The following is a 127,608-nucleotide window of genomic DNA, read 5'->3' on the forward strand; positions in this document are numbered from 1 at the left end:
GAAGCATTAACAGCCTAAAATAGCACCTACACAGTGTTCAATTGTATGCTGCAAGGACTATAATTTGGAATAATTTGTCCTCACTGAATGTGAAATAACTTTTCATAAGAGGCATTGTTCTGTTATTTTGACACTTTATACATCTTTACTTGGGGGACACTGTTCGTTAAGGATGGGAACTTTAGATAAACTCAAAACCAACAACAAAATAATCAGATAAGATATACACTTATGAAGAATTGCAATGATTTCAACATATTTATTTCCATGCTCAGATTAACTCCTTGAAAATGTGTCGTATACTGTACAGTATGCAACATATGATTCTTTTTTTTTTGTTCACATCTCTTGAAACCAAACCAATTTTCTCTCTTTCCCCATTTCATTTGAAGCTGCTGCAGGTTAGGGACCACATCCATAAGAGTTAGCAAATTACATATTTGCCCTTTGGGGACCCAATCCGCTTTGTGTAGAAATAACATTTTCCACATGCGTTCTCTCTGGTTGGCATTTTGGGTTCAGGGAACCACAGCAATCAGGGCTGGATTATTAATTAGATTGAATGCCTGAGGTAAATTAAAGAACAGAAGGATAAAGGAACATCAGAAATATGGAAATGGCCTTTATTATCTTCAGACTGTACTTGAACTGTTGACTGTAATCTGAGCTATGCCGGGTAATCAGACAAGTGGTTCTGCATACTGAACGGATTGGCTCACAAATAAATAAAACAACTCTTACAGCCTTTGAAAATCAAATGACTAAAATCAAACAAAGCTGACTGAGCTTTTCTGTGCTTCTCTGGCTTTGCTTTGATTTAAATGTAACGCTGAAAATGACATTTATTAGTCTGATTTGCAGAAATTGTCGAGTCATGTCCCCATTTCACAATTTGTGCCTCAAGGTCTAGAAAGTTTCCTCACTTCATATTCGCTTTGTATCTGAGGGGGACTGAACACGACGTCTGGTGACCTTTGGAATGTGAATCAAAATTAAAGGGCTGGTTCACCCAAATGACTTTCATTTTATTTTTGTCTATTGAAGAAATTGCTGTTATGAATTGTTGTCAGCAAGCTTTGCTGAATATCCAAAGCACAGGAGACATTGTTTTTTGGAAAGACAGCTTTTAAATTTTCCTTGTTTTGACAAAAAAAAAAATATTTACCTTTACGGATGTGGCCAAAGAAATTTTTTAGACAGATATTTCACATCAAAATGAAACTGAGTGCATGTCTCCATAGACCTGTCAGTGGCTATTATGTTGCCAGGGAAAACAGATTTGGCCAATGTTTGTTTCCTGTCAGTTATTGCTTTAAGAAACATTGCAACAGGAAATACACAGAGGCCCATTTAGACTGTTTAGAAGAAGTCAGAAAAGGTCTAGACTACTAGACTACTACTCTGTCAATGATGCCATCACGCCTGAAGGAGTCAAAATGTTCAACAATACATATAAAACTATGTTGAATGGCTTTGACTGTGGTTGTATCCTGATTAAGATGATCAAAAAAGTTATATTAGAGTATTGCATCTTCGGGGGTTAAGAAAGAATTGATTGTGTGCATAAAAACGTATTTAGAATTTTAAAATGCTGTCTGTTTTCTAAAAGTTTCTGGTGTGTGACTCAGAGTTGTGCCAGATGTTTAGCGCCGTTTGCTGACAGTGACAGCTACTGAAACCAAATAAGCGTGTGCCTTGCCACCTGCTTTTCACCTTATAATGTATGCAGTTCATTTATAATTCCCTTTCTAAACAGGTCCAACAGCAACTTTAAGGTAGGTTTCAGTCAAAATCTATCAATCTCTAATATGGTAATCCTACGCCCTCATTCAGATTTTACAGCTTGTATTCTTTTTGCCGTTATGCTATGAATCAAAGTTATTCCTTTCCAGTCTTCAATGAATGATATGATAGGCTTGACCCATTGCCCAAGGTATCCCCAGGGGCATTTAAAATGTTATAGTATTGATTCTTTGTGCTATTTATATAGCACCAATGATCTCTGTTGGTCCTCGCCAGTCTCAGTTGCATAGTAAAGGACAGGCCTCACTGACTGTCTAGCGTTTCATCAGGAGCATTCGAGGACAGTGGACACATGATAGGTCTGTGTCTTCATCCTCCGCTTCATCTCTCTTATCATCTGACAAACGGCCAGAGGGTAACAGCAGCACACTGTGGTCCAGTCCTCACACACACTTCCCTGTGGATTAATATGCGGGCAGGCACACACAGACATGCAGACACAACAATGCAGCAGGAATATATCCAGATCCATGAGGTGTATTAAAAGACATAAAATCATAAACACATTGTACAACTTAAAGTGAATCAATGAGTGCGCTAAATAATGTTATCAAACTGATTATCTATTTTCCCTGGTATTCATTGGTTTCCATTTACTGTGGAGCCTTAAAACAAGCTTTATAAGTCTAACTGTTGGTATGTTGAAGGTAAAGACTGTATGACAATCATGGACATTGCCATCGTGATATCACCCATTGGTTTGTGGACTTCTGTTTTGAAGCGTTGTTGGAAGAAATTTGCCTAGAGGGCTTTTTACCAGAAATAGACTTCTGGGTAAGGTCAGGAAAACATTGCCAATTTTTATTTATTTTTAATTAATTTTTTAACTGTAGGATCTTTGTGGGAAACATCCCTCTGGGCAAACTTTTGAATCTGAGAGTTTTGCTTTTGGAGTTTTGGAGCCTCAATTTACAATCTTATTTGGACAAGAGGGCAGAGTTGATGCATAGCAGACGGCCTGTCATTCAAAGCTGCTATACCCTTAATTATGCACTACTTTAAGCCTTTACAAAACGTAAAGGGGTGAGTTATAAAAAAATCCCCCCACCTGCATACCATTTGTCATGGACGTTATAATTAGCAAAAAAGACCAAACCATTGTTTGTACCAGGCTGTAAAAATATTTCTGTCTTCTTTAAAGTCGGGCATCTTAACGTGGGGTTTTATCTAGATTGTCTCACTTCTGACGCCAGCCTCAAGTGGCCATTTGAGGAAATTAACTTTGACAACGGCTTTATTTTTCATCCCTGGAGGTTGCCACTTGGTTCAACATCACCCTTACAACAAATCTATACTTGCTATTGACAAATATGTTTTTGCACTTGAGTACATGCACTCACCCGTATCTTGTATCGCTCCCTGATCCCAACTCGCATGGCAAAAGTAGATCCTGGTAGTAGTGGCATGCACAGACACTCGCCATACTGGTGAGCCAAACTCAGGTCCAAACAACACGGCACCAGTGCCCCGAGAACACCTGCAAACACACACCAGCACAATGTGTGTTGACGTTATGATGGACAAAAAGAATAATTAAAATATTTTTGTCAGATGCAAGACTAATCAAAGAATAAGAAGTAATTTATTTGTGCTCAGACACATCAAGTTTAAATCATGATGGGAAGAATTAGTGCCGTAAAGTTCTGAGTGTGACAGAATAGTGTTTTCAAGTTACATGTAATCTTGTCTCCGCAGATGTCGAACAGACCGGTGCTCCAGTCTCCTCCCGTCTGCGTGATGGTGGTGATGGTTGTCGTGGTGACGCCGAGGCCAGGCTGTGTGAGTATCGGGTCTGTCACTGCAGGGACATCGTTCGACCTCGAGTCATCTTCACTTCCTGTGGTGAAGCCCTCTACTTCCTCCTCTTGAACTGCTGATGCTGAGTCTTTGTTGACAGTTAACTTTGGTCTGAAATTAGATTTTTCATTTATTTGTCTTTATATATATGGTTGATAAATTCATTACAGCTTGTCAACTGCCATCCTCTAAGTGATACTTAACTGATATTAAGAGACACAAATATGAAAGATTCCCTCTTTGTTTAATAAGAAATGTGACTGATTTCATTCATCTGGTTTATTTAGTTTTCCTAGAGAGGCATGTTTTGTCCTCAGCCGGCCACCTATGACATTTTAGCAGCATGCCACCACAATCACACTACCATCATCCTACCATTGTATGTGCTACAGAATGTATTCTTGCATCCAAGTCATTAAGGCCTTCAGCAACACTTAAAATCACTCCAAATTTTTAGTGATGGAAAATCTAAATACATTTTGTACGCAGCAATAATACATTCAAGAAATGTTCTTGTTGACTTTGTGTTATTGTGTGTCACAGTGACATAAAAGAAGAAAAAGACTGAGCAAAAACATGGCAGCATCAAAAAGCAGAATAAGATAAGTGAGCCATTTGCTGCAATTCCGTTGTGCTCATTGGTGACAATACTGTGGGCTGGTAGGGACAAAATAAACACTTACTGGTGTGTGACTGTTGTCTGCTCCATGACTAGAAGCTACTGGCATCCAGAGAGGAGTGAGGCGACGAGGAGGCGAGAGAGGAGAGGGTGAGCAGGGAGTCAGCAGGAATGAGGAGGTGGAGGGGGGGGTGTGGAGTGACACTTCCCCAGTGAGAGGGTGTGTGTCGGAGCAGATAAACCAGCAGTCGGATGGCTCGGCCAGAAGCTGTGTGACAGAGATAAGTCTTGTAGTTGTCTTCTGTCAGAGACTTTACTGCGCCCCCTGCTAATAGAGCAAATGCAGAGAGGGCAGATACACATCAGGGTGCATGCACACTAATGTCTGGCATAAAAAGAATCAGATGTGAATGCATGCATATGCTTAACACAACCACACCAATAGGTCAGAAAAGGCTGGGAATCTTGTAATAAGTCATTATTTATTTACATGTTTACTTGTAGAGTGTAACAGAGATCCACTGCACAAATAAAATATGCAAAAATATGAAAAATTAAACAAATTCGTTTCAAGTAATGGATGTCAAACATAAGCTCAAATATATTAAATAATTTTTAACTTTTTTTGAACATTCAAATGACATTGACATTCACTGACGTGACATTCAAAGACATCTATTTCTTCCGTCAAACTTATGTAATGAAAAAGACGCACACTTACCCTTAAGACAGAAAAAGACTCATACTGATGAGCTGGAAAGTGAGAGATGCATTAAAGAAACAAATAAATACCCTGTTCATGTTTAGAGGGGACCATCTGTATTCATGCATTTCCTGTTCTGTGACATTGACCTTTAAATTTAGACTGATATATATATAGTCTGTGTGTGTGTGTGTGTGTGAGAAGGTAACAGAAACAGAGAAGCATGGTGAGCTTTACGTGGTGGAAGGACTTGTAGTGAAACTTTTGTGGGTTCATAGTTAACACACGCACACTGGGTCTTAACCTAAAGTCGAGTGAAACACGTACATGAAGTCAATCCATTTTCAGTGTCATCTAGCTTCTTTTCAAGAGGATGAACATGTATTATATCATGTATTATAGTGACTTTAATTCTTACTATGCATCACAGAAATTAGCATCCAAAAGGATTAAAGTTGTGTGGGATCTTTGAAATGAAAAGGAAGGCTTCCCTAAAAACGTAGCTGATTTGCATTCGATTATTGGCAGTTTTTTGACTAACAGTTATCCCTGATGGATAGTCATTCTCCCAAAAACCTTTGAAGCAGAGACCACAGAGACCAACTGGCAGAGACAAACCCCTGGAACAGCTCTGAAATGATTGCAAAGTCTAGTTTGTGCTACACTATAAAAGATTGGTAGATATATTTGTAACTGAATGAGTAGGGTTTTTGTGAACACAGCATTCAAAGTTGGCCCATCCTCCCTTGCTCAACTTGGATGGATTCTCATGATATGGCACCTGGTCGCTAGATTTTAATAGACTCCTACCCTCACAGTCTGCGCCTGTTATTGGCTGGGGGCTACACATCAGTGCTCAAGAGTTGAGGCCCAGAAACTTTCCAAATACAGCAAAAAAAGAAAATACAGGCCGATGGGGGGTTTTCTGTAGATACAGATACCACCTCACACTTACTGTGGGTCATAAGTAATGACAGAGTAGGATGCTTTTTTTTTTAGAGTCTAGGAAAAATCCTTCTCATTCTGCCTTTATACTGTTTTCATGAAGCATTAGTTTTAAACACACGGGGAGTGCCATTTGTGCCCACATCACACCATACTAAAACATGAGGTTGACTTACTTGTGAGCTGAGCTTTAACAGGCCTCCTTGTTTTCATGTACCATGTCAGTTTTAGAGTATTTAGTTTCAGCTCTTAGCCCTGTCATTTAAAGGTAAAGCTCAATATTTTGGAGATATACAATACTATTTGGAGATATAATATTTGCTTTCCTGACGCAAACTAACACTAGATTTCTTTATCAGGATCAGTTGCCAGGCAACCAGCATGCTCCATAAAGTTACTGGTGTCCGGTACTGGTACATGACTGCACGAAAACAGGCTTTTTTTTTTTTGTTTTTTTACACATCGATTTTTTAATGGATCAAAACTACATACAGGTAGATTATTGCGTTTTGGAGGTGCTGGTTATGAGATTTTGTAGTAATCTTGTCTTTGTGCTGAGTTTAGTTAGTCAGCTGCTGGTGGTTAGATTCACATTTTAAGCATACATGTAGATATCAATCTTCTCATAGAATACTCTGCAACAAAACAAATAATTAAAATTCCCTAAATGTTGAACTTGTACTTGAAGGATGGATCAAGTCAAATAGTTAAGAGGAACAATTTAGTTCTACTAATATTATAATTGTTCCATCAGCTGTGGGAGTTTATTGGCTATTCCATCTTCTTTGCTAATTTTCATTCTGAGTCTTCAATAAATGTTGTCTGTAGGTGTCTCAATAAGTGGAAATTTTGCAAGGGGACATGTCTCCCTCAATATTTAGAACCTGTGCATTTGTCTTCCCTAATAAAAACATTTAAGTAGCTATTTGATTTTGACATCAAACATTTTCACCATAAAAGGATGCAGATAAGGCTCAATCTGGTGCATTAAAATTCACCAGAATGTAGGAAATAAAAGTGCTGCTCAGAAGTTCCTGGGGACGGACCCCCAATCCTGCTGTTTCATATGCGTCTCCCCCGTGTCTTTCTGATGAATTCTTACCACCTCTAACCCCTCACAGCTACACTTTGTGCACACCGTTCTCAGACTGCTGACAGTGCAAGATTACCCTTACTATCTACACTATAAGGGCAAAGATCCTCAATGGCTTCACCAAAACCACAACACGTGTTTTCTTCATTTCGCCTGTCGTCTTATTCTTGTGGGCAACACTCATCTTTTTTATGTCCTTAGAAATAATAAAAAAGCACGGAGAGGAGAGCGGGAAACAAGAAACGGAATATTTCATAGGTTTTATTACTTCTCTGGAAAGCACAAGTCAGACAAGCACTATCCACCGCTAGAAAATAGGAAAGCTGTCTGACAGGCTGACAAAGCAGGAGCGAATGATATGCCTCACCTTCAATGTATAAAACAACACAGCAGACACATTACCATGTATATGAAAACAACAGGCATTCAGGAGGATGCAGGTGCAGCCTAACAGTGGAATAACAAAATAAGTGGTTGGCCAGCGAGAAAACAGTACATGATGGTAGATGCTTGTTTGCCTCTTCCAGAAAAAAATTCCTTTATTAAAAATCCTAATTAAACCGTCAGTTGCTTATTTATTGTGCGTAACAGGAAAGAGAATGACTCACAGAGAAAAATTAGATCCAACTTCAACAGGCGACGAAAAGACGGGACGATATACAAATTATGGTGTTATCCTCTAACACTAAATCTTTTATGGAAGGCTTTGGAGAATTTTCATAATTTTTGTTTTTTCCCATCCATTAAAAGAACCCAATTTAAGTACCAAGGACCCGTACTCTCAGAATTTTATCCGTGGAAAAGGATTATAGAGACACTGAACCTGTTAGTGCAGGACAAACCCAGGTCTGAATATAATGTAACTGTGTTTTTTTTTTTTTAGAAGAAAAAGCCCCGCTAGTTTCCGAGATTCCCATGGGTCACATTCAGCAGTGAAAGGGTGCAATGAGAAAACTGTGTATCTGTCATGTTTTACACCACGTACAACAGCAAATGGTGCAGTACTGAAACACGAAGAGTAAAAAACATACACATATGTATGAGTCAATGTATTATGGCTTTGATTTTGTTGTACACACAAATAATTCACTGCTGAATGTGCCCACTTGCCTGCGTGTGTGTGAGTGTGTGTGTAAGAGTCAATGTTACTCTAATGAACCAGGTAAACCAGAGTGTCCCCGATGTCCACAGTGAGGCCGTTGTCTACCAGAGTGACCCTTTTCTCCCCCAGATTGATGTTAAACACAGATTTGTTGGAGATAGGCAGTTTGCCCTGTTCCTCGTGTCCTAGGACGGGCACACGGCGAGGCCCCCGCACGGGGTCCTCGTACCTCATCAACTTGACTCTGGACAGATCTGTTGGAAGGGAGGCAGGAAGAGTCAGAGGAGTCAGAGTTGAGGTTACAGAGACAAAGACAGAAACAAAAGCAGGGGGAAGACGGGGAAGAGACGGAGGAAATACAGTATTAAAAGAGCAAGTGGTGGACATGAAACAGTGGGAAGATGAAATGATGGCAGGGAGAGAGTGCAGAGAGGGTTAAAGGTAAGCCAGAATGTCATGGAGGACACATGAAAGCAAAGGGAAGATAAGAAGGAGAAGAAGAGACTGGGGAGTATGGAGAAAGGTAAGAAGTTAGAGGCAAAAAGGAGAGGAGTGAACAGGCTGCAGTGCAAATTGGCTGACACTTTGACTGCTCCTACAGACGCTAATGCACTTCAACATTGCTTTTGTTCATGATTTTGAGGCCTCGAGGTTCAATGCCTCTGCGCTCCCCTCAAGGCACACTTTAAGTTTAAATCCATGTCTGCAAAAAAAACACGGAGGCTTCACATGCATCTTCCCCTCAGCAGCACAGAGGATTTATACAATCAACAGTTTCAAAGTGGGCACCCAAGATCAGTGTCACCAATTATAGCATCTGACCCTTCTGCTCCTGAAATAATGGCCATAAAAGTCTTTTTGCTTAACATTATGGTATCACAGTGAAGATGACCTTTGGAATACAAAATGTCAGCACTTCATCATTTAATCCTATGAGACATTTGAAGTCGCTGAGATTTTGTCACAGTGACCTTTGACCACCAAATTCTAATCAATTCATTCTTGAGTCAAACTGGATGTTTGTGCTTTTTCAAGGAAACTTCCTCAGGCCTTCTTTAAATATTACATTCATGAGACAGACAGATGCAAGGTCGCAGTGACCTTGAACTTCAACTTCAAGTTCATTACTGAGTCCAAGTGGACATTTGTGTCAAATTTCAAGAAATTCTCTGACAGTATTATTGAGATATCACACTCACGAGAATGAGACGGATGCATCTTTGAGTCCAAGTGGATGTTTTTCTTAAATTTGAAGAAATTCCCTCAAGGGGTTATTGAGATATAGCTTTCTCGAGAATGGGACAGACATATGGACGGAAAACCAAAAAATATAATCCCTCTGGTCACAGGTGTCGCTCAGAAGCATAAAAATACAATCCTTAAAACAAAAAATGAAAGATAGGGAGCAGCAGAGAAAAAAATCTGAGCTTAGGCTGAGCTTACGAGGAAGAGCGGGTGGTGCTAGTTGAGCTAGTGGCACACTGATAGAGACATCTGCCTTTTCATGACTATAATACGTGTAAAAATTGTCATTACATGAAGCACAAAGCTGGGTGTGGGATATTATAATGGCTTAAGTCAAACGTGGATAGATATTGCATGCTGTAGCTATAATCATCTGCAGATCTGGGGCCTATCAAACCTGTCGAGAGAGGGGGCTTTAAGACAGTGGTGGAAACATTGGATTTTTGGTAGTTAAATAGCCAACAGTTTTACATTCAAATTACATGAAATAGCTGCAGGACTGCAGGGCTTGCTGTCCAGCTCTAATGTGACATCATCTGCTTTTTGAAAGCTGATTATTCAGTAAAAAAAAATGAATAATTTCACTTTTAATACATTATGCAGTGTACAGCAACAGCACAAGGAAGCTCAATTGTTGAAATGAAAGAAAAAAGCTAGTTGGTGTTTTACTGGTCACCCTTTCCCCAGACTTCATGCGCAATGATGGCAGATAGGAAAGAATAGAAAAGGAGGGGAGGGATAAAGTGAGACAATCGCCCCAGGCCACATTCGGCTGTAGGACAGCCGTTGCATAATATACGTCTTAGTTAGCTGAACCACCAGAACGTGTGATGTAACATTTCCCACCAAAAAGATTTTAATAATCTGCACACACACTTAACTTTGCCCCACCAGTTCAGAGACATTTTCATCAAAAATGAATAAATACTTTCATTCTTAGATTATAACATTCATTTTTTTCATATTAACTTACCTTTTTAGGGATCCTAATCATAGTTTATGATCTTTGCTGTATGTCCATTTATCTGACTAACCTTTAATGAGTCTGTTGACCTTGGCTAGCCTGCGGATGACGCTGTCTCCGCTGTCTCCCTGTCGGATGTCAACCTTTGTAGAAAACTGTCCGTTGGACGGCTGAGGGTTGACTAGGGACACACACACTCCAGGCTATGGAAAGAGATGCACGACACAAATGCACAAACACGCAATTTTATTGTCGATTTTGAGTGTACAACAAATATTTTGTTTATGAAGGACAAACTGCAGAAGCGATGCACACAGTCAAACAAGCACCTACAGAGACAAACAAACAAAAACATTGTGAGCATGCAAAAAAAAAAAAAAAAATGCAGATCTTAAAACTGATAAATAAGTAACTGAAAAACAAGCTTACACCTGTCTTCTAAAACACACAAAAACTCTCACGCAAAGCCTGCTTTGAGAGCAGTCAACACACAGCCGAAAGCATTTACCTCTGATCTGAAAACACTGAACGGTTTCCCCGGGCAACAGTCCTCCTTCACTTTGTCGTCAGCCTCAGATGCAAACAAGACGTCGATCTGCTCCAACTGTAGAGGAGGAACGATGTGAAAAAGAACAATTATCAGCTGATCAGCCCACTAACAGATATTGTGTATACAGGTGTGTTTGGTATGCCCACTGGCAAACGCTGGTGCTCCTGCAGAGATCAGAGATGAAACACTGGGCTTAACACTAATCTGTCCCACATTACAATCCCGCGATCTCAAACAGATACACCATCCCCGATTGGGAAAGTAGTCAAGACCAAGTGAGAAAAAATATCTCAAACCACATCTGCAGCTTCAAACCACTTCTTTGCTGACCATCTTCAGACGCAGCCAACTTTCGAGTCAAGGGTTTCTCAAAAGACCTGATTTAAGGTGGAGTATCACTATAAAATCAGTTGAACCCCATTCATCGTGTCAGTTTGTGAGGTAAGTAATACATCACCTTTTTCAGTCCGACATGATACGGCATATTTTTCTATAATTTTGTCTTTTGTGCCGCAGCTTATCTTTAGCTATGATCTATCAGAAACAAGGGAATTGGATTCAGGGTATTAGTTTGACGTAGATTATGTACAGTTCTCTTTCTGTGGTTAAATCTTTGCCGGTTTGACAAAAGTATCTCAGGGACTTGGGTTTTCCTTTTCGACTCGGCTAAGCTTCTGCGCAGACAAAAGTATTAAGGGCTTTTCTGACTGACAGCTGAGCTCAGGAATGTCTCAACTGAGTTCTGCAGAAGTAGCGAAACTCAGCTTTAAAGCTGAGGTATTTTTTTTAGGAAACCAAAATGCTGCAAGTACATGCTGCAGCTCAACTTTGTAAGGACAAAAAGAGCATGATCAAGTGTTAGGTTAATTGCAAATTTGGCGATGTTCTCACTAGATTTAGCAACATTTCAGACCCTCTTTGAAACTTTATTTCTCAAAGACAACTGATGACAAATTTGTATTATTTAGACCACCGAGGAAAATAGAGAAATATACTATACTGTTATTCATTCCCATGCATGCTGCTCAGAATAATCGTAATCCACGGCTCTTCAGCCATCAGTGCGGGGTCACTTCCCCTCTCCTCTTTGACTGTGCAGTAGCTGCACGACAGACAGGGAAGGAGGAGAGGAGACGCAGCTCGCCATGGTACAACAGTTGTAATGCGGTGAGACATCACCAAATACAGATGAGCGTCATCTGGCAACTTATAGCAACTTTTGAAGCTAGTGATAGCTACTTTTATTGGAAAAGAGTTGGCAGCACTACTGTTCACATTTGAGAGGATACTGCATTATAATATACTGGATCATATCAACAATTTTTAACTCTGGACACAAAGAAAAGCAGACACCTCAGGCATGTTTTTCAACGCTTTTTGAGCGAGGTCATCCTTATATGTCATGTCTGATTTTAGGAGTGTTGGATCAAAAAACATACCTCTAGAGAATTGGTTAAATAAACCAGATTTTCCATCAGAACTGCCCGTTCATCAAACTCCAGCTCAAGATCCAAGACCCTGGGCCCGTTCTTCTCCAGGTTCTCCTACAGAACACAGAGCAGAACCCAAATAATTGACATGAACCACACAGTACAAGCATTAATGATGGACATGAACTCTCTCAAGAAATGAACAGAAAGTTCACATATTCAGTTTTTGTTTTAAATTAATTTAAAAAGCCAGCAGTTGAAGCAGCAGCAGAAGAATGGAAGGGAATTCATTATTTTATCCACCGATTGAAGAAACATGTTTTAATTTACAATTAAGCATTATGGAGAGAGTTCATTGTTATGCTTAGCTGCCACTATTAAGGGGTAAAAGCTCTTTATTGCCAAAATGTGAAAGGTGGGAATAACAATTTTGAACAAAGACATATAGATGCAGAGCCAAGCTGACGATAGAAAGAAAAAAAAAACATTTTCAATTTTTTATGAATGCAGCAAACAAACATAAGAACAACCTGAGACGGCCTGTCAAAAGTGTGTTTTGTACTCTTTCAATCAATAAAAGCATGGAACCCTGAAGACCACGTATTCTAGACATTTCTTTGAAATCTCAATGTAACATTGTTGTTCAAACAGTATTGGCTGCAGTTTGTCATTGTTCAACACAAAGAAGAATAAAAAGAAAAGAAAAAATAAAACGGCTTTTGAATACACAGACTCCAATCTTTCAACAGAATTACCAGGGCAGACTTTTGACCAATCAGAAGCAGAGCTGTGCACATAAACAAGAGATAAGCCGGCTTCTTAGGTGGTAAACAATCTTAACTTGAACAATGCAGAGAAAAATATAAATAAAAACACAAAAAAGACCTATGAGGCCAAACATGTGTATGTTTTAATCCCCTAAAAATGGCAAATATGCACTGATTCATTAGAGGTATAAAAAGATGCCATAGGGGACAGGATGTGCAAACGCTACTAAACTGTCACCCCCACTTCCACCAGATTTACCTTGATCATGGCAACAAAAGGCATGACTCTCTTCATGTATTTCTTCAGTTCAGGCAGGGCTCCCAACTCGCTCGCAATCACTTTGTTGTCTGGAAGAGCCCCGTTGTTGTTCTGGACAGACACCAAGAAAGAAAAAAATAACAAAGACAGGTAAGACTCAAACAAACAGAAGCGCAGAGAGAGAGAAATAAACTGGGTAACTGCACAGTAGAACCCTGCATGAGATTGTTTCTTATTCCCACTTCTGCTGGATTTCTGACCATTACTGTCGGGCTCCCACAGTGTGTGTGCTCTACTCCCACTCGCACCCGCATTCTGACCATGCATACATGCCTGCACAATATATATAAAAAAATGTTAATAGATTGACCAATTATTTTGTCTCTTCTACTGTCCTGCAGGGAAAACATGTTATTGTACTCTATTGCAATAATAGAGATAAGCAAACTGTACCTGTTGGTAATAAGTAGCAAAATTTCATTCTAGTGCATAATTATATTCATACTAGTGCAATAATCAGTTATTGTAGTGCAGTGAGTACCCCTAATGTAGGGCAAAATTATATTGTTTTTTTTTTTTACTTATTATTTTAGACCATGTGTTGTTGGCAGTGGTTGTTTGTTTAGTGGATGTTGTTTTATTTTGCTTCCCTTAGTCTTTTGCTACACATGTCAGGAGTGAAGCTCCTAAGGGCTGTGTCCACATAGTGTTATTCCTCAGCGACAGCATCTGCTTTTTAATTGTTCCCTATGAGGAGCTGGCATATGTGGCTGAATGCAGCTGCCTAAAGAAAAAGCGCTGCACCCAGCCTCTTTTTTCAGAGTGCTCCACCATTTTTGTGCAGCAGCACCGAGTGCTTCTGCTCAAAAACCTCTGAATTTTTGAAAGGTGCTGGTTATGTCACTATAGCTTCTTTAGCTACTGACAGAAAAAAACAGACAAGCCTATTTGTGGGAGAAAATGGGCCAGCGGACAATGGATGTTGCTAGTGTGTGTTGTGCTTTTATCACTGTACCGCGGCTTATAGTTAACTGTGTAATCAACCCTTTGTTAATGTAAAGTCACATTAGCTCACTAGATAATGTTACTGTCAGATATCAGCGCCCTGGCACTGCTTCTCTGCTGAAAAACAAAAGTATTCTGTGGACACAGGCTGTAATTTTGTTGTATTTTTAACAATGACAATTAAGGTTTTCTATTCTTTTTTATTCTGTCCCCCTGCATTTCAACATAAAATGAAAAAGTCTGAAGGAGTCACCACTTAAAGAGCACAGAGGACCTGCAGTTTATTTTTTGACTACTTGGTCCCACCTGAAGCTAAGTTAAAACCAGCTCCCATGGGATTTGTGTTGGGCTCCTCAGAATCCCAATCCCAATGCAGTCCTCATACTGCACAGCATAACTTGTATTGGTATTTCAGTGCATCACTGCACCACAGTCAAATGGGCTTTTGCACATAACATATGTAAAAGATTACTGCTACGAATGAATGTCGTGTGTTCGTTTCTCACCTTGTAATGCTTGCCGAGCAGGGATAAGGCACTGTGCTGCCACGGAGGGTAGCTCTTGGCAACATAGATGGTACAGTGGGAGGGTTTGGCTGGGGGCTTGGAGTCACCTTTCTGTTGGAGGAAAACAGCATTAAAAAGCAGCATTTTAGGCTCAACTCGTGTATCCATAGAGTCAGGAAGACTTTGATGGTTTTGGTTTAATTCAGTACAGTGACAGCATTGTGGCGGGGGTGGGTGGCCTCAAAGGGAAGCAAATGATGCATTTGGATAATTCAAGAAGCAAGCTGTTTTTGTGTGTGTGTGTGTGTGTGTGTGTGTGTGTGTGTGTGTGTGTGATCTTCTACAATGAAGACGATCTGTGAACTTATTTTATGTGACAGCTGTCAAGTCTGCTCTAGTCCTGTACGTATGCATGCCTGTATGTGTTTCCACAAATGAGTCTTGATGTGACAGTAAATGATGAAAAAAAAATAAATAGATAAAACCGCTTAATAGACACTGTCTGCAAATAAAAACATTTTACCTTCACATTAGTAAGTCATACAACTTTTACTGCATCAATGCTGTTGCAGAAAAAAATCATAACTCTATTTTTGGTATTCATGTTACCACATATAACTGTGTGAATTGCTTTGTGTTAGTGAAGGATGTTTTATTTCCACAGGTCACATGAAACACATAGTAATGAAATATCTACTATCGAGAATTATTTCTCTGACTTTTATTTGTTAATTAAGTTATTCTTAAAATACAGACTTTTTCAAAATCACAAAACCAAATTATGGCAACATGTCCTCTGCCAAGGTTAGACACCCATTTGCCACTAAAATTTATCTGCCCCCTGAACATACATGTACGAAAACATTATTGTAATTATAATAAAAAAGACAGCTTCTTTCTTCTTTCCCTGTCTCCTTTTTTCCCATCATTCTTCTATCTTGCCTCCATGGCAACAAAACATTTACAGAAAATCGATAACAGCAGTCTGGAAGCCTGAGATATCGGCTGTCTCGAATCTTGTCAATACTTGTTTTGCTTTTCTCCCAGCTGCCTACAGCCACTTATTGAAATGACAAACTGCTAACAAACAATAGACCAACTTTCCTGCTGTGAACGCAGCACAAACTTAAGTCTTCAAGAGTATTTAAGTCAATGTTATTCATTTAGCCCTATATCACAAATAAACAAATCCTTTTGTCGTAAGACCCTTAATACACAGGATGCCGTGGCAAAACCATAATCTACAAATGTTGTGTGTCAAACTGTTGGGTGCAGACTATTGAAAAGGTGTTTTGTGCATATCTTGTATCCATGGTTAATACAGGATCAGTAAAACTAGCCTGGGAATGGGGGAAAAAAATTGACTAAAAAGACTGAGAGCACGATTCAAGTAGAACTAATTTTTTGTTCAAAAACATAATCTCTGTGCATCATCTTCAAAGGAAAAAGTTATGACAGCAACAAGGTAAATTATTTACACTTGATACAGAGTTATTGAACTCCAAATAATACTCCTTTGCTCTTTTTAATTAGCAAAGAACAAAAACATCAGGTTATTGTTTATCTAAACATCAAATATATTATCCCATTAAGCCTGAGTTTAAGTTCTAGGTTTGAGTTATTTCTAAACCTTAACAGATTCGAAAAAAATGATTTTAAATGATTCAGAGTAACGGGCAGATTGTATAATGGCTTCTGATATGATAAAATACCTCTGAAAAATGAACAGAACACCAGATAAAATTGTTGTAAATATTGTTTAAGATTTTTGGAGCTGCACGCTGCTATTTTTCATTAACTAAAATGCTATAGAACCCCAACTCTACTTTCAACATGCTGCCTGATATTTTTTTTAATTATTTTTTGCCTCATTGTGCTCCTGATCAAACAACCATGAAACTGTTAAACAACACCTGAGGGAGAGAAGACTGACACAATGCTGCCTCCGATTTAATTACCAAACTTAATGCATTTTGAGTGTTGAATTGGATAAAAACTATTAAAAAAAGAGGGCAATCATTTCTGAAATCAATATTCATTTTTAGAATTACTTATAAAAGCTATTACAGGAGTGAAGTGCAGAGGCAGTGAGGCATGTGAAACACAACATACACACATTTCTTACTTTGTTTTTGGGGGGCTGCATGTAAGCTTTGAGTCTCAGTCGGAGGTCGTGTGCGGTCTCCATCAGGTACTGAGAGGAACGGATCAGAATCTCGTCAACTGGACCCACCACAGGCCACGATGCGTTCATCAGAGAACTGGTCTATAATTGAACAAGAGATAAAGAGAGAAAAGAAGGGGTGGTGGATGAGTGAAGGGGAAAGACTTCTGTTAACCCTCTGAGACCCGCTGGTGATCCCAGCAGACGTTCCTGTCTTTAAGAGTCTGTAGCGGGCTGAGCTGTTTTCACAACTGAAGTGCTCGCCATCAAATCGCCAAAATATCGCAACTGTTACAGAAATCTCTAAATCCAGTGTTGTTCCTCAATTTCTTTGTGTCTAAATGTGTTTTTTTGAAGTTATTTTGGACAAATTTGATTAATTCTCGAGTGGTAAAACATGCTTAAATTTAGCACTGAATCTGTGTGACAAATGGTATCAACCAAAAAGGTGCTGCACCAACTTATGAGACATAATTAAGCATGGATATAGCCATTCTATACTTCAATCATAATATTATAAGTCAAACTTTGAATAAGCACCTAAATACATTAATTTAAGATTAAAGACTATAAAAACATGGCACTCATTGATAATCTGCTTTTAGATGATGTATACCACTTTTAACAGGCATCCACTGCTGACCTGCAAACTACCACTTAAGATCCCCTACTCCCCACCAAAAAGGAAAAACTGGGTCTATGTGGATCTCTGTGAGTTAATGCATTTTGGCCTCAAGAATATTTTGTGTAAAGAATGGAGAAAAAAAGTTTGAGGTCCACCGGAGTTTTAAAAAGCTACTAACTACAGAGCCAGAGGTCGCACTGCCTTCTTAACAAAACTAGGCAGAAACCATTTTAACTATGTGTTAGAATGCAATGTGATGTGTATACCAGTGTGTCTGCTGAGTGGCTCTTAGCTCTTTAGCTAGCGGAGCCGAACCCATGATTGGAGAAAACACTGGTTGTGCGGGGCTTTTGTTGTTGCTAAGCGACAACTGAAGAAAAAAAAAAAAAAACACCTCCGGAGCAGCAGCACTCTTTCATATTCATAAATTCGAGTGTTAAAAATATTCTCGGCTCTCTGTGCTGTTGGGAGCATGCAACAGTGTGTGCATTCCTTTCATACTGATGAGAGAAAGAAGCCCAGTGTGAAGACAGGCTCCTGGTGGACGTGTACACCGACAGCGGGAATGTGTTTTGTGTGTGTGTGTGTGTGTGTGTGTGTGTGTGTGTGTTAGTCGCCATTTCACACAAGTGTATGAGCAGTGGGAGAAGCGCTACTGCAGACCTACATGAAGCATGTTATCTTTGCTTGTTGTTCCCAGGTGTTTTCATGAATGTAAACGAACACAGGAAGATTAAATGTTTCTTTCATACTGTGTATTTTACTTGCGAGTGTTAAGGGTATAAAGATAAACACAAAAGACTGAGGGCGACTAGAGGATGAAAGTCACACCTGAACTCGCAGTCAGAGCTCACAGGTGCTCGGAACATAAAACATACATTCTGATGCCAAATCCGCATTTTCTTACCTTGCCAAGAAGACCCCAAGTGTATTCACAAAGGTGTGGGCAGATGGGGGTCAGCAGCAGAGTTTGTCTCTCTATGAACTGGAAGACGAGGTCTCTGTGCATACCCTCGATAGCAAGCTCACGATACTTATCTTTGGCTGCCTGTGAACATACACAGAGTAAAGGTCATCATCTTGTGTGATTACTTAACTATGCCAGACACTATCGTCAATCCACATGCTCAGTATGAAATCCGAATCCTTAATCATATCATGCTCAGTAATCTGCTGCAGTATTCACAAAATCATCATAAAATCCTCACAAAGGATGAAAAGTCCACTTGTTTTTAAGAGATAAACATGAAATATGAGTGCACTGGAGAGTGCTTTTTATCATGGACATGTTATTTACCTGGAACTCAAAGAAGCCACTCTTCAGAGCCTCCTTGTACATCATCCTCTCATAGTCCTGGTCTGTCTTCAAGATGCCTGCATTCATCTCGCTAGACAGAGAGGACACAAAAATCCTTGCAATCAGTCTATAAATCCAGTTTACCATTCATTTTTCAGCACTGAAAAGTACAGAGTCAAAGAGTTCAAGAGAGTTCTGAGGGAATGATCCAAACAAAAAGACTGGTTTACTACGTGCCTGGTTTCTTTTCTTGCCTTTAAATGCTAACTGGCCACAGTATATCTTATTTTTACTATTAAATAAAAACAAAACAAAACAAAAAATAAGTCACCTTAGGTCAAAAAAATCACACTGCAATGCAACATTAGCCTAAGTCAAATTAATCTCTCTCGCCACTTTAACTGCTCAATATGAACTAAAACTGAAATGATGTGCAAACCCATTGAGTAGTTGATGGGAAATTTTAGATTACTCTCTTAATTAACAGTTCCAGTTCCAACATTTACAGGTTCGGTTTCACCATTGTGGACATTTGCAGGGTGCCCCTATCTCATTTAATAAATAAATAGCTTTGGATTTTTTTTAAACTGTTGTTTAGAGCTGACACTTTTAGGGCTGCCCCTTGAAAGACGGAGATTTAAATCATCAGTCTGAGACCTTGCTTCAAGTCTAGCAGTTGTTTTTTTGTGTTTGTTTTTTTTTTGCTAGTCAGTGAGCTGTGCAGTGGACATCTGGGGACATTTTGGTCCTGTCACCATGGATGTATTAAGAGGCCAGGCGGTCACACTAAACATCCCACTGAGCTCGTTCAAACTTTAGATCTTGATATGGAAAAAAAAGAATAATCATATTTAACGGTCGAATCTGACTGGACTGGTATAATTCTGAAAGACCTGAACACTTTGGTGCTGGGTCTTATGATGAGCATTTGCCCTTCTTTTTGGACACTTTAAAGACGTAACAAATGATCCATTAATAAATTTTAAAAAATCATAATTTCAAGCTCAAATTTCTCTTTCTTAATTTAACAACAAATCCTTGTTTCTCATTTCTAGACCTTATTACTCAAGGATGCTGAGTCGAGCCATCAAAGAGGAAACTTGGCTCTGTATTCCTCAATACCACGATCTCAAAATTCAAATAATGTGTATGGCCTTGCTTTATGTGATTTCCTAAATAATTTATGAGAGCTATATATCTCGGTACTTGCAACACTGCCTCATCTTAATGAATTCCTGTTTCTACCTGGCAAAGACCCGATCGTTGAAAGTGTCTGTGGGTCCTGTCCTCAGGTTGTTCTGGTTTGCAATCATCTCCTTCACCCACTCCACCCAGGTGTAGAGGCGCAGGATGCCTGCGTCAGCCATGGTCTCTACAAAGTTGGCGTCCTCCACTGTGTCCCCAGCATCAGCTAGAGCCAGACGCATGCCTATGATAGGACGTGATTAGGTGAGTAAGAGAGGAGGCCGGACAGGGACCAACAGAGCATGTTCAATTTAAAACATGTAAAGTTAATTCAAAGACAACTCTTTAAAGCAGAGACCTTGTGTGGTTATTGACTCCATTCTCACCAATAATTTCCCTTGGTTGACTACTTTAGTCTGGTGGATTAGCCTAACTTTAACTTACTTTTTTAAAATCCACATGAACGATTCTGCACATCAGCATAAATTAGATCCACATCACAGCAAGAAAATGTGTCACTTTTAAGGATGGGTCCCCTGTTACTCCCGTTATTTCCTTCTTCCAATCAGTGTTGAAGAACACCAGGAAAAAATGGCATTAGCTGTTGTCTTTTACCTGAATATTCTCAGTTTAGCTGAGCTAAAAACATGAAAACACAGAATTCTTTGGCATGTTAGCATGTCATTCACTACTGAGCCTCCCAACAATATCTCCATGTCACTGGTTCAACTGACTTTAGCAGTTTAGATATCACTCGACCGTCCTGCTGTTATTACTAACATGTCATCTGACAACAGACACCTGCCTTGGATTTGGACTCACAGTGTTGCGTGGCTGCAGAATGAATATAGAGGAAATTGAAATTTGGCATTATTTTTGCTATTAAAAAGACTTTTTTTGGCCTGGCAGGGAAACATTAATCACCACTGCCTTTGTAATTTGTTTGAATGAAATATTCAACTAATATGGGTCCCATTAACCTTATGGTCCACAAACAAACACTGAAAATAGCACTTATTTTCTCTTCTGCAAAATACTTTGACAACCAGGTGAGCTTCAGGGACTTTGTGAAAAATTTCAGTCTGAGAAAACTTCAAATACCCAGCAGACATCACTCTAAGCTCTTAGACAGGAAGTCAACTTAATACGTCTATCTGCTGTCAGACCATGAAGTTTTCCACAGCAGGACAGCTTCCAGAGACACAACAGACACGTCTATCTATTATTCAGCTCGTTCAGAACATAAAAAACACGGAGGATGAAAATAACAAAAGAGAAAAAGAAAAATATGGATCAACTCATCCTGAGGTGTAGTGAGGGAAGCAGGGTTAATCTACGTCCCTACCAAGTATGGATGAAAAAGATCTGACAATCATTGCTAGAAAACATACTGAAAACCAAATAAAGATAAAGACATGAACAACAAGAGACTCAAATTCTCAAAAGGGATTACCATTATTAATTATGCCTCACAGACATAAGGTTTTACTTTTAAATTACTTTTTCAGGAACAAATTCTGCCCCTGTACATTAAGTCTCTTTCTTGGTCTCAACTCCTGAGAGAAAATCTTTCTTTCATATTCCTATAAATATTTGATTCAGAGTCTGTACTTCTTCTCTCTGTATCTCATGGTCCGGTGGAGAGACCAATAGGGATGACGATCATGCAAATACACAATAAATCATGATTGAGGGGAACATTTCTATTGCAATCAATAATAATGCTGATGGGCCTTAATAACTGGTCGCTTCTGATGGGGCGATCACATTGAATTTGCATTGCTTTACTAGTTACATTTTGATTTAAGCATACATTATATATAATCATTACTTACAGTGCAGTAAAAGGGATCTGATATATGAAATAGCTCACAGCACTCAATATCAACACCTCAGTTATCTTATTAAGATGGGGCGTTTTTGAATTATCTTCAGCACCGGATAAAAGATGCTTATAGTATAATCAAGTTTAATGGCCCCTGCACGATAAAAACACTTTGTAATTGGTTCTAAACCTACACCTGATGTGTTTTGTCTCCCACGTTTCACTGAAACATGACAGAGATAAGAGAGTAAACGATCAAAAAACAGAACACGGGACGGAGATAAATTGAGAGGAAAGATAGAGTACCGTCTGCTGAGAACTTTTCAATGGCTTGGCAGAGAGTGAGGAAGTTTCCAGTTGATTTGGACATCTGGTGAACAGAAAAACAGATGTTAGCAGCCAGAGTCTTTCAAGCATGCCCGCCCACACAAGTTCATTATAAAGCTTAGTGGAATAAAACCATCGAGTCACAGACTGTCTGTTTAAATAAAGAAAAAAAAAAAGGTAAGTGCAAATCAATAGCAAATATAGTAATTAAAATTCTTAACAGCATCAAACACAAGTTAATTACTGCCACACAGGAGAAGTGTTGCAATACAAAGGTTTGCTACAAAATATAACAAGGTAAATACTGTTAGACAAAAGACCAATCACACAGAACCAGACCTTTTCTCCTGAGATTATAACCTCAATATGAAATTAAAACATCAAGATGAATTCATACAGAATTATATTTCCAAAAATTAATATTTGATGCACCTTTTCAGAGTTGAGGAGCAGATGTCCGTTGGCTCGCACGGCTTGTGGCCACTTTCCACTGTGAGAGAGAAAATGTTCTCATTACTGTCATCTTCATCTTTATCTTTCTTATCAAGCTAGCCCCAAACCAATGTTCCCTTTTTAAAATAAAATATAATACTGTAAGCACAATACCATTTCCACAGCAGAACAAATGCATTTTAAAGTTGGTCAGGATGTTTAAAATTGTATCATGATATTAATAAGGATACCTTTATGTTATTGATTTGCATCTCAAACACATGCAAAATCTCATTCAAATTATAATCAAATAAATGGTAAAAGAATCATTCCTTTCATAGACTTCCATCTACAATGATTTTCAAAAATGTATATAAAATAAAGGATGCTCCAATCTGACTTTTTGATCCTGATACTGACAGCTGGGCCCTGGGTACCAATCCAACATCAGTGTTGAATCAATAAGCTGTATGCCTCACTGTGGGGAAGTGACTGGGATCATTATTTTATGTTTAAAAGTAAGACTAGGCTTGACTTACACCTCAACATGGTAAAAAAAAAAATAGTTACAAATAAATCCATGGAAATAATTTTACTCATTTGTTATTTATCATTAAAATAAAAAATGCCCACCAGTAACTTGGAATTTTTTTGTTTTTCAAATTAACAGGTATTATAATTCAAGTGTAACCCTGATAAATACAGCAACAAATCAGCCAAACTAAAACAAGATTTTAAATTCCAGTATAAAAATAATATAATAGTTGAAACTGCAAACATTTATATAACATATATATATATAATATACATATATATATAATATATATAATATACATATATATATAATATATAAACATATTCCTGATCCAGCAATTGGAGTCAATATGCTCGATATCGGCTCTACTTAAGTATAGGATTGGTGCAGATGCTGTGTAATCCCTCATCTAACTGAGCATAAGAAAGTGAACATGAGTATTTGCCAAAATGTCAAACTATTTCGATGGCAGTCCATGAAACTTATCAGAAAGTGTAACCCAATTAAAAACTTCCACGGAGCATATTATCACTAATATACATTAAATAATCATGCTAGAAGAAGTTAATTTACAGTTAATACTTAAGCCTCTGAAACCTGAACAAATATCTTGATATCTTTCAAAAACATTGGAAGATGGCAATGAGCAACTTAAAAAGAACCCCCCCCCCTTAAAAAAATTACCCCCAATATTAGCAAGAAGTTAGTAGAATGTATTAAAAAAAATTACCTGAAAATCAAAACAAACAAGAAATTACAAAAAATGTGCTTTAAAATTTGTAATAATTCTGTAACATAATTATAAATATGTAATTAAAATAATTCTAAATACAGTTTTCTAGAAAAATGTCCCTAGCTTTTTAAAAATAATTTTTTAAATGTACCTATTTGTTGCAAAAGTTGTTAATTGCCTCTTTTCTGATGTTTCTGAAAGAAGTTGAACGAATTTGCTCAGGGTTCAAAGCTTTAAATAACTGTGGAAGGCATCTGAACGCAGCAAAAGAAGAGATAATATCAGTCCAGGTTTCATAGGGTTAACAGAATCTCTCCTTAGATCTAAAATCACCAGAATGCTATCAAGTATAACCCATGCTATGAATCTTGCCCCTCATTCATTTGCTACTACATTCTGTACCGGTCATCAAGTTGGCAAACTCACTTGTCTCTGGGCCACATGGCCACGTGGTTGTACAGGTAGTAAGAGAGGTGATTGGGCACCAGGTCTTTGCCAGACACGCGGACGTCCACGGGGTACCAGTACTCAAACTCTCTCCTCAGCTTCTGTAGACACTCTTTAGGGATGTCTGTCTTGGGGAAAGGCGACGACTTAAAGAAGATAAAGTCCCACACTTCTCTGGTCATCTGCTCGGGCCTGTGGGGGAGGCAAAAAAACAAAAGACACAAGAATGGTCATGGGTAGAATGAGGGATGCATTGGGTTGAAGAAAAGTAATTAAATGCAGCATTTAACAGTGCGTTTCACATCTTTTTGCCATTTTATGTTAGTTCTAGGGAAGAGATTTGAGGATACTTAAATGAACAATGAGCTTGAATTGATTTTTCCAAACTGTGCCTAAAATGCAGGATTTGTCATTGAGTGGATGTTTTATTTATTTTTTTTATTTCACGGATGAATACTGAGCAACAAATCGACTTTGTCTGAAAAGCAACACCTGTCATTGGAAATGATTACATTTAGTGATTAAATTGGAGTCTTTTCTCCCTCAGGTGGACCACGTCTGTGGTTGTTTGAAGGCAGAAAGAGAAGGACGGGTGAAGGAGAGGAGACAGAGTGAATCAGCTCGGGCTTAATCCTTATTTATTCTAGTGTGCAGGCGCGTGTGTGTGTGTGTGTGTGTGTGTGTGTGTGTGTGTGTGTGTGTGTGTGTGTGTGTGTGTGTGTGTTGTGTCCATACTTGATGCCCAGTGGTGAGGCCCCCTGTCCGTTGAGCACACCTCCCTGGAGGAGGTGAGCTACAGTGTAGTAAGCCATGTAGATGGTGGAGTCCGATAGTGACTCAATCAGCCATTGCTCGTCCCAAGGCAGACGGGTTCCTATGGTTACCAGGAGGCGTGCAAGTACACACACAAATCCAGAGACAGAGAAAGCACACGCACACACAGCCATGGGAGAAAAAGCAAAAGAGAAACAAAATTATGAAGAAAGACAAACTGTTGTCTGCTCTGAGCTGACAAAATCTTTTGTAGCATTTGCCATCTTGTCAAGCTGGTTATATTCTGGTGCCAAGACAAACACTAACACAATGGAATAAGTCCCTGATTTCTTTGTGTAATCATTGGCAGAGAAGCTGTGATGTAAATCTTTTATTATCAAATAAACTAAACTAAAACTAAACTCGCCCAAGCCACAAATGGCAAATTTGCTGCTCTGACAGACACCATTAACTTCTTTCTTGTTCTGTTTTTACTCACTGATTTGCCACTTTTCCTCAAATTTAATTTTGGTGCTATAATTTCCTACTCATACTCTCAATCAGCCTCAAATGCACTAAGCACATGTTTTGTGTGTTTCCAGTGAGCTCCTTTGAGATCTTTCATCAGTTTTTGATGGTTAAAAACACAAGATTACTGCAAGCTTGAGCAGTAATTAATTTTCAAAAGCAGTAGCTAACATAATTACGTTTTACACCGTGTATTAACATTGTGACTGGGTTTTTTTGCATGAAAAATAAAATCAATTAGGGCTAAGTGACATATAATAATAATATTAAAAAATCAAACATCGGTATTATGATACATTTTTTTTACCAATGACCTTGATATCAATAAGGCAACGGTATAGTTGTGTTGACTGTTGATGCTTTCATAAGATTTTTGATGAATAATCATCAGTGTTGCATATATAATGACTAAGTAGGTAAAGGTATATAATAGAACAGCTAGAAGAGTCTGATAAGTTTAGAAAATTACATAATTTTACTGTAACACAGTCTTTAAAACCAGGAAAAGACAACACTAACATTATTATGATATCAAAAATCTAAAAAATATAAATCCCATATTACAATATCAATATATGTCCCAGCCCAAATTTGCATATCTTTTCTTTGTGAACACTTAAAAAAAAAAACCTTATTTGTATCTCTACTTTGGAGTTTTCAGTGTATGGTTTATATTTGTTGAGGACATGAAAAAAATCTGCACAGCCTGCACCTTACAGTAAAATCAGGTAGCATAACAAACTGTCCATTTGGTTTTTTGGTGAAACTTTGTGTTTTATTTTCTGAGACTGTGTGGGGAGATTTCTACAGTAGGAGTCTACAAAAGGCCTAGACTTCACTGCACTGGCCTGCACTGTGTGCCAGCTGGCCCTCAGTCTGCATCTATTCCTGCATGAACAGAAAGGCAGACTGTTGCTAGGGTGCCTAATCATCAGTCCTCTGTCTCCACCTACAGACCAGAAATATTAATCATACACTCGTTTTAAAAATATCTTTAAACCCTGCTCATCCTTGGCAGGGTGGTATATTTAATCTTAATACAAGAAACAATGTTACTTTTGAAAGATGCAGTACTGATAGCAGCGACAGAGTTGAATATGTTACCTACAGTTACAGTTACTGCAGTCCTCACACAATCATTCTCACACACACAAACCAGAGACAAAGACTCACCAAGTCCGTAGGTACGGGAGCAGGCGTGCTCCTGTAGCCAGGCCAGAGTCGCCTCGAAGTTTCTCTTGGTCTCATCGCAAAATCTGTGTAGTGTTGTGTAAAAAAACAATTATTAAATCACAGTGGTAGCATGGTAAAGTTTGTTTTCACTATGATAGTTTGTTTTTTTCTATACTCCACACAAAATTGCCAAAACATTCAAAGGAGCCTCCACAAGCGTGGACAAAACTACAGAATGTACAATGTGACAACCATATAGTATGTCAGAGGTGTGTGTCTTACGTCTCCAAAGACTTGAGGGCTTCATTGGCCTGCTGTTTCCACTCCACATCACCGTAGTCCAAATACCTACAAGACACATGTAACATTATCACAATTTAAAGATTTAAAGAAAGCTTAAATGGCATGAGACATTCTACAATTGAAAAAACAGACCACCCCCAATCATCTTGCCCATATTTTGTAATAATTTATGAAAAGTTCCATAGCATTCGATTTTTTTGTCAAAAAGCCTAAAACAAGATAATCCCTTATACAACTTTCAACACATTTTTACCAATGACTTTTCCATAGGTTTTCCAAAATATTCTGTCCCATTTCCATGACTTTAGTTGAGCAGTTTAAAGTAGACAGGCTGTACAGCTATACATTACTGAACAGCTGTACATTACTGAACAGGCATTTGTGGATAAAGAAAGTGCTGGCGTTTGCTAACTTTTCTCGCTTAACAGACTTTCGTGCCACCAACTAGCTGCATGTGCCACTAGATCAGACCGGCAGACACAAGTATTCTGCAAAATGTTGAGGCCACGCCCCTTTTTAAGGGATAGAAGACCAAAGATTTCAGTGCAATTTGACATGTTTGGATTCTAATTTTGACAAATTTGTATAAGGTTTCTGGATTTTCAGAACTTTTAATTGAACAGAATTGAACATTCTGTTAATACCAGACCATTTGCAACCCCGTAAAAAAACAGTTTTGCTTATTTCATAACTTTTCCATGAATTTCATGACTGTTATAACATTGCCATGCAGCTTCAGATCCACAAATAATTCCTTCCTGTTTCAAATTAACACAGTTAAGGTCTTAACTAGCAATAGTATGAACATTTTTGTGATAAGAATCCTAGTGGTACTCACCACTGGTCACAGAGAGCAACGACACACTCATCCATTGAACGGGACATGACCTGCTTTTCTGGCTCCATGTAGATCATGGCCTCACCCTGAGATAAATTGGTAAAGAGCCAACACCATGACAGGTAACTATAGATCCAACATCTATCATGGTTGGCATATAAGGAACTCTAAGATACTTTGTAACAGAGCACAGACAAAAGAAACACCACAATCTCAGCCAAAGTCAGAATGTTACTTTGACTTTTTTGCATTAGGAACAAAGATTGTCTTACCCTGTCAACCATCATCTTCTGGATGGGTTTTTTGACATCCTGGACCTTCTGTCCCTTGTAGCCATCAACCAGCATGATCTGTGACAGGAATTCATTCACAGAAACATTTCATTCATTCTGATGCAATTCTTGCACAATTCTGACAGTTCAGTCAACAAGAAGTGGGTCATGTCTCTGCAGTGCTTCTATAAACCACAAATTATCATAAACTGCTCAGTGGGAAGACGCATTCTCAGTGTACACATATGACATGCGCTCTGCTCAATGAGCTGTCGACTGGCCCCTTGCAGTGCCTACATTGGAATTCATATTTTGCTCATATTTACAATCTGCTGACAGTGATGGCAGTTGCATGTGTACACTGTCACATGACTAATGTCATAATGTTGTGACAGGAAAATGGACTAGGCAAAAAATTAAATTCTAAGCTCCGTCTGTGTGTGTAAGAGTGCCATGTTGTACAAATCAGCCTGCTGTTCTGCACAGTTTTTCCAATAGTAGTCAGAAGCAAGCTGTCTGAGGGCAACACATGGCCAATAGCCAGTTAATTAATTATTTAGTCTAGCCTTAAGGTGTGAATCACTTGGTTTCTGTCTTGGAGATAACTCATAAAAAGCTTCAAACCTGAAATTAAATCCACAGGGGAGTTTTGTAGAGGGTTTGATTTTGCTGACCTATGCAGCTGTTTTTAACTCATTAGCCACTACGTTGTCTCACCCCTTCATAAAATCCCTTCAGGTAGACTTTCTCCTTGGCCTCGACCAGCTTATCCTTGTCATTCTGGCTCTGGATCTTCAGCTCATCACACACCAGAGGAGCAGAGAGGTTCCCGTAGCCTGGTATCTCTATGATGGGGACCTAGCATGTGCACACAAAAATATAAAAAACACAAACATTAGGGACCTGTTGAGCAATTCAGGCTGAATTTGTTGTCATGTGTCTTTTTTTACATGAATAGACAGGTCCAATGCAGCCTGACTAAATCAAATTGACTCTAGCAGATCAGCTTACCGGCTCAAAAGGCAAGACCATCTTGTCCTCAATTCCATACTTCTCCCGTAGAGCCTGTTGGAAAATGTAAGCATTAAGAGCCACATTAAGCACTCAAAAAATAAACATCAAAAAGTAACATTTTTAAAGACAAAAAAATACAACAAAATGTTAAAAAAAACAAAACCAAAAAAAACTAAATGACATTCAATAAAATAAAATAAACACTAGGGAAAAAATGATGTTTAAAAAAAGATTTAAACTTAAAAACTAAGGCTATAACTTAACTCCAAATCAAAAACCAGAGCAAAAAGATCTTTAATCTTTAATCTTCTTTAAAATCACAGACAAAGCTTGCCATTCTTAAGAGGCAATGAGCACCACAGTTTAGGGGCATAAAACAAGAGGGCACTCTCACAGGCACCTTTATGGGACACATAAGGAACATTTAGAAGAAAAGCAGTGGAGGACCTTAGTGATCTGGTTGGAACATAAAATGAAAAAAAAACTCTGCTGTATGGAGAAGCAATGCTATATGAAGCTTTTTACAAGTAAAATTACTTTAAAATCAATTCTAAAAGTCAAAGGTAGCCAGTGCAGTGTCTAAAAGCAATGGTTTTGTTGTTTTAGTTAAGACTCTGGCCGCAGCATGCAAAAGGTAGTGTGTGCCTGAACAAGAGCTGTGTATTTAAATACTCATATTTCTTACTGAGGAACTAGAGGTTTAGTCCACCTGAGCACAGCCGGCTCATTTAATAGCACGAATCTCTTTATACATTTCAAAATCCTCATTTCCAAATTACCATATTATATGAGCTGTTTTTTCCCATGTTTCTCTGCAGCAGACAGGTATAAATACTTCCTGAATGGCTGCATGGTAGAAATTTGTAAAGGTCTGTAACCTTACCTGTTTTTTCTTGATGTCTCTGAGAGCAGCGATGTCATCAGGAGCATCAGAAGGCACACTGGTAACTACCCCCGTACCTAAGAAAAACATAGACAAGGAAACATGTTAAATGTATTTGTGCCCACAATTGTAATTTATTTGACACATATTCAGTGCTATTGCCCATTGCCACCACATTTCTATAAACTGTGGAGCAGCTACACTGGAGCAGTTAAATAACTGTGAAGAGAAGAACAAATAAATGTGATCATCCAGGGCTAAAGAGAGATTCGCTCTTCTCAAAATTCTGACATTTCAACTTAGTCATTCAGAAATTAAGGATATTTGTAAAAATTCATCAACAGGACACATAAAAGCAAACAGACAAACTACAGCCCTCAAGCACCAAAGACCAGAAGAAATAGATAGTACTGAATTCTACGCGGACGGGGGCACTCTGGGTGCAATTAGATCGATTTTATATGATTACAAATGCTCTCCCTCAGGTCAAAAAAGCAACCATTATTTCCATCCTTTGACATCACAGTGCAGCACTTTGCAAACTCTGTAGTGACCTTGGTCTGCTATTTTGAGACTCCCTCGTACTTTTCCCTGAGCTCCTCCGACAATATCTACAATGAGGAGGAATAAGGGATAAAGCTCAGTGCAGATTTTCTGACTTTTCTGAAGAAAGTAATACCTGGAGCAATAAGAGCGGGAATAAGTCATCTTCTTTTTTTAAACCTAGACAGGTATAAACACATCGACAAATTTCAAGCAGCTTCTGTTGAACTGTTCGCTAACTGTCAGAAACATTTAACTCTGAGTTCAAGTTGGAACATAAAATAGAGTAAAGTGCCCCGACTCAAGGGTATTCTGACTGCTGTGTGCAACACTGGCAGAGAAGCCTTTTAACAACTGCAAAGCTTTTACCCATGTGACAAATATCTGGCTTGGGAAAAAAAAAATCAATCTTTGCAAGTTACCACTCAGAATAAATTCATCTGCAATTTTTCCTAACGTTTTCAATCATACCTTTGTCCTCCTTGATGGTGAGCATAGGCAGAGCATAGATGATCTTATAGGAGGTCAGAGGAGCACTCAGGGCACAGCCGAGGATATCCTGGAAAGGGACAAAAATGATGCAGAGCCTTTTTTAAAAAAAAGATTTTTTAAAAAGTAAAAGACTTAAAAAATTACACTGTAAATACATAAGCCCCTTATCTGGTCCTTATTTTTGGGTTGAGGGACAGCTTTAAGCAGAGGTAATAAATGAATCAATTTTGCAAGCTGTTGCCTTCGCCATTAAACCTTCTCCCTCAAACTGTCATACACTGCCAAAATGGTTCTTAAATTTAAAGTCCTCAATGTCTGATGTATATAAGAATTTATTTGCAGCTCAAAGCAAGAAATATACAAAGTAAGTACCTGTCCCAGTATTTCCATGGCCACTGGCACCACTCCATTCTCTTTGGTGAAGCCCTGGTAAGACATGTTCCTGGCAGACCTGCTGGTGCAGATGAAGATGTCTCCACTGGTTGTCTCAAAGGCAACGTACTTCATGTCAGGCCTCACCCAGCAGTTGGTCTGTCCAAACATGGTCTCTGGTCTCAGAGTGGCAGCCACCAGGAAGATGTTTTTGCCTTTCATGGCACTATGGAGAAGACGGCATTAGCAATTTACTCCTGTCTCTAATTAAGAGTTCATGGTACTGCGTTTATCAAGGTGAGAAGAAGACCTTGTCCACGTGTGTACAGGTTGAACATCTTCAACCTTGCAGCAGTTTTACAAAAGTTCAATTTTCAGTGACACAGAATGCATTATGTGTGTGGATGAAAGACAAAAACACAGAAAAAGCTAGACTTGTAAACATACATGTGGACTAGGCCTTATACTTAAGTGCACGTAAAACTTGTCTGTGGAGTAGTATCCTTACTTCAAAAAAATGATGGCAGAGGAGTGCTTGTCATTTGTTACCTGCTATAAAAGACTTTGGACTTGAATTTTGCTGTGTACGGTTCAACTATTTTCATCTTGATGAGAGTGTACTCCTGAGGTCCAACTCCCTGCAGATAAAGAACAATGTTAGTTGAAAGAAAAAGAACAAAATGCAGCTCTCAAATCACTTCACTGTAAGAGAGCATTTTAACGATTTTTGGGTTGTTTTTCCTTTTTGTGCTAACAACACTGAATAAAACATTTGAAAAATTCAATATGTTGAATTTTCTACATCCCCAGTAAACTTCAGGAACAGGCAAAAATGGTAAGTCAAATAAAATCAATGGTGATGCCTCGGTCAAGTGTTTTGGGGTGTGAGAGGTAGTGTGGTAAATTTGCAGTTCGTTAAAGAACACAGTTCCTTTTAGTATTTGCTGTAGGACTCCCAGCTGATCGTATAAAATAAAATCGCAATTGTGTTTTCCACAACTGATGCATTATTTCATTGCGTCAGTTAGGTTTACCTCTCCTGTCTGCCTGTCATGATCCATGCATGGCTGCCCATCCTTGGGAGAGTAGATGGTATACCTGCAGAGGAGTCGTGACAGTCACATTGTATTAGAACACACAATGATGAATGCTACTCAAACTGCCTGAGACTTGAGGGCAAACTTTAATATCAATGATCCAATAATGTCTTAATTTTATATATTCGCTTTGCCTTTACTCCATGGGAAAAAAATGACACTGGTACAGCACAGTGCTTCAGGCAAGACAGTTCAACCGATCCAGACAGCAGCAGAGATAGAGTTTAATACATTATCTTATTGCATAATGAGGGGCACCCCTTTCTTTCCTTACACTTCACTACATTAAAGAAAGCCAGTGCTACAAACAAGTAAAACAGCTACATAAAAACCTTTAAAAGGATTCCAACAGCTGAAGGCAAATTAAATTTAATACTTTAAGAGTTTTTTTAATGCCATGAAAAAGTCAGATCATGGTTAGAATTGGGAAATACCTAACATTTATTACTCTGTATGCGGGATTATTTTACTGCTTTAATTCCCATCATAAGGAGTCGAAGAAGAGGAATTAAGTAAATTATTTTTAAAAATTAATGTTACCAATTATTTTGTGATTTACAATGCAATGTCAGGAAAAAAAAGAAATTCATAACATTCTACTTCCAATGGCATTGTATTTTCAAGACTTTTGAAAGACCTATTTAAGACATTTTAATGCCAATTAAGACCTTATTTTTAGATTGCTTAATTAAATGCCTTTCAAGACTTTTTAAGGATCCACAGGGACCCTGTTTAAGAAGCTCACCTTTTGCCAAACTTGATCTTTTTTCTCTCCTTCAGTGTGATGAACTGCCACCTGACGAAGGAGTCATAGAAGGGGTTCACATCGGTGGTGATGAACGAACGCCTCCAGTCCACCTGTGTAGTGATGACATGATATCTGAGTCTGGACTCAATCAACTCAAATGAATAATCTGGTTTATTTATCCAAAGGAACGATATATTCTGGTGAATTCTGGTTATCAAACAAGCATATCACTCCGGTGTGTACTTTATAACACATATGTATAGATCATAGCTCCATGATATTTTGCCTCAAAAGTGAATTTTATTTTACCCTTGAAAATAATTATGTTTGTCATAAATCATGGTATAGAGGATCATAAAAGGTAAATAACAAACAGTTGTTACATGATTACAATTAGTTATCACCTTGACTCCCATCATTTTGAGATCTCTGACAGCCAGAGGAGGGAAGTACTCCAGCCAGTGTTCAGCGTTGGCAAACTTGACAATCTCCTGGTCACTGAGGCCCAAAGACTTCATAATGTCCCACTGGAAAGTGGCGGTTCCGGATTTGGCTGCTGCTTTACTCTAACAGAGGATATAAAGGAGGAGGGATGAAATTGATGTATATTGGCACATCTTTTGTGAAATCTCTAACAAAGGAAAACGCAGAATAATGACTTTTAGATGTGAAAAAAACTTTCACTAAATTCTGTATTTTTCCATCCCCATGTGAAAAATGCCATAAAACTGGTCTCTCAGATCCTGACCTTCTTGCCCTTTGCTTTGTCCTTGATGATGATTTCATCAGATGTCTTAGGCTTCTCCTTCTCCTCTTCCTCCTCATCTGGAAACTGTGGAGGGTTTCCATACAGCTCCATCTCTCTCTTCAGCTTGTCTGCACAGGCCTGGAGGAGATAATATGGATGTAAACAATATGAATACAGGAAAAAAAGGAAACGGAAGTTTGTGTGTGTGTGTGTGTGTGTGTGTGTGTGTGTGTGTAAAGTTAACAACAGAATGCCGTTGGTGGCAACTTGCATTTTGTGTTTGTTGAACAAAAAGTGGAACGATGATGTTCAGCAATGCTAACGCTCATCATACGTAAAAGTACTTTCACCTCCGTTTTCCTTTGGACTAATGTGATGGACTGTAAGAAAAAACACTAGCCTTGATTGGCATTCCTGTGCAGTGCAGTCCAAATGGGAAGAGGCATTTTTTTCCTTTCAGAGACTGGTAACCAACCGCAAACTGAAAGAAAAAAAGAAGTGATCAGCAGCGAGTCAGATACGAGTTATGATAAGTTGAATATTAATATCTCAAGCATCTTTTAATAGTGCACAAAGAAAAAGTTATTGTCTTGGTGTACATCTATGTCTGATTTGTAAGCAACCTTACCTCACACTTTGACAAGCTGAAGGTGTGGCCCAGGTGCAGTCGGCCATTCATGTAAGGGTAGGGAAAGGTGACAAAGTACTTGTTTTTGCTGCAAGGAAAAAAAATGATATTTGAAAATATGCAGTTAGGATCAAAAGGATTTTATATGTGTGTGCACATTTTTCCAAGCAAAGCAGCATCAACTGAGAATTATGTGGCAAACATCAGTGTCAAAAGCTCAGTCTTAGTATGTTAAGTGCACCAAACAAGTTCAGAGCTTCAACAACACTTGCAGGGCTTGTTTTGTTTTTTTCCTCAACAGCAATAACATACCTACAATACCATTTAAGAACACTGAGTGCTCATTGTTGCATCAGAAAAAAAGGTCTTGTACGTGCATATTAAACCATACCTGGGTCAGGTGTATGAAAAAGAGTAACACTCTTCGGGAATAGAGCATATGGTCCCTTGTCAAGATAGGTACTCACTTTGTGCTTTCTCCAACTGTTGTCGGTGCATCATGCTCAAATGCCTTCTCCTTCTCCCATTTCTCCTGGACCTCTGTCTCAATCTTTCTCAAATAGTCCAACTTTGCTGTTCCTTTCCGCTCCTGAAATACAATGACGAGCAACACGAGAGTTTACTCGAGAAAAAAAAAAAAAGCCAGCAGCTGCAGTCAACTCAATACTGATTATTTTATAACAAAACATAACCCACTTTTATTGAATCGTTAAGTGTTCTATAATATTAGCGCTTTCAAGATAAAGTAATTGAAAAAAACAATGTATGTTTAACAAGACCACAACTCAAATCTCTGGTCCTACTGAGTCAAATTTCTCACAAATCTGTCTTTGCAGTTGGCTCGACAACTACACGTTAGCTTATGTTAGCTAACTTGGCTAACAGCTACAGTAAGTTAATGAGACAAAGCGCTACTATTGCCTACAAACCAGCATTAACCGCTCCAAACTAAAGATAAACTGAACAATGGACCTACCGTCATTTTGACTCAAAATATGGGCGATTCGCTATTCTATTGTTTAGACAGGAGAAACAGTAGAAGTAGTTTCCAGTTTGACAAGGGAAACCCACGCCACCGGTGTCTGGCTGATGACACCCACAACCAGCTCCTCGCGTTGTTATCTGGGAAATGTAGTCCGGAGAACTTATTATGAGTCGTATCGTTAGCGAACGTGTGCGAAATAGGTCTTTTTTTATTATATATTTTTCAAAACACTACATATTTTAATACGCATCGACACGGCCACTGATGTGAATTAAATAAACAACAGTTAAATAATGACACGATATGATCATAACGTCCGTCGTCAGGCCTGCGTTACGACAACTTAATTTGTGTTGCCATGCCGTAAACCACTTTTGTCCGACCTGCCAGTGAAGAGAGACAGAAGGCCTTAAAGCTTATAAATTTATAGACGATGAAAGCAGGGTTGTCGAAACGCACTTTCATTTTATAGACAGTATTATAGTCTTTCTCACGATGATCATAGAGAATGTTGAAGCCTTGAAGTCGTGGCTGGCAAAACTCTTGGAGCCAATGTGAGTGTTGAATTGAAATGACATTTAGCTTGCACGCTACGTAGCTACGTTAGCTTGCTAGCCAGAGGGTTAGCCAGCCATCAATGGGGGGCTTGCTAGAATCTAATGGCAAATTCTTGCACGAGTTAGCAAACCGCCGTTGCCGCTAGCTGGATTTTCACAGCAAACAGAGACTGCAGGACTTCGCATTATCTAAAGCCAAATAAATACATACTGTGCACGATGTAGAGCGTTTGTCGCACTTGTATTTTATATTAGTTGAGCACTTAAGTTAGCCCGCGATAATCTGACTTTATCACAGCTCTGTAGCAAGCTATCAAGCTGCAACAGATAACTTGTATGCTGCTACCTGAGATTCAAATAAGTGTTGACTACATCCAGCGTTACGTTACTGAGAAATACATATGTTTATTAATGAATAATAAGTGTTTACTTTTCGAGTTACCATAGTTACACGCACTCTTACTCTTTCTCCTTGTCTTTCAAATGTAAAATTACATCGTATTGATAAGAGGACTCACTTGTTGCCAAAGAAAGCACTCTGATGGATTTTATGTACATTAAACGTTTTATGTTATATTCATTTAACTGAGCGATTGACGAGGAGTCGATGCAAAGAGGAGTTACTGCTGGATGGTGTTGTGCACAGTTGCATGCATGATGTGGGAACAGTTGCCTACTGTCTCGCATACTAAGCCAGGCTTTCAAAGCTGCTGCACTTTGTCAACTTTACAAAAATAATTCTCACTGACATTACTTTCAGGCGCATTAATCTCCGACCCTATTGGTTCTTAAAGGTCAAATAGAAGTGAAGGTAGTAGAGTTTGAGTTTTTTTCCAATACACGAGCCAGTTAGTTATCCAGTTAGTTATATATTAGCTTGGAGCTGTAAAGATTGCTTTCTTGTCTGGAGCTTTGTGTGTTTGCCCCAACACGACTTCTAGCATGATCTGTTTGCATGTAAAGATTTTGTACAGTAGAATTATGAGGGGTCATTTGGTTTGAAAGTTTGGATGCTATTTTCTGGAGTTTTGCAGCAGTGCTTTGCCCTGCTTGTTTTTAGGTTTGGTTTGAAATGCATGCATGGACAGTTGGGCGTCGCACATCTTGCTGACATACAGTATAATGCAGTTGGACTTATTATGACTTTGAATTCAGTTTTCTGCCTTCCCCCTTTTGTCACTTCTGTGTCATAATTTGGTAAAAGCTGCATTGTTTTCCTCTTTTGCATATTACTGGTCAAGTAAAAATCTGGATAGCTGAAATTGAAAATGCGTATATTTTAACCCACAGATGTGATGCTGACCCCTCTGCATTAGCCAACTATGTGGTGGCTCTTGTGAAGAAGGACAAACCAGAGAAAGAGCTCAAGGCACTTTGTGCTGATCAGCTTGATGTCTTCCTACAAAAAGGTATGAATGCCACACAACGCTTCTTTAAGAGAGTGAATGCAACACACTGTTTTTATATTGACACTAGAGGGTGTTAAATAATTTGAAAGTAATTTTATTCCCCCCTCTTAATGTCTACAGCTTGTATGACATGAAGCATCAACATGCTTATCTTGAGTTGTGTTGTGCTCTCTTTTCTTGACTCGATGAAAGGATTTAATGGTTTCACTTTTCTTTTGATAGTCTGTACAATCACAGTCACGGAATTTGATTGGGTTGGTGATGGTTACACGTCTCAGCGATCACTTTATCAGATAATGAGAATTAGGGTTTAAAACTTTAGTTAAGTTCTGTGCCTTTGCAGCAACATCTTAGGTTTTGTTCCAGAACATCTACCGATTGAAGTTAAAAGTCTTCCCGTACGAAATCACAACACAGGGCTCAACTATTGTAGCCCTTAGTTTTGTAATAACACTTAAAGATTGCATTCAAATAATTGGTTCAAATTCTCACTTTGAATGTGCTGTCTTTTTTTAATAGCATTTCCTCTTACTGTGTGAAATTTTTATCAAGCCACTTTTTCTTGTTAAATCTGTGTACTGTTTCTGTTGTTATTTATTTGGCGTTAATTAAAATTTGACTATATTTAGCGCTGCCAGAATCAGAGAAATATTTATTGTGTGTAATTCAGGAGGACAGCTTTTAAATTTCATGCCTGAGGGTGAATTTGCTCGTTCGGGGGGGATGGGCTAAACTGCACGCAATTCATGCAAAAGATTAAATCTATTAACTTGATTCATGCTGTCTATGCAGAGACAACAGGATTCGTCGATAAACTTTTTGAATGTCTGACTACCAAGAATTACCTGGGAAATCCTGCTCCTAAAGAAGTTCCTAAAGAAGAAGTCAAACCACCTGCAGTCAAATCTGATGTTGTGGAGGTAAGAAGAGTTGGTGAGAAATGTATTGGCTATAGAAAGACTTTAAAGATGAATCGCTTTCCTGTGGAAAAAAAAAAGTATTTTCACATATTAAAGCATCTTAAAGTACTTTTGAAGATAAGTAGGATTTGATAAATATCTCATTATTATAGGACTCAACATATGAATCTGCTTCTGTTTTAAAAACATAAAATAGATAAGAGTTTAGGTAAAGTAACTTTTTCTTTTTCCTCAAGGCTGAAACTCCAGAGGAGGAGAGGGACAACAGGAGGCGAAGAAGTCCTCTGAGGAACTTCAACGAGTCCAGGTATGGCTGTGGCTTCTGAGATGTGTTTAAACACAGTTAAGGCCTTAATACTCATGACATTTCCAATACTTAGGGTCTTAAATTCTTTCTGCTGATAAAAGTAAAAAATTATACAACATGTGGGTATTTTTGTATGGTTAGCCTGAAATCCCATGCGTCCTGCTTTTAGCTTAATGAAGGCCCTGGTGTCAGGTAGCCTGTCTCCTGTCTATAACACACCTATTACAAAAACAGATGGGACATTACAAGAACTGTTATAATTTAAAGTAACAGTTGAATTGTGATGTGTGCTTTGATATAATCCCACCTCAGATCCACATTTGGGTAAGCTGGTTTAAGATTCAATCCAGCTCTCTTAAGTATGTTTGTTGGATTTTAAAGGGGTATAAAGATAATAACTCAAATACATTCCCTCTAATTCCTCAACCACACAGGAGCCGCGATGACAGGAGGCGAGATGAACGCAAGCGCCGCGACTTCGATCGGCACGGGAAAAGCGGCAGCGACTCCCACCGCGAGCGAGAGCGTCACGAGCGCCGCAGAGGCAGCCCCCGCGGGAGGAGCTACAGCCGGAGCCGCAGTCGCAGCCGGAGCAGGAGTGGCAGCCGAGGAAAGAGCTGGGACAGGGAGCACAGAGGCGGCAGAGGTGAGAAGGTTCCCACACAACCAATGACAACCAGCACAGGGGAGCAGACCCAGGAGTGTAGAAGTTTCTGAGGCTCCTGTGAGCACAGTCGAACTGTGCATTAGTGATGCAGATGTGCTGCTGGAGACATCCTGAGTGTGAGGTGCACGGAGGTGCTTAGTTTTTTTGAGAGCAGACTGAAGAGAGTCCTGGATGTAGCCGTTTGTATTGTTCTCTGGTGGATTTAGTGTTGCTGGGAGTTGTTATCGTTAAGGATGTGGACAGCTTTGCGATCACATCAGTGGGGATTCAACAACACGGCCTGGAATTGGCCTAATCACCATCGAGGTTACGGTAATTTACATCTGTTTGGCATGATGAGAGAAGCAGTGGTTTTTAATTTATATTACCGCTGTGGTCCATGATTCTGCTGTACTGCTTATTCGTGCTTTGTTAACCTCTATTTCTGCTCGTCTTTCACAGACTTCAAGTCAAAGTTTGAGTTAGAAAGGAAAGATACAGACTGCTACAACTCCTCCAATACATCCGGCTCACAGCAGCAGCACCAGCCGCCTCTCCTACCCCTGCCCACACCTCTGCACCCCTTTTCCTCCTCATCGTCCGCTGGAGTCTCAGGAGCTGGAGGTGTTCCCATAGCAACACCGGCTCACCTGCCCGATAGCACTACAGACAGCTGGTCTGGCTACTACGGCACCCAGAGGCAAGATGGTGTTGGCAAGCCATTCAGCAACAAAAGTGCTTCGCTTAAACAGCGCTGCAGGGACTATGATGGTAAGAACAGGACGAATCATCTCTTCCTTGCCTTTTGTTCATGCTTTCTATCAATTCTTATTCTTCTTGGCTGAAACGTTCCTTCCAGAGCATATTGATGAGTCTTTTTCCCTGTTACATGATGTAGTCATTGATGTTTGATGCTTAAACGCTATCATTATGTTCCCACGAGGGTTATCGATTGTCTTGTTTAGTCTCATCGCTAATGACCAGTGTTTAGCACTCCCTCTCTTCTCCCCAGTGGAAGGCAGAAAAGCAAGCATGCTCAGTCCCACCTCTCCCCAGAGACACAAGAGGGTTTAAACTTACCCACTGTCCCTGAAGCACACTGCTATCTATCACAGTGCTCAAACACAGACACCAGGGACCCCATCTCTTAATGAGGCTGTGGGGTAAATGCTATATTTCTAAGCTGCTTTTGAACTTGGGCAGGCTTTCATCTTGTTTGTTTATTCTCCTTGCCCGTTTCTTTTGTTCTTATTCTCCTTTCTGTTGTATTTTTCTGAATGAATTTGACTTCCAAGAGCCCAAACCCTTTAGAAGGATTACAGAAGGTTATAAACTCTAGAGAATCTGAGGGAAAAGTACGTTGAAGATTGCTAGTGGGTGTTTGTTTGCAAATTTTTGACATCTGTTTCCCTTCCACATACAGAAAAGGGATTTTGTGTCCGTGGTGACCTTTGTCCTTTCGATCACGGCAACGACCCTCTCATCGTTGATGATGTCAATCTACCCAACATGATTCCGTTCCCTCCTCCGCCTGTTATGCCCCCCGCTGGCCTGCCTATGCCCCCAATCACTGAGCCACCTCCTCCCCTTAGGATGCCCGCGATGCCACCCTACGGCCAGCCACCACCACCAGGTGTCTTCCCCATGACTGGTGAGTAGCACCGCCACACTGGTGACAAACTGACAATTTCTAGAAATCACATATGTTGTGCCATTTGATGTGTACAGGAACATTTCCAGTGGCTAGTAAAAATATGAAAGTGACTGGTGAGTTATGATTTCTACACATCACGGCAGCTAGGTCGCATCACTAGAAAAAAAAAAAATTCCTCCATGTTTTCTATCCACGTTCTTACTGTAAAGTTTATTTTCTGATGTGCTATATATCAGCAAAATATATATTTTTTTGTTGTTTGTTTTTTGTAAAGTTGAATAATTGCATTGAACTGCCTTCGTTGTCACATCAAGGCAACCTCTGTGGCATGAAAAATGTTTTAGGCGCACAAACCAAAGAGTCATACCTGTGATACACCTGAGACATTAGCTTGGGCTTTTGTCTCCCTCAGGACCCCCACTGATAGCAACCAGTGGGATTGATACCCCCAACCACCAAACGGCAATCACGTCTTCTCCTCCTATTGGACCGCCTGGCGTGGGGCTGCCACCTACTCTTCCTCCTCCTCCTCTTCCACCTCCTCCCTCCTCGTCCTCATCTGTGTCTCTTCGTCCCCAATATGTCCAGTCTGAATGTAAGCAGTGATGCTTTTCCTATTCAGATTGGGAAAATGTTATATTTATTTCCTGCTCTATTTCCATCTCTGCTGTTTTCTTTTGTGTTTAACTATAGTAGATATGACTTAATAGAGTGAATGTTGAAATGATTAAGGTAGTAAGTGTTAAGTTGCTTTTTGTTGACTTTTTGAGTACCCTATGTTTCTGTTTTCTCTCATCATAAGTTGGTTGTATGTGACATTGCAGTGGATGCGCTCACGTTTCTTCAGGCTGCAGTAACAGCTGTTGACCAGAGGGTAGCACTGTTCAATAACCAAAGAGACAAAATAGCTGAGAACAATTTACATTAACTCTGCTACATCATATTGTGTTGAGTGCTTTTCCCTTAATCCTGCTGATGAATAATTCAAGTTAAACAAAAAAGGCGTAGTTTAATGGGTCTATTTTTAGTTAATTACAAACTCAGGGTTTGACCTTAATTCAACTTAGACATCTAAAATCACAATCACATAGGAAATTCTATTTTGTTAAACGTCGCCTTTATTTTACAGTAAGCTGTGGCTAACCATAATAATAATCACCTTATGATGTTTAAATCTTATTTATTAATTTACAGTTTTTTTCTTTGTATTATTTAATTTATTTTCTGAATTTGTATATATTTTCTCCTCTAATAATAATAGACTCTCACAGGTTGCTGTCACTCCATAGTACACATTGAAACCCGTCACATTTTTTGCATTGTTGTTGTGTGCTACATAAGTCACTTTAAGCATTTATTTATGCAGGACTGTTTGATGTCATTGTACTATTTTTTTTCACATATTCACATATTTCATGACTTAAAATGTTTTATATTCATTCTAAGCCTTAGTATTTTTGTGTTTTATCTGTGTGTTCATTTCTATACATTAGATAACTACGATCCAGAGGGCTATAACCCAGAATCGCCAGGCCTGACTGCAGCAGGTCGTAACCCTTACCGTCAGTTCATTCCCCGGGTGCAGACCCAGCGCCCCAACCTTATCGGCCTCACTTCCAGCGAAGGACAAGGCTCCAGAGGTAGCAAACATTGACTTTCTTCTTCCCCAAACTAGTCCTGGGCACTGATGGAATGATGGGATTTTATTGGAAAAGTGTGACTGCTTCTGTAATTAAAAAGAAAAGATGAGGATAATTGAATGGTAAATTAATTAGGAGCGGGATCCAAACATGAAAACATTCTGTGTGACGGGGACAAAATGCAGACGCTTCTATTGTTTATTATTGTTTCTTTTTGTTCTCGTCTGTGTTTGTCTTCTAGCTGCCAACATAGTGATCCAAACAGAGCCTGCCACTGCAGCAAGCACTCCTGGAAGTAACGTGTCCCGTTTCAACACGGAGCAGGACAGCAGGAAGAGAACCATGGGACCCAGTACAGCTGAGGGACCAGCGGCCAAAAAAACCTGGATGGAGAAGTAAGGATTTTAAAGACACATTTTACAAGTTTCACTCCAAAATAAGATGTTTTTAAGGCAATTTTGAAGTCTTGTCACATAGATAAAACTAAATCTGTACTATCGCAACAAAAGAAGTTCTTGTTTCATTAAGAAATTTGAAGAAACAAACTGGCCAGTGGTAATTTGATCAAACAAATCGCTGCCTCCTCATTTCCGGACACTGCAATGGGAGCCTTGTTTCAAGCCAAGCTGACTCATAGGTCAGGAGACTATCTTTTGTGTCCATTGTGGGAAGCAGGTGCAGACTCATCTCATGACCAGGATGCTTCCATTGCAAAGGCTCTACTTGTAATCCAACTTGAGTGTCAACCAGGTTGACACATGCTCCTCTTTTTCAAGTATAACTGAGCATGTGGCTTTCAGGAACTTAAGTCTAAAAGCGGAAACTCGAACCTGAGGTTGTCAGTCTGGGTTTTAATTCACTGCCTATCATTGTTAGTGATCTTGCCCAATTTAAATGTTGATGAGCTTTTCTTCTTTTTCCATGAATTTCTCTGTAAAACAAATTCTTTGCACAAACTTCAGATGTTAATATCAGTCTTTTTTACGTTGTAGGCCGGGCTTTAACAACCAACATAAGAACACTTTTCCCAAGAGGTATCACTACGTGAACACCAAGCTGGAGGTGCGCAAGATCCCACGTGAGCTCAACAACATCACCAAGCTCAACGAGCACTTCAGCAAGTTTGGAACCATCGTCAATATCCAGGTACATTTTACTATTTACTGCGTTGCACGAAACAAACCTGCAAAGTTCTGTTGTTTTTGTTGAAGTTTAGATTAGTAATGGTAGAATTGTTGGAAATAATTGAAGCAAAGGTCTGCAAAAATACATTTTTCAAGACACATTATAGGCATACAACGAAACAGGACGTCACATTTACTAAATAAGGCCCACATACACCTTCAGACTGTCAACAAAACTTGGAAAATGACTATTAAAAAGTTTGTAAATTAATATATTGAGTTTGGGACAAATGTGAATAGCTCAATCTTCACCTACGAGTTCATGAAGTTCAGCTTTGCAGAAGAATTTGTCTCATCTTTTTACACATCCCTAATCTGCACGCTCTTCTCTCAATCCAGGTGGTGTTTGGCGGAGACCCAGAGGCGGCATTGATCCAGTACACAAAGAATGAAGAGGCCAGACGGGCCATATCCAGCATCGAGGCGGTCCTCAACAACCGCTTCATCCGCGTGTACTGGCACCGCGAGCCCGGCACCAACACCACAGCGCTTCAGCAGCAGGAGCAGAGCTCAGGGAGCCAGGTGGCTGGGGTAGCGCCCAACCAGGGGCCGCAGCACAGCAACATGCATAAGGTCACTATAAAGCGCTACAACACACAGAGCTCGTAGTTTTGCCACCCTTATGCAGCCCTTTCATAAGATTGACTTTTTTCTTTTCTTTTAAAAAAAATCTGCAGGCGATCAAGCAGCACAATCCAGCAGCCTATGTGTTGAACAAGACTGTACCCAAGCATCGCCTGCCAACAGCGCCTGGGGTCGCAGCCACAACCAAGCCGGACAGCCTGAACCCAAACACAGACGCTGTCACTGTACGTTCTAGTCTCTATGCATGTGTGTGTCTGTCTGGAGATGCCAGCCCTGGGTCAGGCTTTACTTGAGCTCAGTGGTACTTGAAGCAGGATTCTAATGTCAGCATGCTAAAGTGCTCACAACGACTGCTGGCATGCTGATGTTTTAGCAGATATAATGTTAACCGTGTTAACCATCTTAGTCTAATGTATTATCGTGCTCAGTTTAATATTATCAGGACTGTCAGTCAGTGCATCCAGTCTAAAGGCTCTCAAAATGATGGAGAGATCTGTCTGTGACAGAAGCTGCTGCACTTGTCAAAGCAGAACTGTGTAGGTGGAGTATTCATGACACGCTGATATCGGGATCAACACACCCAGCCGGTGTGTGCTCTTGCAAACAGGAGAACTCTGTTACCGCCATGAGTTCAGAGACCTCAGGGAGACAAAAGGATTGCAGCCCAGCCAGCCTCACACAGCTTAAGAGGATTTAAGAAAAGCAGCAGTGCAGAAGAATAAATAATCATTTGTTGGCACTTAACAATGCATTGCTGCGCGTGTCTCCTGCAGCTGTACACAGGCTCGTTCCGATGACCTAAATGTGTCTCTCGCTCTCTCTCTTTGGCACTAAGGTGGCGCCTGCACTGACAAACACCCAGAAGGGCCCCTACGCTTCCACAGCCCTCAAGTCATCCTCAAAGAGCCTTGGGAAAACGGGAAAAGCACTAGAAGCACAGGAAGTCCTCAAGAAGAAACAGGCATGGGGCTTTATTTTTTAATACATATTTTGACTGGTACAAAAATAGCAGAGTTAGAATTAGTCATTTGTTTCTCTCAGGGGTCAGCAGTGAGAAGCAGGCCACCACTGAGAAATTAAAGGTCCACCAACAGCGAATTGTGTGTTTTCCACCTCTCTGAATGTAATTTAAATGTCCTTTTTTTTTTAATTTAGGAAGCATTGAAACTCCAGCAGGACATGAGAAAGAAGAAGCAGGAAATGTTGAAGACACAGATTGAGTGTCAAAAGGTAAGACTGGCCTAAAAAAAAACATTTCTTTCTGTTCATCTCTGCAACTACTGCTGATCTTCTCCTCATCTTTTTTTTTCCTGTGCTCTGTTTAAGCCTAGCTCTTGCTTTCTACTTAACCTCCACCACACCTTCTGCTCTCTCAATGCTTGTCATCCTCCTTCTTCCAGGCCTTGATAAACCGCCTGGAGAAGAACCGAGGGATGAAACCCGAGGAGAGGGCAAACATCATGAAGACCCTGAAGGAGCTTACAGACAAAATTGCACAGCTGCAGAATGAAATGAACCCAGCCTCACTGGTCTCTAGTGCCAAGCCCAACCACAACCAGTCAAAGACTAAGACTGATGTAAGTTTAGGTCCTTTCAGACGGTGTACATCATCTTTGACACAAGGACAGTCGGGTGTGAGTTCTGTCCTGGCACTGTAGATCTATTTTGAAACTGTTCACTAAGAACAGAAAAGAAATGAAAAACTGACAGAGTTTTCTTATTTTACATGATGTGTGACCAGGCCCAGAAGGAATTGCTGGATGCTGAGCTGGACTTTCACAAGAAGATGAGCTCTGGAGAGGATACAACAGACCTAAAGAGAAAACTGGGACAGTTACAGGTGGAGGTAATATATACATACACACACACACACAAACGCACAGTACGCAACCATGGGCCAACTGAAAAATAGCTAACATTGCCACAAACGGATCTACAATGACACACACAAAGAGATAGAGAGTGACAGTATCTTTCATCATCAGCACTTTTCTTGAGGGCTGAATTTGAGGATGTAATACCAAGAAATGCCTGAGAGGAAGTGTGCAAACAAGATAATAGTTTCATATATCTCTACTCTGCTTGATGATAGATAAGCAGAAAAGAGAAAGCAACATGCACATCCAAATATTGCTGCAGCTGACAATTATTTTATTGTCGATTAATCAATTTGTCTAATTTGTAATCTGTTGTTAGGTCTGTAAAATGCAAATGCATGTCTATCAGTGTTTCCCAAAGCTCAAGAGGGCATCCTCAAACCAGAAAAAAAATCATATGTAAGAAGATTGCATCAGAGAATGACAGTTTTTCATTAAATACCAAACCATATTATTTGATTATCAAATTATTTGTCAATTATTTATATAGTTGATGACGATGCACAGGGAGGATCCAAATAGTATTTTGCACAAAATGTGAAAGTCCAACAATTAAAAAAGATAAAAGCCACATTTTGATCTGCAGACCGGAATAACAAATAAATCCTTATGTTTTCATCAGTTTTGTTATTGTAATATTTGATGATTTGATATTTGATGTAAGAGATGATGGAAGTAAATGGTTAAAACTGCTGTGTGACTGTTATGGTATTTAATGCATAAACTGTGGTCATAATGGTAATCATAATGAGACTATGAGCTGCTACTATTCACAGCTGATCAGTGTCATCATGACAGCTGTTACATTTGAGGTTTGAACTGCTGATAAACAAAAGTCTGTGATTGTTTTTCTTTTTCTAAATTACTACAAAATAAAGTGTCAATAGCAACAGTCATAGGCTGCAACTGTGATTTGAAGTAATACTAAAACTGAGAAAATTTCACAGCTGCATTAAAACTGTAAGAGGGGATAGAAATCATGCTTTCAGGGATATCTCATTAAATATGACAATTTTAGAGTTAAATTATGCAGCTATTAACATATGATTGGTATGTGAGTAACAAATGGGCATAAAGGGGCAGAGTGAAAATTATAACAGGAAACATGCAAGACAATACGCAATCACGTAGCTTCTCTTTGTCTGAATTCAAGTTTAAGGTTTTGTTTCAGTGCAGGTGGGAAAAATCTGCAGGTATCTTGTTTTTCACATTAATGATAGACGTCAAGATTTTGGTATTTGGAAATATGGTTTGACTTACTTCAAAAATGGATGTTAATCGGCATATACTCTTATTGATGCCACAACAATCGAGGTCATAATTGTTTCTTACATTTCATGTCATTGATCTGAGAGTCTGTTTGCTGAGGCTGTTCATCAAAAAATTACATTTTTTTGTCCATGAAAAGAAAATAATGGCTCTAAGCTGCATTCAAGGCGGCAAGACGTCAACCGTGCCACAAGATCAGCACAATAAGGACATAGATTTTTGTCAGCAACACCATGCCTCGCATGCATTTTTTTCTCCTCTACCCCTGCGGGTCCTAAATTAGCTGGTTTTTAAAAATGCATAGCCCCCCTCCTCCATCCATCCAAACCCAACCCTCCTTCTGCACATTAAACTGAAGCCACTTAAGCAAGCCCAGAGGAGCAGCTGCTAACGAAGCCACATCAGACCCCGGTCCTACACTGATGGAGCTGCGTCTCATTAAAGTTTGAGCCGATGGCCCTTGTAAGAAAATCGCGGGATGACAATTAGAGGAAGAAGTGAGAGAGTGGTTGTGAGGTTGTGGAGTGGTTAGGAAGCGGGGAGATGTCACTTTAAAAATGGAGGAGTGACAACTAATGGTAAAGGGCGAAGAGTGACAGAGGAGGAGGTCAGAATCAAGTGTAGAGAAGGTGCAAGCTCTGAGCTCTTTTTTTTTTGATAAATTTAAACTCTGTAGCTCCCTGGCCTGTTTGTTTTAACGCTGAAAAGCACAATAGCATCATGTCTGGTTGTATTATAAAAGCAGCTGCCAGTCGCTTGTTTTCTTACAATAAACTTCCTGAACTCTTCTGTTTTAGGCAACTCGACTGGGTCTGATCCGGTCCCCTGCGGGTCGAGGTCGGGGCAGAGGGAAGATGGCGCTGGAGCCCGGTGCGATGCATGTTGGCCGCGGAAGAGGCCGAAGCCGGGAGATGATGGCTAGAGGCGGGACGGTGAACCGCATGGTGGTCGACCACAGACCCAGAGCCCTGGCTATTTTGGGGGTCACGCAGGAAGAAAAGGAAGAGCTAATGCCGCACTTTGTGGTGAGGACTGTGTTTCCCTTTTTTTAAAACTGACAACTGTTAGAGAGAATTAATTGATTGTTGAACATTTACACAGAAATTCATACTCTTTTGTAATCATAGAAATTTGGTGAGATCGAGGATGTCCGTGACCAAGACGCCAACAGTGTCGTCATGACCTTTAAGACGCGAAGCGAAGCAGAGAATGTAAGTCACATGACACTAATCCATCTGTTCCTTTTTCTTGCTCTCTTTCTCTCTGCTTTCCTCCCTCTTATCACCTACAATTAAATACAAAAATCATCGTAACATGCAACTATTTTGTTGTTGTTATACTATTTTGTTTTGTAGGCAGCTAACCAGGGAGCTAAGTTTAAAGGTCGAGTGCTGCAGATTTCCTGGTACAAGCCCAAGACGCCCTCCGTTACAACAGAGCCAGAGGAGGAAGAGGCTAAAGATGAGGACAGCACGGTACGACGCACAAACACAGACACTTAGTTTGCAACACGGCTTCATGTGTTATCATTAGTAACATAAAGCCAACCAGGAACTAGTAAAGCAAGTCCATGGACAGTATAACTAAAATCCCAAGCAAGGAAACTTTTGGAAGTTTTAGTTATATTCACAGATTTTTACTTGTACATTTCTTCCCAGTCCTTCTAAATTTTTCACTGCTGCTCCCAATGGAAAATCAGGGCAAGCCTCTCAGTACTAAGAGCATCTTAGCCCTTTGAGTAAAACTGCATTACTGTCAGGTGAAATCCTCATACTATATTTTTATGTTTTTGGTTGGGTTTTTGAGGTCACAGACTTCCTTGTGTGCGAGGAAGTTATGTGACCTGAAGGGACGACTTTTTCTGACAGAGACCAAAATAGTTCACCGGAGAACACGTTGATTAATAGCATTCCCAGGCCAGTATCTTAGATATCACAGAGATACGGATGCATTACTTAGGCATTGTTCAGACTATCAGCCCGATCCGATTTTTTTTCGCATATCTAGATTGCATCCAGGCATTGATTTTAGAATGCCGCACAAATCAGATTTCAAAGAGTCTCAAATCAAAGCGCTAAGCAAAATCCATGATGCTACTAGCAGATCACTATGGAGGACAACATGTCTGTCTGGTTTGTCCGGTGCAGCGGAGGAGTTCATGCGTGCGACTTGACGGCACAGTCATTTGGAGGGAGACATTATGGACCTGCATTCGTCATGCTTCCACGTTGAAAAGCGTAGCTACATAATTACTCACACCCATGTTGTTACCTACACAACCCACGCAGATAATTTGGTGATGTTTGGACACTCAAATGTGGTCTGGTCAGTTGCAAATAACAATGTGAACAGCCTGTCTTAAATTTCTAATTAGAGAAATGGATCTGATTTCACTGCAGTCTGAATGTAGCCCTGGACAGTTTAGCAAAACCAGCAAGAAATGTAGTTCATGTGGGAATTTTTCACTTAAATTCTCTACCTGCAGACATGCTCCTCATATAGGACGGATGGAACAAAACCTTCCTCTTGTTGCGCAATTCATGGAAGTTGAAATTGATCTTTGTTCAAATTTTGTAAACACCGTGTGATGTAGCATTGACACGATGATGCAGATGAGTAGTAAAACAAATATGTGACGTAAAGGACCATCACATTATTTCATCAGGTTTTGTTTGTTCAAAGCTTAATATATTTGGGTTTTTTTCCCATACAAACAGAAGGAAGCTAGCTCTTATTTGCCCGGTGAGGAAGAAGAAGAGGAGGAGGAAGAAGATGACGATGAAGATGATGAATATGAGAGCCGTTCTTGGAGACGATGAAGGCATTGTGATTCGCCATGATCTGCTCTCCAGCAGAATCAGTCGTTACTTTTTCCCATGTGCAGATAAAATCACCACAACTCCGTTTTTTCCTTTCCAGTATTTTCAAACTAAGTAATTTTAGACTCTAATCAAAGTAAAAAAAAAAAAAAACGCATTTACTTTACTGTACATCGCAAGGAGTTTAGAGGGCAGACAGTTTTTGTATCCCTCGACTGAACATTATTTAAAACATCTCACTTTTGCTGAGAAAGATAAATGTTAAGTTGTTCTTATAGATAGAAAAACCTATGTAAGTTTCAGTGTGCATACCAGATGATTAATATCAGTAATGCACAACATTTGTGTCTACTGTGAATAGGTATTTTTATACATACTGTATTTAAGCTCTTTTCTCACCAGTTTTTGAAAAATCTTGTCCTCAGTTCAGAGACAGCCATTCCTTCACCTATAGAACGTTTTCTCTGTTGCTACCAGAGAGATATTTATTTATTTTTCCACTGCATAAATGCACTGTGCCGTACCTATATTGGCATAGTATGGTATGGTTTTCCATTTCACTTTGCTCACTTTGTTTTGGTATGGGTAAGCCCAAAAATGTTAGAGGATCCAAATATTTTTGACGGTGACTCACTGTGCTGGCATAAATACATGCTGGTTTGCACGTTGTATTCTATATAAACAGAGCCGCCCCTGCCCAGCACCCAAAGGTGCTGATAGTGTACCATAACCATATTAGAGCCAGTGCAGGTACAGAAGGATACTGGTGCAATAGAAAAATCTTAACTATGTTTACAAATTGCCGTGTCCATGCACGTCAGATACACTCTTGTAGTAAATATTAAATTTTCCCCGCTTGTGTTTTGTCGCTCACTAAATGTCTGGTGCCACTCTGTGTAAATATTAACACCCAACATGGTGTTCTACATTTTCAAAGAGTGTGTAACATTTTTCACTTGTTTTCTGTGTCCTGGTCATCCAAAGGGCCTGCCAGGACACGGATCAGATCGCCCATTTAAAAAAAATGTGAGATCCATAGACAGGTGTTTGAATGTAATACTGAACAGTTGATTTTAATATATATATATATAATTTCTTTGCCTTACACAATCAGCACATGGCTGAATTTTTACAAGATTTGTGATTTACTTTTGTAAATTTTGTAAATGCTTGAAAGAGAAATTACTGTTGTACTTTTTTGTTTTGTTTCTTTTTCTGTCATTTTAAACAAATGACAAGGTTGAGTCAGGTAGAAAAGGTCAAGCAAGAGTGCTTAGCGTCTCTGCTTATTCGCACGAATTTTTCATTTGTGTTAAACCAGTCAGATGGTATTTCACTAAATTTGTCATCTAAGTAGCACATTTCTTTAAAAAAAAAAAAACTTTCTAAGCTGTGGAAAAAAAATACTTAGTCAAAAGGCAGTGGGAGTCATGCATCTCACAATATTATTTGTGCAGCTTTGCCTGCATCAGAATATTGTCAGAGTGCTCTAACCCCACTCCACAATTGCAACCACAATGTGCACCTTTAACGACGTTTTATTTTGCATTTTTGCCTTCTTTGCAAATACTGTACTTTAGAGTCCTCAGGGTGGGAGGAATAAAATTCATTAAGTTCATATTGAAATGTGCTCAATGAAAGACAATACATGTTTGGCAGTTTAGAAAGTTTTTACTTTTGTTGCTTCCCTGAAACGAATAACTATGTTTACATGCAGACTAATGTGTTGTTTGACGTATGCTTATCATAACTCAACTAAACTGATCATATCCAATAACACAACCAGTCACATTAAAGCACCAAAAATGAGGAGATATATTAACTTATTAGTTAACTGTAGTAGTCTCACAACTTCACACAAATGTGCAGGGAGAGATGCGCACGTAAATACAGGCAGATTTCTCCCTGCATAGGAATACAGGCGGTAAAATAATTTTTAACAGAAGTTGTCTCCTTTGTTCCTTAACATTACCTAGCACCACATGGAAATGGGTGCAGAACTGTGGGAAAGACATTGCCCTACATGATTTCCTCCCACCTACAATGTCGGTAGCGCTCTTGTTTGGATTGCATATCTCACTGTTGACTGATGATTCAGAGGCCTTCTGCCAGTGACCTCATTATCCCATTAAAACCTCTGTGGTGATCCAAATTAGGTCCAGGTGTGCGATAGAGAGCTGACGCTTCTCTTAGCACTTAATACTTTAATATGATTTTTGGTCATGTGATATTTTTTATCATGGGGTCACTGGCAGTTCTATAGGACACACCTATACTGGCAGGGTTATTGCTTGTGTAAGCAAAGATTCAGAGAAGGTCTCCCACTTTTTGTACTATCTTCTGTATGCTACTATCACAATGGTGTAAAAAAAAATGTAAAATGTTTATTGGATAATAGTTTTGGATTTGTTACTGTTTATATTTGCAGGATGTGGATGTATTTTCTTCATGTATTTTGTTTGTAAAAAATGGATTTCTAATTTACCAGCATGTTTGCTTTTGCCAATAAAGATGGAGGAATGGGTGCTTGAAAGATGATCAAAAAAAGAAGAAAAGAAAAAAAAAACTATTTGAATTGGATCTGGAAAAAGAAAAGAACATTTTTGAGACAAAAGAAGAAAATTGACCAAAAAAAAGAAGAAGTAAATATTGGCAGGGGAAAAAAAATGCAAGCAAAAGCATTCCAGAAAATATTACCGTAAACTCTTGTGTGGTCTCCTTCATTTTGCACGTTTTCTGATGTTATATCACATGACTAACTAGGCAGATGCCACAGAGTCTGAGACGAGGTGTCCCTATATAATACCTTCCACCTAATTTACTGTTGTCATATGACAGAACAACAGAGTGCATTTTTGAGCTTCTGCCATGGCCACTTAGCCGTGAGCAGCGAGGTGAAAATAAAACAACGTTGCGGACAATGTGAGCAAAAAAGACAAAAACAAGCTGTGCTCAGATTGTGAAATTAAAAAGTTTAAAAGTTACTTGGGTGTAAGTTAAAACCCTGGCAAGTTAACAAGTACCAACTGAGATAAAGGTACTACATCTGATTTCAAAAGGCAATCAATGGAAACCTGAACAGTGTTACTTTGATGATTCTTGATGATTTTAAGGGACTTTTGCCAGCTAATATGTATTGTGGTGATGGTCAGTGGTGCCCCTAACAGGTGGTTGGGGGGGGCGTGGCCACCCTGATACAATTGCCGCCCTACCCCCTCCATTAAATCATTGAAAACTGGAGGCCAACATTACTTAAGAGGCTGTGGCGTGCTCATTTTTTAAACTTTTGCAAAACTGGACAACCCAGGCCTTCCATAGATTCAAACCATGTCATGCTAGCTTGTTGGGAAGGAGCTCTAAATATAGGCTCAATTTTGGCGAGAGAAAAACTGGCATGGCCAATAACAAAGGGGTATCTAAAATAAGCAATAGCTTTTTATTTTGGTGTGCCACCCCAAGACTTTCATAGACCTAATCTGGCCACCCCAGGAAAGTTTTCCAGGGCCCCATTGGCCCATGATTTAATTACAATGTAGCCAACAATCAATCCAGGGCTTTTAAATATTCCCAGTAAAACATAATTACTGCTGCAGGTTTAGGCATTATAATTCTATTATGGCAACAACAAAAAAAAAAAAATCACATTTCATAGGGCAAATCTAATAGGATAGTCAACATAGTTTAAAACTTTGCATGCTGTCTATCTTACTAAAAAGAATAAACCAATTATTGCTCGCAGATGCTCCCTTTGACACATATGCCCCCAAACAAATCCCAGCACGTCACAGCACAGACTGTGACCTCTGATGCTCGGTTTAATTACAGCAGCCAACATCTACAACATATTAAAATATCCCTGAATAATGCACGAGCATTTCTTACTTTAGGAGGTCAAGTGAGAACACTACGAGTCTGTTTAGTTTAATGCAAGAGCTTCCGGCTCTCCCCGCGGGAAGGGCTTTCAAGCAGGGGCCTGAATGGTACACTTTTTGGGGCAGATCCCAGACCCGCAGTGGCCTGGTGACCAGGAGGGGACAGATCCAGCACTGATATAACTGAGACTGTGGAGGCCTATTACTGCCAATACAATTTGTTATAAGCCTATACGTATAAAAACAAAAGTTTAATAAAAATAATAATAATTTTGACAAATAAATAGTAGGATTTTTTTCTAATATTGAAATACTTGTGTGTGTATATTTATATATATATAGCGAGAGAGAGAAGGAGAGAGAGAGAGAGCGCGAGCGAGCGATAATGGCTACTATTTATGACAAACACAAGATATTTGAAATACAAAAAGTGCTTTTTAAGGTTATTAAAATTTGTAAAACAAACTCAGATTTTCAATCATAATTATTTGAGAAACCTTAAAATAAGCTGCTGAATTGTAGCTAGCTGAAGTTTGACTTAAACACTGCAGCGGGTAAATGAATGCATGCTGTGACAGTAGTTAGGGGGAGTGTACTGTATGCAGGCCAGATGTGGAGTGAGAAGAAAATAGGCTGCTGTCACATTTGGCCACAACATGACCGCTCTCTTCATAAAACATGTCAGAAGCAATCTACAGAATATAAAAAGGCATGGAGGTGACAGAGTTGTAAACAATGGCCACTAAATTATGAATGGCCCCAGCTGTATGACAGCTATTAAGAGGGAAGAAAAGGGAAAGGGTGATGTGAGGGTGAGAAAAGGGACTTCAGGCTTTTACTCAGACAAACATTTTATACATTCAAAGGGTTTCCACACACGCGGCTTTCTCACATGTTGCCTGTTTTCCTACAGGATACTTGCTTTTTTTTTTTTTTTCTCTTGTTACATGTTTTATATAGTCTTATAAAAGATACATTTTATTAAAGCTATATGATTACTCTCTCCACTGGTACATAATCTCTGTGATGAAATATCAAGAATGTTTATATATCTATCTATCTAAATATATATATATATATATCCATCTGCAAAATGCACAAATCCGAGTTACATGTCCTTTCTCTCTCCTATCTTCATTCAACTAACCAGCCCACATGCAGCTCTGAAAGTTTGGCTCTTGCGCCTGCAACAGGTGTGCATGGTGAGAAAAGACCTTGGCTGTTTTAATCTGTGTAATGAATAAGAACATGCCAACGTGGTAATGGATGCCTGCCACCGCGCAGCTAAATTATTCAGAGTCTGGGGAACCAGAGAGGCGGCTAACAGGATCGGATGGACCCGCTGTGTCATCAGTCCGCCTTTGCCCGCCTGGCTCCTCTTTCGGCCCGGGCTCTGTGAGTTTAAACCAGGCAGCCACATGAGAAGGCTGTAAAGCAGCCCAGAGGACGGGCGTTTACATGGGAGGAGAGCAGGCCAAGGCCTTTGGGTCAACTGGTCAGAAACATGCAGGTCTTAGATACAATTCAAAGCATGAAGAACCAAAAAAATTGATCAATTATAGTTGGCTTTTTGGCGTTTTACATTTACTGAAAGTCAGCACCACGGACAGCGCCGGTGCCACCTGAACTAACCTCAGCGTGTTTCGCTGTCCGTGGTGCTGAAGCAACAGGCCGCCTGTGATAAAGGGTTTGACTTGGATTGCGCTTAAAATCGTTATCACTTAAACTTTCTAAAAATGCCTTTGAAGTCATAATAACGATTTTAACAATTAACAAGGTCTCCACACATTTCCGTGGACAAAATTTCCAGACTTTTTTCATGGATTTTCTAGGACCCATATTTTCTTACCCCATAGCCCGATTCAGATTTAAATTGATTCAAATTCTTTTCGAACCTAATTTCAGCTATCAGGTATACATAAAGGGAGAGGCGGAGACGAGGAGAAAATGAAGAAATGTAGGTGATGGTAAACAAAAATGTCACGCGATGACGCAAATTTGAGCTATCGACAGCTACAGAAAAACAATGTTATGTTACATTACGTGGTAGGTTGTAAATGGAGGATTATTGTTACAATATCATTAAACACAAGAAAAATCCATGATTTGCCCAAAACGTCCGAGAATTTCGACTAATTCCATGGCTTTTCCAGGCCTGGAAAATGTCATTGTGAAATTCAATTACTATTCCAGGTTTTCAATGACTATGGAACCCTAAATCAACAGAGTTTTATTTGAATATTATTAGTTATTTGGGTTTTTTTACGCTTGCGCACAGAGGCCAACATTTTGAAACTTGTAAGTTGAGCAGAGGAGCCGGTGGGAGGGGAGGAGGAGGAGGGAGACTGAAAGAAGGGGAGGGGGGGGGAGAGGGGTGAGAGAGGGATGCCGGGAGGCGCGGCCGATGTTAACAGCTCAGTCTGGTGAAGGAGAGCAGAGGAGCTCTGTGGCTGTCCGCTGCCCGGGCTTTCATGTCAGGGGCCACACTGCTTGTGAGGTGCTTGCAGGGAGGAGGATGATGACCATGAACGGCAAGCAGCATTTCTCCATGCACCCGGCTCTGCACGAGCCCAAGTATCCCGGCCTGCACTCAGGCTCGGAGGGCATGCGCAGAGTCTGTCTGCCCGCCCCGCAGGTACGTTGAGGTCGGGGGAGAATGGCTGTACTGAGTGAGAGGAGGGGGGAAATATCACACTGGAAATGTCTGTAAAGTTGATTTGACAGGACTTTGTTCTATCCGCTATCTCTCTCTCCTCTGTCTGTGCCCCCTCCCTCCCTCCTCCCTCCCTCCCAACCCCCTCCTCCCTCTTCTCATCCACATGTCTTTTCAAGCAATGCTCTTGCTTTCATATTAATTTTTATGACCTGCGCTTTGAGGAGGGTTCTCTCCTCTCCTCGGCGCTGCTTGCCTTTGGAAAATGTTTTTTAGATCCTGAGAGCTGCCTGACAGAATTCCCCACTGACTCCAGTATGCGCACTCTTGCTTGCAGCTGCAGGGCAATATATTCGGAGGCTTTGATGAGAGCCTGCTGGCACGGGCAGAGGCTCTGGCGGCTGCTGACAGCATTGTCTCTCACGGCAAGAGTCACCCGTTCAAACCAGACGTGACTTACCATACCATGAGCAGTGTCCCCTGCACCTCAGCCTCCTCTTCTTCCTCCACCACCGTGCCCATCTCCCACGTCCCCTCCACCATCGCCTCCCACCACCATCACCACCACCTGGGACAGACCCTGGAGGCCGGGGACCTCCTGGACCACCTCTCCACCAGCCTGGCCGTGACCGGGATGGGTGCTCCGGAGCCTCCCGGGATGACCACATCGGCGCACCACCACCAGCACCCGCACCACCACCTGCAGACCATGGGGCAGCTGCACCAGGCGATGGCCAACATGGCCCACCCTCACTCGCTGTCGGTGCACGGCGGCATGGCGTGCGTCAACGACGTGGAGTCTGATCCCAGGGAGCTGGAAGCCTTCGCCGAGCGGTTCAAGCAGAGGAGGATCAAACTTGGGGTGACCCAGGCGGACGTCGGGTCGGCGCTGGCCAACCTTAAGATCCCCGGAGTGGGGTCTTTGAGCCAGAGCACAATCTGCAGGTTCGAGTCCCTCACTTTGTCCCACAACAACATGATTGCGCTCAAGCCGGTTCTCCAGGCCTGGCTGGAGGAAGCAGAGGCTGCGTACCGGGAGAAAAGCAGCAAGCCGGACCTTTTCAACGGGAACGAGAGGAAAAGAAAGCGCACTTCCATCGCCGCGCCGGAGAAGCGCTCTTTGGAGGCTTACTTTGCCATCCAGCCTCGGCCCTCCTCGGAAAAAATTGCGGCCATCGCCGAAAAACTGGACCTGAAAAAGAATGTGGTTCGAGTGTGGTTTTGCAACCAGCGGCAAAAACAGAAACGAATGAAATACTCTGCGGTGCACTGAGTTTCACACATCATGAATAAAATAGCCTACTACATTTTTGATCGAGTGATTAATAATAGCCTAAGTAGCCTAACTAACAGGGATTTATCAACAGCTCTTCACGTCTCGTCTGGGATTATCTCCAAAAGACTTAATTTTTCATTTCGTGTCACTCACTCTTCGTTGTTGCACTTTTTTTCGATTTTGTCATTAATATGGGACTCATAAATGATTGTGTTACAGATCTGTGAGGAGGAGGGGGTGTTTTTGATGTTGTTGATCGTGTATCTTGCACACACTAAATATGAACTTTCAAATCCACCCTGACAGTTTGTCACATTCAGGGATATTAAGTCACTTTTTTAAACCATGAAATGGAGTTCAGAGGCTGCATTTATGGGTGTTTGTCAGCGGTGTTAAACTGAAGACTGAAGATGTTTTTAAAAAAAAAGTAAGAAATGAGGATTTCGTGAAGGATAACGGGGTTTTTTTTTAAATGTTAGTTGAGTTTATCCTCCATATCACAGAAGTACACCATCATAACTGTATTCTCACTTATTGTTATAGTCCATGAATTCAGACTAATGTGAATTCAGTGTTGAGGGGTTAAAAAAATCACATTTTTAAACCACGATCTAATTTTATTTTATTTTATTTTTATTTTATTTTTTGCTGCTCTCTTGGTGAACTGTTTGATGGTCATTTACGCACAAATATAAATAATTACAGTACTTCTTTCACATGATATGACACACTGAGTCTGTTTATATTGAATTATTTAGAAAAGAAAATGACACCGTCATATATGAGGCACATCCGTGTGGCTTTGGCTGCTGCTATATTTTAGTATTTTGTTGTGAACATGTTTTGCATTACAGGTGAACTACATATTTATTATGTAGCCCAGGTATATAGAGTATCACCTAATTTAAGTATTTTTTTTCCTCACTCTTGATTTCACTTGAAAAAAATGTGTGAAGTTTAAACTTAATAAATTATTGGTTATTTTCTAAAAAAAAAAAAAAAAAAAAAAAATCCAAAGCAGCGACTTTATTTTTGTGCTTTATTAAGTTGTATTATTTTATTTTTGAGGCCTATAAACGAGGTAGCCTATATTATAGTGTTTTTAAAACGGTGTTTTTAAAACGGATATGAACTGTAAGAACTTTCCTGAGCTGCACCAATGGGCGATAAAATCTTTGTTTGTTTTATAGGAACTCGCTTGACTGTTTTATTTATGACTCCCCAAACCTCTGCTGGGATTAAATATGTATTGTCGTACATGATATATGCGCCACAGCAAAATAAAGGGCCTCCATTTTCACAGTAATTTTCACACCGCGGAGCGCAGAACGTGCGACCTCTACACGCTGATAATGGCCCACTCTTCCTCCTCTGATTAGCGCGCGCTTTTAATTATGGATGCCCTCATGTCACCGGGTTATGTCGTGTATGGGGGTTTGAAATGATTAAGTAATGACGATGCAATATTAATTATATATTGGTATAAAACGAAGTAATGTGGAGGAGTTGGGAGGAGAAGGCTGACTGGGAACTCTGGGAACTCTCGGGAGAGACGAACTGGATACACAACAGGTTAACCGAGGAAAGAAAGTATGTTTTTTTTCTTTTGCTTTGTCGTTGATTAAGTAAGTATGTTCCCCTTTATTGTTTTTTTTTTAGTTTATTTTTTATTTTATTTCAGCAGCGAGCCTCACACTTAAATTAACATGTGTTTTAATATTCTTTAAAAAATAGGCCAAATGATATTATCATTATATCTAATTGCTAGTTTTATCGACGAAAACAAGTACGACTCATTTAATGCATTTTTTAGTTTAATTAATCTACTCTAGGCCGACTTTATGTATAACTGAAAAATTTAGCTCGTAAGTCTTGATTAATTCTCTGTGTGTTTTCCGGAAATATCAATGATCTATTGTCCCCCCCTAATATTAACCAAATATCTAATAAAAAAGGTAAAATAAAAGAAAACGACATATAATAGGCCTAATAGAAAGCTCCCACTGGAATCCTCCCACAGCCAACATGACCTGCGGTTGTGTGATTTTCCCAGTGAGACTGTCGGCGGGTTTTTTTTCAGTCAGGGGATCAATACTTCGCAATTAGGCAGAAACGTTTGTTGCTAATATTAAAATTCTCTTTGATGCCGAGACCTAATTAATTACAGTCCAATTTATGGTGTTAAATAGCATTTTTTTTAAGGGAAGGCAGGATAAAACGCAAATATTAATTGTTGTTAATAATCCCCCTCTTTCTAAACTATGTCACATTTATTTGGACGTATTTTACATGTTTCAGCGGATGTTTCGTCATTAAAAAAAATATATGATCAAACTCTATGATAACGGTGAGGCCCTCAAATGCACCGCATCTTTGCGTTTTGTGACGCAAATGTAAAGGTTATAAAGAGGAGCTTCGCGCGTGTGAATAATTGATCTTTGTAATACCCGTATTGATATCATAACGTAGTCTCTACGTGGTAAGTTGAGCTGAAGGCTTGTGAGTTGGCGGCATGTGGCGACTGAGGGCACCTCAATTATTCAGCAGCAGCTGAAAGGTATATTGCATTTTCTCATGCAATAATGGAGGTGTGTTGGGGCCAATTTGTGCATGAATATAAAAACTCGTTTGGAGTCAGACCTCATGCAAATTGATTCAAAACGACTATGAATGGGGGGATGAATGCATTTGAGATTATCAGAGTAGCTATTTAGACTTAGTGGAAATTACAAAGAGAGATAAAGAAACACACAAAACAATACGTGTGAGCTGGAGAGACAGAGAGGAAGGGTGTGAGAGAGACAGAGACAGTGTGCTTGCCTGAGATGTTTTCATGCAGGGAAGACCTTTTTTGACAGAATGAGGATGAAAGCCCTGTTTAATTGCTGAAGAATGCATGCACACAAATATACACTCACTTTAACACACACGCACACACTCACACACACATACACACAGGGTGGCTGTCATCCTTGGGAGCAGAGTGCGGGAATGTGGAGAGGGGAGGGGTGGGAGCCAAGACACCCCAAACTCAATAATTCATCCAATGCCAGCAGCAACAAATGAGAATGTGACCAGAGCGCAGGGAGACAGCTACCTCTGCGCTCTCTATTAGTCACCTTCTATTATCATCAGAGGCCAAACCAGCTCGGGACCAACCTGCTGAAGTCTACACGCATACCTGCTTGCACACGCACACACACACGCACGCACACACACGCACGCACACACACAGAGTGAGATTGTGTTACTCTCTGGAAACTTGAGTCCAAGGTGATGGATACCTTTTAAAAAGGTATAGCAGGAGATCTTGTCCATTTTGTAGCTCCTGTTTCCTTCATTTGTTTATTATTTTGGTAGATCAGTTAATTGCACTTTTTATGTAAATATAGATGTATATAGTAGAATATAACTAATTACATTCACTCCATCTAGGTATCTTAATTGTGTATTTGTGCTGACAAAATTTTTACTTTGCAGATGAAGATCTTCTGTACAAGAGGTGTAAAATTGTGTTAATAAATACAACCGTTTTTGCAACTTTAGTACAGGTTTACAGCAGGACTTTTACTTGTAATAGAGTGTTTTTACAGAGTGGTATTACATGGATCAGAATACTTCTTCACCCTGCAGTAGAGATATAGTATGACCCTACAGGTCAAACAGGTCAGATTGGCACATTATTGTTACAAAGTGGTGAGACAATTAGTTGATTAAACGAAGTGTCTATTGACAAAATGTTAAACAGTGACAATTTTGATCATTTTTGAGTCATTTTTCAATTCCAAGCATCAGTCTACAGCTTTTCTCTGTATGTAAACTGAAAATTTTGCTGTTTTGGACAGTTGGTCTGACAATTTTACGACAATATGTTAGCCTGTAGGACTGACTTCACAGCATAAATCAACTGACTGAATATATAATCAACATATAATGTAACAGAAATAATATAATGAAAACAGTGCCTCAAATACATTGAAATTGCTTACAGAGTCTTTTCAACAAATAGTAAAAAAAATGTTGTGACTTTTCCTCACTGCATGCTGAACTAAGTGAATTTGAAGCCAAACGTTGGCCCATGTCGACTCTACTTACATTTGATAAAATAAACCAAATCAATGATTTATGAGTTTTTAAAAAATATGAAAAAGACTAAAAAATGGATTATTAACACTCTCTTCACAGAAGATCATGTACTGAAAATTGCGCTGGGCATCAGCTCTGCAGAAAGAGCACTGAACGTAAGCGACAGAATCATTAAGAGTCTCATGGTCTGTATGTGAGGTCAAACTGTCTGCTAACTAACACACCATGCATTATGCAGAGACTATTGAGATGTGCACACACACACACAGGAAGAGATGTGTGCACAGAGAGAGAGTCATCTTCTAGCTAAAATAAAGAATGAGACACAATTGTACAATCTACATTTTGGCATCCATTAGTAGGTGTGATTTTACTGTGTTTTTTTTTTCACTGCTGAGGTGTACATTTTTGTTCTTTTTCCAAAAATACAAAATAAGAGCGTGGAATTGAAAGGACAAAGGAGGGGCATTATATTAGAGACACTCACAGAAACTCACTTATAGCCACTTGCTTAATTCATTCCGTGGGCCTGAAGAACAGTATTATACACCTTATTCATTATTCAAGTCCTCTCCATTATCAAAGTGCCCAGAGAAATAAGATTAACCCAGCCAGAAATAACTAACTGTGGCGTGATTTTTTTTTTTCTACAAAGCACTTAGCTGGTCGGGTGCAGGTCTGCACACAAAGTCAGATTAGAGTATATGAACATATAATCACCACACAGTCCGCTGAACATAATAATCCTGGTGCAGAGAGACGGAGGAAATGGGGAAGAGGAGAGGAAGGTGAAAGAGGAAGCAAAGAATTGTTAGAGGGAGGCATGAGTCTAAGAACAGGGGAGGGAAGGAGAGTGATAACAGAAGATGGAAGAAAATGATAAAGACAAAAAGGGCAGAGAGGGAGGGAAAGAAGGAAATAAAATAGTAAGGAAATAAGGGGATGAAACAACAAAGGAAGGAAGACAGAAAAGATGGATGGAAAGAGAAAAGGGAGGAGGAGGATGGGTCAAAGAATGGGAAGCCAGAGAGAAATGACATGTGAATGGGAAGAGAGAAAGAGATAAGACGAAAAAGAAAGAAAAAGACTAAATCCCAAACGGTCAACATGCCTGTCATGCTGACGGTTTGGATTTAGTCCTCTTCATTTCCAAGTTGATCATGTCAAGGTGAGTGCGTCCCTGCCGGCCCGGACCGGCTGACACTAAACTTCTGTGACAGCAGGAGCACCCAGAGGACCCACAGCCGAGAGGAAAGGAGTTACAAGGAGGCTACGCCCACCTGCACAGGAGGGGCATCATCCAATCCAAAGTCATATCCATTTACACAGATTCTTAATTAGCTCTTCACTCCGGTTCCATGTTCATATGAATTTGTGCACAAGAAAAACTGAATATAAATATAACATTTGGCCACAATCACTAGAGATAGGGTCATCTTTTTAAATAAACATGCTGAGAATTGCTTTTTATGACAAAATCTTGTTAGGCTCTCCTTTAATTGCTGGAGAAACATTGTATTTTATTGTATTTGTATTTTAATTTGCCAATATGACAATTTATTACATTTCTGCAGACACAAATAAATTCAAAATCCAAGGCCGTGGCTGTGGAATCATTAGGGGAGGGGGGTTTAAGTTGCATATTAATAACTTATTATTATTATTATTATTATTATTATTATTAGCATATATTATAATTAATGCCTTGGTTAAAGTGTTTTCTCTTTAATTATAGATCAAGATTCTCTTGATGAATAATCCTGCTGCTAATAAAGTTTATGTCAGAGTTTGAAAAAAAAGTGCAATGATTGAAAAGAATGCTTGAAGCGTATGTTTTGATTGTACTGATTGAATTGTGTATTTTGGATAGCCTTAAGGGTGAAAAAACATGTAAACAAGAAAGTGAGAAGCAGCTCACTGCTGACATGCTCCTCCACCTCAGACCCGCATACAGACTGAGGGCACATGGGAAAATAATAATGGCAGCGCCACTGTCGACAAACTGTCTTCCCCTCTCTCTCTCCCTCTCTCTCCACGGGGCTGTGCTTTTGAAGACAGACATGAAAACCGAGCCAGGCCACAGTGGGGCCCCTGAAGGAGGTCCCCAAGCAGATGCAGCCACCCGCCCTCCCCCCTCCTGCTCCCACTGGCCCCAGGCCCTGAAGACAGCCCCGAGGCTAATCGACCAGGAACACAATAAGGAAGCAGCAGAGGCAGCCGCTGCTGAATGCGTATGTCTCATGTGCATGTACAGATCAAGAGGAAGAATGTATCATAACGATATTTATCAAGCCACTCTACATACAAACAATGATCCTGATGCACTCGGCCTCTTACACATCTAGAGAGATTCACGTCCGCATGATGCCGGTTAGTTCAGCTCTTGTTGTGAGACACTAAACACAGTGAATATCCTTTAGTTGACAGCAGATCAGGTAGGAGAACAAAGTTGGTATGATATGGTTGAATAATGGGTCAGGCTATATTGCCTTGAGGTGATTTAAGCTAATTTGCACTTTCAAACATTTCCACATATGGCAGCCAAGATAAATGACTTAAGTACATGTGAGCACATGACTTCTGATTCAACAAGCAACAAAATCAAGAGTGACTGATCAGAGTGGGTTCACTTCAATTAACAAAGTTGAATGATTCAAATTTTAAAAAGCAGTGAAGCTGACTAATTATAGTGGTGCAGGTTTGCCACCAAATCAAAAGATAGAGGAATGGTTTAGAGAAATGTTTTTTCATGAAATTTTGAGTTACCATTAACCCTTTGAAACCTGAGCAAAAAGGCTTTAGGTAACTTTTTAAAAACAAAAAAAAACCAAAAAACAACAGCAAGATATTAGTTAAAGGTTACAAGAAGTAACAACAGTAACTATGAAATGACCCAAAAATATGGCCAAACTAGGTAAAATCCAAAAACAAACTAACTAAAAACCCTGAAATACTTCACAGAAGACTAAATGTATTACATAACTTGTAATGATATATTTTTATATCATTGCACTACTACTTTTATGTCAGTGAAGTGTTTGAAGAGAGTGGAGAGAGTAAGTAAAAGTAGAGTAAAAGTACAAGTAGAAGTACTTATGTAAAAAGTTACTTACAATATAAAACATATAAAATAATATAATAATATGTAAAATATAAAAAAGGAGGGTGGGGCTGCAGGCTACACACTATTACAAAAACAAAACCATTTATGTCCATACAAACAGCAAATTGAATTTCTGTCGCACTTCGCAGCCTGCATCAGTTTAGCATAGAGATACAAAAAACATAAAAGAGACAAAACTCACACAAAAACACCAGCAGCGGGTGCACAAACTAACATTCAGCCACACAAATTAAATAACCAGGCACTTCTTATAGAATCAGCATCAGAATAAAATCATCACCAAAGCAGACAACAAGGGGAAGTGTAAACAGTAAAGCGCGCAGCGGCTACAAAAACAAGCTACATACAGCGAAGGAGAGACTGCAAAGATTACATCATAGCGTTCACGAAACGTTGCGTAGCAACGCTTGTTGTTGTGTTTGTTGAGGATGTCGTGGAGTTTTTGTACTCACCGGTCTGTAGGTCAGTCTGTCAGCTTTGTACACCACTTAGTCCTCCTCAATCTGCTCGTTAACTCTCGAAGCATAGCGGCACTGTAACCTGTCCACTCAGTGTCTCTGTCCCAGCAAAACCAGTCCACTCGGCCTCTTTGCTCCACTACGTTTTCCAACATGTTGAGCTGTAAGTTTCACATCAGAATTTATTCTGAAAAACTGCAATAAACCCGCCCCCAAAAACTCAATCCTCAAAGTTCCTCAGCAAAATCAAAAGCTATGGCTAGGTGAGCATTTTAGCATGCTATCCGGAATCAAGCTAATGTGAGCACCTGCGTCACGTGGACTCGTAGGTGTGTTTGATTTATGTCACCGGCGCGCTCGGTGGGTTCAACATTAACCCTTTGAAACCTGAGCAAATTGGTTTGATTTTCTTTGGAAAACATAGGGAGAGAGGACAACGAGCGACGTTTCCCTCTGAAATTAACAAGAAATACGTTTTTAAGAAAGTACAAGAATATTACCTGAAAATTGCCAAAAAATAAATAAATAAATGACAAACAAGGAAATTATGGTTATTGTTATAATACTTTTTTCCTGTATATATATATATATATATATATATATATATATATATATATATATATATATATATATATATATATATATATATATATATATATATATATATATGTAGGCTTCAAGCAAAATCACCAATATTACATAAAAATATGACTTTTTATAGTAACCTGAGTAAATGTAATGAGTTACTTCCACCTCTGTTCATCAGTCTGGGGCCTACAAGAAAATGACCATGCAGTGTGGTGGGCACTCAGCACATAAAGGATTATCTTTTCATAACACAATGTTAAACTGATCTTAGAGTTCATTTCTCTTTTGAAGTCCTTCAAGAAAAGCATGGGAGGGATGGTTATACAAAGTATTAAGAATATTCCAACAGTTCTATAAAAAGCACAGTTGAAAAGGAGAGTGATTCTCTTTATTTAGTAATGAGGGAGCCACGGTTCAGTAGCGCACATACACACAGCTGAGCGCCACACAGAGACCCAACTACCACCAAGAGCAAGCCTCCCCACAGCTCTCACATTGCATCAAGTCACTGAGTGACGGGTACATTGTCCAAGGCAAGGGGGAAAAGAGTGGTGAAAAATGTTTCTCTCAGAGAGCGTCTCAGTCAGTCAGGCAACCAGCTCGCCACAGCCAGGCAGAGATCATCTACACAAATGTATTTCTGGGGTGCACCAATTGGTTGAGTGCACTCCACGAAAACAGGGTTCTTCAAAAGTTCTTTGGGGGTTGAATGATTTACAGAATCATTAATATTTGAGCAATCATTTGAACTTCTAAACGGTTCTGCATCGCTATTTCTGCACACACATAAATACTTATTTTATTGAGTGGTTCCCCCTGGTCCTATTTAAAAGTGAATGACCCCAGAGAAAGTGCTCAAAAAATCCCACGTTTTTTATTTTTGTATACTGCATTTACTCTTTATTGTCATCTTGGCACTATTATTTTTAAATTCAATAAAAATTGGGACAGTGTGAACCTTTTTTTGCAATTTAGAATACAATGAGGTAAAATGTATCAAATTAATTGTTTAAATGTGAAATCTACATGGTAAATGTTAGTTGTATTTATACGATTTTTATTTTAGTCGTTTTTTTAAACGATGAAGTGAGTCAGTAGCTTTAAAGCCCTGTGTGAGAACAATACTGGGAAATGATCTGCCTAAATTTGATTCTTGTTAAAAAACAGTACTAAACATGAATACAAGTTTTAAGTTGGCGTGTTTCTGGAAAATGTGATCGATAGAAAATATTTCTGCTCACTGACATTCATACAGTGGTTCACCCTATTCTGAGCTTTCAATCTATCAGACCTTAGATTTCACAAGAGCTGTATGCTCTGATAGTCTGATAGACTGAAAGCTCAAAATAAACTGAACCACTGCATAGATGTAAGTGTGCAGAAATACTTTCTACCAGTTTGCGCTTATTGATGTTTCCAGCACCTTGCCAAGACTAAGCTAAGTGAAGCGTTTGTTTTCCTGCAACATGGAAACTGTAATTAAAATGACATTTCCACACACACTGCATTCAAGAATAATAGGATTTATTTTTCAATTAACACCTTACAATTGTATGTCAATACTGTTTGATATAAATAAAATAAATATGCCGTTCAAGTACATTTAACAGTCGTGGCTTTATAATTTAAATTAAATATAATTTTTTTAAAAAAGTGCAACAAACAGGTGTATTAGATACCAGCTTCCATGTTGTAATTCTTCTTCTTCTTGGCCAACAGTTTTGTTTGCAAATACCCCTTCTTTGTTGAGTCTGGGTGTTGGTCAGAGCTGGCTATTAATTGGTCTCACTGGTGTTTTTATGCTGGACACAGTGCTTGAGATGTTCAAACAGTTTGGACAACCCAGCCTTGTTAACAGTACTTGTCATCTTCTGTAGCATATTTTCACAATTTACCTGAACAACAAAAAAAGACAAAAAAATTCAGGTTAGGGCTTCATAAATGTTTTTTTACTGTCACTTTTGTCTGAAGAATACAGTGCTCCCAAATCTTACCTTAGTGTCATTGTTATACATTTTTAGGTTTCTCACAAGTTCCTTTTTGGCATTTCCATGACAGAAGTCCTGGCCATGGTTTTGCAGGACATGGTGCACTTTGCAGAAGAACTTGGCCTGTTCAGAACATAAGAAAGAACATAGTGCATAACTGAGTATTGGGGAGGTACATCACTGTTATGACCATGTTATGCAGGAGACCAAAAAGATTCTAGATCTTCTGTTATAAAACAATTAATAGATTAATATAAAAATAAATACACAAAATAAATCAGCTTCACAAATGAATAATTGTGTAAAATGATTTGATTTTTTTCTATACATTCTGTGGGCTTTTTTCAATTGACACCATCTGCTCTCTGTAATATTTCTGGAATTGTTTTTAGACTATCTCTTAAAATTAGATCATGTTGAGGCCATAAACTACATTAATTACTGTATGAAGAATTATCTGTGTCTCATTTGTTTTGATTGGTTTTATAAAAATACTCTGGAAATGAAATACAACCAAATGTGAGTTTGTTCTCATGCATAACCTGTTTATGATTGAATTGAGTTTCCCTTTTGTGAGTGTCAGCGTAAAAACATATCCTGTTTTCAGAAAATTGGAGACCTAAACTGCTTATAAGAAACCCGAATATGCTCCCTGTGGTACTCCGAAAGAAACTAGATGAGATGGTGGATAGGCTCAGTGCAGACAGCTGTTGGCGTTTGAAGCAGAAGAAATTAGCAAGTAGTCATGTCGTAGTATATGCAATGTAAAATCTGACAAGTAGATCCTACTTTAAAAATAAATCTAGTAAACTGATTGTCTTAAAAAAGGTAATGTAGTCTAAACTTAAAAGACTGATGGTTATTTTAACTTACCTTTATCAAAGCAATTGGTGTATTTCTTAATTTTTTAAATAGATAAACTTGTCAGATTTTACACTATGCACAGCATTGTGTTTAAAATTCTCTGTCACTCTCGTCTCGATATGATCAACCGGGACAAGCCTCGAAAACCAACTGGTTCATCAGCATATAAATGAACTCTCCTCACCCCACATTTGTCGCTGCCTTCCGCCAGATGTGATACATCGTCTGCCAAGATTTCCTGCAATACATATTAGAATGACTTAAATGACATAATTTTACATAAGTGTAGAGGGGAAGATTCCATAGCAAAAAAACTGTTTATTAACTCGATTCTTACCTCGGTGAGGGACACCCTGCAGCTTTTAGCCAGGTTATATATCCCGATTAGGTTCTCCTGAATACCAAGAGATTTGGTAACAGCTGGACTGACTAGCAGAGCCATGGCAGATACCAGCAGCAGCATCTTCATCATACTAGTTTGTTAGTTATTGGGCTCTAAAAGAAGCTATTACAAAAGGCCTGTAAACTGATCACTCAGCTTGTTCTGAGGTCTTAGTTGAGAACACAGAATTTATACCTGCTCTGCCCACGTCTTAACCACACTTTACCACTCATTTCAAAGACAATGACGTCCGTCTATGATGTCTGTCTATACAGGAAGATAAGATGTGTCTGATTACGGTGTGATTGATGAGCAACTGCACCAAAACCAACAGATCTTGACCTCGATCTATAAGACGTTTGCCATACTAAAAAATTAGTCCGAAATTAGATGCTGTGCTCATCAGTAATTTCATGACATGACGTTATAAGCTTATAAAGAAACCGGCAAATTTGACCAACATGAAAACAACTGAAAGACGAACCCCATATATTTTCTTTCTTTTAGCATGAAACACCTATTTCCACTGTTGGCCGCAAGCAGCAAGGTTTATGAGAAAGTTATCTCATACAGGAAAGCTTGTGACAAAATGCAACTCTCAAAGCACACACACACACACACACACACACACACAAAAGGATTCAAACTTTTTTGAGGCTCTGTTTAAATGACAGAAATGCAATTACTGGTACAAAGCACTATACATGTTTGTTTAATTTTGTGCACAAAAATGCACAAAAGAGATAGACAGCAGACTGTAAAGAATAGGAAGTGTGACTAATAAATCATCAGCAAAACAAACATGAATCAACAAAGAGGGAGACAGCCTCTTCAAAATAATAATGCTTGAATTATACAGCGTGGCAAGAAATTACTATGTGGACCATAAATATGCAGCAAAAGGTATACGATGGCATTCAAATGTTAGTTTGTCAAGATATTTAAGGTCCAATCATGTCATGTTTTCCAATGACGGATGATTTTACCTTGCACTAATCTAATTTTTAAACCTTAACAATAAACATACAGTCATCAACTCTGCTGCAGGCTACAATTAATGGGGACATTACTAATTGTAATAAGTAAATGTTAAATATCTTTATATGACTTTATCAGGTCAACTTAATTTAAGTCATAATTCTGCTGTAAACTGGTTCCTATACAATGGGTAAACATGCTCTATTTCTAAGTAATTCAATCAAAACTGAGACAGAAAGCATGGCTGTTCAGAAATTGGTGCTAGTATGCAATCTTACTGAACGCTAAAAAATAAAACTAGTCAGTAAAATACAGGAAATACAACAAGAAGACAAACTTATAAAACACTATTATATGCTGACAATTGTCCTCTTTGAGACATAGACACATCATTAAAATATCATTATATGCTGATGATTCAACTTTTTACTTATCAGACAGAATATTCAAAATATCATTGTATTCAATTTTAGAGTGATGTTCAGTTTTCCAATAAGGTACAGTAGATTTTAATATATCTATGGTTAGTTTACAGTCACTTCATGATGACTTTACATGGCACTAAAACTTTTCAAGGTCCTCATATTTCTAGCTAGAAGTTTCAAGTTTAAAAGGAGGACTAGAGGTAGAAAGTATAACTAAAAGTATTTGGCATAAGTCTGCTTATATGGTTGGGAAAAAAAAAACAAAACTTTTTTTTTTGGTTGACAATACCAATAAGGAGCAGGATTTAGCAAAGTAACCTTTACTTCTTGCTGGTTATCCCAGACATACAGGGAAACACAAACTTCATTTTATACCATGAATAAGCAGACTAGCCCATGCTTTGTGTGTGTACTCAGTCACTTTCAACTCCCTACATGGCAGCTTCACTTTATTTTGCCTGGAACCAAAGTTACCAAACAGAGCTTTTAATTTGAAAAATTACCAAGACCCAGATATCAGATAGAAAGCCAAGAGGACAGAGAACACAGAACAAGACTTATCAGTCCATCAAACCTCATTTATCTCTTTTACGCATTTTTATATGGAATGAATTCATGGCTTATAACAGTCACGTCCAAAGTCCGACCCCGTGGGCCATTGTGGCCCTCAGACCAATTTTTTAGCGGCCCTCAGCTTGTCTATCAAAATATACTATATGATAAACACAATACTGTTTAATCAAGAAACATCATTTTTTTTGCATTTATTTTCATTCACCTCATGATGGCACGACAATCATACAGTTTGTAGACATGCACCAAGTAGGAATTATGTATCAAACCTAATGTTTTCATACATAGTTTTCATTCAATACATGGTAAATAAGCAAACTAACTGTCACCTAGCACCAGATATTTCCTGTGAGGTAGCAGACGTGTTCATGGCAAAGAAGCGTGAGGTCAATAACTAGGACTGACGCCTTCAGGTGCATTGGAAACTTGAAATTTTTTCACTCTGAGATAAAATAGCTGTGCTTGTGTCATCTGTATGTGATTTAAAAAAAAACTGTATGATGTGAGAAGCAACTGGCCCCCAGGTATTTTCATATTAGCTAATCTGGCCCCCTTTCAAAAAGGTTTGGACACCCCTGGTTTATAATAGGTGGTTTATAATAAATGGTTTATACACAGATAGGGATAGGGGTAGAGGGTATTAGCCTAAACTTCAAGGACAAAAATGTGAGAAATCAAACTATTAAACACTTAAATTGTCTATTTGGAACAAAAAATATTTGCATTAGGTGCTGATATACATAAATAAGTGGATCATGATCACAAATTGAATGAGCAGATTATTTTTAAGATGCAAGTTTACAACCTACTGTAAGTCTCGAGGGAAAAGGGAAGGAATGAAACAACATCAAACCTACAAATACTGGCAGTGAAGTAATTTATTGTTATAGCAAGACAAGCTACAAAGGAAATGGGACCATTTTAAACACAAGTCATTGGTCTTAATATCTTAAACTGACCAGCGTCATCAAGCCCTTTAGAAGATCTAGGAAAAAATGTCTTTAATCACAATTTCTGACCTGTTAAGTATTCATTTTGTATTGCTGTCCAAGGCAAGCAGTTCTCAGTCAGTTCATACAATAGGTGTACATCAAGAAAATATTTCATTGATCAAATATTTTGATACATTAGCAGATAGTGCTCTACAAAGCCAGAGTCATTTGGCCCGTTTTTAAATATTTATTTAATTCTATTTTTGAATGCTGCAGTGGTTTTTATAAACAAATTAAACCACATTGGTTAAATCCATCTGGAAAAACAACAGATATCTAGGTAAATTTGTCATACAGTATATGAGGTCAATGCAATATGTATTTAAAGAAATGAAAACTAAACAAATACAACAATTAATCATTTTCAGTACACACAACAAAATGACACAGAACTTTGGACTACAGATATACGTTAAGCTATTGTTTAGCTACATTCATAATTGGCAGTTTTAAAATAATTCAACACATTGTAAAACGTTTTTTTGGCATTTGTATATGTTTGAAGGATTGGATGAAAAAGGATCACTAGTTAAGAGAACGGCATCATTAAAATTAATGCTATTGAAAAAAATAAATGTTAATGCTAATAAACATGCCATGCAGCACAAAGCATTTCCATACACACTCCAATCATGGGAAATGAGATTTATTTTTCTGTAAACACTTATTTCAACACTGTATGATATTATTACAATAAATATGTCATTCAAATATATAAAAAGAGATTTGATTATTAACTTATTTTAAATACAATGAGAAAAAAATAGGCAGGTGTATTTTAGAGTGCTCAGATTTGACTCATGATAAGATTCATGTTTTATTTTCTACTTGGAGCTGTGTAAGACCAGAATCTTTATCAAGTCACTACAGTGCTGCCTGTGCCTCATGATGAGGGACTGCATATATAAATTTGTTTGTAGATGATTCCAGATCAAAATGTATAATTGTAAAGTGTATAGTCACTCTTGTACAAAAACAACTGCTAACAAAGAAGCCTGTTAACAAACCATAAAATAAACTATAACATAAATCATTCAATATATCTAATCATGTTCACAAATAATTTGCTCTTTGTCATTATCAATGTCAACCTTTTGAAAATGTAAAGTACTTAGAGGAAAAAAAACACACACAGTATTCAAGTGGTCCACTGACAGCAGGCTTGCAGGTATGAAAGGCATTCAGGTGTTACATTTTTTGGGCCCACTAAGGTTTCTTTGCTTGATATAGGCCATGAGGTGATTCACAAGTTTGGGTATTGGTTTGCTCTCGCCTGTAGATGTCACCTCCTTTAGTAATTTTGCACAGTTAAACTGAAAGACAAGAAACAACAACAATCATTCATTTTTTGTCAAATGTCACCCTACACTGCCGCGGCAGTGCTTTGTCTGTCTGTGGTATTCTTAACCTTTGTAACACAGATTTGACTTTCTCATTTTGCAAATGTGATGTCAGAGGGAATTCTTACTTTTTCATGATCGAGAAATATCTTCAGGTTTCTCACAAGCTCCTTCTCCTCTTTCCCCTCATTCCTTTTCCCGAAGTGCTCATGCTTGTGCAGGATATCATAAGCTTTGCAGAAGAACTTGTCCTGTATGGAGCAAAAGCAGGAACATACTAGCTTTAAAAACAAATAAGGCACACAAACTCATTTTGATTATGCAAAATGACAATTACTATTTCCACTGCAGTAAGTTTCTTCAGTCACCATACTTGGTGCCAATCAGAAAACAGATGCTAGACTAATAAAAACATAAGTCAATAAATACTGGTGCTACTATCTAACTGCAACTGTTACATTGGTTTTTCCAGACACTACAGTACTTATTACAAGCAACAATAATTTAAAGATGACACTCTCCTCACCTCACATCCCCCAACCAGATGCTCCAGATCCTCCACAAAAAACTCCTGCAGCGCATAACAGAAAAAATTAGATCAATTTTTACTTTAGGCAACACACATGCAAGGATTCAACAAGACAATGCACCAGTAAATTGTTACAAAAATAACAGTAAAACCGTTGTAGTTATCAGACGAGCTCTTACCCTGGTGAGAGTTTCATTGTATTTTTCACCCAGTTCAATTATGCGGTTTAGATTATCTTCAGGCTGGTGAGTAGTGGGATTGGTAACAGTTGGACCAACCAGCAGTGCCACAGTGCAGACCAACAGAGGCATCATCATGTTCATGATAGCAGCTCGAGACAGTCTCTCTGGAAGAAGCTATATCAAGCAATCTTTAAATTGATTGCTCAACTGTCAGCTTGCAGCTTGTTCTGAAGTCTTGGCTAAGACAAGACACAAGATTTATACTCACTTTGCCCACGCCTTTGACACGTTTTTTCCACTCATTACAAAAAAAAAGTAGTGAGTCGGCAGTGTGTGAGATAAGATTGGCTTGATTAATATGTGGTGGATGAGCAACATCACCACAACTGAGTGCTGCTTCTTCAGACTGAATCTATAGGGTTGGTTGTCAAAAAATAATCACGTACATCAGTGAAAAGAGGCACAGTCATAAATAACAATCCCTGTCCTTCACAAGAGATTTAATGAGAGAACATAAAGTTCACAAAGTGGCATATATGGAATTACAACTGCAAAGTATTATTGAAAAAGTAGAACAAATCTTTTTCTGTTGCCACTGCTGGCCAGTAGATGGCTACTGAACACTTTGTAAAGACTTCAAACACCAGTGCAAGACCACTTTATATCAGAGTTGTGGTCAATAACATAGAAGCTGTTCAAGCTATGAGCTGAGATTATAGCTGTCAATATCTGTTTGTTTTAAGTTATTTTGATTTGCGCTGTCCTTCAAGAATGTCTAAATCATAGAAACACAATGACGATAAAGGACACTGAACTGTGTACCGTAGTCATTCGACTAGTAAAAAAGAAAGTAACGACTGTTGTTTGTTGCTATGGTGACAACACGCATCAGGGAGGCCAATGCGTGTCACAATGACTAGTTTGAGATTTCAGTTGGGCCCACTCTCAGGCCTTTTTCCCTAACTAAACAGAAAATTACAACCGCACACTTAGCAATGTTTTTCTCTTTCTTTCAACTGAAACAAATGATAGTTTAGATCCTAAACACACTTCAGTCAAACTTGACAGACACAAGATAAACCTCATCAAAACCATCTTATTCATCTTGTTTTTCATTTAATGGGTTAGTCCACTGTTCCAACAGTCACCAGCTCTCTCTTGATCAAAATCAACTCTTAATTCACCAAGTTAGATGTGAAATGTTGATCAACACGCTCTTTTCCTTGCAGTTTCTTTTTGCCTCTCGGCTGTCCACTGATCAGCGACTCTCTACAATTTTGAAATTAATGGCAACAAAAGAAAAAGGGAAATAAGAGTTGCGGTAAAAATGAATAACTAACACAGAGCTTATGTGCGTATTTGAATATTGCTTGTTTTGTGTTACTGTAAAACCTCAACTCAGTGAGTCTGCGACTTGCTGCAAATCCGTTGTGCAGGAGTTAGCCTGCCACAATGGTTACAATGGCAACAATGGTTGTAATGGACGACACAAAGTGTAAAGCACAAATGAAGTTTAGGCTTTTAAACAAAGGTACATCAACAGGTATATCAACACTGTATGCTACCAGAGCAGAGTTTCTAGAAATTTCATTCCAGTTGCACTGAGAAAAACACAGAACAGAGAGTGCCCTTTGTGTTGAGGTGATACATAAAGGGAGTCTATGTGCAAGTGTTGTGCACATCGGTTAACAATCCAAGAAGTTAATAGAAGGAGTGACTTGAAAGTGGATTTTTGCTTCAAACCACAGAAATATTGTATCATTACTGTTATTAAACTTAATCAACTGAACATTCATTTTGCCCAACATAAGAAGATGACAGGGTTTAAAGAGTCTTTTGTCTGCTCAGTGAAGATAGGATGAGAGGGAGGTGATGCTGCACTTTGTGATCTCTGAGTTCTGGTCCTGGTTCTTACGAATGCGGTAAAAGTGCTCGATGTAGCTAGACCGCCCCAGCAGCTCCACAAAGTCCTCATCGTGGGTGATGACCAGCAGCTGGAAGTTACGCTGACGAGAGCGGCTCTTAATGATTCTGGGGAGAGCAAGCAACAGGAGATAAAGAGGTACATGATTTCATGTAGTTCACGATGCACTAACCACATGATAGCAGACTTTTGCATCTTGTTGTTGCAGAGCTTTTATCAGTCTATCAATAATAACTACCTAGAAATGTGGTTGAAGAGGATTTAAAAATGAGTGCAGCCCAGATGCACACTCAGTGCATGTATATTTTTTGTACTTCTATCTGTGTGAGGACTTGACCTGAGTTGAAGATCTATTTTTGACACCTTGAGAGTGAGAACATTCAGACTGATCTTCACTTCCTCAGAAGGTCTGTCTGAAGACTCAGACTTGGTCTGAAAGCTAGAGACAGTTTTAGGTATCAGGTAAGAATTGTTGTTACGGTTTGTGCACGTGACAGTCGGTCAAGATTAGTGGTTAAGCGATGTATCATTTCAATGAGGGTCCTTGCAAGTGTTGAGGTAAAATATTGTGTGTGTGTGTGTGTGTGTGTGTGTGTGTGTGTGTGCGTGTGTGTGTACTGACTCTACAAGGGCATGTGCCAGTGACTCTATGTTGTCTCGGTCCAGGTTGGTGGTGGGCTCATCGAGGGCCAGTATCCCACAGTTCAGACAGAAGGTCTCTGCCAGAGCTAGACGGATGATCAGTGACGCCAACACCTAGACACACATAGTCAAAAAAAAAAAAAAAAAAACCCACAAAAAATAATTAAGCAAAAAAACACACGAAATTCAGATTTCTACTCCCCTTTTTTTGGTACTTCACTTGCTTACAAAATGATTCACTTCAGAATTTCTTTTGTTTATCACACACAAAAAGGTTTATGTAGTGTGCAGTATGTGCTAATACAAAACAACAAAAGAACCCCAAACCAAACAAAACTTTTCTGGTACCTTCTGGCCTGCACTGCAGCGTCCTCTCATATCCAGAGCTGTGTCTCCTTTCACCATAACTACTCTGTAGTTGTAAACTCTCCGCCTCACTCCAGCAGACGAGTTTTCATCCACATCAGACCTGATCTCCACGTACTCAATGTCTATAGGGAGAAAAGAGGGAATCATGAAACACGGAGTGAAGGGGGAGAACTCTGTAAAATACTACATGAACGTAAGACTTTATGTAACTTTTTTTAAAAGCGAGATGCACCTTGACCCCTGTAGGTGCTGCGCCATAGGTCTCTGATAATCTTGTTGATCTCATCCATCTTCATGCTGTGAAATTTCATGATGGTTCTGAGGAAAACAGAAAGACAAAAAGGGTGTTAACTCAACAGTAGACTCAATACGATGTTTACCTTCCCAAAAGACGGGCATCGACTACACATCGTTTTGTTGGTCATCTCACTTTACCCAAGCGGCATTTCTGTTTTGACAATAAGGTGAAAAACTCAAGACAGAAGCGGACTCATGATCACAATTTATAAATACAGAATTGCACATCTAACAGTTAAAATGTTTTAATAGTATAAAAAATGTTTATAGTCACAACGCATGAGCTCAAAATGGCAGCTGAGCATTTCCTATGTCTGCACAGGCTTATGTAATGTTTATCTGCCATTAATCTTCCCACAATTCACAGTGAGCTGCTTAATAGGTCTTGGTGCACAGTCAAAAATGTGCAAAGAAACGAGAGGCTATACAAACAAATAAATAACCACCATAAAGCTTTATGAAACTTCAACAAATGTGCCGTTACACACATGGCCTGACTAAACAGAAACAAAATGACAGCGACAGCACTGTTTTTTTTTAACTAAATCCATCTCACTTTGACAAATGCCAAAGACACATGTAGATATAAAAGATATGAAGACAGCCACCTAGATGTCGCTTTCCGGCATACCAAGAACCAATTTGTCTATCATCTAGCAAATTGACAAAAAACTCTGTGGTTGAAAACACCACAATGATAACGCAACGCTTCGACTTGAAGCCCGTATATGGCAGAAAAATCGACAAAGCATGAAGAAAGGAAGAAAAGACAGTGGGAGCAGAGCAGTCCTTATCAATCTATCTGACCCTGTGTACCTTGCATGTGTTTAACCTGTTTATGTAACAGACGGAAGTCATGGTTTATGACTTCCTATTGCAAGGGAATTGAACTTCGAGGAAACAAAAATATAACATGACTTATTCATGAGAAGATATCTTATATTTAAGATAGAGCATAGATATAGCAGGTCAAAAAGTATTGGACTTGTATTGTTCTATTGTTTAGATTATTGAATTAGAGTTAAACAGCATGGTCCTCCTCATCATAATGGCTTCTGAAAGATCCTTCCTGAGATGCTTCCAGTGTAAGACATGATGTACAAAATCCACAGCCCTAAATCTGTGCAAAAATACATTGCAAAATTTACCAGAAGTTAATATGAGGCTTCAGCGGTCTGACTTAATCTAAGTGGATATCTTTCATAATCATGGCTTGTGTTTTCTTTCTGCTTGTCAACTGTTTACCTTGCCATTATTTCGACAGAAGATATCTAGTTGCCGCTCAGTGACCAGCAGATCAGACTGTGGTTATAGCAAGATGTGTATGTGCAAGATGCACGTTGCTATTTATGATCTGAAGAAGGAAGCACTTCTCTAGGGTGGAGGAATAAAGATTCAAATTTCAGTTTTTACCCCAAAATATGAGATGAAAACAAGACGGTCATGTCTGGGTTACCAGTAGTTAAGTAGTACAAAAAATTCAGACATCAGACACAATATTTGGTTCAAACACCTACAGTGACTGTTCTTCGTTTGTGACTCAACAACCTGGCAGCTTTGACATACTTTGACATACTCCTGGATGTACTTGAGCATCAGTTTTAAAATTGATTTCGTTTCAGTACCAAAGAGCGTACAAAGAGCTCTACATTTGATGTGCCAAACTAAACTTATCCCACTAAAATGAGTCCATTCAACATTTCTTTTAGTTTTAAATGAAATAAACCGAATGGATGCTAGTTGGCTTTGGTGGTGTATTACAAAGCATTAAGAAATCCCAACGGTTCGATTTTTTAATATTGTGAAAAATACAGACGCATATGTATTTATTAAACCCATACAGACGTGCTATATTGACGATGAATTGCATGTAGTACACTGTGCCGCAAAAGGCTGCCAGCAACAGGAGAAAGACTGCAGAAACAGCACACAGTTTTTTTTTTCCCCCCGATCAAAACCAGTTTTGGTAACTGCCGAAACAGACTAACTAGACTACTAGTTCTCAAGGACTCCTAACTGATACACATTAGGTCATGGTCCCCCATTTATAACACTTCGCTTCAGGGACGTCCATCTGAAAAGATTTTGGTTGGATTATGAACATAATTCTGTAGCTGTTACACACAGTTGAGAAGATAACTGTAGAGCAAGTGAAACTGGTACTGCACTTTATTATACATATCAGTAAAGTACTTGAAAATGCAGTAACAAAACAGTTGTGGAGTTAACCCTTGGAGCATTTACAGTGTTTTTTAAAATGCAAATGTTGATTACTGTGCAATTTCCTTTATAAAACAAACAGACACCTAATACATAATAAGTTTTGAATCAAAGTCATTTTTACGACAAAGAAACACAGACTATAGGTAGTTGACAGGCACAAAGTGAGTGAGAGTGGGAGTTTCATGTTGCTTTTTTTTTCACTCCCAAATCAAACATCTCACCATGAAACCATGTTCTGTGTATTCAGACAGAAACTGTGACCTGGATGTACAGTCTGCTGCTGGAGGATGCTAAGGCTCGCTTTCAATCTTGATAACAGACGCTGCATCACTGCAGAAAGTGATGCCTTAACCCACACATATGGGTAAATGATGCTTCTGCTCTCTTCTCAGATGGTATCTGAGACTGTGAGTTCACACTTCCTTACTGGGGCTCACTTAAGCCTTTCATCCACAGTCAGTGTCTCTGTCACACTTATCCATATATCCTAGAACAAAAAAAAGTAGTTTGCCGCCATGACTTCACATATTAATTTTGATTGGATTTTAGATGGAATGGGAAAAAATGTTTTTGGCAAGAAAGCCAATGAAAAGAACAATGAGCAAAGACCTTGAAAGGCTGATTCATGGCCTTACCAAACACCCATTGTTGCTTTATTTGCACTTAAAACAGTTGCAATTTTGTTCTCAAATTAAAACCTCTATGACACAGTTCTTCACATTTTAAGACGTGCACTGTCGTGCTTTGCTACCCTGCTGATAATTTTTCAATTCTTCACACATTTTATCACATATATCATGAAAGAAAATGCAAACCTGATGCCATATTGCAATGATGTCAATGATAGTAATGCAGTCATATTTCAAGAAAACAAACATGATAGTGTGTGATAACATCTTAAGCTTGTAAGAACTGTGGTATTTTATGGAGTATTTCTACAGGTAAACTTTTCACACATAATTCATTTTATATATCAGTTGTATTTCAGTAAAAGATCAACTTTCTGATTCTCTTTTAAAGGTTGCCATTTATTGTATACCCTGTGATTATTAAAAATACTCATTAATCATTATTTCCTCTGTTCAAATAATATCCATTACTTTTGATATCAAGAATAAAAAACTAAATGTATTAGGGCTTTAATTACAATAACCTTTTCTTTATCAATTAAGCAGCTGGTTGTTTTATCGGTAAGTCAGTGTCAGTGTTTAGTAATGTCAATACATGGTGAAAAAAAAAAATAGTGAAAACATATAACTTCAATTATATGGTCATAATTTCCCAGTGTGAATTAAAATGTGATGTTTTATTTGACCAATAGTCCTAAACAAAAAGATGTTCAGTTTTACACTGATTGAATACTATGATTAATCACCTTATTGTTTCACACATAGAAAATATAATACTATAGCGACACACTTTGCAAACTTTTCAGGTGTTAACCACACCGGTTTCCAGTGCATTATGATGAGAAAAGATAAGAGAAAGTTTAGATTCATGACTACTGACGTGTCTTACTGCAAAGACTTACTTACTGTCTTACTGCCCACCTACACAAAGTGCTGCGTCATGTACTCCCTTTGCCACAAATGTCGTCACAGCTTTGCTTCACTTTAATTTGTGGCAAATGAATGTGATTTTGATCAGTGTCACCAACTCTTTTCCAATGAAAGTAGCTAGCACTAGCTTAAGAAGTCAGTAAAAAAGATGATGTAATGTGCTTATTTGCATAATGCTGATGTCAAGCATTGATTTGGAATAGTGGAAGCATTTTACAGCTTTTCTGAATTAGATTCAACAGAAACATGGTCAACATAACATTTGAATCCCGAGTGCCTTTAGAATATAAAAAAAAGACAGATTAACTTTTCTCAAGTTTAAGACCATATTCTGTTCTCATATTTTATTCTTTTGCTGTACTCACTGTGTAAAAGATGAGGAGGTTGCCACGACGACATCACCCATTGGTTTGTGGGTTACCATTTTTAAGCCTCAAGTTAAGCATTTTGGCCGTTGCCATATTGGTGTTTTGGAGCCAGAAGTGACCATATTTGGACGAAAGGCTTGAACTGTGGAGGAGCCAGGTATGGATCTAACTGAGAACCCGGGAAACCTGTCGCAGTAGCGACTTGTCAATCACAAGGTAGCAACACCCGAAATCATACCCTTTATTATTATCTATTTCACACTAAACGGGACCATAATTAACAATATGATCATCGTGCTATATTGAAGAAGACTTGCCATTAATCCAATTTGTCTCCAATATATTTAAGTATTCATTGGTGGTATACTAGACATTATGCGATTGTATTTTGTATCATGAGATTCAAAAGTGGCCTTATATTTACTGATAACAGCTGCATAGTAGTTCTGCACTAAAGCTGCTTGAGATAACATTAGCTTCACACACTGACAAGACGAGCAGCTTTACGGAGGTCTAAATTCAAGCTTAGAATGATAATGTGAAGCGTTGAACACAGCGCATCGTGGCTCAAGTTCAGGCAGTCTTTCCCACTGTCGCTGAAGAGCCCGTCATGTTAGGTGCATTTCATTGCAGTGCTCGCACACATTACACCTTAACTTGTTACTAGATAGCGGTATGTGATGACACAAGTGAATTGCAAGGACTGACTGGTTGAACGCAGTAACAATAAACTAAGTTGTGCTGGTATTGTTAATGATGCTTACACTTTTGTCTTGTTTCTTGTCCTTTTGCATGTGGTTCCGTTTATTTTTGTGGTTTCACACTGACATTAATCTTTCAGATGTGTTTCAGTTTGAGTCATAGTATACGTGGACATAAGCTTTCCCAGGCTGAGTAAAGGTCTCTGACATTTGCTTTTAAAAGCACCGCCTTTTGATATTTGTGGGAAAATATCCCAATAAACAGAAGATATTATTGTGATCGTAATATCAGGTATATAACCTGGACCTGTCATGTCCAGCTCGCATTCTCAGGTATCAAAATTCAGGGAGAAATCTGCTCAAGTAATTGATTTGTGCTCATTAGTTCAGACGATACAAAAATAGTAAGTAAATAAATAAATAAATGACACTACTGAAACTAACACCTCATGCTCCCTGGCAATCCCAAAGTAGCTCACAATTTGTGATTAGTACCTACGAGTGTGTGTGTGTGTGTGTGTGTGTGTTTGTACATCTCTGGGCAACACTTACTGATCAAGGGCCTTGTAGTAGAGATCCAGGTCTTTAATGACCAGCTCAGTTGTCCTCATGGTGATCATCTTGTTTTTGTAGCGCTCATCAGCTTTGTCATACTGATCCTCTCGCAGCTCTTTTCTACAAGCAACCAATTCAAATAGGAGATCAAATAAATGATACCAACTTTATTTATATAGCATTCTTTAAAAACAACCAGAGTTGACCACAGTGCTGTACAAGTTAAAGTGTACTACCCACAAATAATAGTTAAAATTCATATACAATAATAACACTAAATGGCAGTGGGAAAACAATTAGTTTAATCCATGAGAAAGAACTAACGCTATTAATAATCATTTTAAAAAAAGAAGCAAAAGAATTCGATAACCAACAACTTCCTGTGTTTCAGATGTTCAGTCATTAAGTGATGAAAATATCAAATAAATATGAAATCACTGATCTTCTCAGTACAATAGGTGCACTAACATATGTCAGCCTTAAATACTAGAATGGTATAATAAAGAACATGTCAGCTGAATTTGGTTATGCTCTGTACTGCATAAACCCAACAACTGCATATCTCACCTGCAATCCAGTATTGCCTCCTCAAAGCCTTTTTGACGACCCAGCGCAATACTGCGGTTCTTCTTCAACTCTTCCAACTTCCGTTCACCTTCACGTCGTTCTCTGGGCAACCACATCAAGCAAAGAGGTGAAAACATTGTCACAAACTTCTAATTTTACTACCAAAGTGACCAGGAGTAACCTTTGAAAGTGTGACTTTGCCAAAGAAAAGAGAATGGACATGTCTTGAACAGGTAACCCCTGTGCAGCTTGGCTCCCTTTGATCAGATTTGCTGATATTACAGATGATCGATAACAGTGGAGAGCTCTTACTGCTGCAGCTGCAAGACTTGCATGTTGCCCATTTCCTTCATGATAGCCTCGCGTTTTGACACAAGCTCCTTCAACTCCTCAACGCGTTTCCTCAAGGTCAGGTTGTCCTGCAACCAGCGTTCTTGGACCTAGGAAAAAAATAAAAAAAAGATACCCTTTCAGACAGCTTCTCTTTCCTGTGCATATTGTGAGTAGGTGTAGTTGTGCCAGAAACTTAAGACCCTACAAAGGCCTCATTTCCACTAACTATGATGGTGGATTGAACCCACAACTTTTTTTTTATAAAGAAGAAAAAAGAGACATAAAAATAAGAATGGAGAGAATATTCGGGAGGCTGTACCTTTTGAGTGTCTATGTCCTGACGGATGTTTCCCATCTCCTTGGTTATCTTGTCTTTGTGCTTCTCAGCCTCATGGAGCTGAGTGTTGGTTTCTTGAAGCTCAGACTCTTTTTGCTGCAACAAACAATGTCAATAAAGTCAAAGAAATGAATAATCCCACACAATTAGATCAAAGTCATTCAAAGAAAAAGGAAAGCTGGTGTTTCAGCGTGAATAAGGATGGCATGCGATAACCATGTGTCTGTAAAGTCCATCACAAAATAATCCATGGAAGTATCAGGAACACAGATGTTTTGTATATGGAAAAACATTTGACCTCTTTGTAGTCATCTTTGCCTTCGTCAACGTATTTGGTGATGTCTCTTTCCAAAGTAGTGATCGCCTTCACTCTGTCTTTGATGGCATTGATCTGTCAGAGGGAAAATAGTGACAAGATTAAGATTCAGTTCAAAACTGCTTTCTGTCCATCCTTACTGTTTTTTGCATTGCCAAATTTACTGTAGAGACAATTTCAGAATTCACTCTTAACCCCTTATTTCAAGATTATTAGGAAATGTGACTTGGTTTACATTCTGGTAGTTGTTATGATCTTTTTTGGCTATGGAGACACAACAGTAGATCCTTTCAGAACTTTCTAGGCTTTCTAAAATAGGGCTTACTCGATGTTTAATATATATGTTGCACTATTAAATACACTCAGTGAATAAACGAATAGAAACAGAACATAACAGAAAGCACAGAAAAGACCCATCATCAGCTGTTCAAGCAAAAATGGAGAGTAAATCCAAAAGATTAAGACATAACAAGGAGAGAAGGATATAATCTACTCTGTACAGTCCAATGTGAGCAAAACAACCGTAACAGAGAGACAAAAGTGAGGATGTATCCACCTTCTCCTGCCCCTCTTCCTGCCTTTGCCTCTTGCGCTCCATCAGCTCCTTCTTCTCCTGTTGCAGCTTCTCCAGAGCCGCAGACAAAGGGGACAGCTGTTCCTTCGCTTCCTGTTGGGACACAATGTAACAGGAAAATGTGCAAAATGTGCATTGCATTCTCAGTAACAGGCTGACCTTAAACGTCAAAACATGAAAGGTGTTAGCAGTACAAAAATATTGTGTCTTGCATATTTTTGTGTGATCTACAGTTATTCACAGGTGCCTCTACATCAGCATCTTACAAGAAGTAGCTTACATACACAAAAACAATAAAATGTACCCTGATGTCCCTGGTTAAGGCCTGTATTTCCGTGGTGAACTCAACACATTGCTCCTCCAGCTGCTGCTGTTTCTGCATATCGCTGCTTAGCTGGAGTTTCTCTGCTCTCGTCTCATTCACTGAACTTTTTAGTATCTGAATCTGATCCTGCTGGTCCTGGATCAGCTTACGTTTCAGCTCCATCTTGCTGGAAGCTGCAAGGACACACAAAGTTACAAACAGGCAAAGACAAAACAATCTTTTGTTTGCTTCAAATCCATTCCCTCTTCCAACAGACTCAGCCAGTCAACAATCAATGCATAAACAGCTGGGGACCAACGAGTGATCGTTAGTGTTGATAACTTATTGTGGCGTTAATGATGAAACCACCTAAATGCCATACTTACTCCCATTATTTTGATTATCTACCTGTTTTAAGCAATCTTTAAGTCTATGAAAGTATTTTTTTCCATATACCAACATGGCACGCCCCCACAAAAAGTAGTGTAACAGGTAAAAAATCTGAATAAATTCCTGGGTATGTGCATGGGTAAACGTGAACTAATTGCATGTGGACAGCGGGTGAGAACAAACATGCTTTTTCTGGTGAGATCAAAAATGACCATGATTGTGCAGTATTGAACTTAATCAAATGAGCAGTATTATAGTATATACTATTATAGTATAGTACAGTGTTATTATATATGGTATAACATGGCGCTGAGCACAGCCAGTAAAGAGAGATGCCTTTTGCTGGAAGGGAGAATCCAGCTTAAACCAGAGACGAAGGATGATATTCTTTTTCTGCAGACCAACCTCAGCATAGTGAGTAGCAACACAGTTGACTGAGTCTGCCAAATATGCTAAGGTAAATAATAGTTTTAAATCCTGTTAGATGTTCCAGTTGTGCAGTAAAAATACAGCAAGGAAAAGTCTTTCAGGATCTGAGAGCAAATGAAAAGGGAGATTATAATGGATACTGGATGTGCTTTTGCCTTCATTCTCACTTTAAATTTAGGAAGTGTGTTAATTAAATATGACCTGTTTAATTTGTTAATGTGGTTGCCCTCTGTACTACATTTTTACCTTTCTGATACCAGATACCCTTAATTTCAGCAATTAAAGCAAAGAAGATTCAAAAAACAGCAGTGGAAAAACTACAACATGAGACAGACTGTAGACAAACAGAATTTCCCTCTAAGTGTGTATGGCGGTATAATTTGATCTTACTTGTGTCTAGCTTGTGCTGAGTTTCTTGTTTCTCCTGGCTGACTTGCTGGATGGTTCTGGTCAGGTCTACTCCCTGGAGTTTGGCTGCCTGCTGTGCTATTTTCCTCTCCAACTCTTTAAGGTCCATCTGAAGAAAAGAAGTAATACAGCAAGGTGAGGAAGGAGATGGGGAGGAAGGGAGGTGTATATCAATTTCCAGGAATGCTTTGTCTTATAGTGATGTTTCTTAATCACCAAAATTGTTTAGTGTCACCACTCAAATGCCAATGTTGTCATTTTTCCTGCTAAGAATAGGAAGAGCAAATGAATTAAGGCGGGAGGACAGGAGAATGGTACCAGGTATCTGTCCATGAGAGATAGATCCTGCAGGCAGGCCTTGGCTGTTTCCTCCTCTGACATCAGGGTACCAAGCAGAGTCTCCTGCTCCTCCACATCGCCCTTCAGCCTCTCAATTTCTCTGTTCACAGTCTGCAGGCGGTTTCTCAACTCAGGTAAGTCCTTTTCCTGACACTGAACAATGGACTGCCTGGAAGGAATGGTAGAGAAAAGATATGCAATCTGATATACTTAAAAAAATAGAGCAAAGAATAAGAGTGTGTGACATTTATTTCAATACTGCTATCCAACATTCCCTCTTATTTGAATTTGCTGTTACTAAGGCAACACTTTTCTCTGAAGCCGTGGATGGATGAAATATGCCAATAAGTTACACCAAAGGTATATGCACAACAAGATAATTTACGAATTGTATGTCCAGAGCCTTACTAAAAAGGCTAAAAAGGGTTACTTATAACCTAATGACTAAAATACTTCAGTTAATGTAAAACCCTTGATTTAAAAAACAAAAAACTGTGTGCAAAAACTTTGGGATTTTTTGGTTAAGTCTTCACTAAATCACTAGGTGATTATCAAATGTCTCACTTTTTTTAAGATAAACAGCATATTAGTCACTGAACCATCTCTATGATAACCCTAAGAGAAATCCTTATCTGCTAATGGCAGCTACAAGATAAAGCTCAGGAAAAAGACAAGTTCATCTTGTGATAACATTTTTTTGGTAAACAAAAATAAAAAAAAATAAAAAAAATAAATTATATGTTTAACCTGAGCTTACTAGACTCCTGAACTCCATGCTAACTGATTACCTGAATACACCATACTCAAACCCTAGCCCCTAAACTTAACAAAAGGTCTATTAATTAAAACCATATTTATGCTGTGTAAATTTGCTTAGAATAAGGTTTCCTCTATTATCTAGCAAAATATGAAGATAGGGAGCAGCTGCTGGGTCTCTTCACTCTTGAAGGTAGAGTTCTACTCAGGTCCTGAAAAGAGAGCTAGGTGAACCAGAGATAAAATCTCAATCATATGAGAATCTGGCTCCATCTACTGGCATAAATGTCATAAAACACACACTTTACTCTTAATTAAACAAATGGGAAGAGGACAAAGGAAAACAAAAAAGTTCAATAACACTCTTAATCTAAAAAAAAAAACAACTCACAATCTAATTAGTCTAGTCTTCATTTTTCATACCTCATGGCGTAAATATATAAAGCCAAATCAGAGGGAATATGACTGAATGAAAACACAGATACCCAATTCGCCACTAAGTAAGTAAGTAAGATATGAAACAAGGAAAACTATGAAAATAAATTCTGAATTCCCCAAATGGCAGTAGCAGACTTATTCCTATGCCAAACCCAGCTTTTAAAATTCAATATTTGTACATTTTTTTGTGTAATTTATTTATATTATGAATTAAATTCTGTACACCAATCTTTTGGTACACAGCCCCAGTGGGCTGTTGAGAATCATCCTCCTTTCTCCACATGCCACACTGCTTGAATGAGCACAGATGAATATCTATTTTTAGTGCGACAAGTGAGTCTACTGTCTGTTGTGAGTGTACCATCAGGTGACTGGATGAATCCATCAGGGATTTTTTTTAACAATGTTACTTTACTGCCTTAAATTGTCTTGATCATGAGTAATTCATGCACCTTGAAGCGAACTCTTAAATGGAAAACCATATTCACTAATGAAGATGATGCTCCAGCTGATTTAAGATTTGTTTATAGACACAACAGGAGGAAGGCAACCGTGAGCACGCTCCACATGCCTGAGCCTTTACAAGAGAGTGCAGGTTTTATCTCCTACTGTATGTGAGGCCACTGATTCCTTGTTGTGGTGCCAATCTGATACCTGTGTTTCATTTTTTGGCACATAAAAGGCTTCAAATTAAATAAAAGGCTGCTTTTAAAATGCTGCAATTACTTCATTTATTTATGAAGCAAAACTGCCACATTCACTTGTTCCAGCTTCTCAGATGTGAGGATTTGATTCTCTCCTCTGCTCATATATTCATACTACTGTTAACTGAATACTTCGAAACAATTAATTCCAAGCCATCACCTTGGGATCCATGAAACTGTGTATTTTCTGACATTTCACCCCTAACTAATGAATCAATTAATGGTGAGAAGTGACAGTTAGATTGCAAGAAAATTAGAGCGAAGAGCCAAACTCAAAAATGGGATGCTTTTTGTTGCAATCTTGTTAATTTCTTATATTTCCTCAGAGTCCAGAACACCTGTTGCGCTATTACACAACGACTAAACAGCCAGCTTTCTCCATACCTGACAGGTTTGAGAGCCATCATATCATCTCTCTTCCTCTCCTTCCTCTTCAGGTCCTGCTCTGTGTTTTTCAGCTTGTCTGGCACCAGGCGCAGTTTGGACTGCATGTCGCTGATAACTTCCTGCAGATCAGACTCCGAGGTGAACGTCCGCTGACACACAGGGCAGCAGGGCTCTCTCTCCTCTGTCAGCTGGCTGATGAACTGGGTGTACACTGCTGTGGCTCCGGCTAGCATGGCTTTAAAAACACAAGGGGAAGAAAAGAGAATAAATGTATCATATATTCTTTTATGCTACTTCTATCACTAGGACATTGGGGTTTAAATGAACACATACATGACTGCAACTGCCACTTGTACTTTGTTATGCAGTGCAGTTATCTGTTCCGTGGTTGTTTTACACCAAGCACAAAGATAAACACTACCAATACTTATGAAATTAGAAGGTTAAAATTAGATTCCTGTACATCTGTACTGTCATCACTGAAAGCTATAGTGTCACATGAATATAACTGCAGGGTTTCCTACACATCAGTTTATCTGTGGCGGCCCGACACAGCAACAGCACCTGCTGCAATGTATTGATTTTATATTTCTGAAGCTGGACTGTTCATTAGGAGCACTGCTGAAGTATACATATATTATTTGGTTATTCATTGCACCAAACTCTTGGAGTGCAGAGGGTACTCTAGGCACAGACAGAGCAGCAGGATATCAGACGCAGTGAAAGTGAAACTTAAATGGTAAATGTGCGGGGTCTAAAAGTTTGCTTTTACATACTGCAGCAGCTGCTCCTCTCATCCATCGATCTAATCTGATCAGCTCTGATTGTATCGAGTGATCAGTTATCCACCCTGCGACTTAAATGAGACAAACTGCTGCTGAGGAAAAGTGGAACACATGAAGAGTTCTGCCTGCGATGCGCTCACACCCCACAAAAAAAACCTAAAATTTAGAAAGGGGACACAGAATGACACAAAGACTGATCCCTCCTACCTCATACTTACAATCCAGACACCAAAATAAAATAGTGGTAAAAAAATAGCACACAAAGCTGCATTTAGTGAGTGATTTTGGAGGGAGCCAGACCTTAATAGGGGCTTATATACAAACTTTAATCTGTGATACAGTGAGGGTTTTGTTATATTATCCACGATGAGGTTACACTAACCCTCTAAAATCTAAAACAAAATGCCAATTCTGGATATGTCTGGGACTCATCGCATCATCTAGTGACATCCGAACATCTACTCGTGCAGCTAGGGGAGCCTGGCCTTACCTGGCTGGCTCATTGTTTCTTTTTAGGTTACACTCAAAATGTCATCTCACGTAAATGTAGGAATGAATGATAGGCTACTATCAGTTTTAGTGCTCTATTTCGCACTTACCTCTTTGTTTTGAGACCTTCTCCAGATCTTCTCCAAGTTTGCTCAGGTCCTGCTCCAGATCCTGACTTCCACACACATTGAAAAACTTCTCTTCATCACTGGCTAACTGCTGCTCCTTCTTCCGTATCTCAGCAGCAATGTGGCTTTTATTCTGCTCACTTGATGCCAGGTCCTTACTGAGAATTATTACATTTATGACATAATAAAAGTCAGTGCCAGAGAAAGTAATCTATTTTTCTTTTTAACACGTCTGAGCTTAAATGTACATAAGTCTTACTGACTTGAGTTTGGCAAGTCTGTCCCTGGTACTGTTGATTTCCTTAGACTTGGAATAGATCCAGTCCTCCAGCTCTCTCTTGTTGGGAAAGTGACCCAGTAATGACACCAGATCCTCATTGTGACGAGACTTGATCTTACGCACCTGCTCTTCCTTCTCCGTCTGGTGAAATGAAAAAGGAAAAATGAGGACAGCCAACAGACAAAGGAAAGATGACAGAAACAAGTAAAAAAAGAAGGGGGGGGGGGCGATAAAGAGGGGAATAATTTGTAACATTTTCATGGTGTGAAGGCTGAAGTCTGAGACCAGAGAGGGGAGAATGTTGCTTCCAGTTGTTACACATTACCTTGTCTTTATTCAACATGTCCATCTGTGTGCGTGCAGTGGTGTGTGTGTTGAGCATCCCCATCTCTTGGTCGAGCTGTCTCTGTTTGCGGTCAAGCTCAGCTCTTTCTCTCTGGAGCTCCACAACCTCGGCCTTCAGCTCCTCCACGTTAGAGCTCTGAACTGCACTCTGCAGCTCACGCTCCTGAGGAGAGAAAATCACACACACACACACACACACATCATCAAAAGAACTTCATTGAAATGGTCTTTCTTTCATTGTGCCAGAAAGAAAAGCATCTTACAAGGTGACACTCATTAACACAGAGAAGGAGAGTGACTTCAACAAAACGATAAAACAACGAACAAACGAAACAACAGACTAACATGCTTTCATACACACTTACAGCCTAGTGAAATCCACACCACCTTAGCATAGCCATTGTGTGTATACTCACCGCTTTAGCCAGCTCATTCTCCAGTTCTTGCAGTCGGCTAGAGGAACCCTCCAGCCTCTGCAGCTCCGTCTTGACGTTTCTCAGTTCTTGCTGCTTCTTTCCCTGCAGGTCTCTCTTCAGCTCTACAGTTCTCTCCAGGCCGGTTTTCTTATCCCTCATTTCATCAATGGACTGCTGCTTCTGCTGCTCCTTTTCCTGCAGGTCCGCCTGAGTGGACACAATAATAATGTCTGTGTTATAAAATATTGTATACAGCGTGGAGAAGAGAAGCGTTGGGACTGTTTTTGTTGTTGATTTTAGAGATTAAACATAGCTTTTCATACCAGAACCTGAGTGACTGTCCCTTTTTCCTGCTCCAGTCTCTGTGTGACGTGACGATTAAAGCTCTCAAGCTGAAGAGTGGTGAAGGGTGGTCGGTCGTAACCCTCCATCTCCAGATAGGATGATAAAGAGCGAACCTAAGACAGAGATATTTGAGCACTTATATTAAACAAATCCTTTAGGTAGAGTCAATGCGATGAATAAAAACAATATTTTTTTTTCTTTAATTTTTAAGTGTCATTTTCAACATTTATAGTACCAGTTATTGTGTATGGAAAAATATAAAGTCGTTATTTTACATGGTTAGAGAAATGAAAGGACCATTAACTGAGCTGACAGTCAGGCTGTGTTTCATTGACTTCACTTGCTTCTTAAATTACATTAATTTAATGTTAACTTTTGTCCTTAAGTGTTTCACAATAAGTGCATTAAACCTGCACAAGAACAAGAGCTAGATCTTGTCAAAAATAAAGCTCATCCCCTCCAAACCAACAACTAAGAGTGTGTTCACTGCTGAAGTATAAGTGCTAGAGGTTGATTTTTCTTTCTCACCTGAGTGTCACGGTTCTTGATGTTTTGAGTGTGGCGGTCAGCCTCCAGCTGAAGACGACCTGGGGAAAAGAGAGGGGGATTTTGGCAGCTAATTTAGTCTTCGGGAAGCTTATTTAGAAGTATTAGTTACCCAGGTACACAGAGCGGTACATGTGTGCAGGTGTGTGTACCTTGTTCTACCAAGAGATCAGCCTTGACTCTGTTGAGTCTCTGACACTCCCGACCAGCTCTCTCCAGGTCCTTCTGGCAATCGGTCAGCCTCCGCTCCTTTTCCCTCACTGTCCTCTGGTGGTTTTGGTAAATATCCTGCAGCTGCTCATCTGAACCCTGGAACACCTGCAGCACACACACTTCTCTGGGTCAGAGCAGCGATAAAGCTCAAAGAGTACATGTTAGCAAATTGTCAGGATCAGAGGTTTAAGCCCTGGGCCCTCCATGATTGGATCAATAAATGGATCTTTGATAAATGATCTGGATAAAGGACACAGCGTACACCCAGTTCAGGTGCAACAATGTCATACATTACATTATTACCTCAATTTATTACATTGGTGCATCTACAGTACTTAAGCAGTATTGGGAGTCTTTGGTAGCCAAATCCAGAGTTGCTACAGCTTTAGGCAAATTAAATATCATACATCATACAAATTACCAAAACTGGAAAAAAAACAATTTTGCACAAACTTTTATTGTAACAGAAAACATTTCATTTCTGGTCCAGTGAAAATGTCAGATCTGGTTAGAATTGGGAAATACCTAGCATTTATTGGTGATATTTATTACGGATTTTGTGCGTCTCACTCTGCATGCGGGATTATTCCACTGCTTTAATACCAATCATGAAGACTTTGACAGGAGGCTTTTGGTAAATCATTTTTATAAATAAAAAATTAGATGCTGCCAATTATTTTGAAATTTAAAATGCAATGTCAGAAAAGAAGCAAAAAATCCTACTTCTAATGTCTGACCATTTTTTTAAATTAATTGAAGACACTTAATAAGAATAAGAGTTAAGGCCTTATTTTTAGATTAGTGAAGTCAATGTTTTTTATGACTTTCTAAGGATCCACAGGAACCCTAAAATCGAAACAGCAGTTCAATTCAACCTTTATTACATGTACATGTTCTCTCTCTCTGTTTCCTCTCTGCCCCTCTCTTCAATTACAACTATCCAATAAAGCCAAAAAATAATAAAATATAACCTTGGGGGAAAAAAATAAACAAGACTGAAATCTATTTGATCTCCAGGGAAAGAAACAAATTACTATGACCACTCTGCAACAGAGAGCAAATGCTAACTGTGGTCATAATTCTGATAAACACAAAATGGACTCATGCTATTACACTGCCTATACATCTCTGTCACTCACAAAATACACAAACCGACACATAAGGGCACCCAATTGCTGGCGCTTTCATGCTCTCAAACAAAAACAAATCCTCCTCAAACACAGACACTACTAAGAGGCACCAAACAGATGGAAGAAATGGATTTCTGGCTCCTGTAAGGCAGCAGAGCAGAAACAACCAACAGTCATAAAAGAAATTCATACAAATTCAAGCCAGTAATGAACCAGCTTGTCATTACAGCATTACAACAACCTAATTCACCATCTGCAGTATTTGTTAAGTTTCCCATTTAGGTTAATTAAACCCACAAATTAGAGTCAGGAGTATAGTTCAGCAGGTGTTTAGCTGAATAAAACCTCATATCAGGGAGACAAATGGGGAAATTTGCTGTGTTTTCCAGTTTAACCTCATCATCTCCATTCATGCATTTCATTCCTATCTCATTCTTTTTTTGTATCCACCCTAAATTATTTTTCAAGCACACTTTCACATCTCCGAGAACATTTTATCCAGTGCGCTGCCTTCACAGTTAGTGATTGAGTGGAGGGTGAGCAGTGGTTTCAGTGCTGGAACCAGTTTTTCCTCTCATTCTGAAAAACAAATTTCTTTCTCATCCCTATACATGCTCTCTATCAAATTACATCACATGAAAAAAATAATCATGTTTGTTGACATGTGTTTATATGTCATATTGCTATGTTACCTGTTCCATTGTTTCCTCCAGCTCCTTGTTGTCCTGCTCCATCTGTTTCTTCCTGCTGTCTAAAGCCTTGACGTCATTGTCCAGCTTCATCACTTTCCCCAGTTTTGTGTCAATATCATTCAGTCGATTCTGAAAATTGTTATTAAAATTGAATCAATAACTTATAGGGCACTATTGTTATAATTCAGACATGCCTACACCTGTAAACACACTTTATGTTTAATTTAAATAATGTGATTTCATCTGCTGGACTCTCTGGTGGACCAAATACTTTCATCTCAAACACATGCAGACTAGGGTTGCAATGGTATAATGTTTTCAAGGTATACCATGGTATGAAAACCACTGGTTATGATAGAGTGTGTTTAAAAAAAATGGTTTCAAGTTCCCATTATAGTGATATTTATTCAAGCAAACAAAAAAAACCCTCTGTTTTCATTCCTTTAAGGGTAATGGTAACTAACAGACAAGAATTTTGTAATACCTTGATACCATGAAACTGCAATATTCTCTGAAACCGTTATCATACTGTGAAAATCTCATACCGTTGCAGCCCTAAAAGACATAATGAACTTCTAAACATTATTGCAGATTTTCTCAGAGCCATACATCAACGCAATCAATACAATATTTTAATTTGTACTTGATTTATGGATCACAGGTTTGACTTTGATGACTTCAATTTGTGTAATTAATTATTATAGTCAAATATCTAAAATGCTTCTTTGTTTGAAAATCTTAACTTTTATATCTGTCACATCAATGACTTGACTTGTGATGACGATCTGCCATTTTTTTCGACATTAAATACTTTATTCATTCCTTGAAAAACAGTGAAAATGACAATAAGATAATAAGATCTTCACAACTGCTTCACATCTTGCTTCGCACTTACGCACCGCTGCACCTCTTTAAAATGTATTTTCCTGAATGTCGTGCATTTTATACACTCTATTTTTAACTTTATTTTTTCCCATGTTATCTCAATGGGTTTTATTTTCCATCATATGTTATCTATTTTTATCCTTACTTTTACTAGGAGTATCAAGTGGGTTTTATCCATGTGAAGATGCATTCTATGTATTCTATTCTGATCTTATCTTATTTTTACAGTCAGGTTTTAATATGTCTTTATGTCTTTTATGTCTTTTGATGTGAAGCACTTGGTGCGTGTAATTTCTTTGTTGTAAAGTACATTGGGCGGCTGTTCTTGTATGAAAGGTGCTACACAAATAAAGTTTATTATTATTATTATTCAGTTTTTTGAAATATGTCAATTTGTTTTGTTCTAAAAATCTCCCTGAAAACAAATGTAGAAAACAACTTGTCTTCTTGTCAGACATGGCCACCCATCCAGTTATTTAAGCAAGTGAGATGACTGAAAGTCAGCTATGAAATACTGTTAGCAGTGCAATTATAAGCTAATACAAGTGGTCTATTGTTAGTATATTGCGTGATTTGATTCAAAGAAACATTACAACTTAAGAAAGCTTACTAAATCAACCTGGATTTTGTGAAAAGAAATATGAGGAAAAATCTCTAACCTACACCATCCTCTGTTGGTTTTGTCTTGAAACGTGTATCAACACACTCACAAACACACATCGTAAACAAACCTCCAGTGGCTCTATCTGGGTCTTTATCTGCTGGATGCTGTCTCTGGAGGCCATCAGCTGAGCCTCCCTGGTGGCCATGGTCTCTCTGATCTGCTGGGCTTTCTCCTTGTTCTGCTTCAGGTAGCGCAGCTCCACCTGACACTCTTTGACTGTTTGACTCTGTTTGAGACGCAACTGACGCATCGTTTCCAGAGCTTTGATATACCTGAGAGAATCACAAATAGACAGTGATAAAGAGTTTCCCTTCTGATAGCACTATCTGAATGGTATATGCAGGATGACATTATTGCTTTGGAATCATTTAACTAATGTGATACTTTTCATTGAAAGAAACAGATGAAAATATTAGAAAATGTGTTATCTTTACTTGGTTGCAGCAAAGATGGAGTCAAACTTGTCTTTGAGTGCTTTGCCCTCACTGAGAGGCCAGTTAGACTCTTCTTGGTGACAAAAGATGACATGATTCAGCACAGGCTTCGACACACCCAGTGCAGAAATCATGTCCCGATCCAGTTCACCGCATTTCGAAGACAAGCTCACCTTCTCTCCGTCTCTGGATGAATGATGATCACATGTAAAAAATTGGCACATGTAACGTTAATATCAGTAGATCTTTTAAATAGTAAACAAAAAATGAGTAAAAAAAACCCGTGGCTTACTTTATTCTGGTTATGACCTGCTCCAAGCTCTTGAAGGAGTAGTTCTTTGCCTTCTGAGTGCAGGACATGGAGCGCTGGATACTCACTTTCTCTCCATTGACGTCGGTGAATAAGAGTCGGATTTGGGCTCTCACCTCCGTCTCATGGGCATCCTGGAATTCACACAGCATGAATTTACTTAGATAAAGTTAGCCTCAAGTAATCCTTACCTGACAGGGGCTACAGACAGGGACTTTAATTAGGTTAAAATTAAAATGGTAAAGACTACGGAAATATATAAAAGAGTTTGTTGCAATGAAAAAGCTGTCACAGTGAGTGAGCTCACCTTTGGATCATGAACAAATGCACCTCCTTTAGATCCAGGGGGAAGTTCTCCTGACGTTGAATACTTAAGGCACTCAATAATAGTCTGGAAACAGAAAAGGAAAGTGTCATACTGTACAAGAATGAAAACAGGCGTTGCAGTAATCATTTTAAAATGCTACATGCCAAATATGAAAAGCAGCACAAATCACCAGACCAGCTAGCCTAATCCCAATACATATACTGCTAACTTTCTTCTTCATTCAGTACAGGTTATGCTTTATAGTTGACCTTTACCCTCAAAACATGTTCTCATACCGTTTTCCCCGCTCCATTGGGTCCAACCAGCACAGTCAGTGGAGTGAAAAAAGATATAACTTGTTTGTCTTTATCCTCAATCCCGAAGCTCCTCACCCCTAGGATGCTCATCTTATCTATTTTTGACATTTTTGCTCTCTGAAAGAAAGAAAAACTTAAATAACCAGAAATGCTGAAAACCAGCCAGACCAAGCCAAAGTAATAATAATAAGTAATAATACCAAGCACAGCAGCTCAAACTGCCTCGCAGTAAAAATATAACACAAAAACAAGATAAGAAAATCAAAAGACAGGCTGTGATCAATGAGATATATGAGTCAAAGTAAAAAGTACAGAGGCCAGTTAGTACAGTAAAAATATGAGAATGTATTTAAAATACAAAGAGTACCATTAGTGAGAAATAAAAAGTGAACAAAACTTTCACCCACTGTGTCATGAGAAAAGACATCTTCAAGCTGCTGTATTTATAATAATAGAGTCAACTAAGGGGGAACCAACTGATTTGCAATCACTTTGGCATTTTGATTTTTTTTTTTTTTTACCTCAGAATAAAAAGTAAAACTGTGAGGAAACATAACACTTTAATGTAAAAGCTCCACAGTGTTAACAAACTCAGTCAACAGTTTAACTCATCCAAAACTGCTTTATTTGTTTCAAAATAAGTGCAACTGTGTGGCTTTTATTCGTGTGACTTTAATAGTTTTTGGGACACGAATTGAGAACTATAACAGGAAAGAATAAGCTGTGTCAGGAGTCAATACTTGTTTACGACGCATTCACGCCTTTGGTCTTTTCAGGAGATTTGGTGATAATATGAAAACCCCTGTAACAGTTAGCTAGGATGTCAGGGAAGCTAACACTTCACATGGCTACCAAACATGCAGGCTAACGTTAGCTTACAGCCTAAGTTCGCAGCGTTTGACAGTTAGCGACTGACTGACTAACAGAGTGCTCCTCCGTGCAATAAGACAATAATGACTTTCGCTTGTTTGCTTTAGTCTCTAGACGCATATATGGCTTGAATTCAACCTACCTTTTAGAGTTGTTGTGGTACAGATGTGAAAACAGAGTTTTCGCGCTGTAGGGAATGTGACGTAAAAAGCGCCGATTCCTGACTTCCGGGAGCTGAAACGTGAACATAGAACAAGAACATATAGAAGGACAGTCCCCGCTCACACGTCCTGCGTTTGTGTCACCGAGTCTGTTTGCTGTCCACGCATGAGGTAAATGTTCATTTACGCAATTATTTCATCCGCTATTTCATGAAAGTTATTTGAAGTACACCAAAGGAACGAACTGGCAATATACGGCTGCAGGAGCTATATCTGTTAATTTCATTTCTATTACCAAGGGTCAGTTAAGTTCAATCTTCCTCTCATAGACAGTAAATAAAGAAATAAAAATAATAGGTTAATATTAACATTTATAGTAAGATCTTTATCAGAGAGTATAGAAACCTGCCTAAACTGTATCTTTCAATCTTCTTGTTATCTGTTGTGTGAAATATTTATATACATATTAATATTCAGAATTATTATTGCTTGTATTTTTAAGACTTTTTGGGGAATTTCTGCCATGCCATCTCCTTGAAATACCCTTTTGAATGCAATCCCTACTAGCCTATCATGTCCCATTCCCTGTTTTTAAACATTAAAATTTCAAATGCATTTTTTAGCTGCTGCAGTGGAAGAATTATATAATTATGTTGAGACACTTTAAAAAATACCCACCCCACAACAAACCATTTTCATCCCAAAAATCTTTAATCTTATTTATTTATTTGTCATTGCTGTCAACAAATCCCATAATAATCCAGATCTCAATGCATCATGTTTCCTATACGCTACTCTCTGTGGCTGAGTCCTATAGAAGATGCAAATCTTTAAAATGGGTCAAAATATAGCAGTAGTTTTATTTTCTAAAAAGCTGGCTAGTTTCCTAACAACTGGGTACTGTAGTTTAAGCAGATGGTACCAAAACAGGAGCACATTTTGTTGGGGGAATATTTTCAGCAGTGCATCAGATTAATGCGCATCTGGTGCTCTATGAGTAATAGGGTGTGGTATTCAAATAAACTTTGGTGCCTGTTCAAACAAGATATAAAACAAGATATAGGACTAAAACATGGTTTAAACAGTTCTTTTCTTTGCCTTAGAATAAATAAAATAAAATATGTCTGAAAATGGATGCACTGTTTGAAAATGTATGTCATTGTCACTGTGTTTGTAGTTTTGAATGCCACATAAATAAAAGATTGTACTTTTAGGTTTATTGCATGGAGGTTTGTCTGTTTATGTATATGCTTGGTAATTTGGCATAGATATTAAGCATGTATTTCCCCATAATCCTGACCAGTCCTTCTGTTATTCTGTTACAAGTAAGTATGTTCTCATACTGTATATTCCAAACAATATAAATCAACACATTTACCACAAGAGGACAGTGTTTCTCTGTGGAAAAGCCACTGCTGCGAAATCCCACAGATAACATGAGTCCCTCCTCTCTTCTCTTCTTCTCTCCTCATATTGCTAGACATTCATTTGTTACAGTATTACTTTGCAGTATCTCAGTCATTACAAGTCAGTTAGATACAGATGAGCTCTACTTGCCTTAGCAGTTATTTCCACAATTTACATTATGAACTTCATTAAATAGCGAGCCCAAATATAGAATACAAAGTTGTATACTTTTGTAGAAAAGAAAAATCCAGTTTTCTTTAAACTTGGAGTATTCGCTCTTCAAACAAGAAAAAATCTTGCTTCTTTTCCACATTCCGGTGCTTGAGCAAAAAAGAAGAAAATAATAAAAAACAGATTCTAAGAACATAAAACTCAGACCCCAGCTGACACACTGTGTGTGTATGTGAGAAAGGGAGGGGGGGAATAAATCTAACTGGGATAAAAGGACATGAGTTATTCTCAGCCTGTGTCTGGAATATGAAGAACAGTTTGTGGATGTCCACAGGGACCTGCAGGACTGGTGTTCATGACCTGCAGCTAACCCCCTAAAAACCTGAGAACATCATCTCTCTGACTTCCGCTCTGTTCTCTCCCCCTTGAAAGAACACACACACACACACACACACACACACACACACACACACACACACACACACACACACACACACACACACACACACACACACACACACACACACACACACATACACTCCCACAAACTGCCTTCTGCTTTCAGCCCACTGATTCAGTCTGTCTGTGTTATCAGCCCACTGACTCATTGTGCCTCAGTCTGTCCAGCTCATGGCCCTATTTCTATTTTCATCCTGTCCCGACATGAAAATGCCATGACCTTGTATCTTGTGTTGGACCACTGGAGGTATATGTGTATGTGTGTGTTATTATGTTTATGTGTCTGAGTGTGAAAGCCTAATCCCACATGCCCCCGGTCACCCTCCCTGTCTAAATGGCTAATGGAATTGGTTTACTTGGCGTTTTTGATAATCACACGGACGAATCGGGAAGCAGCTGGTTCTGCCCCGCTCATCATCAAAATATGGTGGGAGTGCAAGTGAGGATAGAGGGGGGGCTCAAAGGGGAAGACGTTAGAAGGGAAACAATGTAGATGCAGTGACAGAAAGTGGTGGTTAGAAAAAGCTATATTTTTCTTCTAAATAAATAAATGAGATGTTGTGGACTGACAGCCAACAGCATTCATCAGAGGTAGACCCAGGAGCAGGACAGACAGTTTTACCTTTCACTGAACTGTCTGGTTTTTTTTTTGGTTTTTTTTTTACATTTTATAAACTCCTTTCACAAAAATAACAGCAAAATTACATTCAATATTTTATTAAACCCTGAGGGGCTGTTGTGATGGCATATCAGCCTTGTGGTGTCCAACAAACATAGAGAGACAGTGAGCGTTGATATGAAAGATGAAAATGATTTGATGGTGCATCAGAAGGTGTTCCGACTGCTGTGTGATGGATTAAAATTACACATCACATCACACATTTTACATTTTACATTTCACAGAAAAGTAACAAACAATAATATTTGAGAGTACATCTTTTTTTTTCTTCAAAAATCTTTAATATTCAGCAAATTCCTGGACTTAGTTTTCCAAGTCTAATGATTGCTGAGTAGTGCCCATGGCCAGTGTCCTTATAATGGTTCTGAGCCTAAAATAGAGATAGATTTAGTTCTGAAAAGCAGCCTTTTGAGCTCATCACCAAAGCATTCAATGAATAGTGACTTGTCCTGTTTTTGCCAAATTCAGCTATGATTTCTGTGCTGCTTTTTTTTTGTAATTTTTTTTTAAACATTTCTTACACTATATGACAATAAGGCTGAAATCCTTTATATACAGAAGAACCACAAAAAAGAGAGAGCAACTGTAGCATTTTCATTGAATCTTAATGGTAGAGTTTCTGTGAAATAAGTATGCATACATCTATGTATGAATCATCTCTCAGCAAGCTACAGTACTTTGTAGTGCTTCCATGGGGAGTTTTGTATGGTTTGGCTTTGTGATTTTACTCTGTCAGAGAGACGTTTTCATCTGTTTGACTTCACATTTATGCTCAAGGCTTTACAGTACATTTACTGGAATGTCTTCAATGTCTTTTTTCACTCCTTTTTGATTTTGAAGTCTTGCTGCTTGTGCATATCTTGCACAGCACCTCCCACACACTCAGGATTTGTCAAATTGAGTTAGAAACTTGGGGGGTGTCTCCGCTGTCTCCTCCAAAAAGCACCTCTCTTTTTCTCTTCAGGGAGTAATCTGGGGCAAACAGCTTCTGATTTTTTCTCAGCAGAATGTATACACATTAAAAAGTAGTAATAATCAAATTTTATCTGACATTTTTCATCAATAGCAGCTCAAAATAATAAAGGGATGAAACTAATTTATTTACATAAAACAAAAATAACTATTTATTAGGACTGCCCATTGAAAGTTTGAGGTTCAAATGATCAGTTGGAGACACCTTAGTTGAGCAAGTCTTTTTTTTTTTTAAATTACCAGTCATTTTGCAGTGCAGTGTACTTCTCCGAATATTTGCTCCCCGGATTTTGCAAGGACTTGACTGATGACAGTGTTGAATATTATGTAAGATAAAGACAGGATGCATCAAGCGTTTCCCGCACTGCAAATGGCAGGTGTGTGGAGGTGAAAATGTAAGCAGGGATCAAATTTTGATTTATTCGTCACACAATTATTTTAATATGTACAAACAAGTAGGGATGTACTGATTCTGTGGACAACAATATTTATTAACATCAGAAAGTCTAGCACAATACAATTTTTAGGTTAATGCAATTCAGCCTGCGATCGATATGAGATAACATCAGAAAATATCCTTATTGTCTTTTTCGTAGCTGCTTACCATTATCTTCTGGGCACTGTCACTATTACTGTTTCATAATTAGGAAGGAGGTGTTCTCGGACAGAAATTGTGACACAGAGGTGCCATAGGAATTTAAAAATAAAGTCCAACTTTTTGATATAGGATTGTCCAATAGCATATCCTATGATCCCCATGTTTATTTATCTCTCTTAATATCTCCCTACCTTCAAGTGTGGCTCAGCAACTGCTTATCAGAGTAGCATATTGCTCCTATGCCCTTAGATGTGTTTTCACTCCTTGTGTATTTCTAATCAGGCAGGAGAGAAGTGGCTGCTATTGATTTTGAACCAGGCAATTATGAGAAGGTGGGGAGAAAGAGAGTCTGGTGGATATAAGCAGGTGAAATGGGTAAAGAGGTGGAGGGAAATATTGAATGCACAGGTCCAGGTTGTGAATGGAAGTAATGAGGTCATTGAATTCAATTACTGTGTGCTGCATAACATGAATAACAATGTCACCTAAAATCCACAAAAATTGTATAATAGGCAGCTGCGGCCAAGACAATTAATAATGGCTATGTTTGATTTAAGTGAGCCAATTAACAAAATTTGCTTGACAATAAAATTGACTATTGTCAGTGCTTGCATATTGGCACACTTGAATCACATTGACTCATTATACGTCAAAATTAGCTGCAGCTGTGCTTATGACACTTCTTTGAAAAGTGTCTGTATATAGGCCATTCTGTGGTTATACAGTAGGTTATGAATATGACCCTGGTGCCAAAGCTATTGGCTTTACTGTCACTCTTGTTCATTTTGCATGCAAAAACTCTTAAATGTTATTCCAACTTCATAACATTAGCCATCTGTTGCATACACAAGCCAACAGTCCAGTTTCTATTGTGTGGGCCTGCGTCAGCTGAGACAATGTTGTACCCAATAGGAGTACTTCTATATTTTTGGGAATGTACTTATTTGTTTTCTTGCTGAAAATCAGACGACTGTGGCTCAGAGGTAGAGCAAGTCGTTCTCTAATTGGAAGGTCAGCGGTTCGATCTCCAGCTTCTCCGGGCAACATGTTGAAGTATCCTTGGGCAAGATACTGAACCTCAAATTGCTTCCGATGCCGTGTCCTCGGAGTGTGAGTGCACGTGAATGATTACTGAGTAGCAGGTAGCACCTTGTACGGTATCCTCGGCCACCAGTGTGTGAATGTGTGTGAATGGGTAAATGTGATAATGTTGTGTGAAAGTGCTATGAGTGGTCAATAAGACTAGACAAGAGCTATACAAGTAGTCCATTTACCATTTACCATTTAGACGAAAAGGTCTATACCAAGAAGCTCTGTACCACTTTACCACAGGTTGACCATGCAAAGTATGCACTGTTGCATGCAGTATGCACACAGTTGGGACATACTAATTCCTCATGACACTGTGCCCTGAACTTTGACCCTCTTTCTCATATATTCATTACCATGGAGATAAAACAATTGCTGTTCACTGAGCTTGCCAGAGACAAAGATCAGCCTGGAGAGCTCTGCTGTTGTTACTTTACAATGTTTAACTTTATAAGTCATACTTTGTAAAATAACAACAGTTAAAAGTTATAACGGAATATATTGTGCATATGCATTTCATGCATAACTTACCCTACAGATGCATTTCTCTATCTATTTTGATTATTCCCTATCTATTTAAATTATTTTTGTTGTTGGTAATCTATCTATGATTATTTTGTTGGCTAAACAATTCATATTCCTATTATTACCATTCGACTAATCATCAGTAACTTGAATGCTCTGCCATTGTGGCTTCTGATTGCTGTCAATCAGCTGTCAGCCAGCTGTCAAATGTGACATATCTGTCGCTGTACAGAGAATTGTGGGTAAGAATAGCTAGAAAAGCATGCTGGCTTGCATACTGCAAAATCTGAACAAATGTAATATAACATCCTGGTATTTTTGGCATACTACATTTGACATAATATGGAACATATAAATATTTTTTCCCATACTCTATAGCATGGTAGTATAGCATATCTAAAGCTTGAGCCCAAAGACAGCTAGCTTAGCATAAAGACCCACAACATGAGAAAACAGCTCACCTGGCTCTGTTCAAAAGTAAAAAAATAAATTGCTCCACCAACACCTCTAAAGATCCCAAATAAACATGTCGTATCACAAGCATAGACATTAAAATTGAAGGACAGCAGTTTGTGAACTGCTGTTTTGAAGTCTTTATTTCAGCATTTCAGCTATCGCCATCTTGTTAATTTGGGGCCATGAGTGAGTATATTTTCGCCTTGCTGCTTGATCTCAGGCAGCCAGTGTAGCTGTGTCCCCATGCTTCAGGTGCTTCATCTACACTAAGCTAAATGACTTGCTTTGTATTTAGCATACCGATCCAAGAGTGACATGAATATCCCCATCTTATCCTCAAGAAAGGAGACAAAGTATATTTCCTCAAATGTCGAACTATTCCTTTAATGTCAGATCTGTGACGCTGAGAGCTGTTAACATTTAACGTTGCAGTTATTTGACAGCTGCACCTGTTTATGACTATCACAAACACTATGAAAAGACCCAATTCAGCACAGAGCTTCTGAGTGCTGCTTCATTCAACATCGATACCTTTTTTAGTTTTTTCCTTTTTTTAAATTTTGAAATATATAGGCCTAATTGGTACAGTGACAGGCTTTATTAGATCTAGATTTGAGACTCAGCTCTCATACACACCACTAATTATGTAGTAACATTACATCCTGTTGTGGATTTGGTTGGTGGGGTTTGTTTGTTTATTTGCTGGCAGCTCATGCTGACAGTGTTGTGTACAGCTAGTAATGTGGAACTGGAAAACATGATAGGTAGTTTCAAAATATGTTTATTTGAGTCTTTTACTCTTTTGTTTTAATTACCTTTTATTGTCAGACTGTGAATATAATTATCAGACAGTGCACATTTAGTTATAAATTTACAGTAAATAAATTAATAAAATGCATTAAGTTCTCAAATAAATGCAGACTAGCTGCTCAAGTAAATAACGCTTCACACAAAAAAAGACTGAAGGAACCTGCTTTTCAGTCCAGACCGGACCTCTAAAGTCTGGTCTAAATTTGGTCAACTTGATATTAAACGGTAGACTAAACAAGCTTCTGGGCACATTTTTTAACACAAGGCACCGGGCAGTAGCTGTCGACTTGAAGACTCTTCATCTCCCATCCGAGATGCTTCATCACCTCTGCTGATGAAGAGAAAGCTGACAAAGCATCTTGAATGAGTGGCACTTTACAAAGCTTGTGGACAAAATATGCAACCCTAGAAATCTCCTATACTCCTAGCAATCACATTTGTGTGTCACGAAGCTGACAACAAGACCAAACAAATGCTTTTCTTACAGATCTAAAAAAAAAAAAAATTAAAAAAAACACCAAACGACAAAAAACAAAACAAAACAAAGGAGGAGGGAAAGACAACAGTCACAACAAAGACAGAAACAGAAAGCAAAAGCACCACAGAGAAGGAGGGTTACAGATACCTCCCTCCTGTTCTACTCTAATAACAGAAAAGGTGGAGGTGACAGAAGTGGCTGCTGGGTAGAAGGAAATAAAATAATACTGAGTGACAGCCTCAGCACACTGACACACAAGAGTAGAAAGTGTAGATGTATCCTGTCTTAGCACAAGTATAACTAACGACATAAACCAAGGCTCTGTTTTATTGAAGTGTCCAAGTACACACTGCACACTGGTGTTACAAATAACATTAATGATGCCTCCAGGTAGCCGTGACAGCGTGACAAAGAGCCAGCGTGCACAATACGAGCACCCTGAAATCGCAACAATGACACACAATCCAGCCATTGTTAATTTCATTACTTATACCTGTGTTTTTCTTACCATGTCAAAATAAATGAATACTGTGAATAAGACCAGGAAGTGGCACAACCAAATGGAACGCTGCCATTATTAATGTTGTTAGTCACACCTGAGTTCACATGTCCTCCATAAGAAAGGCCTGTTGCAGGGGACTGTGGAGGCACACAGCACCAGACTGAATTGAAAAACTGCCCAAAATTAAAGGTCAGTACAATTATCATAATATACACATTACTTGTTGAATTAAAAAAAGGGGGGGGGCAACAGATAGACACAAACACACACATGCACATCGCTCTGTTGGCTTTTATGGCACCAAACATGCAAAGAGAGACCTCTGCAGACAGTGACAGAGCAGCTGAAGGAGACACGAGCAAACAAAGCTGGTGAGAAAAGAGGGAACATGTGGACCTGGTAATGGGAGATAAATTTGCCTCCCTCTGCTGAAGCGTTGTGCAGTCAGGAGATACACAGCATCGATGACACAACAGTGAGCAACCAAACCCAAGAAAATAAGGGGGAGACAGCAAAGAAATATGAATCTGCTTTGAATGAATCTGCTCTGAAGGAGTTTTTACATTGTTTGACACATTACAGCATCAGTAGATTTTTTTTTTTTTTTACTCCTCTTACCACTAATCTTGTGGTGTTTCTTACGGTTGTAATATATTTGAAAGATCTTCCTACCTTCAGGCAGCTGTTGGACTCCATTTATTTCAACTCATTGTGAAAATGGACTTAAAACAACTTAAATGTGATTGGTTTATCTCTCTCTGTATGTCATGTCTACTTCATAATGGGTACAAATTCAGCTGCCTTTTTAAAGCCTTGATTGAAACTTGTGAGCCCTGTGGATACCTTTGCACCAAGTATGCATTAGGCTGCCTACACCCTGCCAACTCAGTTATTTTTAGACACGACTGACAGATTTTGTTCTCTTGAAAAACATCACAACATGAAACAGAATAACAGCCTATAGGTTTCTTTTCAAATAGTTATACATCTGAACTCCTGCAGGTTTCTTTGAAGAGAATTATGAATGTATTGAGCAAATGCTTTAGGGCCCATTGTTGTAATCTCTCTCCATATTGTTTGTTCCTCTCATCTTATCTCAGCCTTGAGCTCTGTGTCCCACTTTGATGGAACTTGCATGATGGAAAATGAGCCGGTGCATGAAATCAGCAGAAGTAAAGCTGCCAAGTGAGTTCACCCAAGACAGCGAGCTAGAAAGGGAGCAATTATTATGAACAAGAGAGGTTACTACGTTGTCAGGCTTCGGATCTACAGCACTCATCCAATCTTTGTGTTGTCATCAATTGTTTGAAATGATATGTCTAGTTTCTTTGAAATTGTGTTTATATACAAATAATTTGATACAGGGTTACACATGACCCTTTACAATATATGTAGGTATATAAAGTAAGTCCTTATGTCATACAGGCAATTAATACAGAATGACTGTTTCAAGGGCCACATCTACAATGTAAGATCAGTTCTTTTATCATTTATATAACTTATTGCTCCTACCTGCCTGTTTGCACTTTCTTATGTATCCGACATTTGTACATCTTTAATGGTGTGTTGTGTTATGTGTTTGTATGTACCTTGTATGGACCCTGTTTGTATGTACCTTTTCCGATGATTTAGTATACTTAACAAAATTTAAATGCAAAACTTTTGTATTTGCTCCTATTATTTTTGTGATCATCCCAAAGCGCACCTGTGTGTTGCTATTTAATCAACATCTTGTTGCCACACCTGCTATGTGGATAGATTATCCTTGAAAAGAAAAGGTGCTCACTAACATGTATTTTAACAAATTTGCAACCAAAATTTAAGAGAAATAGATCTAATGACTACATACAAAAAAAGTATGAGGTTTTGAACCTAAAGTGCTATGTTTGAATTTTGCTTGGAGTATGAAAAAATAGCTGACAAATGGGTTCTAAGGCTGGCAGGCAGGTAACAGGTAACAACACCAGGAACACAAAAAGATCAGAAAGATTGAAACTAATTCATTTGGAACCCAAAACACTAGGAAATAAACGTACTCCAGGAAACAGCAAAGGAGGAGATGCTGACAAAAGACAAGAAAGGAGGCACCAGGGAGAACAGGTTAATTAATCACAAGTGGAACTGATAAACTCATTGAACACAGGTGTGGTGGAAAACAAGCAGGAAAAAACAGAAAAGACAAAAAGTCAAGCAAGATATAACACGAGACTAATATAACAAAATAAACACCGAACATAACCAACTGAATCGAACGTGGAAAGATCCTGTGACAACATTATAAACAAACCTCATTAACAGCAGAAAACACTTTGCACCATAATTGTAAAGGCATTCTGGAGTCGAGGATAATATACATGTTCATCTGCCATACATAAGATGCCCCTCTGTAGCATTAAATCACTGTCTGTTTCATCTCTCATGCATGAATAATCTTATTGTAAGGAAATACAATTACATTTACAATACAAGTTTACTTCTACCAGACTGTCAACCAACCATCATCTCACAAGATTCATCATGGTGTGATGTCACTATCTGAATCCAGCATCCAACAAATATTTCACATTATTGACATTTTTTTAGTGATTTTTACCAACATATATTGTTTTCTATCCACATCAATCTTACAGCCTGCAGGTGTTGACAGTTCCTCTGAAGCTTTATAAAAGACAATACTCCAGGACATAGTGTCAACGGCATTGATTAAAGTATTGCTTTCACAGCAGCAGATGAAATCATCTGTACAGATGTCTTTCTGAGTGATGTTTTGATCTTCAGAGGCCAGGCAGGCCCACTCCCTTCCCTCAAGTCTATTCGGACCAGATGAAAAACAACATTACCACTGAGAATGTGATGGATGAACACACAGGAATGACAAACTCATTTAAATATTGTCAACAACTGCTAATATAAAACTGATAAGATGGTTGCTGTATGAATGTGTTCTGATAAAGTTCTAATAGGGTTTATTTTAGTTTTATATACAGTTCAATCTGGGCTCAGGACAGTTGTGGGGAGTAAATATTTATCTTTTTAACACTGTTTGACAAAATTTTGGCTCATCTAAATTCTATTCTAAAATCGAATCTTTACTCATGCACTTTTAAAGTTCAGAATCAAAAATACATATTTTCTCTCTTGCCTTTAGTGCTTTTTAATCAATATATATTGTTTTGGTGTGAGTTACTGAGTGTTGGAAATATTGGCTGTAGAGATGTCTGCCTTCTCTCCAATATAATGACAATTGATGGCATGCTTGTTGTGCTCAAAGCAACAAAATATATGTAACCACACCCACCAACTGTATCACTGCACAGAAGGAAGCATGCATCTGCTGCTATAACACTACAGCTGAGCAGAAGAGAATGAATGACAATGAGAATTTACTTGAGAATTTATGTTTTATTTGTTGCTTGTTTGCTGTCACAAGCATGAGCCTCTGGTTCATTAGTAGGAGCACGCTCTGTGACACTGTTCACTAGAAGGAAATATGGTTCCTATGAAACTGCTCATAACAAGGTCTGTGGGTTATCTTGAGTAAACAGGTCATAATTTCTGGAAAGAGACATTGCTGTTGAGTTTTTCAGATTTTTTTTTTTTTTGGGCCACTTTCAGCACCACAAGTCGAGTGCCATCTCATTCCATTATAATCAACACAAGGCATAAATCTCTGTAGCCAACATCTCGAACACTTGGCAATTCACACCAAAACAATCTGGATTCATAAAAAGCAGGTGAGAGGAGAAGTATGTATTTTGTATTTTGGGTTGAACCATCCCTTTAAACATGCAGAGTTAATGAAGAGCTGTGCAAGTTTTTAAGTTATTTTGCAGTTACTCTGTGGCTTTTTTTGTTTGTTTTGGCTTAGATATGTTTCGATCCGTCCAACTGTGTCTGTCTGCGTGTGTTTGACATATGTAATGGCAGAGTACAGATGTGTGCTGCAGTCCTGCAGAAGAGCAGCTTGTTTGTCATTTGCTCATCCAGCTACCGGCACAATATCTCAAATGGAGCAATTATTTTCTCTCTGCTACTCCCAGCTCCTAACAACACAAGACACCTCCATTATGTTAGTTATAATCTATCATCTAGGATAATCATCTTTTGAAAAGTAATTCACACTCTGTGTCTCTTTTCACCTTTCAATGCTCACTGCTGATTACATACCCTGTGGCTGCCGAGAGGCACAGATTTCATACATTTTAGTTTTACAGCCAGAGGCCACACTGCAAGAGCCTTAATAGAACGAAACATATTAAGCATGTCAAGAGGAAAAGCTTTCAACAGACTAGGGTGTTAAGATGCTTCATTCATCATCGTTTTCTGTGTAATGCCTTGTTTCACACCACTGCATGCTTGTCTCCCTCATTACTGCTGCTATAACGAAAAGCACCCACACACACCAAAAGCAGAACGTCCCCAGCCTGGATTTACTGTAAGTGAGGTTAAACTTTTTGTGTTCATTCGACAGCACGATGTGAGCTGCACTGGCTTGGATTTAAAGCCTGCATACTAAAGCTGAGCTGAAAAGCCTTTTTGATAAAAAAGAATGCAATACTGGGTATGTGTGTGGTGGGAAGCAATGTTGTGGTGTGTGTGTGTGTGTGTGTGAATGTTAGACAAAGAGTGAGAGAAACAGATAAAATGTGTCAAACAGAAATTAATGAATCGCCTTTAGCAATTAAAATTCATAAAGACAGCAATAAAATTTCAACCAATCTCAAAACAGATGGTAGTGTCCTGCCAGGCTGCCACAGTAAGATCAAGACAAAAAAAGGAAAAAAGACACTTTTTCTGTAGTTGTCTGATTCTTTGGTGAAATACACCAGCATTAGGACGTCTCTGGGTGTTATTAAAGATACAAAACATCACAATTAACTGAAAGACACTGTCACATTTCAGGAGAGTGTTTCAATCAAATCACATAATCTGATTAAAGTGAAAACCAATGTGTGGACAGTCATGTGAAAGTATATGAAAAATAAAGTTTGCATAATCAAATTTAATGTCTTTGGGCTGAAACAAATATCTAATACATTCTATCAAAGTACTGATATCAAGGGTACCCTGTCTTATATTTGCTAGCAAGAAAAGCAACTACTGTACGACGGTTTTGGAAAATTAAACATTTTTCAAAATCATTGCTTTAAACCCTTATCAGCTACAACATTTGAAAGAGAAGTAATATTCTGCTTCTGTGGAACTTCAAAACAAATATCAAGGAGGTTGAATAAGAACACGGAAACTAAAATGTAATCTTATTTTGATGTGTTGCTTTCATACAGTGCAAAATGGAAGAAATTGAGCGAGCAAATACTTTTGCAAGGCTCTGCTTATATTGACAATCTCTTCAAAGACAAACAAATAATCAAGGAAACCACTATCAAATAATAAAGTCTCTAAATCTCACTGTAGTAAACATTACACTACTACAATGCTGCAAATGTGTGAACCTGCCAGTGAATGAAAAGAGGTAAAAAACACATGAGGAAACTCCAGCACACATTTCTCATACAGTCTGACCAGTTTGATTAAAAATTCATAATGGAACTGTGATTACATGCTTTACATAATTCTGTCTAGTTGATGGATGGATGGATGGATGGATGCATAGATGGATGGATGGATTGATGGATGATAGATAGATAGATAGATAGACAGATAGATAGATAGATGTGTTTGTTTATGTGTGCACGTTATTTTTAGAGATTGACCTTTTAAAACCTACTTTATCAAATGAAACTGCCGACAGATGGTCCAAATATCATCAAGTGCTCTCAATTTGTATTATCCTCGGATACAAAAGGAAGAGACGAGGGAGGATGAGAAGAACAAAGGAAGATAAGCTTGTCAGTGTATGTGTGTGTATACATAACTGGAGACTGCAGAGCTTAAACAGATATTACAAAAGTTCCACAAATTGGAGGGAAGTAAAGTAAATAAAAAAAGGTAAGAAACCTTCAAACGTCCAGTTGGGTAATATATTGGCAGAAACGGAATGTAATATAATAAGTATGTTTTCTTTAGTGTATAATTACTTAAAAATAAGAATTGTTGTGTTTGCATTACCTTAGAAAGAGCCATTTATATCTACATATTGAGTGGGTTCTCTTCCACAGAGTACACCATATTGCATCGCCATGTTTCTACAGTAGCCCAAAACGTACAAAACAAATTATTATGATTATTATGATGATGATGATGATGATTATTATTATTATTATTATTATCATTATTTAGCATGACACTGTTTTATTTGGTGTTTTTTACAGGTTTTAATCACCATGTTTGTTTGTATTGCAGGTGAAGAGGCCTCTGCAGTAAAAACCTCTGTAACAATGGAGAAATTCTAACGTGGAGAAGCTGGTACAGGCTGTTCTCACAAACAGTTTGTATGTTTTCCAGCAAAAAGTAATACACCCAAACTCTTACATATGACACATATGTTGAAAGGTTGTGATCACGTGACCAATGCACCGATGGGCGTAAACAAGTGGTCTTGTATAGAGGCAGGTTGGGGTGGTGGATGGGTCACAAAAAGCTGAACATTCCCCCCAAGACTTTCCCATAGAGACATGCACTGTGAAACAAGTGAACTTTGAGTCATTTTAAGGTATGCCCTCACTATGTGTCTTCTCCTAAACCTAACCACAGTAGCTTTTGTTGCCTAAACCTAACCTTTGAAACTTTACATTAATTACGTAACTGTATGTTAAGGAAGTAACAACATTGACTTATAGGACATCGTATGAACTGCTGTGTGTGCATTTTCGTAGGATATCAAAAATACTGTTCTATGAGGATACATTGGCTGGTTGTAATTGTGATCCTCACCACTGGACATTTAATTCCCCCGAAATCCTACACACTATTCCTTTAAATATAACGTCTGTTTTCAAATGTACATTTTATAAAGTGGACTTTTAATTCCCATTGATTTGACTTGACTGAGCCATTTTAATGCTACAACTAATAATGAAAAGGTCTTTTAATTGTGGTCACTGCCTGTCATCTCTTTATTTTACACACTATCTCCTCTGTTCCCATTATCTTACGTTGTGTAAATAAATATCCTTTTAGCTCTAAGGGAATTCAAGCAAAACACTAATTAAGAGCCTAATGGCTCAATGAGATTACTTAGAGGTCCCTCTGGAAGCAGCAATAAACCTCTATCACGTGCAATGCTGCCACACACTGCAAAGAGCAGCAAATATATGTGATGACGCACATAAATGCACACAGATCATACATAAGGTTTTGATTTTGTTGAATCACCACAATGAGAAGTATTAAGGAGGCCGTTCAGCTGTTGGGTGTGTGTCAGATGGTGAATCTCAGTGGTGGGATTAGAGCACAGTATTTCCTTCAGCTGTGTGCATGGTGGTAAGACGCCCCACAACAACAACCTGGGACCTGATAGATGTCACACTGACAGAGAGGATTTGGAAGAGGGGAGAGAGCAAGAGCGCGTGTGTGTGTGTGTGTGTGTGTGTGTGTGTGTGTGTGTCTGGAACATATTTGCTGTGGATTAGTCTCCTATTCATCCCTGGCCCCTTTCTCTCTCTCACACACGTACACACACACACACATACACACACACACACACACACACACATACACACACACACACACACACACACACACACACACTCTGTAACATATCAGTGAAATATTAGAAAGGTACGACTGTGTAATGTCTGACATTTCTTGTTTTTTAATGTTGTTTTCGTTTGTTCATTTTACAAAGAATGATCTAATGTTGTTGCCGGTTTGAAGAACGGTGAAATATCACCTTCATAGAAGTCTCATAAATGTCCACACTAATGTTTTACTATTGCTGTTCCCTGTAAATAAGATTTCCAATGTGCCTTAAAAGAGAAATCTGTCTTGACAGCAAACATTGATCTAAGGGGAGGCAACCCAATTGCCAGAATAAATGTTAGCATTGTGCAAATGATAAACATGTAACATTTGTTTCATGTAGTGGATATGATGAAACTTTACACGTCTTAATGTTTCAACAATGTTGTGGTTAAGATGTGGTTATGGTTAGGTGAAAAAGCAATTGGTTATTAGGAAAAGGTCATGTTTTGGCTTAAAATACCCAACTTGAAGGTATAATCGCCGCTGAAAATGTCTTAATGTCTCGTTAAATAACAGCCTGTTTTGTTGTGCTTTGATATGCTGCCGTCTGGTGCTTGGCAGCCATGCTGCTTACATTTCAACCCCCCCACGTCATGATGATTAGGTTAGCTCATATACAAACAAGGTGAACTATGTCACAGAATAAATGTTAAAGTGCTTCATGTAAAACATACAAATGTTACATATCCATGGTTTGCAGGAATTTACAATGACAAAAAATTATTCTGGCGACTGGGCTGGAGGAGGAGTTAGCATTGTTGGCATTTTTTTGTTTTATACCTTGTTTACTGATGGTGTCTTGCAAAATTCCTCTGACTGTGTTTTTTTTTTTTTTTTTACTTTCTTGACTTGAGAATGTCCATCTGTCATGTGACTATCGGTATATTACCCTGCCTTTTTTACCTTAAAATTTTCAGTCTAATTAATGCACTTAACCTTGTCTTTGATAGAGCTGATGCATAAAAGGTTGCATGAGTTTAAAGGAGGGCCGACCATATATAAAATTTCTAGACAGATCTGCATCACAGTGAGCTGAGTATTCACTATTCACTGTTGTTTATTTGGGTAATTGCCTCACATATGTTGAGGGAAACAAATAGGCTCCAGCTAATGAGTAATGAAGGCAGCGTCTGGTAAATGTCATGAAAAAAGGCATCATTTTAATTGGTTCCTACATTAACTACTGTAAATTTAACACACCAGATTTGAATTTCAAATGAAGGCAGAACATTTGGTAGACACACTTGGGAATGTCTCATAAATATGTTGTAACACAAAACCAGCTTTGTTTTGATTTAAGGAACTTGCTTTAGAATTTTCATATACATTCATCTGTGCGGCCGCTGAATGATGCTTTTGGCTTCACACACCCCCTCTGGCAGCAGTTATCCTTTATGTTAGCAGTAATACAAATGTATTTAACACTTAGATCATTGCTGTCAGAACCTTATTCAATATTTAAGTGTGTTATAAAACTTGTGAATGGTGCCAAGAATTAATCTTTGAGTTGTCCCCTGCAGATTTTGGCCTCCTGACAGCTTTAAATCTTTGGTATTTCCATGTCAGCGTGAGGAGCAAAATCACTGCTTATGGTCATATTTTTAAATTGGACAGGGTTTAGGCTGAATTCTTGAATATTAAAGGATGGTACTTTACCCCCCAAACAGAGATCAGCTTGCGCCACAAACGTACGGTGAGAAACCTTCCTGGAGAGTATTGAGGTTATCGCCTCCAATTCATTGAAGAGATGAAGTTCAGCAGAATGGTTAACTTTCTGTCAGGAGGCCAGCTGCCACACTCTCTGGGCATCATGAAAAGTTACATGAGGGACACCGGGTCATTAGTGAACTTGCTGCATTAATTTGAATTAAACCAGCAGACAAGTGTCAGGGGACTCTGCTCATTTAAAATGCATCAAGGACATTCAATACATCACATATATGGATGTGGCAGAAAGTCATCCCAAAAAGACATTTCTATTCTATTCCATTCTATTTTGTTTGCTTTTTGGAGCAGACATAAATTACCCTGCATGGCTGGTTGTGTGTGCGTGCGTGTGAGTGAGCGAGTCTGTGTGTGTTTTTGTGTGTGTGACGTGGTCTTGGTTTGAACTTTGTCGGCTGCACGCACACCCTGGCTCTGTGCTACAGGGAAATGTGGGCGTTGTGTCTGCCAGGCCTCTTACACTTGGCTTGTCTACATGCATTACTCACACACACACACACACACACACACACACACACACACACAAAGAGAAATACATGTGTACGCAGACTCACACAGACTTACTCCGTCATAGAAGCGCACATACAAAGTCAGACACACATGCAAGAGTCACACGCACACACACACACACACACGGACAGGGACAAAGTCCATTGAGGATTTCATCCCGCTAAATAGTTAATATTCAAACTGGCCAGGCCTGCCAGGCAGCTAAAGGCATGATAGCATCCACACACACACACACACACACACACACACACACATTAACACTCACTGTCTCTCTTACTGCATGGGTCTTCCTGCTGCAGTGGCTCATGGGACTCTAATCTAATTCAGAGTTGTTCAGTCATGTTTATTGAGGTGACGTTAATGCAACAGCGCTGCAGCTCACTCTCTCGGCTCACTCTCTTCTCACATAATCTCCCACGATCTTGCATCCAGTAGATGGCCTCATTGTGCCTCTGTGTGCATGCCTGCTGGCTACAAGTTCATCTCAGGACATCAAGGCACCTTCATTTATAGCTCCTCTCTTCTTTTTGGGACTTATCAGCAGTGATGTTATTCTAGTTTTTGTCAGTGTGGGTCAAGTGTAAAATAAAGTGCAGGCAGATGAAGGGAATACCATCATAAATGGTACTGTAAGAAATGTAACAGCGAGGTCCTGATGCAGGAAAATGAGAAAGTCACCAAAATCAGAAATTTACATATTTTGGGAGACAAGAAAAGCCCCCACACTCCCACCCCTGTATAAACTGTCCAATAATAAATCTTTATTTGTCATAAATTTGAGTAATACGTGTTTTTGTCATCATAAACCATATACCAACCATTATAAACCAAACCATTTGTGGCTAAATTCTTTAACATACGAAAGGTGTGTTTTATAGTGTTAATTTTGGTGGCTTTTAGCCCTCTTAGTCTCCCTGGATAGATGGAGTAGTTGTGGCAAAGACTGTGGCGCACAGCAGCAGGCTGCAGCTGAGCGGAGAGAGAGGAGCGCGCATGAAAACGGGGTCTTGAAGAGTCATTCCCATCACTCTCCGCCGGCCAGTCAGACCGCAGACACATCACAGGGTAAGTGAATGTTGCACGACAGAGGAAACATAAGGACTGATAAAAACAATACAAAACAAAACAAAAAAAAAAAACCTCAAGCACCTGAGGACCGTGGCAACAGGAGAGCGTGACTGACTTCCCATGGAGGAGTGCGCAGAGAAGCTGAGCTCCTTCTCCACCACTTGGTACCAAGATACAAGTTGGATGTATGCCGAAGAGATGTGGATTTTTGCGGGGCGGAGTGGTTTTCATTAATGTGACTATAACGGAGTTGATTTTGGACTCTTCTCAAGACGACCCAAGACGATGCTGCGGGTCCTGAGCTGTCCACATCCACAGATAGGAGCGCGCACTGCCTAGAGATTTTAAAAATAAGAAAATAAACTGCGCATCTGTTCCAAAGACGCCAGGACAGGGATTGCACTGCCAGAGATACGCTAGGTGGGTGGTCAAAAATAACTCTTGAATGTTTTTGAAAGCTGAGCGGTCGTTTTGCTGTGTCCACACAAATGGGCATGCGAACTAAACCAAAAGAAAAAAAAAAACGACCTCGCGTCTGGATTACAGCCACATGTCAGCATAAAAACAGGGACGTGTTTTACTACATGTTATGAAGTACATGAATTGGACATTTGATATCATTCTGATATAAGAATGGTCTGTTGGGACTTTTAGATGCTGTTTTCAGCCGATTTTTTGTTGGCTCGCCACTCAGGTGGAAATGTTGACTGGAGACTAACATATATAAAAGGAAGCTGCATTCAGAGAAATTAAAAAATTTAAAAATAAAACACCTTGTGGCAGGGGTAGATCAGCTTCGATGTAGGCATCAATATAATCACACGGACACGCCTAGAGGATCATTAAACAAATCAGATAAACGCAGCGCGAAAACCGTCAATACGAGTTATTGATGAGGTGGTATATAAGGCTAATGATTGGCCAAGCCTCTATTTACTCAACAGCTGGGCAACAATATGGTGTGAAACTTTCGCCTGACAGCCAAAGCATCCAGAGAGAAGACAAACAGGACGAAGGACTTTTATTTTTGATTTAATTTCATGACTACAGTGCTGATTGGAAAAATAACTGCAAACAACAGCTGGAATATTCCTCCTCCTTTTCAAATTAGAATGTCTGCCGCCTGTGCTGCTGTTGCAGGAATTTATGAACCAGGCATTTTTAGGGGGAACATTTCCAAAGAAATCTTGTTGAAATATTTATAGCAGTTCTTGTGCGAGGATGGTGGTTGTGACACGGAGCCTATGGATGACCCAGTCTGTGGGAGAGCTGGTGCCGAGACAGTTGACCTCTCCACCAGCTTCACCATCCGTCTAAAACTCCTCCCCAGAGAGGCACAGCTGCTGCAGGCTGGGGATGTGATGGGGTGACTGTTGACACCCCCCTCACCCACCCCCATCTCACTTTATTAGCAGTGCAATATAAACAATGGATCAGAATTTCTCCACGGTTCGAGATGGAAAGCAGCTGCTAGCAGAGAAAGACTCTTCCAAACGCGTGCTGACAGGATGCTTCCTCTCCCTCCTCATCTTCACCACGCTGCTAGGCAACACACTTGTGTGCGCCGCCGTCACCAAGTTCCGACATCTGAGGTCGAAGGTCACCAACTTCTTTGTCATCTCGCTTGCCATCTCTGACCTCCTGGTGGCTATCTTGGTAATGCCGTGGAAGGCGGCCACTGAGATTGTGGGGTTTTGGCCATTTGGCGCGTTCTGCAACGTTTGGGTGGCGTTTGACATCATGTGCTCCACCGCCTCCATCTTGAACCTGTGTGTGATTAGTGTAGACCGTTACTGGGCCATCTCGAGCCCGTTCCGCTATGAACGCAAGATGACCCCGAAAGTGGCATGTCTGATGATCAGTGTGGCGTGGACCCTGTCAGTTCTAATCTCCTTCATTCCTGTTCAGCTTAACTGGCACAAAGCTCAGACTACCAGCTACGCAGAGCTAAATGGAACATACCCCGGTGATCTGCCCCCTGACAACTGCGACTCCAGCCTTAACAGGACCTATGCCATCTCCTCTTCCCTTATCAGCTTCTACATCCCCGTGGCTATTATGATCGTCACCTACACCCGGATCTATCGGATCGCCCAGAAACAGATACGAAGAATATCTGCCCTGGAGCGGGCGGCAGAGAGTGCCAAAAACCGTCACAGCAGCATGGGGAATAGTTCCAGCATAGAGAGTGAGAGCTCGTTCAAAATGTCATTCAAACGAGAAACCAAAGTCTTAAAGACGCTCTCAGTCATCATAGGAGTGTTTGTGTGCTGCTGGTTGCCCTTCTTCATCGTTAACTGCATGGTTCCGTTCTGCGAGCCGAACTTGCCGGACGGTGCCACGGACTTCCCCTGCATCAGCTCCACCACTTTCGACGTGTTTGTGTGGTTCGGTTGGGCAAACTCCTCGCTCAACCCCATCATCTATGCCTTCAACGCTGACTTCCGCAAGGCCTTCTCCATCCTCCTGGGCTGCCACCGGCTCTGCCCGGGGAGCAACGCCATCGAGATTGTCAGTATTAACAACAACATGGGCGCCCCTACCTCGAACCCCAACTGTCAGTATCAGCCCAAGAGTCACATCCCGAAGGAGGGCAACCATTCAGCCAGCTATGTGATGCCCCACAGCATCCTGTGTCAGGAAGAGGAGTTACAGAAGAAGGATGGATGCAGAGGGGAGACCGAGGTGGGCATGGCAAACAACGCTCTGGAGAAACTCTCGCCAGCCATCTCTGGGGACAGCGATACTGAGGTCACACTGGAAAAGATCAATCCCATAACACAGAACGGACAGCATAAAACTGTGTCATGTTGAAAAAAAGCAAAGAAGGATACGCCGAGGCACGTATGTACGCACAAGGGGAAGCTTATGAAGGAGGGCAGCAAAGTAACAGAAGAGACAGATATCTTCATGAACACGCCTGACAGGGAAACTGTGAGTGGGATATACAGGACCTTAAGACTGTCAACAAAAATCTACATGGAAAACCTACAGAATGTTTTAAAGTAAAGGCACTTTATCCTGGATATAACTATCTGCAAAATACTCTCAGCATTTATTGATGAAATTGACACATTTGATGATAAATGTTGATAATGTGAATATTAAAGCAGAACACTAGCTCTGTGCACATGTATACATTTTTCTTTAAACATATACAAAGATGTATACATCTGCATGTGTATACTGTACAGTACTGACACAATCCCGGAAGGACTTAAACACAGTATATACAGTGGAGGAAGATGTAGTAAACTATTAGCAAAATGTCTTGTAGGTGTAGGTGCTTTGTATGTGTTTCGTGGAGGAGAAAGAAATGTGGGTAAACTGGTTTTTGGTATGGTATAATTAGTTGCTTGTTGCAGTTATTTCTCTTCAGTACATTTCTAATGATGATTTTGTTGCAAGATCAAAACACCTGTAATGCAGTGGTCTTTTTTGAGTTAAAATTGCTCAGACACCAAAGTAAGAATATTCTAATTTAATCTAAAACAGGCAGGGGCAGAAAATAGAGTTCAATACTTTAAGCCAAGTTGTCATATATTTATAAATGTTTTATTTTTATACCCCCCTAGCCACGTTATCGTGCAGGTTCTCCTTATAAGAAGAAGTCATAGGGTATTCTTTCCCTTGGATCCTATTCTGATCCATCCTCATGCCCACCTGGGACCAATCAGACTGGCTTACCTGAAATTTCTTCTTTCATATTCTCACTCCCTCTTTTCATTAGCTTTGTCCCCCCCCCCGCGGTTCTTCAGCAAACCCTCTCTAAGGACCCAAAAGTCTCCTCTCCTTTCCATTTTGCTGCTCCTCTTTCCACAGTCAGCAAAGTCCCTTCCTCCCTTATGCTGCCCTTATTTATCCAATGTTGTCAACCTCTTCCCTGTTCTCCCCTCCCCACTGTTACCTCAGTCAGCATGGTCTTCTACACCTGCATCATGCCTACCTTTTATGTTTTTCTTTTCCTGTCTACCTCCTCCTCACTGTCTCCTTAGGCAGCCCTCCATTTTAGGTCTTTACTCTGCCCACTCAAGGTGATACTTATGATTCTATTTCTGGCAAATGCTGTCAGTCTATGATTAAAAAAGAATGTAAATCTGTAAATGAAAACTCCTGCACTTGGGCAGAGGAGACAGCAACAGCAGCGGAGTTCACTCAGCCGTAATGCAAGTGACACTTGGTGACCTTTTGCAAACTTGCAGATATCTGATTTTGTAAATTGCTCATGCTGGGAGCCATGCTGTGCTGTAGTGGCTATGTGGAGCATGCAGTGTGACAGTCACTCTGTTTGCAGGGGTGGAGTCGAAGACTAACCACTACGATGTGGAATAATTTCAGTGTATCAAACATATTTTTATTGCCACTTGTCTCCAAGTAATTTGATAAATGTAAGTGTTGTAGTTAGTCAGAATAACAACTTTTACAAAAGGTAGTTTTGAGCGAGTTAGTCACATTGATGGAAAGATATTACACCAGAGGATGAGCTATAAAACTACATTTAAAATACTTTTTTTTTTAACAATGCTTAAACAAGCCTTCTTTTTACATTGGTGTATTTGTGCTTAGCTCCATTTATTGCACTAGCTGCATTAATATTTTATAGTTAGTTTCACATTCAAGGTTTAGCTTGAGTTTAAAGGTCCAGTGTTCAGGATTAAAGGGCATCGGATGGCTGAAAAGGTATATAAAATGGATAAAATTGATTTGATCTTGTAGCTCTTTTAGACTTTCCAAATGTTATCAGACCGGACTGCATGGATCAAACTCCAATAGTGTAACAAATCATTTCCCTGCAGTTTTGATGTACAAAAAATGTATCCACTGATTTAAAGATATCCATTTCACATGTAAGTCTTTGGGAAAAAGTCTTTTTGGTAATGATGTCAAATGCCGAACCCAGAAGTTGTAATTCCACATTTGTCCACTACATAAAATTGGCATTCATGCATGGCACTGTTCCTGGGGGTTTGATCCTTTTTCATGTAGTCCACCATGTTGTTCTACAGTAGCCCAGAACGGACAACCCAAACATGTGCTTCATAGAAGGCCATTCATGTTTTTGCGTCCACGAACGTTGTTTTTCTGAAGGCTTTGCACACAGCAGAAGTTTCAATTCTCCAACCTCACCACTAGATACCAGCAAATTTTACACACTAGACCTTTTAAGTGAGACTGTGTAACATTCGCTCTGCATTAGCCAGTGTGGCCACATTTGACTACTGTTCTGTGAATGATGATGTTTAAATATAGTGTTGCAATAGTAAATAGAGTCATCAGTGACTGAGTAATATCCATTATACAGCTAAATCATAGTTTGCTGACATTAGCAGACATCAGCCACCATAAGCTACTAGTCACACCAGACCAAGTAGAGCTTTCAGCAAAACCTTTGAGAGTATTTAATTGAGCAATGGTGCATTTTATTTCTTGTGAATTAAACTTATTCATAAGGGATAAGGGAAATTATTGTATTTCTACTATCACAAGTTACACAGTATTGCTTTAAGTTTGAGTGTTTTGTATTTGTACCTGTTAAAATCAAACAAGGAAAAAGAACATATGAGTATGAATGTATACAGTGGAGAAAAAGCTGTTCTCTAACAGAATTCATAAAAGATGTATGTAGTTCAGTGCTCTGTTTCATAGGCTGAATTAAATCTAATTGTATTTTTTTTTTTTTCAGATTTTAAATACATGCAAGTTTCTGCGTGGCACATAATCATCAGACATAAATAGCTCTCTAGTCAAAGCCCCGCTAGTTCTTTGTGGTGTTCAGTGTTGCTGTGGAAAGAATGCTTAACAGCATGCTTTCTGACATCGTATGCTGAGTGTCCACCGAGTGCTGTGTGTGTGTCCATGAAGGCATGATACTGTTGCACATCAGAGAAAGGAAGAGCCGATCCAATAGAAAGCAATTGGTCTTGAATGAAGCATTTGATTTTCCTGCTCTGGAAAATCCAATGCTATCTAGATGGTACCAAAGGGAGGGGGGGCTTTTAGCTCAATATGTGACTTGGCTTATGACACAAAAGCAACTGATTGTCCTCTCTGGCTGCCTGTCCTTGGCTGCTGCTAGCTTCTGCTCCATCGCTTGAAACACGGACATTGGTGAGCTGGAATTTGGATTATTTTACTGTGAATTAATGTAATTTTCCAAATGATTAAATTACATTTCAAGTGCCACAATAAACTAAAACTTCTCCTTTTACTCCTAGTCCCAGGCAATTCTCAACCATATCAGCTCAGTGACGCTCACTTTTCTGTCTTCATCAGTTCCTCCTAATTTACTCCCTAATTATTTCCAAGCACAAGGCCAACTCAAACATGCGATAAAACATAAACTGCACATAATCTGTCAGGATTGGACATGGAGGGGAACTGCCTTAAGGAAGATTTGGTTCCCTCTCTCTCCACCTTCACCCCGACTCTCCACCCTCCCTTTTCTCCATCTCTTTTTCTTTTCCCTTGGCTGCCTCTGTCGACTTGATGAGCGTTCCCGATGTTAACACAGATTGAATTTATTATTAAACAGACAGGGCCTACTGTTTCCCTTCTGTACTTTGAGTCAAAATGCAGAATCAAAGCCCCACCTGGCCATCTTATGATTATTATTGTGTTATTATTATTATTGCTGTTGCCAAAATTGTTATTTTTGGCTGAATGTGGCTGTACTGTAGCTTATGCTGTGATTTAACCAGTGTTTTATAAGCTGAAATTAGAGTGGTGTTGTGGGGTTGGGGTATTCTTAATGATATAGAGATTAATCTGCCATTTGTTGCGACATCACTGGCATTTACAGGTTTACCAGATGTTTTTTCGTATATGCTGTATGTACACATTTATAGAAACATACCTCCAGCTGTGAGTTGAAATGATCTCTGCTGTATTTTGGCTCCATGTAAAAATCCCATGAGCCCTCACCTTGTCAACTCAGTGAGTCATCTCTCAGATGCCACTGCTTTGATTTTGGAGAAGGGCGATTTCAGGCAACAGTCCCACGAGCGAAATGTTTTGTTTGATCCGGAGCATTTTCTCCAGGCTGCCCTACATGTTGCTTTGGGGGAAGCTACGGTGACAGTACACGGTCTCTCAATCAGTGTAGCTAAATGACGTATGACAACTTAAGTAAATCTGACAGTGCAGAAACCCTCCTCTTCCTCTGATGGCGAGTGAAGGGACGCAGCAGATGTAGGGCCGAACTGCACTCCAAGGCCTGGGGAATGTGGTGGTGATGTTTCATCTTACTTAAACTGTCTAGGATAACGACGGAGTCCCTACCTCGACATCAATTCAGTGACGTAGCTTCATGTTCAAAATTAAATTGCAGTATTTAGGGTTGGGGAGTGCAGGGATAGAGTATTGTACAATGATGTTCAAAATGTAGTTGTGATGAACACAAGTGCTTTTTATCTTCAAAAACCCTTAATGTGTGTAGCAAATTTACATGCTGTATGTTTTCTCCAGTGTGGGATTATAATTTACAGTAAGATGCAGCAGTCACTGACTATTTATATATTTATTTATTTACATGTTTCTTGTGTTCATTCATGAACGTGATGTCAAAGATTATAACCCTCAGAATAATTACAGTATTTAGTTTACAGTTTGTACAAAAAAAATGTGCCCTTCTTGTAAAATAAACATGTATGTATTTCTTTTTTTCATCTGTGCTCACTGACTTTTTTTTTTTGGGGGTGGGGGTGGGGGGTGGGGGGGGGTGGTGTTGTGCCTTTGACACTGAGTGGCTATTGGAAGATCATGTCGCTGCAGAGGATCGATGGAGATTGATTCTGAACGGTGACGCATATTTTTTTCCAGCTCCCTGAGCGCCGTGTCCTCGCTGTGTTCCTGCCTTCGCCCTGCATTTACATAACCTGACAGCCACTTGACAGTTGACACGTCCCCTTGCTCTGCTCTCTCACCGGCCTCGTTTGTTAACTTAAATGTAAGCACAAAGACATGTGGACTCTAAGGCACCACAATAACATTTTAAGATCTAAAACCCACTTAAAATAAAGGAAAAGATACACATTATTTTAATCATATTATTTTTTGTTACAAACACATTTTTGTTTGATACAAAAATGTCCTAAACAATCCATCTAATTTTCCTAATCAGTGTGAACAACTTTTGACTTCACTCATCTAAGTGTCTGAATTGGATTCAGCCTGCAGCTGTGAGATCTCCATCTTTTTATTTAGCCTCTATAGTGACTGGAATGATCAATAATCTCTTTCAGTCCACTTGGTTGGAGCTTGTTTCATCAGCTTATTACCTGAAGGCAAAAAATAAAAAATATGAATCAGTCTGACAACTCAGAAAGACTTGTGAAAGGTTGTGAAAACTCACAACCTCTAATCATAGAGTTATACTTCAAAGCATTGCTTTTCATATCCCTGGTGAATTAAGTAAGGTAAGAATCCAGGTTTGAGCAGCTTACTCTGGTGCTTTATCTCATTTCACTTGTGTGTGTATTTTTGATATTCTTGGCGGTGTGATTCGATAAAGTTGGGAGAAAAATTACAAAACTGCAGCTTCAACTTCAATGAATGACATTTGGTATGTTTGTACAAGCAAAATGGGGCGGTGATTTAGACAGGCTCTCAAACTGAAGCAGTCAAATCTTTGCACAGCTGCCCCTGAACACAACACAGCCCTGGTGGCATTTGTTTAGAAATTTCATGATTCAGACTTAGATGCATTGCACTTGTCTCCTATATAGTTCTCCCTTCAGTAAACTTTGGGAGTGTACCAAATGTATTTTTGTGTGTTAATTGGGAGTGCATTCTCAATCAATGCAAGTTAAGAAATGTTGAAATACAGTAAAAAAAAAAAAGAAAGACAGGTTATGACCCTGAAAATTCAAACAACTTTTGATTGTAGGGGAAAAACAGAGAACAGTTGATATTTAAAAGATGATCATTATCCCCCTGATGTTTCTTACAGGGCTCAAACACAAACCTATGGGGCCAAACATTTTACCTTTAAACACCAACCTGTATATGTGAAGATAAACAAGAAACAACAAAACCTGATAAAAAGTTTGCAATTTAAGTTGAATACACATTTAGAGACATACCCAACTGTCTCATTAGCTTAGTGTTAGAAAGTGGGGTTTATTTATTTGTTTCAAGGCCTTATCAGTTTCCCAGGGTAGTAGCCTGTGTGCATGAGAGATAAAGCTCTTCCTGAGCTTATGATACTTATAAATAATGGGAAACACAATTAACCCAGATTTAAGAACAATCACATAGAAACCACAATAAAAAAGTCCACCTTTAAATCCTATACTGGCACAGCCCTGTGTATTGATATTTAACCTATCCTGATCCAGCCTGAGAGACAGAGAGGCAGGAGTGGGGTCA

General features: G+C 39.0%; 8 protein-coding genes across 9 annotated transcripts; 3 read left to right on the plus strand and 5 right to left on the minus strand.

Moving 5' to 3' along the window:
- Positions 1-244: 244 nt before the first annotated feature.
- plac8l1 (PLAC8 like 1) lies at positions 245-7,057 on the minus strand. Its single transcript, XM_042498743.2, has 4 exons — positions 4,284-7,057; positions 3,479-3,711; positions 3,144-3,280; positions 245-2,200 (listed from the first exon to the last, which is right to left on the minus strand). The coding sequence occupies exons 1-4, from the start codon at positions 4,307-4,309 to the stop codon at positions 2,069-2,071; spliced, it is 528 nt and encodes a 175-aa protein (XP_042354677.1). The 5' UTR covers positions 4,310-7,057; the 3' UTR covers positions 245-2,068.
- A 148-nt stretch (positions 7,058-7,205) lies between these two features.
- On the minus strand, positions 7,206-35,882 carry lars1b (leucyl-tRNA synthetase 1b). The gene is made up of 32 exons (XM_042498742.2): positions 35,727-35,882; positions 35,218-35,339; positions 34,751-34,838; positions 34,523-34,603; positions 34,123-34,260; positions 33,779-33,940; positions 33,372-33,484; positions 32,564-32,627; positions 32,079-32,167; positions 31,530-31,755; positions 31,137-31,224; positions 30,123-30,199; positions 29,237-29,290; positions 28,943-29,083; positions 28,226-28,303; positions 27,954-28,039; positions 27,095-27,160; positions 26,813-26,895; positions 25,094-25,232; positions 24,338-24,550; positions 22,644-22,701; positions 22,191-22,254; positions 20,120-20,303; positions 18,875-18,965; positions 18,485-18,625; positions 16,914-17,054; positions 14,789-14,899; positions 13,278-13,388; positions 12,261-12,365; positions 10,780-10,875; positions 10,342-10,474; positions 7,206-8,316 (listed from the first exon to the last, which is right to left on the minus strand). The coding sequence occupies exons 1-32, from the start codon at positions 35,730-35,732 to the stop codon at positions 8,111-8,113; spliced, it is 3,555 nt and encodes a 1,184-aa protein (XP_042354676.2). The 5' UTR covers positions 35,733-35,882; the 3' UTR covers positions 7,206-8,110.
- A 204-nt stretch (positions 35,883-36,086) lies between these two features.
- Positions 36,087-53,305, plus strand: rbm27 (RNA binding motif protein 27). Of its 2 annotated transcripts, none has more exons than XM_042499225.2 (21): positions 36,087-36,289; positions 37,583-37,701; positions 38,494-38,621; positions 38,858-38,928; positions 39,363-39,574; positions 40,037-40,345; positions 40,998-41,225; positions 41,641-41,823; positions 42,722-42,868; positions 43,110-43,263; positions 43,861-44,014; positions 44,392-44,625; positions 44,730-44,861; positions 45,473-45,598; positions 45,793-45,867; positions 46,038-46,214; positions 46,379-46,483; positions 48,581-48,808; positions 48,911-48,994; positions 49,139-49,258; positions 50,504-53,305. In XM_042499225.2, the coding sequence occupies exons 1-21, from the start codon at positions 36,231-36,233 to the stop codon at positions 50,600-50,602; spliced, it is 3,144 nt and encodes a 1,047-aa protein (XP_042355159.2). In that variant the 5' UTR covers positions 36,087-36,230; the 3' UTR covers positions 50,603-53,305. The 2 variants fall into 2 exon arrangements, with proteins under 2 accessions (XP_042355159.2, XP_042355158.2); XM_042499224.2 differs by having other exon boundaries at positions 36,088-36,289; positions 50,501-53,305.
- Positions 53,306-56,886: 3,581 nt separating this feature from the next.
- Positions 56,887-61,616, plus strand: pou4f3 (POU class 4 homeobox 3). Its single transcript, XM_042499942.2, has 2 exons — positions 56,887-57,109; positions 57,465-61,616. The coding sequence occupies exons 1-2, from the start codon at positions 56,990-56,992 to the stop codon at positions 58,398-58,400; spliced, it is 1,056 nt and encodes a 351-aa protein (XP_042355876.1). The 5' UTR covers positions 56,887-56,989; the 3' UTR covers positions 58,401-61,616.
- A 6,550-nt stretch (positions 61,617-68,166) lies between these two features.
- Positions 68,167-70,039, minus strand: LOC148187262 (uncharacterized). The gene is made up of 4 exons (XM_088088711.1): positions 69,849-70,039; positions 69,696-69,749; positions 68,654-68,770; positions 68,167-68,554 (listed from the first exon to the last, which is right to left on the minus strand). The coding sequence occupies exons 1-4, from the start codon at positions 69,981-69,983 to the stop codon at positions 68,435-68,437; spliced, it is 426 nt and encodes a 141-aa protein (XP_087944837.1). The 5' UTR covers positions 69,984-70,039; the 3' UTR covers positions 68,167-68,434.
- A 2,693-nt stretch (positions 70,040-72,732) lies between these two features.
- LOC148187263 (uncharacterized) lies at positions 72,733-75,251 on the minus strand. Its single transcript, XM_088088622.1, has 4 exons — positions 74,910-75,251; positions 74,728-74,772; positions 74,330-74,452; positions 72,733-74,174 (listed from the first exon to the last, which is right to left on the minus strand). The coding sequence occupies exons 1-4, from the start codon at positions 75,051-75,053 to the stop codon at positions 74,043-74,045; spliced, it is 444 nt and encodes a 147-aa protein (XP_087944748.1). The 5' UTR covers positions 75,054-75,251; the 3' UTR covers positions 72,733-74,042.
- Positions 75,252-75,385: 134 nt separating this feature from the next.
- rad50 (RAD50 homolog, double strand break repair protein) lies at positions 75,386-99,213 on the minus strand. Its single transcript, XM_042499602.2, has 28 exons — positions 99,131-99,213; positions 98,098-98,235; positions 97,802-97,885; positions 97,477-97,628; positions 97,185-97,370; positions 96,818-97,022; positions 95,202-95,330; positions 93,319-93,484; positions 93,149-93,207; positions 92,599-92,733; positions 92,276-92,482; positions 91,840-92,022; positions 91,498-91,655; positions 91,217-91,392; positions 89,830-90,067; positions 87,527-87,716; positions 87,191-87,317; positions 85,982-86,175; positions 85,660-85,770; positions 85,086-85,178; positions 84,770-84,883; positions 84,430-84,557; positions 84,118-84,219; positions 83,548-83,670; positions 78,080-78,165; positions 77,827-77,969; positions 77,459-77,592; positions 75,386-76,943 (listed from the first exon to the last, which is right to left on the minus strand). Exons 2-28 carry the CDS (start codon positions 98,224-98,226, stop codon positions 76,757-76,759), a joined length of 3,939 nt encoding a protein of 1,312 aa, XP_042355536.2. The 5' UTR covers positions 98,227-98,235; positions 99,131-99,213; the 3' UTR covers positions 75,386-76,756.
- Positions 99,214-118,168: 18,955 nt separating this feature from the next.
- On the plus strand, positions 118,169-125,904 carry drd1b (dopamine receptor D1b). The gene has a single exon (XM_088088634.1). The coding sequence runs from the start codon at positions 119,671-119,673 to the stop codon at positions 121,054-121,056; it is 1,386 nt and encodes a 461-aa protein (XP_087944760.1). The 5' UTR covers positions 118,169-119,670; the 3' UTR covers positions 121,057-125,904.
- The last annotated feature ends 1,704 nt before the right edge of the window (positions 125,905-127,608 follow it).

This window comes from Plectropomus leopardus, chromosome 15, assembly GCF_026936395.1.
Source record: "Plectropomus leopardus strain MGB_pleo_1.0 chromosome 15, ASM2693639v1, whole genome shotgun sequence".
In the NCBI taxonomy this organism is placed as follows: domain Eukaryota; kingdom Metazoa; phylum Chordata; class Actinopteri; order Perciformes; family Serranidae; genus Plectropomus; species Plectropomus leopardus.

Coding starts and splice junctions, on each gene's coding strand:
- rad50 (XM_042499602.2), bottom strand. CDS start 98,226: ATGTCAAAAATAGATAAGATGAGCATCCTAGGGGTGAGGAGCTTCGGG. Junction 97,371..97,476: donor CAGGTCATAACCAGAATAAA/GTAAGCCACGGG, acceptor TCATTCATCCAG/AGACGGAGAGAAGGTGAGCT. Junction 84,884..85,085: donor GCAAAGATGACTACAAAGAG/GTCAAATGTTTT, acceptor TGTTTGTTGCAG/CAAAAAGAGTCTGAGCTTCA.
- lars1b (XM_042498742.2), bottom strand. Junction 33,941..34,122: donor ACAAAGCAAAGGGCAAGAAG/GTCAGGATCTGA, acceptor ATCCTCTGTTAG/AGTAAAGCAGCAGCCAAATC. Junction 29,084..29,236: donor TGGTCTTGCCTTTTGAGCCG/GTAAGCTGATCT, acceptor TGCACATGCTAG/GTCCCCATCATAGAGATACC.
- LOC148187263 (XM_088088622.1), bottom strand. CDS start 75,053: ATGAACATGATGATGCCTCTGTTGGTCTGCACTGTGGCACTGCTGGTT. Junction 74,453..74,727: donor ATCTGGTTGGGGGATGTGAG/GTGAGGAGAGTG, acceptor TGCTCCATACAG/GACAAGTTCTTCTGCAAAGC. Junction 74,175..74,329: donor TATTTCTCGATCATGAAAAA/GTAAGAATTCCC, acceptor CTTGTCTTTCAG/TTTAACTGTGCAAAATTACT.
- plac8l1 (XM_042498743.2), bottom strand. CDS start 4,309: ATGGAGCAGACAACAGTCACACACCA. Junction 3,712..4,283: donor CAGACAACAGTCACACACCA/GTAAGTGTTTAT, acceptor ATCTAATTTCAG/ACCAAAGTTAACTGTCAACA. Junction 2,201..3,143: donor GGGAGCGATACAAGATACGG/GTGAGTGCATGT, acceptor ATTAATCCACAG/GGAAGTGTGTGTGAGGACTG.
- rbm27 (XM_042499224.2), top strand. CDS start 36,231: ATGATCATAGAGAATGTTGAAGCCTTGAAGTCGTGGCTGGCAAAACTC. Junction 36,290..37,582: donor GCAAAACTCTTGGAGCCAAT/GTGAGTGTTGAA, acceptor TTTAACCCACAG/ATGTGATGCTGACCCCTCTG. Junction 38,929..39,362: donor AGGAACTTCAACGAGTCCAG/GTATGGCTGTGG, acceptor TCAACCACACAG/GAGCCGCGATGACAGGAGGC.
- pou4f3 (XM_042499942.2), top strand. CDS start 56,990: ATGATGACCATGAACGGCAAGCAGCATTTCTCCATGCACCCGGCTCTG. Junction 57,110..57,464: donor TCTGTCTGCCCGCCCCGCAG/GTACGTTGAGGT, acceptor TCTTGCTTGCAG/CTGCAGGGCAATATATTCGG.
- LOC148187262 (XM_088088711.1), bottom strand. CDS start 69,983: ATGATGAAGATGCTGCTGCTGGTATCTGCCATGGCTCTGCTAGTCAGT. Junction 69,750..69,848: donor GCAGGGTGTCCCTCACCGAG/GTAAGAATCGAG, acceptor TATGTATTGCAG/GAAATCTTGGCAGACGATGT. Junction 68,555..68,653: donor TGTATAACAATGACACTAAG/GTAAGATTTGGG, acceptor TTTGTTGTTCAG/GTAAATTGTGAAAATATGCT.
- drd1b (XM_088088634.1), top strand. CDS start 119,671: ATGGATCAGAATTTCTCCACGGTTCGAGATGGAAAGCAGCTGCTAGCA.